The sequence below is a fragment of the Phoxinus phoxinus genome (assembly GCF_949152265.1).
Source record: "Phoxinus phoxinus genome assembly, chromosome: 17".
NCBI lineage: Eukaryota > Metazoa > Chordata > Actinopteri > Cypriniformes > Leuciscidae > Phoxinus > Phoxinus phoxinus.
Window position 1 is genome coordinate 15,242,400 of NC_136892.1, and position 121,896 is coordinate 15,364,295.

The window sequence follows — 121,896 nt, forward strand, 5'->3', positions numbered from 1 at the left end:
AAGCAGTCAGGAGAGTTAGTAGATTAACATGGAAGGATTTGAACTTGAAAAACGGAATGTACTGACGCCTCTCCGCAGTTAAAACAACATTCCTTCTTACGTTCATTCATGTTTATTTGATGCTATAAATAAGCTAGAAGGAAGAGATGATTGGTTCACGAGCAGCTTTAACTGATGCTCTACATCGATCTGTCATGACACATTAAAGAGCCACAAAACAGTATTTATTGTTTAAATTTCTTAACAAAAATGACCAAACTTGAAAGGTGAGACTTTGTTTAATATGTTTAATATCAAAAGTAACCGAAAAGTAACCTGTTGTCAGTGTCCTCTCTGCTCCGTGATGTATTTTTCACTGCGTGAGAACATGGTGTGGCGCGAGAGCTGCGTAGCTTGTCGGACATAACGACAGTAACTAAGGGGGGCGGGTTTTTGCGAACGGTCAATTGATTTCTGATAAATATCTCAGCAGAATGAAGTGCATTTAAGTCTTTTTGAATAATATGCACTTAATATGTTTTCATTTATTCTAGATTAAAATAAAATAATTAAAGCTGATGATTCTGTTACACCAAAACAAGTTGTATAAACTCATTGAAATAGAGGAAAATGAACAGAGAGACCACTAATCACTCAAATGGTGATTCGAAACATAAGTTTTACAGTAAAACATAATCAAACCACCACCACCAAACGTGACATTGCAAGTTCTTTCTGTTTCATATTTTTTTAATGATTAAATGATTACAATTCTTGTAGATTTAGCTGTATGTTTGTATACTGTGGTGTTTAAATTTGTTGGCACATTTTACCCACACAGCAGGGTTTTTTTAGTTTTTTTTTTAGGGTTTTTGTTAAATGACTCACTGAAGAGCAAATTTGTACAGTCCTCTAAGTAAATATACTGACACAAGTTCTCTTACAGTCTTTCATTGATGTTCTCTATTTCTCACTGTGCCGTGTAAAAATTAGAAGTAATGAGTAATGCTAAAATGTTATATTTAATGTAGCACAATTGTTTAATATTTAATTGCAGCATAATCATTTTTAATCAGCTTTAAATTGCACTATTTTTGGTCACTATTTAAATGAACAGTATGTGTGTGTAACATGGACTTTTGCATACCAAGAAATATTCAATGAACTGGGTGATTCTCGAAATAGAAGTGCAAACGCAGAAAAGTTCTGTTATTTAGAATTCCCTCTGTTTGCACAGCGGTTTGTGACCCTCGCTTCAAAGCGAGCGTTTGTTTTCGGAGCGGTGAGGGTCTAGAAAAGAAACATCATGAGCTATGCAACAGGTTTTTTGATCTGGTCCAGAAAGATAGAAAAAACCCTGTCAGGGCAGAAGCAAAAGAAAGGTCACATATTGCAGTAATTAGTTTTGGCCAAGAATAATAATTCCTGGATCAGCAAATCTAAATGAGTGGCAGGTATAGCCTTGAAAGAGGGATTTTTTGCTTTCCCATCCCTCCCTCTTCTTGAGCAGGGTCTGGGTGGGGTGTGAAGTGCTTACATGTGAAAGATGTGTGACTCTGATCTATTTAATCTGTTTTGAGGAAGAGATTTAATTCTTTTTGGAATGATCAGAGGGATCCATACACTGTTAAAATGTCAACTTTAATTTTGTCTGACAATCTATTTTTGAATCGTTTAATCTAACAATAACATTAAAAATGAACTTTTATCATTCGATGTGTCATCTGTTATATGTGGATGTTTTTTGCCTGTTGCTACATTTGTGGATTTATTAAAGTGGATTTATTCCTGAACTCTTCCTTGTCGTGCGCTTCCTGTTAGCAGCCCCCCCATGACAATACCAATATGGTGGACGATATATATATCATGCATCCCTATTTAAAATATTAAACCGAAATAACTTGCAATGTCACGTTTGGTGGTGGTTCTACTAACAGCTCCATGTTGTGTTTTAATTATATTTTACTGTAAAAGTTATGTTTCAAGTCACCATTTGAGTGATTAGTGGTCTCTGTGAAGTTTCCTCTATTTCAATGAGTTCATACAACTTGTTTTGGTGCAAGCTTTTCAGTTTGCTCAACAAACTGATACACAAACTAATACCCTATTCGGACGGGACTAGTTTTCTAAGCAATGCTTGAGTTACAGTTCTTCTTATCACCCGACATTTGTGATTTTATTTACCGATTCGGACGGCATTAACATCAGTGTTTTTTAGAGAGGTGGGAGTGTGTGTGTTTTCTAGACGTGGTCATATGCTGTGTTTGCTTGCATTACATATTGAATTACTTATTGATATAACTTTAATTTATTATTAATTCCCTATTCAAATAAATGTATAGATGTGGCTGTTCATAATAAACCCACATAAGTGAGCAGATATAGACAAATATCTTACCAGACACTGATATTGAGCAGTCTTTGCAGTTTCCACAATTTGGCTCTATATTAATTAGTTTTATATTGTATTTGCATTAATTTTATTTAGGGCTTGTGAAAGTTTTATTGTATGTCACTATTATGAAATGTTAATGCAAAATGCAAGCTTATTGAATTTGTGTAATGTGTATATTCTGTTCTGTTCTGTTATGTTATGTTTTTGTTTTTTCGTTTTTACTCTGTTCCTGTTTCCCTGAGTTCCTAGTTTCCCTGGCTGTTAAAATAGTTATATATATCACTTCGGCTACTTGGTTGACACAACTTCTTTTGTTTTACGCACTTGAGAACCGACTGGCTCGCTCATACAATTCCTTTTGATGGTTAAAATAGTTTCCACACACACCTGTTCTGTTTCTCTTCGATTACGTTCACTATATTTAAGCCCTGAGTGACCTTAGTTCTGTGTCCGGTATTGTCAATGTTTTACTTGGTTATGTTATTCAGTCTTACTAGTTATCTCCAACTTATTTCCTTTTTGATATATCATTAAAAACTCTTTTGTTTGTCTCCTTCGTCGTGCGTATCGTTATAGCCACCGTGACAATTTGGATCCACAAGTTAAAACATTATTATTTTTGAGTTCAGAGAACTTATTATATTATGTTTAACTTTAATTGTAAAGTTGATACAACAGTTTTTCCATAAGTTGAGTATACTCAAGCAGTAAAAGTCCAGTAGTATTAAGATCTCTTCTTTTTCTCCCTTCTTCTTTCCTAAATTATCTGCCTTATATATATATATATATATTTAGAGACTTGAAAGATAGAGAGGTACACATGCACAGTACAACCTCACACCAACATATCCTCACATAATCACATCTAAAACCAAACTTTCTTGTTCGATTGTTTTGATGGTCTGTTTCAGACTTGTTTTGTATGCTGTCTTTTTTATATCTTGTCTTAAGTCAAGTCAAGTCATCTTCATTTATATAGCGCTTTTAACAATGTAGATTGTTTCAAAGCTGCTTTACAGAGATAAACTTATAATTTAAGGTAACAGATTGTTTTGGCTTTATAGCGGTTCTTGAATAATGTTATTTTCCAGCTAAAGTTCGTTTTGATTCATTCACTTCCGTCGAAAGGATAATTTGTTATTAAATTAGGGGCCGCTAAGACGACACCGTTTTCTCTAAACAGACTTTAAACGCGAACCTGTGAGAAACGCTGATGGCGCTCACGTGCGCATCAAGGATTAATTCTATAGTTATGTGCGTTTGAATATATGTGCGCATGTTTGTAATTCTCTACAAACCAAGCCTAAACAAACTACTTGTCCTGCCTATAAATTTGATACAGAATATTATTTTATTTTATCACTACGGGGTAGATACGCGAATTTTCCACAATGCTTTATCTGTAGAATGATAAAGGGATCCTCCATAGGGAGAGACTAGTTGGCACTTCAGCACTTCGTTGTCATCGGGTCCAGGCGAAGGTCCTTCGTCAGATCTGGATACGGCCTGGATCCGGCAGGCTGCGGGAAAACCTCTGTATAAACAAAGACACTAAAATTAGCGTAGATGCCATTCTTTTTATGATGTAACGAGTACATCAGGATTTAAGGGAATAGTTCCCAGTTCTGGCTGACCTAATCTATGCAGCCTAACATTGAGTTATAGAAGTCTATAATGCATTATGTGAATGCTGTGAGTGTGTCTGCTTCCCGGACAATGGTAGGAAGACTATTCCAAAGTTTTGGTGCTAAATAGGAAAAGGATCTACCGCCAGCAGTCGACTTTGATATTCTAGGTATTATTAACTGGCCGGAATTTTGCGATCGCAATAGACGTGAAGGACTATAATGCGTTAAGAGCTCACTCAAGTACTGCGGAGCTAAACCATTTAGCGCTTTGTAAGTAATCAGCAATATTTTAAAATTGATACGATGTTTAATAGGCAGCCAATGCAGTGTTGACTGAACGGGGCTAATATGGTCATACTTCCTGGTTCTGGTAAGAACTCGAGCTGCTGCGTTTTGAACTAGATGTAGTTTGTTTATTAAGCGTGCAGGGCAGCCACCCAGTAGAGCATTACAATAATCTAGCCTTGAGGTCACGAACGCATGAACTAATTGTTCCGCATTTGTCAATGAGAGCATATGGTGTAATTTAGATATATTTTTAAGATGGAAAAATGCGGTTTTACAGATACTAGACACATGACTTTCAAATGAAAGATTGTTATCAAAGAGCACACCCAGGTTCCTACTATGGTCTTACTATGTCCTGTCCTAGAAGCTAATATAACAATCCATTCTGTTTAAGTGTTTCTACTATATTGTCCAGTAATGTGAGCAGAGCTGCCCAGTTCTTTATTCTCAAAGTGCAATCTAATAAAATCTGTGTCTTATGATTACATCGTAGAGTGAGTCTTGTGTATGTCACAGTTTTACTAAAATAGCTTCAGGTGGTTTTGATCGAACCGGATCTGCCAGAATTCAACTGACAAGACAAGACAGTGCAATGAGGAAATGTATCGTGAGGATAGAATCTAAAGTTGACTGCCAACAAGCAGTGCATCATTTTTTACTCACTTTGAACATAAAAAGTATTGAAATTAACAGACACGCAGTCACTTTAAAATGAGAAAAAGCTAATTTTAGAAAAATAGAATAAATGACTGGCAATTAAAACTGGTGGGAGTTCACTTTTATAGTGTTTAAACCAGTCAGAAAATCTTAGATGTGAATTTATTTTTTAAATAAATATTATGTTAATTACATTTATTTTTAAATAATTATTAAATATTTTTTATTAACAAAAAAAAATGTTTTTCCCCCCTGGGCTCTTTGAGACCCTAAACATAAGTAATGGTTATTTTTTGGACTTGTTATTGAATGCTATTTATGATGAGTTCCCATAGGATTGTAAAAACTATGTTTTCATAGTTTGAGTTTCTTAAGAGAACCCCAAAGAGAACACAAGTACTAAATCACCAGTAAATGTTAATCAGAATTTTAAAACCAGCATCTCACTGTACATTTCAGGTCTGGGAATTCAGGTTTCCTTCTTAAAATTAATAGTGAGACATGTCCACACCTAAAGACAACCATTATAAATGATGTAGTAGCATTGTTGAAGTACATTTTTTTTTATTCCAGGACATTCTAAATGTGTTGTTTCTCTTTAGGGGGTTTCTTGTTTCCTGTGTTTGTCAGGCCATTCATAACACTGCAGCTATTGTTCACCATACACAGATTTGGAAGAGCAGTACCATAAGAAATCAATTCAGGTCATACCCCTTTTCTTTGCTTGTTTATTGCATTAAACCTTCAGGATATCATGTTTAGCATTTTGGCAAGGTTTCTTCAACAAACAGCCAAAGAAATCCGATGTCCAACAGCTGAGACCTCCTGATGGATTCAGGTCAAATGGACTGAATGAAATGGCCAGGAACTCCTAGTAACATGCTTAGAAAATAAATGCAAAGAAAAGTTTTTTATAAACAATTGCGCGTGTATTCAGGCCATCCGATGTACAGTATGTGCAATGGGGTCCAAAGGTCTAAGCCTGCTAGTGATTGTCATCTTCTGCAAACATGTTTCTGGTCACTGATGATCCTGTCCTTCTCCTGAATCTCTGTGCAGGTATGGAGCACCTGGTGAAGGAGCTGAGCTTGCTTCTCAAGCTGCTGGAGAACGAGAGCGTGAGTTCAGCCACCGCAGAGAAGATGAGCGTGGTCAGGAACTTGGTCAAACAGCTGCAGCCATCTGGTGAGACTGCAGCAAATACATAACAGCTGAGCTGAACCTATTGGCCACGACCCTGCTGAAGGGATTCACATATTAATAATTATTATAGCAATGTAAAGAAATTTCAGGCCGCAAAGTTACTCTGAAGAAAAGGACAATTTAATAAAATAGTTATCCTAAAAAATTATAGGAATAAAGTGTATAATGTGATTGATTTTTTATGTTAAGTTTTATGTAAAAATGTATGTATAAAGTGTAAATCACACTTGTAAAGTTGCAAAATTATTTATTCATTTATAGTGAATGGATCTGACTTCATATACATGAACACGTCTCTCTATGGAAATGGTACCAGCTTTGTTGAATCATTGTTTGAAGAATTTGGTGAGTTCATGATTTTTTTCCCAGTTTTTAATTATGAGTTTTGCAAACCTAAAACATTGTAATATATAAATACTTGTAGTAGGTGCTGCAAAAAATTGCATTTTCCTAGCGTTTTTTATAAATTGCTTCTGTTCTGTTTTGATGTTTGTTCTCAGATTGTGATCTGCAAGATCTCAGGGACTCGCCTGAAGAGATGAAAGATGTGGAGCAGGAGGAGGCGTCCAAACACTTGCCCACAAAATCGGTACCTGAATATGTAACAAATGCAAAAACATACACTACCGTTAAAATGAAATACTTCTATTCGACAAGGGACTTTCTGTCCGTCAAACTCTTGTCACTTGACAGTTTCCACAAAAGTATTAAGCTGCACAACAGTTTTCAACATTGGTAATAATAAGAAATGTTTCTTAAGCAGCAAATCAGTGATTTCTTAAGGTGATACTTGATCATGTGATACTGACGACCGGAGTAATGATGCTGTAAATTCAGCTTTACCATTACAGGAATATTACTGTTTTTGCTGTATTTCATTCTAATAAATGAAGCCTTTCAAAAACATTAATAATCATTCCGACCATGAACAGTAGCGTATTCCTTCTCTTAAAGCAGATAAAATTATTTAAAAAATAAATATAAAAATAAGTTCGCTTTTCACAATCAGTAAATGCGAGAATCATTAAAATAAAATTGTATTATTATTTTTTTTACAAAAAACATAAGTATTTCTGTTACGTAATGCTGGTTAGTAACACAACGACGGAGAATTTAATATAGTCTGACACTCAGGAGAATACAGGAACAGGAATAATAAACACTAACATGCAGCGTTAACAATGTAATTGTTATCGTGAGTAATCAACATGAAGCAGAACAGGTGCAGGAACTAATTAATAACCAAGGAAACTAACTAGGGAACGCAGGACACAGGCAAAACCGGGAACATAGCACTGACTGAAAATGAAGCTAAACATAACCCTTTAATTTAAGCATGCACAATTGAATTGAATAATTATTGGTTTTGTTTTGTCAGAGTCCCACAGACACACCTCCTCCCCTTCCTACCACACCTCCTCCTGATGATTACTATGAAGAAGCCGTCCCGCTCGGACCGGGCACAGCGCCCCAGTATATATCTACGCGCAGTAAGTGCGAACACATTCAAGCCTAAGACGGCACAATAACAGCCAGTTCTGAAACCTAACACAGTATACTTATTCACCAGACAACTCCAGCCCTCCAAATTCAATAGAGGATGCTTATTATGAAGACGCTGACAACAATTACCCGACAACTCGTCTGAACGGGGCCAGCAAAAACTCCTGTAAGGAACCTGTGCTGGTTTTCATGTTTGTGCATATCAAAATGTTCTGTATTTGTGTGGAGTTTCAATAGGTGTTAATGTCAACAGACAATGATTCAGATGCACTCAGCAGTTCTTATGAGTCCTACGATGAAGAGGATGAGGAAGCTAAAAGCAGAGAAAGGACGCACCCGTGGCCCTCAGAGGAGAGTCCACTGGGCCAAATGAAAGACTGCCGCAAATGCGCCTTCCTGCTGCGCAAGAAACGCTTCGGTCAGTGGGCTAAGCAGCTGACGATCATCCGAGAGAACAGACTTCAGGTGAATCACACATCGGAAACATCTGGTCGATAGAAATGTATTTTTAAGTTGCCGAGCTCTAAACTTGCCATTTTTTTTCTCCGCAGTGCTTCAAGAATCCGAAAGATCGCTCTCCACACATTGATCTGCCCCTGAATCTCTGCAATGTCATCTATGTGCCTAAAGATGGACGCCGCAAGAAGGACGAGCTTCGTTTCTCCATGCCGGGAGGAGAGGCTCTAGTGCTGGCTGTGCAGAGCAAAGAACAGGCAGAGAGCTGGCTCAAGGTGCTTCACCGCGAAATATAACACTTTATAATGGCTATTTACAAATTATATAAATGAATGCATTGTCTTAGAATATTGATTTGATTTGAAATTATTATTATTATTAATTATGTGAGAGAAAGTCATGAAACATGCACAGATAAAGTAGGAAATCATGATTTCTAGGCATGAGAAGTTATTGAAATTAATGATATCATGGAAACGCCATGGAAATGTTACGTTTTTTAACAGTTATTTTAGTATTATTTGCATTCTTTATAGTATTTATTAATAGTTCTAATGTATTTTTTTATATATTCAGTTTTCATTTTTATTTTATTTTAAGTTTTAATCATTTTGTTATGAGCTTTTGACATGTTTATTAGTTGTTGTTTTTTTTAGCTTTAATTTATTTTTATTTCATTTTTAATACTTCAGCTTCAGCTTATTTTATTTCAGTATTAGGCTGCAACATTTCTCATTTTCATTAAAGTTTTTCATCTAATATTTAGATTTTATTTTATTTCGGCTTTATTTCAATTTATGAAAATAATTTTTAGTCGTTTTAGATGTCATTTTTGTTAATAGGTACTGATGCTCTGCTCTAAAATACTTCTTTGGCTACAAATTAGTCTTTGAAAGTGTAATATATATGAAATTATTTAAAAAAATTAAGAAGAAATGCCATGAAATTTCATGAAAAAAGTCATGGAAATTCATTAGTCAAAAGGTATGGGAACTCTGGAAGTCATTTTCCTCTGACCAAAGCTTTGACCAAATAATAATCAATGATAAATCACACAAAAACAGGTAATTGTATAGCATTCATCGCTTCAATACTCTGACTTGCTGTTTTCTATTGTTTTCCTTCAGTGTCAGAAACAAGCTCCCACAGTTTTCAGACTGTGATCATAGATCATATTAAAAGGTGTCATGAATTGAGAAATCAAACTTTCCTTGAACTTTTGACATGTAAGAGAAAGAGGTCATTGTTCTATAAAAACATCCTGTAAGTTTCAGCTACGGAAAAAAAACAAGCTACGGAAACGACTCGTTTCGGATTTTGTCACATTATGATGTAAAAGTGGGACGAAAGACCGCCTCTGCAGAATCAAATCAAAGCTTACTTCTTCATCACTGCGGGTTTGGCCCCGCCCACTGGTGCATTACATGATACTGGATCACTGGACTAAAAATAGCATTACATTCCAAAGGATCCTAATGCTAGGAAAAGTGGTTATTTTTTTTGGAAAAATCAATTATGTGAATGTCTGAGTTGAACCTCTTTTGTTTGTTCGGGACATTTCACTGTGGATTCTTTGGTAAATCAGTCGCATTTCTGTGCTGGCTTTGCAAAAAAAAAGGGGTAGAAAATTATTATTTCTAATTTATGACCATTTTTTATGTCAAAACCATACTAACATTATAAATGGACCTCAGGAAACGTTATAAAATTTAAAAAAAAATGCAGTTCTTGACCTCTTTAAATAACCTGGTTCGATCAAATATGACTCTCCTCTTTTAAAACTCTGTAGGTCATTCAGGAAGTGAGTAACCTGGCAAACAACATTAATGGAAAAGAGATCTCGTCTTCTCCGATGATACTGCGAAAACTAGAGCTGGATAAAGTGAGTCTGTACGGATTACTAGCATCCAGTAGCCTCTAAACACCTAAGCTATAATGATTACAATGTTGAAATGAACACAACCAGTGTGCTGGTCCCTATAATCATTCCGTCTGTTTCCTGGTTCCTACAGATGATGTCACCAGATAAACATACTTCTGATTCCGACAGCGCAGCCAATGGCGACGTTACCCGCGAGATCTGTGAGAACGGTATGGACATAAACGATGAGCTTCTTTGAGTTTGCATACTGAATGCTTTTGGGGTCAGGGTCGGTTTTCCAGGTGCAGCACGTTTCCTCTTGTTAGTTTTGTGATGTCACTCTGAAACAATGGCATTAGGAACTCAGGAAGGATGTAGCCACTCTCTGCAGTACTTCCTGTGTCTTTGATGTGTCCTGAAGTTTGTCCCTTTCAGTATGTCACATCCTTTGTGTGATTTTTTTTTTGGGGGGGGGTTATATTGGCATATACATTATTGACTCTGCGTCTGTAGCTGTTCTGATTCTGAATTCACTGTAACCATTGGGGCTTACTGCTTTATTTATCGAAATTGGCCTATATTGAAAACAATGCTTACTCATTTCCTTTATTTTTATCTGCCAAAAATTAAAAAAATTATTGATATCATCCATAGTTTTTTAAATCATCTCATTATAAAACTAAAGGTGCACAGATGTTAACACACACCCATAGTTTTGTTATGTTCAATTCTTTTAGCGTTAGAGATGATGGATCCTGATTTAAAGCATGCATAAAAACACTTGAAAACTCAATGTTGCAAGCAACAGCCATACACTTAAATACTGTTTTTTTTTGGTAAAAAAAAACATAGGAATTTTCATAAGTAGAATCCAAACATGTGTTTCGTGTCTTGTCCTTGCACTATATGCATCCTCTTATGATGCTTCCTGTGCTTTTTCCTGTAGGAAAGGGCAAGAAAGGGACATTCTCTGAGCTGACTGGATCTATGAGTCGAGCTGCTGGCAGGAAGATCAACCGCATCATCAGTTTCTCCAAGATAAAGAAGCCGCCTCTGCCGGGCGAAACCAACACGCTTTCCCACCTGGATGACAATCCCCGTTGTGGTGAGGAGACATACATCCCTTTGCGATTAGCTGTTGCTCTTTTTCATCTGTTGAGGCTTTCCTGCAAGTCCCTGATGGATTTGTCTCTTCCTAGGTTACTTGAATGTCCTGGTGAATCAGTGTTGGAAGGAGCGCTGGTGTTGTGTGAGGAATGGGACTCTATATTTCCATAAGGACAGAGGGGATATTCACACCCATGTTAGCTCTTTAGCCCTCCATGGTGTAGACGTCTTCCCCGGGCTTGGGCCCAAACATCCTTTTGCCTTCCGTATCATGCGAGCGAGCACAGAAGTGGCCGCCCTGGAGGTAATAAAATGGATCTCTGTTGAATTTGAAGGTCTTTTATTTAAAAAAATATGGGTAATTGTGTAATGTAATGAACCTCAGGCGAGCTGTTCTGTGGAGATGGGCCGCTGGCTGGGGGTTTTGTTGGCTGAGGCAGGCAGTGTCACCACCCCTGAGGCACTGCATTATGACTATGTGGATGTGGACACCATCAGCAGCATCCAGAACGCAGCACGACACTCTTTTCTGTGAGGAGAATTGAGTATATTTAGCCTGTTTGTTGGGATGTTATAGTCAGAAATTCACTATATAGTAGACTTTATTGTATTTGTATGCTAATTCTATTAAATTTGCATGCCTTAGGTGGGCGACCTCTTCCAGCAGCACATCCACAGACCCACGGACTTACGACGAAGTTCCCTATGAAAGCGTGTTGGTAAGGTGTTAAGATTAAACCTTTTTTTTATTTTGTGTTGTTTGGTTAAGAGCCTCTCAGCAACAACTATTCCATTTTAAAATAAATGTGGTTCTTTTGAGTTTTCTCATCATCAAAGAATGAATGGAAATGTTTACAAGAACATATTAAGCAGTTTTCAACATTGATAATAAGAAGAAATGTTTCTTGAGCAGTAAATCAGCATATACGTAAGAATATTTCTGAAGGATCATGTGACACTGAAGTCTGGAGTAATGATGCTGAAAATTCAGCTTTGAACACAGGAATAAATTACATTTTAAATAGAAAACAATTATTAGGGTAATAATAATAAAGCACCGAAGGTGCGGAGGTGCCTATTGAAATCATTGGCGTTCTAATTATTTTTCTTTGTTCTTCTTCCGCTCTGGCAGCCCATAGAATCGCTTGCGGGAAAGTTATGAAATTTGACACACAGATCGAGGATAGTCTGAACTGTCACCATAGCACCACCTACTTCTAGCGCCACCTACTGGCCCAGATATACGCTTAGAACTTCTAAACGGTTTGTCCAAAAATCATAAAAGTGGTCTCGTTAGATTCATGATTCATGTTAGATTCATGTTTTATGAACGCATGAAGATATCGTTACGAAACTTGGTATGGGTCATCAGTACGATGCCCTGAATGAGCCTAAGAAGTTTCTAGCCAGTTTCTAGTGGTAAAATTAATTCAATAATTAAGTAATACAAGGATTTGAAAATTAACTCTGGGTGTGGTTTTCACATGAGTCATCTTCTTATTTTCCTGAATCCTTGCCGAATCAAACGATACCAAACATGCTAGGTTTCGCCTCACGTTGTGTAGCGTTGTGATTTAGTGCTTATTGGCAAAAAATATTTGCTGATATCTTTGAAACCGTTAGACCAATCGAGACGAAACCACCGTAGGAAGTTTGGAAACATAGGTCGTCAGCTGCTTGTAAATGCTCATATGACAAAATATTAATAGTAAGTGGTAAGAAAATGCGAACAAAGTCAGATGTGGGTATTTTTTTATGTGTTTATACATGTCTATAACTCCCAAAAGAAATGAGATAGTTTCACCTAATTTGACACACACATGTATGGGCTCACTCTGAGGACACATAAAAAATTGTGGGATTGTACCTCTTGTTGGCGCTATAATAGAACAAAACATGAAATTGCAATTGACTTCAATACAGTATTATGATATAAAATGCAATACTTTATGAACGCATTAGTGTACCGTTACGAAACTCGGTATGAGTCATTGGCACCATGCCTCAAAAAGTTTTGGGGTATCGCCACCTTTTGGTAAAAAAGTTATAACAAAATTTTAAAAAAAGGCTAATAACTTTTGAATAAATTTGCCTATTGTAATGACACTTGACTTAATAGGTTCCTTGGGTTATGCCAAGAACATAGATACCAATTTTGCCATAGTCAGCCAAACTTCCTGTCCGCCATCTTTATTTTCTTTTAAAACCTACTTTTTCGTAGTAGTTTCGTACTTCTCCTAGACCGTTTGTCCGATTTTCACCAAAATCAAATCGCATCATCTAAAGTTATGGATTTCGTGTCTATAGATGAAAACGTTTTTGTATACCGCAGCAGCAAAGTTGAGGCATGATGCCAAAATGACTATTCAGGCAACTCTGACTATCTCTGCAATGCCGTGACATATTGACACCAAACTTTGTATGTCATTGTCACCTCACTCTGACCACATCACATACATTTTGTAATTGTGCCACCTATTGGTCGAAAGTGATAATCCATTAAATCATATATTAAGTTACTGTTATTCAGCTATTCTGATTATCCCAGCCATGTTAGCATGTCTTATCGTCTTCTTGCGCATTTGGCCCCGATAATTGCTGCTTGCAGCTATATTTTTAAATTGTAATAATATTTCACAATATCCACAGTTTTTAATCAAATAAATGTAGCCTTGGTGAGAAAAGACTTCATTCACAAACATGTGTTAATGATCAAAGAGAATAACTCATAGTATTTGCTGTGTGGGAGGTTATATATGACTATTGAAAAGCATGTTTCGGCCCATATGGGTGTTGTTTCTGCAGTTCAGCTAGAATAACCACAGTTCTCTCAGAGTTTTAGTTAATTTTTATGGACTAAGCAGCAACAACCACTTCTTTCTTTGTTGGGTGGTAATGTTGTGCAACTGTCTTTGTTATGTCTAGTCAGCTACAAATCTTCTGTCATTGTAAGCATGTTCCTTTATAAAAAGGAACTTCTTTAGGAAATCCTTAAATAAGCACATTGTGTAATGCCTAAATAAATACTATCATACTGGAAGCCAAGAAGTTTGATTGTTTAAATAAAGGTACTTAAAGGTTGTTTTCGCACAAACTGTAATTATTATCCCCTCTTTTCCAAAAGCAGGTCGACGAGAATCAGTCTAAACTGAAGCGTTATTCCTCTATGTCCAGTGTGGATACATCCACGGGTGACACACAGATCACAGTGAAGCGACACGGTTCCTGTAAGTTTCTTTTCATTGGAAATACACTTCTTTGGTTGACCTTTGAGTATCATCTATACAAACGCAATCATTGCCTCATTTTACTGATTAAATTCTCTTGAATTGCCATTTATGACCAATTCGGTCTTGTTTTTGTGTTGTAGCTGTGAATCACTACGGTAAATATGGAAAGACGAGGGCGGAAGAAGATGCACGACAGTATCTCAATGAGAAAGAGCAGCTAGAGAAAGAAAAAGAAGAAATCAGGAAGAGCCTGCTGACACTGCGCTCAGAAAAGAGGGTGGTGAAGGAAGGGCTGAAAAACACAACAGGTGACCGACTCGAGGAATGAAAGAGAATTGACTTGTCCGAGTGTTAATGCATAACATGTAGGGGTTTGTAACCATTTTTACAGTATTTGGCGCCACCTGTTGACAATATCTTCAAGTTACATGAGCTGTTCATTTAATGTGCCCTTATTATGCTATTTTAAATACTCTTATTTTTGTTTTGGAGGTCTCCTACAAGTTTACATGCATCCAAGATCAAAAAGCACTTGAATTTTCTCACAGTATACATTGCAGCATTACCTTTTTTCTCAGTGTCTGAAACAGTTCGATAAAGGATTCAGTCTCTCTAAACCCCACCTTTCTGAGAGCTACTCTGCTCTGATTGGTCAGATGGCCCAGTCTGTTGTGATTGGTCTACCGCTTACAGCACTGCTGCATTCGAAATCGCATACTTCCCTATTATATAGTAGGAGAAAAACAGTATTTGACAAAAATAAGTATTTCCGAATTCACAGTACTCATAAAAGAGTAGGCAAAAAGTGGATGACCTACTTCTTCCGGCGAATTTATGAAGTTTGCATATGACTGACACTTAACTATCTCATGAGGCCACAGGAGAGGATTTGTGAATGGTAATGAAGCGACGCAGCTGACGCTGGTTGGTCACATGATAATGACAACATGGCGAATGTAGGACTGTATGTCCAGATTACAGTCTACTACACACATTCATACTATAGAGAACTTACTTTTTAGCGGTTGCAAAGTAATTACTTATTCAAAATAAGTGAAAAAAATGTAGTGTATGCAACACTGCTTTGAACTCCCATATTTAATAAAAAGGCAATGTTTCGACCCTGCTGGGTCTTCTTCAGGCAAATGGTGGACACATTTGATGAAGGGATATATATAGGCCTAACAATCAACTGACCCACTCTGTGATTTCAATTACTTTGATTAGGTCTAAAAAAGCTCAATAGCCTCACACATTGCTCAATTGACCCTTCGCAGGGAGCTTGATTGACAGGTGATCTGACCAATCATACTTCGCCATCCGCCATTTTGTCCGACAAAGCAGTCAGGAGAGTTAGTAGATTAACATGGGAGGATTTGAACTTGAAAAACGGAGTGTACTGACGCCTTTCCGCGGTTAAAACAACATTCCTTCTTACGTTCATTCATGTTTATTTGATGCTATAATTTATAGCTATAGCCTATAAATGAACTAGAAGGAAGAGATGATCGGTTCACGAGCAGCTTTAACTGATGCTCTACAGCGATCTGTCACGACACATTAAAGAGCCACAAAACGGTATTTATTGTTTAAATTTCTTTTAAGAAATGACCAAATTTGAAAGGTGAGACTTTGTTTAATATCAAAAGTAACCGAAAAGTAACCTGGTCTGTCCTGTCTGTCAGCGTATTGTCAGTGTCCTCTCTGCTCCGCAATGTATTTTTCACTGCGTGAGTACATGGTGTGTGTGAGAGCGGCATAGCTTGTCGGATATAGCGACAGTATCTAAGGGGGCGGGTCTTTGCGAACGGTCAATTAAGAGAACACTTACATACACATTTACAAACTTATATCTTAAAAGGGGGCTTTTTGAATTTCAATATCCCAAAAGAGAACATAACATTGCTATCCACAGAAAAAAAAGAAAAGTAAAAAGAACACCTTTTTTTTCACTTTAGTAGTTCCATTTGTCCTGCACCTGCCAGAAGGTGGGAAGTGCACACAATTACTTAAACATTTCAGATGCAGCCCATGTGTCAGAAACAAAACGCACATTACCACATCTGAATTTCAGCTCTGGAGGCTTCCTCTGTGCTTGTATATACAGTGATACGAGCAGTAACGATGGTGTAGGTTTTATCGTATCAATTCGAGCCCTAGTCCTTACCCTTTGGAAGTGCATGCAAAGGAAGTGCATTTCGGCCACATGAACCAGACTCTTTTAGGCCTCATCTAACTACAGTGTTTGAGAGCGGGTCAAAGCAGACATTCGCGGAAGCCAGTGAAGTCCATCGGCTGGCAATACACAAATTTGTTACAGACCTAAGTAGGTTTGTGCGGAAAGTAAGGCTGGAATTACTGACGACTCGTTTCAGGCAGTTCAGAATCAGTTCTTTTGGGAGACAAATAACTCTATTTGTCGTACACTTTTTTTTCTTTGAAACTTTGCAGACCTTTTACATTTACAAACAGCTATATACTGTTACACACGACATGGAGGGTAATATCCGAAAAGCATAATAGGGGCACTTTAATGTAATATGTTTTGCTCATATGCAACAGATAAACAGCAGAAAGCCATGGAGCAGCATCTGGCCCAGCTGGAGGAAAGCTGCCGTCAGAAGGAAGCTGAGCGAGTGGACCTGGAATTGCGACTCACGGAGGTGAAAGAGAAACTGAAGAAGTCTCTGACCGGAGGAATTCTGGGGGCACCCGTGGAAAGCAAACCCACCATTAAAGTACCTGCATTCTTGACTCTAAATATGCTTTTCCCCTCAAAGTAACCTGAATTTACAATGAAATTCATTTTGTATCTTAATACCTGTAGGTTCCAGTTAAACATAAACATAAAAAGGAACATATTTACAGTGATGCCACTGTGCCGGTCAACTGTGCTTCTGAAATGAAGAAACGTCCCCCGTCCATCTATGCGTCCAACAAAGGAAATGTCATGCAGAAAGCCAAGGTATATGATTGAACCAATCTCTAACAGTATATCGATTAAATTAAGCATTCAAAACTGATGCTTGAGATGGTTAAAAGTGTAAATAATAATATGTTTAATTCTGTTCTTCTAAATTTTATTTTATATTTAGGAATGGGAGTCAAAGAAAGGGATGTAATTATAGCGCTGTCATCAAGAGAGGATCTGTGGCTTTATGGTTCCAATGTGTTAAGTGAAAGGAAAGATTTCATCTATGATCATCCTGGCTGTCCACTACACTACACTGATGCACAGGACAGTTGACCATATATTTGATGAAAGTCTGTATGTGTGAATGTTATGTGAATGTAAAAATGAATGTTAAATAAAAAATTGCATGAAGATGACAATGATAAGGGAATGTGAAGGAAACAAAGTGTTTTATAAACATATATTTGTTTAATATAAAAGTTAAAATAGGCGTCTGAATTCTGTGAAATTGTTTCATTTCACTTCTTACTGTATAATGCCACAGGATACTGATGTGGTCTTCCTGCTGATTTCTTTGTGCAGTCCTGGGATACAGTGTTAATATCTCCCTCTTTTATATGTTATGTGAACTGAGTTCAAAGGATTTCCCCTTTTTTTAATACTAGGGCACTTAATTTACCAGATTTATTTATTTCTACTTTGTACATAAATAATCATTGTTTTTTTTCCCCTCTGCAATATCTTGGTTACTGTAATAAATGTGTTTTCAGAAATGGCTTTGTTGGAGTTCTGTTTATAGAAGCAAATGTCTTTTTTAAATTGAATTGTGGATTACACTGAAATAACATCTAAAACAGGCTTTGCTTCTGAAATGGAGAAAAAGGCGTTTGGGTTACCAGCATTAATTCATCAATAATTTATCAATCAGATCCAGGGTTGTCAACTGGGGGTCTATGGATTGCGTTTTCCTTAAAAATACATTCTACATCCATTTATCAATGTGGTTAATGTGGAGTGTTAATATAATTAATGCAATTAATAATTAGTTTTATCATAAAATTGACCATTTTATATTAGGGCACAGGTTTTAAATTGCCACGGACCCCCAAATGTGATCATCCTGGTGTGGCATTTTTACACGTTTTCTTTTTAAACTTTTCTTCGGACCCCCTAGCACTCACTTGCGCCCCCTGAGGGTCCCTGGACCCCAATTTGTCTCTGAGTTGGCTGTGAGTCTGGGTGGGTGGTCCTTGCCTGGGGCCTGGGGCACAAAGGAATTACAACCCCTGATCGTGTTGTATAACGGATTCAATCAGTAAAATACAGTTCTGAAGAAAAACAACAACACTTGTCTGATTTAATGGATTTACAATAGAAGATACATTACCGTAGACGTAGGCTTTCACTTTTTTGCAGCACCAGTAGAGAGAGATTCAGAGTTGGTTTAGTGAATCGACTCGCTGATTCTGAACAGTGACTCGTCGAGCAGGTCACGCGCGCACGTCCCGACCACCCACATACGCTACTGAGGAAATGGCCGTGCGCTTTCTGACCGCAACGAGAAGATATCCTATCGATTTGTGCAGGTTGACACCAACTGCGGTCACCAGGTAAACATAATATATAGAGTAATATTTAGATAAATGTGCGAGAAAAATAGGGGTTTGCTCATATTAGCGTCAATTTAACCGTTTAAAGTGTTGTGGGGAAGCGTCACTGCTAGCAACTGGCTAACGAGTGTGAGTTAACGGTTTAGCGAGACGCAAACAGGAATGTAACCGATAAATATAACGTTACAACCCAGACGAGTTAAAATTTGTTCAGAAACGAAGAACACGTCATCCATTTCTAGTTATGTAAGTTAGTTTACATTTTGTTTTCAAGTTGTTTAGCATTACGTTAGCAGGAATACCCCATCAATCACATCTGGCACCTTTAATCTCACATATATTTGTCCTAACGGGAAATGAAATGTAACAATACTTTTACAATCTGTATTGCATTAGTGTCAAAATTAGTAAGTTAGACTCTTAATGGGTTTTTAATATTTCAAGGTTTGTTGGTGTTTTCATGTAACTAACGTTAAGTGTGTAACTTAAGTTAACGTTAGTCATCAGTCATACGGCTCGTTTACTATAACGTTACATGTTGAACGGAATGAACGTGTAATAATAATATCCGAACTCGTAACGATGATTGCTTTTTATTGCATTCCGTTTGATTCTTTGTTCGCGGCACATGCCGACATAACGTTAACCCTGTTTTGTCTCAAGAAACTTCAGCCACATCTGATCTTTTGTATCAAATTGAACCCACATTAAAAATATTTTATTTGTTAAATTATGCTTTCTATGTATTAATATTTATTAACACTGTTTTCTGTCAAATAAAATATTAGATCACTTAAAATAAACATTTGAATTAAAGGGATAGTTCACTTTGAAATTAAATTTTGATATGTTTTAGCTTACCTGAAGTGCATCCAAGATGTAGGTGTCTTTGTCTCCACAGTAGTTTCAATTTTGATATTTTTAGGTCAAACCGTTGTTGTCTGTCAGTCATATAATGGAGGTCTATGGGTACAGACTCCAAGAGCATGCACAGAGACGTCCAAATTAAACAATCCCCCATCGTTAGTGCACATTGATGGCCTAAGACACGAAACGAGCGGTTTGTGTGAGAAAACGAACAGTATTTATATAGTTTTAATCTATTTCAAGCAACCACGTCCCTGTGATCTGTTTACTTAGTCTGCGCAAGCGCCGTAGGGCGCCGGAATGCTCCGGAAGTGCTCTCTCGCGCATGTACGTCACTCATTGTGTACACAGAGATTTCTGCAGTATTACCTTTCACTGAGAACATCTAAAGTTATTTAGACGGAAAAGAAATCGCAATGGAAGACGATTTTGAGACATCAACAGACAACATTGAATTTTTTTCACAACCGTATTTCATACTTGCCAACCTTGAGACCTTGATGCCCATGTTTTATAAAAAGGTTGACAAGACTAACGTTAAATAAAAACATAGAAATTATGTAAGATAACGTTAATTTAGTTGTAGATTATATTCTCATATCCATTTTTTTTTTGAATAATCTGTTTTACTGCTTTGCACGATTCTTTTGTAGTGTGGTTTTGGTGTAGCCTACTAAAGTGTACTAAAATAAACATTCACGAGTGTACCTGACTTCTTCTCACCGCTGATTCCTGATGGTTTAGAGGACAATTACACCGAGTCGCACCCTGTCTTTTCAAAGAATAGTACACCGGCGAGCGCGAAGTATAAATGCCTCGTGGGGAGGCGCGCGCGCAGTCAGCAGAGGCGCGCGCAGCGGAGGCTCGCAAACCCATAGACGGCTCTGACAGCGCATAGACTGCTTCTTTTTCCGTTCTGATTGCCGCGCTTGACTTCTAGGTGTGTAACCTTTATTATTGTTCGGTCTGAAACGGCGCCCAGTGACGGATGGTGTAGCAATATTGTTGTCCAGGTGGAAATCGGGAGAAATTCGGGAGAAAGGTCGGTCCGGGAGATTTTCGGGAGGGGCTTTGAAATTCGGGAGTCATGTATGCCGTATTTATTTGAACCAGAATATACAGATCAAGAACTAAGAGCACTTCCGGAGCATTCCGGCGCCCTACGGCGCTTGCGCAGACTAAGTAAACAGATCACTAGGACGTGGTTGCTTGAAATAGATTAAAACTATATAAATACTGTTCGTTTTCTCACACAAACCGCTCGTTTCGTGTCTTAGGCCATCAATGTGCACTAACGATGGGGAATTGTTTAATTTGGACGTCTCTGTGCATGCTCTTGGAGTCTGTACCCATAGACCTCCATTATATGACTGACAGACAACAACGGTTTGACCTAAAAATGTCAAAATTGAAACTCCTGTGGAGACAAAGACACCGACATCTTGGATGCACTTCAGGTAAGCTAAAACATATCAAAATTTAATTTCAAAGTGAACTATCCCTTTAAACGATTGATACAATTGACCATAGAAAGAAACAGTTTTTATATATATATATATATATATATATATATATATATATATATATATATAGGGGTTGGTATTAGTACAACATGGCCACTTTTGAACTAAGACGTGGGAATTGATTGGTTATTAAATAATATCATGTGGCTATGAATGAAGACTTGGGAGTAAATGCATAATTCGTGGCTACAGTTAAGTTACCTATTCTTCTACCCCGCGGTCTTGTGTGGAGCTCTGTTATTCTGTTACATTATTGTGTACACCATCAGCAATAATTTTAATTTACAAATAAATCTCCATTGTGACATGTTTTTACATCCATCACAACAAATCCATTCCTCTCCACTTATGACAAACTATTTATTGTGCCATTACTGGTGCTGTGTGTAGTGTTTTAGGAAAAACAATTATCCAAGTGGCCTTTTACCCCGAGGGGCATTTATCTCTCTATTGTATCCTACCTTAGAGAACACTGTGTTTAGGGTTAAAGCTTTTGACAATGTAACACATTTTGGGGTCAAATAAAAAAGGAATTTGTTGTTTCGTGTCATTTTTGTTTGCCAATCAGATCTCTATGCAGAAGAAGAAACAAAGAAACGTGTTACATAAGCATTGCAGTATTGTGTTCAGCATAATGCCGAATACCATAGTCCTTTACCTGTGGTGTAAAATAGGCATTTTGATTGATTTACAGGTTTTATAAGCAGGTTTCATTTTGATGCCGTGATAATGCTTAGCAATTTTCTTTCCTCCAGGTCCGTGGTAGGCCTCTTCAGCACTGCGGCAGAACAGCGCAGTGGTGACGACTGCCATGGTGACGATGGAGATGACGACCACAGGCACTCTGTGACACATGTCAGGACGTTGGAGATGAGAGCTAGAAAACTGGAAGAGCAGGTCCATGACCTCACGGTAAATTCACATTGTTGTTTTTTTATTCAGTCAAGTACTGTTTGTATAGGGATAAATGTCAGCTGTTGTATTGACTAGGTTGGTCAAGATACACACCAGTAAAAAAAAAACAAGTCTTAGGCACATTTATAAAAGCTACTTAAATGTCTTAAATAAACTAAGGCCTAATCCTGGCTTAATCTAAACCCTGTCTGTGAAACCAGGCATATAAACTTTTGGGCATTTCAGTCTGGTTTTAGTCAATGAATGGTTCAATTGATAATCACGATTATTTTGCTCAACTATAATCCCTGAGATTGTTGTCATTTTTTTTTTTTCATTTCATCAGAATTATTTTATTCACCTATAAGACAATATTATGTCTACTCGTGGTTTATTTTACCTTTAGTTTCCTGATTTATTACAGAATTTTTTATCATATAAATTCACTCATACTCTACTTGATGAAAACTGGTAAAACAATAAACGTCTCAAAAATGAAAGCCATAAAATTTGTAATAATTTTTCCAAATTACATTTAATATTTTTCTGTTAAAACAACTGCACTTCGTATTGTCACACAGAGGTTGCATAAGTTTATTTATTTAGCAACCACAATCGCAAATATAGTCTAGAGATCCATGTTTGGATTTATTACAGATTATCTTAGAAGTTTGATCGCAGTAAACAGTGTAAGCTCCTCGTGACATAACACAGGCCGACTGAATGACACTTTCATTTAAGCAGAATATCTCAAATGAAGATCACTAAACTCCAGCTTAAATGTTTGTCCGTTTTTTTTTATATCATTGCCTTTTCTTTTGAAGTGTAGAGAGCGCGTGCACATGGTTGCCAGATTGCAACGATTAAGTAAAACACCGGACAGAAAATGTATCCTTTTAACAGAACATCTTTGATTGGGGGATTTAAACTCGACATCTGGAAACTGCAAAAATGAAAGCTTGTAGAGGCTTTAACTACATTTTAGTCTCGTCTTTTTTTTGTCAGCGGTATTGCATGTTGATATAGTCACAGTTATCGTTTAATGACGTTGGTGTTGTCCCGTCTTAGTTGTGGAAAAAAAGTTTGTTGACAAACATTTTTCGTCCGATTTTTTAAAAACAAAATTAACACTAATTGCTATAAATATCTGCATTATTTTAGCCATCAGGTTTAATCAATGGTGTATCTGCAGTTTAGTTGTTTTTCCATTTTTGCTTTTGGTAATTGTTAATCAAACTCTTTGTACTTTTCAAAGGAGAGATACAAACGAGCCATTGCTGACTCGGACAATGTTAGAAGAAGAACACAGAAATTTGTTGAGGACGCCAAACAATTTGGTAACCTACTTTAATTTAGCTACACATATTGCTTATGGGTGTTGCCATTGCTTTGTTGCATTAAACGTTACGCTCCTCTTGCAGGGATTCAGAGTTTCTGCCGTGACATTGTGGAGGTTGCAGACCTGATAGAGAAGAGCGCAGAAGTTGAGGAGAGAGATGGAGTGCAGCAGCTGACACAATACCTGGCACACATACAAGGACGGCTGCAGGACGTCTTCACCAAACATGGACTGGAGAAGATGAGCCCTGTGGGAGCCACCTATGACCCTTATCAGCATGAAATAGTCTGTCATACTCCAGCAGAGGGAGTGGAGCCCGGCTCCATAGCTGTGGTCAAGCAAGATGGTTACATGCTACATGGACGTACCATTCGCCATGCCCATGTGGGTATTGCTGTGAAGACACAGGAGCAGTGACAGGCCCTTGGTTCAGTCCTCTCTTGCTTTATTTTCTTACACTCTTTGTATGTTCTTACATCTCTAGACTACACATTTGATTTACTCTTTGAAGTAATGGTTATTTATATATATTTGTAAAGGTTTTTCTAACTTGTAACTCTACACGGATAAATTAGGCCGTGTTATTTGTGTTTTAGTTTTGTTTGTTTTATTTTGAACCAAGATTTACAGAATGTCCAATGCCCATTTAATGTCTGGAAAGATTCATTATTGTTTTGTGTGTGTTAAAGACAGTATAATAAGAATCATGGTGTTAAATTGACTCGGAAAAATGCACTTTACACCCTTGTCATAGTGGTTTCTGTAAGTGATTAATAGTCTCTGAGCTTGAGGGGAAAAGCAGTTATGACTTTTATTAGAAAGTTAATAACACTTTATAAGGTTCTATATGCTTAACAGTAGTTAATGACGTAGGCATCATGAATTAACAATGAACAGTCATGTTTACAGCATTTATTGATCTTGTTTAATGTTCATTTATATAGTTAAAATATATAGTTCATTCTACTTCATATCAGTTCATAATGCATCATTTTAATATTGACTTAATATTGATCAATGCAGTAAAAGTGTTGGTAAGTTCAGGTTAACATATAGAACATTATTGTAATCTTCCCAGAAAGTTATTGGCTGTTGAATGTGCCAAGTATGTGCTATAAGCCATCATTACACAAAAATAAATGCTAGAAGGTTTCTCTTTTGGAGAGGAGAAATGCACATGGGATATATGTGTCCAAAGTGGAATTGAACAATGTTGTTTGGGAGATAACGTCAACAAAAATATTTATATTTATTTATTTTCTTTGTAAAATTTTGCCCTGCTTGTTTACTACTTTTGGTAACTGAGAAGAAAAACTCTAAGCTATTTACATTTTCGTTTAAAATAAGGTTTTTACAGATGTATTCTTTGTAAATGTTGAACACGATTAGTTTTGAGTGTATGTGTGCGAGGCAGAGGTCTTCTTGACTGAATAAAATCTCATCTTTTGTTCATTCTGTGCACTAGGTGTCAGTGTTTCCAAACAACTCACAGTTTGCCGCCGAAAGACTAGTGTGGTGTGGTGAAAAACACCGGAAATACGTTCAGAGTCACTGCACGTGTGTTCTGTCCTGCTACACAAAATTTATCTCTTAGTAATAACTTTCCCATATTTCGAAAAATGACAAAAGTAAAGAAGGAGAAAACCGGCGAGGAGGAGACCGGGGGAACAGAAAAATCATACCAAGAATTAATAGCTAATATAAACCCCATCGCAAACCCGCTTGCATCGCGTAAACTAAGCAAAAAGCTCTACAAATGCGTCAAGAAAGGTAACGTTACAATTTTGTTCTTGTTTTCCCACACGATAATCGTTAACTATGATTCCTTTAAATCTGAATAAAAGTATACTAAACGTGTCTGTTTATAGTTTCATTGTTTAAGAGACTGGCACGTGGTTCCAGTCAGTTATTCATTTTAAATGTTATATTCATTGTTTTTCACAGCTGCTAAAGTCAAACAGATTCGACGAGGAGTGAAAGAGGTACAGAAGTTTATCAACAAAGGGGAGACTGGGTAAGATGCGGTTAATTTTCCTCATGTTTTAGTGTAATGGTCACTTGTTGAGCAGTCCACATGTTTATTTTAACACAATTTTCTGTCATCTTTTAGTATTGTGATATTTGCTGGAGACACTCTTCCCATCGAGGTGTATTGCCACTTACCAATCATGTGTGAAGACCGAAACATGGCTTATGCTTATGTTCCATCCAAAGTTGTAAGTTCAGGAGTGTATATAATAAGTTTGCCTCTCCAAATCAAATGTAATGTACAGAGTTGCAATACTCATGTGTTTGTATCCCTCTTTCTGCAGGATTTGGGCTCGTCAGCTGGATCCAAACGGCCCACCTGTGTTATCATGGTCAAACCGCATGATGAATATAAAGAAGCCTATGATGAGTGTCTGGAGGAAGTCGCATCTCTGCCTAAACCAATCTGAGGACATATATATTCAATCATTCTATTAAAAATTAAAATTAAAAACAATTTGGGATGACTGTGGGTGATATTGCATGGTGTCAGTGTTCACCGGTGCATCTGAAACCCAGTTCTGGATAGTTTTCTTCTATGTGGACTTCTTCATTTGTGGAAAGGAGCAAAAATGTATAATACAGTTGATACAATGTTGTTTAAAGGAAGCTTCCATTCATGTCATCAGACAGTGGATGGAGCTTGATTCAGCCTGTTGTTTTACTCATTTTACTGTTGATCTTTGTAATTCATTCTGTATTGATTTAGATTTTTTTTTTTTTTTTTTTTCATTACTGTTCGATTGATTTGATTTTGGGGCAGTGGACCTCAGAACTCCAAGAGATGTTGAAATAAACTTTTTTTTTTGGTATCTTTTTTTCTCATCTGTTTCTTTGGATAAGTACTAATTTAACATTTATACTTTTGCATTGTAACTACATGGTGGTGTTTAATTTTAAAATACAATGCTGCTTACCCAGGTGAAAAAGACATACTATTAAATTTATTAAAAATGTACTTGAGTATATTTTTAGTACAATACTAATATACTTTAATGCATTTTTAATACATTTAACAGTACGTCTTTCATAAATATGAAATCATAAAATGCCATACATATTCATTATGTTTGAATACATCTGATTTATCCGTCTTATGTTCTTCCAACCTATACACGCATTCACTTAAATGATCATAAACTTGTTTGCTCCACCAATGTTGATATCACAACGAAACATTAAGTATAATTTTTTTAATCCAAATTTGCATATCTTTAAATACAGAAAGTCTGATATGTAATAGCAGTGCCTTTTCCCAAACAGTAGATAACATGGTGCTGATGCATATTTCATATATCATTCTGTATAATATTAGCAAAAAGGTATATGTTACAAAACATACACTTGAGTACAGAATGACACAGATTTGAAGGAAGAGAAATATTTAGTAAGACTGAAACAAATCATGCTACACTTGATGCGTTATTCTTAAGATTAATATTCTCTCACATTCTCAAAAGTTAATTTTATTTATTTATTTTGGACAATATTGTATTATGCATATTATGTCTACTCTGTTTTGTAGAGGCATTGTTTTCCCCTTAAAAAGTAGAATCAACTCCCCAACAAGTACATAAAGTATGTTTAATGGACAGACAGTTTGAGAAACCAATGTACTGTATAAAGAAGTCGTCCGTAACATAGAACCTGATTTCACCAAGTACAACATGTTCCTGGATTAGCATCTTTGCTGATCCTGTATTGTTCCAGCCAGGATCAACAAAGGTGTTGATCCAGGAACATGTTGTAGCCTACATGATGAAATCAGGTTCTGTGTTTCGGACGAATTCTTTCCAATCAACTAATCAGATTTGAGGAACAAGTTTGCAGTTTACAAACAGGGTTTAAGTGATTCTACATCAGTGTTATTCACAATTTCCCACTGATTTTTGGAATAATTTATGGGTAGGGTTAGGTTTAGGGCAGGGGTAGGGAACGTCGGTCCTGGAGAGCCATAGACCTGCAGAGTTTAGTTCCAACCCTAATCAAACACACCTGAACCAGCTAATCAATGTCTTTAGGATCATTAAGGCTACAATCAGGTGAGTTTTTTATCAGGGTTGGAGCTAAACTCTGCAGGGCTATGGCTCTCCAGGACCGACGTTCCCTACCCCTGGTTTAGGGATATGGTTAGGGTTACATTTTCGGTCAGGAATGTTGTTACAGGATCAACAAAATACGTTGACCCAGTCCCAGGAACGCTAGCTAAATCAGCACGTGCCGTACGCAACAGTGGTTCTGGCAACAGCCATGTGCATGTCCACATGGTGGCAGTATTGGCCTTCCAGAAACTCCTTCCGTTCCGTTAGAGAGGTTATGCCAACATGCTTGTACACACTCACACTGCTCACTGAAGTTAATTGTACAGATATGCTGTATTTAGTATCAAAACTTGAAAAATGTCACTCATCGTTCTCATATACTTACTTACAGCTCATGTCTGAAACAGAATATGGCCATAAGTAGAGTAGGGCCTCTTTGTTTGGTGAGGCAACACAGTGTCTGTTAGGTGTTGAAACTGATAAACAGACTCCACTGTGGATATCTTTCATTTCACTAGGCCCAGATTCCTGGTGCTTGTTTAGTCTGTGTTGACATCTTAAATATTTAATACCGAAATGCTATTACTCCCATGGTGTTTGTTGTTTTTTTTTGGCACATTTTACTCCCAAATCATGTATATAAGCATAAGAGAGGGATTTCAGTCCATCCATTTGCCAAAACCAGAGAACAGGGCGGCTGACACTTAAGACTGCAGGCACAGAAAGGCAGCAAGCATGGAAGACATGGATAATACAATTTCTTTTGCTTCACATTTGATCATTGTATGGGATTACACAAGATTTTCTTGTCTCTTGAGGAACCAAGACCACAGTTGGTCCACCAGATCTAAAGAGGTAGCCTACTGGAAGAACAACAATGAAAAACAATACTGACATTTTTTCTGACACGGTCTATGAAAATGCAAAGGAATTCTGTTTGGATGTTTGGTGTTTTGATGCCTCATTGATGAGCTCATTATAATACATTTGTGAAACCGGACACAGGCATTGGCTAATGCAGTGGCTCCCAACCTGGACCTGAGGACCCCCCCAGCACTGCACAGTTAAGACAGAGATGGTCGTGGGAGGTATGAGGGTCTGTAGCTCTACCATCGGAAAAAGTGTAATGGCTAACTTGGATCACTTGTGCCTTCATAACCAATCACATTACAGCCTTAACGTCATTGAATTTTGTTCAGAGTTGCTCACTGTCGGCAAATTCCAAATGGCGTTTTTGTACCTTTGAAGGGCACTTCGAGAAGGGGACGCCATTTGTAGGGGTGTTCCAATTGTAGGGAATGTTTTTAGTCATGAAATTTTCATCATGCATTTCATATTAATTTTATAAAAGTTTAATTTAAGAAACGTGCTTAATGATTTATGTTTAATGCTTAACTTCAAACGTTGGGACCAGATTGGACACACACACACACACACACACACACACACACACACACACACACACACACACACACACACACACACACACACACACACACGAATGAGAAGTGGCGTAAACTAAATCCTCAACTAATCAATCCAAAACTAATGTTTAAGAGCAAACATGTTGAAGATTAGCCGATAGGCTGTCGATTCACTAAAGGATAAGCCGTTTTCCCACAAAAGCAGTTTATTCAGCGCAGTGAAGACTCTCCTCCGTTGACATCCATTAAAACAACTGCCTCTGGTCTCCTTCAGTGTGTACCACAGAATTAGCAGGTGTTATGCTTTGTTTTTGTTTTCTTTATTTGGCAACCTTTCAGACTTGCCTTCCAAGTGGCTGTGGTTAAGATGTCTCCCTAATCAAACACACCTGATTCAACTCATCAGATCGTTTGTAAAGACTCCCAAAACCTCATAGGGTTCAGATAATATCTAATCTCTCAGTCAGATTATCAAAAAAAGTACTTTCGGACCAGGGTTGGGAACCACTGGACTACTGCATTTTTGTTCTTAATGGATGAAAAGCTGGCGGGCACAGAAACTGCATTAATGCATAAGGAAAGATGTGACAAGGACATGCAAATGTCCTTTCTGTAAGCCACATTCCAGGCCACGTGTTCGTCTATTTACTCCCAACAGCGGGATGAGGTCTGACGTGAGTCACCTGTGTCCAGGGGCATGGTGACACAGCCAATGCCATGAGTTTACCAAACAAGTCTTAAAGTTCAGTCATGTTTTAGTGTACACACTTCAAAGTGTGGTCGATGTGTAATATGGGCGATGGAGGACAAACAAACTGAAGGAACAGAAAAAAACAAGTAATTCATTATTTTAGTCATAGATGTGATATTGTTTGCCTGAATTGTACCATCACTAGTTAGGTGTTCTTGCTAAGGTAAGCATCACTATTGCTGTTTGAACAAGCAAGTATTAAAATGTAGCGCAAAACTCAACTCACAATCTGCAAGTTGCCCAAAAATGAAAAATGTTGTCATTACTTATTCCCCTTAGGTTGTTCCAAACCTGTATGAGTTTCTTTCTTATGAAAAAACTTACAAAAGAAGATATTTTGAAGAATGTTGGTAACAAGTTGATGGACCCCATTGACTTCCATAGTATTTTTTTCCTACTATGGAAGTCAATAGGGTCCATCAACTGTCTTGTTACCAACATTCTTCAAAATGTCTTCTTTTGTGTTCAGCATAAGAAAGAAACTCATACAGGTTTGGAATTACTTGAGGGTGCGTAAGTAATGACAAATTTTTCTTTTTGGGGGAACTATCCCTTAAAACCATGTAGCAACCTAGCCTGGGTTTCCCCAGACTGCCTTTGCGCAGCGCGATTTTATTCTCGCTGAAAGGCAGTCTGGAAACCATGGACCTGATTTTCGCCTCGTTTAGGGAACCAATCACAGAACGGGGAGGGAGCAGCAAGATGATGACGACATCTTTGCGACACAACTAAGCAGTTTGTTTATATCTATGGAGTCAACATGGCAGCAGACGCGAAGCTACCTTTTGATGCAGCCTTAGATATTGTTCTAAGTAGTTTAGATCACAATTTTATTTAGAAAAAAGAGCAGCGTTTGGCGTTAAACCATTTCTTTACATACGTCATCTGGTATAATGGAAACGATTGGCTATGAGCTACGTACAGGCGCATTTGATAGACATTCTTAGCACCCAATAAACGGCGCCGCGCATTCGTAAACCACGCCTCAAATACGAGAAAATGCACATGTGGTTCCCAGACCCAAGTCTCAACGAGAATTAGGTCTGGCGTTAGCCAGGATAGTAGCAACCTTTGTTTTGTGTTAATTCAGCAAAATCATCTGCTGAAGTCTATTGCATACACTGTAAAAAATATTTTCATTATTTGTAATCACAACTTTTTATCTTTTGTCAAATCAACTTAGATAATTAATATAGTTCAGAAAACATAATATTTTGAGTTTCTATTGATTAAACTAATCTCCTTCATTGCATTAACTCAATTGTTTAATTTCAATTGACTCAAATTTTTAAGGCAACCAGGTAACTTGCTTTTTTAGGTTAAACCAACAATAATTTTTTACAGTGTAGATATTCGTACATGCATCTAACTGTGACAGTCAACTTGCTCTCGAATGTTCACGGACCGGGTTTGACCCTTCCAATATGGCGGATGGCTTGCGTATAGCGTACCCATAGAAACAGCTGCTATGATGTATATATATATATATGTTAGCAACTACCCACAACACGCATTGTACAATTTGCGTTTTGGTTACTTTGACACTTGCCTCAATGTCAAGCTATAAAAAAGGCACTTTCATTGTGAGACAGCAATAAATGGAGGATGGAGAAAACCAGTCTACAGTTGGGTTTCTTCCACACACTTGTCTATCATTTCGCGTTTGCCTTTATCTCTCACCCATATCTTCACACTTTTTCTTTTTTTTCCACTAACCATTGCTCTGTTGACATGTTTAACGTACCAAGTTGGCTGTTTGAGGTGGATATGCAGGAGGATGCAGGTTCTGGCTCATCTACTTTTCTCAGTATCTTAGCCGAAATGTCTTTTCCAGGGCTTGGCACTGTCCTTGCATGTTTAGGGTATCAACAATGCACCTGCCGCCTGCCGTCCCCTCTGGAACAGCAGCACGCGCCACCTTGACACCCCCTCACCTCCCACCCATTGACCCTGCTTTACCCTGCCAGCTATACCGGTTCATGTCTTATATCATTCCTATAAATCAACACGTCGGACTCACTGCTGTCTGTACAACTGTAGCATTACTGGAACTCTAGTTCTGCGCATGTTCTTGTGTGGCCCATCATCTCCTTCCACTCTCTCTGAAGAATGGGACAGTTTCTATTCCAGACAGGTGCTGCTGGCGATAAAGCAGGTGTAGCAGGAGATTTACTGATTTCACCGTATTCTGTTGAGCAATAATTCTGAGCCTGGGGCATGAGGCAGGTAAATCCTCCGAAACGCCTGCACCCGCTGACTCTTTCCAAGAGTAATACTTATGTCAGCACCTCAGAAAGGAGGAGAACCTTCATAAATTTGGCTGCCTCGCCTATCCCATGACATTGAGAAAGCAATTGCCAGTTCCAGTTGTTTAATAGGCCTATTCAGTTTCCAAATTAAAATATATGTAGGCCCACACTACTATTCAATTATGTTGGGGTTGCTAAGGCTTTTTTTATGTTATTGAAATAAGTCTCTAATACTCACCAAGGCTGCATGTATGCGTTCAAAGATATATATACAATACCGGTAATATATTCAAAAATGTTATTTATTCCTGTGTTGGCAAAGCTGACTTTTCATCAGGAATAATCCAGAAATTATTCTAATATACTGATTTGGTGCTCAAGAAACATTTCTTATTATTATCAAAGTTAAAATAAAGTTGAAAAACAATATTTTTTTAGAAATCATGTCTCTACTGTCACATTTGATCAATTTCATGCATCCTTGCTGAATAAATGTATTAATTTCTTTGAAAAAAAAAGATCTTATTGACCCCAAACTTTTAAATGGTATACACATTTTAATATATAGGCCTATTATATTATATTATATTATATTATATTATATTATATTATATTATATTATATTATATTATATTATATTATATTATATTATATTATATTATATTATATTATATTATATTGTTCCAAAATAAATTATATTTATAATAAATATATATAATAAAAATATAGTAATATAAAATATAAATATTGTTTTATAATATAACTTATAATATATGTGAATAATTATTTATATATTAAATATATATTAAAAAAATCATCATTTGTGTTTAGGTTCTGATTTACATATATATATATTGTTGCCCAAATCCCTTATGACCCAAGTTTTTAACTTGAAGGTCCCTGAGATTTAATGTTTACTTTTTAAGAAATATGAGAAATATGAGAAACCAGATTTTAACACTAAGACAATATTCTTTTTTTAATACAGGTGAAATTTGAAAAAATAGAATATCGTGCAAAAGTTAATTTATTTCAGTAATTCAACTTAAAAGGTGAAACTAATATATTATATAGACTCATTACATGCAAAGTGAGATATTTCAAGATATTTAGAATTAGAATTTCAAGATATTTATCATTTTGATGATTATGGCTTACAGCTATGAAAACCTTTTCACAATATTCTAATTTTGAATTTGGGGTTTTCATAAACTGTAAGCCATAATCATCAAAATTATAACAAATAAAGGCTTGTAATATCTCACTTTTCATGTATTGTGTATAATTTATACACAATATTCAAATTGTTCGAGTTTCACCTGTATATATATATATTTTTTTTTAAGAATACATTTCTTAGTGTTGTTTCTCATATTTCTCATATTTGTTAAAAAGTAAACATTAAATATCAGGGACTCTTCAAGTTAAAAACTTGGGTCATAAGGGATTTGTGCAACAACACAAAAAGAGTCTAAGACAGTGTTTGAGTAGAAAACTATTAAAGGGTTGTCTGTCAGGCTTAATTGTTCACTGTAAAGGCCAAAATATTTACACGAAAAGAGAAGAGAGATGATCATATAGTAGAAAGATCACATGGCTTTGAATCATAATGCTTGAGTGGTTCGAAGCGTATCGTTCAGAGCTGGCTTTTATCACAGAGATGGCACGTCAGGGTTAAGATCACGAACTCTTTAAGATCGTCATTAAAAACCAGCAGCTTGACCTCTATTTGCATAACAGTGAAATTTTTGTTTGTGTTCCAAAGCCTTTGTTTGTGTGAGTGTGTGTGTGTGTGTGTGTGTGTGTGTGTGTGTGTGTGTGTGTGTGTGCGTGTATCAGGTTATTGGGGTGTCAGTGTGACAGCCTTGGGGCGACCGGAGGCCTGTGGGGACACGTTCTCCACCTCTGACAGCTTTGGAGTTCATAAACTCCTGTCAACCCTGTCATCCAATTCACACTTGAGTGCACCATGCACTCCCATCTGGAGATCAGCGCTGAAATCTAACGGGTCTAACAAGAGAAAGCCACCAGTGATAAATGAGAAACCGCTATAGTGACAAGCATCTGTCTGACTGATAAAGCATCCATTAGAAGCTCACTACACGATACTGAATGTTCCAAGAGCAATTGAAAACAATTCAAAATCATTCTATTTCAACACCCATATCTGTTCGCTTGTCATTCTTAAGTCTTTAGGGGGGGAAAAAACGTTCAAGCCTCCCCTCTCATAAACGACTGGGCTTTTATGGAAATACTTCATGCAAAACACAGCTCCTCTCTATGAAATATATAACATGCGTTTCAAAGCCATAGAGATTTTACGGTTTTGGATGTTAGGCGAATGGCACACGGCCAGATGTGTGCCTGTGAACGACAGACGCGTAGACAAGGTGAGGGTCTGATTCATCTGTAGCCACAGGCTTTAACAGAAGACCCCCGTCCTCCATTATTTACACCCCTTAACAGTGTTAATGCACGTCTGGGATCCAGTTTAGCCGTAACTCCAAGTTCTGACGATCGTTCTTGTATACTTTATGACTTGATGAAATGAAAATATGGAAATGAGTAGCTGCACAAAGACCAACGTTCGCCTGTCCACCTGCACAGACTTGTAAAGATCCCGGTAAGGGATCGTTTGGACTAGTATTTGGAAAACTAAGAGTCTCGTTTATGTTTCTCCGGCCTTCCCCACCCAATATTCCAGTGTCATATTTCTTAGACAGTTAGGAGATCTGAATTGTAATCCTTATGGAGATGATAAGAAACATAATTCTTCTTTCATGCTTGATTTTTGCGATTACGGTGCACTGGGGGGTGAACATTTATTGATATTATACCGAGACAGATCTGTTGACACAAATGTAAACCTAATCCTCTGGCCAGACGACGACACGCCAGGACTCATGAAGACTGTCGCCTGAAAGCGTCTGAAGGTGTGAGAGTTTGTGTGTTTTTTTACCCGGTCTCTCTCAGGCGTCCTGAGGGAAACCCGTGGGACTGGTGCTGTCTATAGGGGTAGAGAGCTGGGTTATAGGGGTCCGACAAGCAATCAACGAAAATGAGGCATGCTGGGGCAGGACATGCTCCACACTCAGAGCTTTCTTCATATCTAATGTTATCTAGGACTGATGTTCAATTCAGCGCCTTACACAATCGTCTGCTTGGAGAGTAAGCGCTTTTTATAGTTTCGCTTGCACATTTCCTTCCTCGAAGGAACCACAGCTTTAGAAAGACAGCTTTCATTTTATGTCAACGATGGCTTGTTCCTTATTTTATAAACTTCTATAATGCTAAATGTTTTTTTTTTTTTTACAATCAGCAAATAGTGTAAACATGTAGAAATTCTATATAAGATGTAGGCTACTGCTTGGGTTTTACTTTTTTTGTTTTATTTTTGTGTCGTAGCATTGGTATTTTATGAGCTTTTGCTATAGAATATGATTGTTATAGGCCTATTTTTAAAGATTTTTTTATGAATGTTTATGGGGTCAGATGAAAATCAGTGTAACATGATAAATATGATAATGATTGTCTTTAAAAAAAAATTAAACAATTATAATAATAATAATAAATCAATAAATCAATAATAATTTAATAAATGTTAACCACATAGAATTTGTTTTGTTATATATCTGCTCTGAAAATAAATAAAGTTTTTCTGACAAAAAATAAAGTTCTTCTGATAAAAATCTGATAAAGTTCCCTTGGCCTTTGGAATTAAAATAGCCGCACATCATCACACACCCTTCACCACACCTAGAGATTGGCATGGGGTACTTTCCATAAGATCATCTCTCAATGCAAATCAAACCTAACTGAAATAAAACCATGCCAATCTCTAGGTATGGTGAAGGGTAATGTGGGGCTATTTTAATAAGGCCAAGGGAACTTTATCAGGATGCATGTATCCTGGATCCCTCAAACAACTGGCCTTTAAAAAAAAAAATCTGCCTGCCTCTATATGGGAGTTTAACATAGGGGTGTCCTGACTTATGCACCCTGTATTTTATGGAAGAACATTTATTTATTTACGATATAATTCATTCACAAAAAATCGGTGTCCCTAAAGGTTGGAGTTCTCCTCATTTTTTTAATTAAGGCATTAAGATCAATTTCCAAAAGATTATTTTTTATTCCTCGTTTTAGACAATTTTAGCATGTGTTCACTCATTCTAGGCACTGTTTATATATATTTGTTGTGATTACGACAACATGCGGAAATTCTTTTCAAGAATGATGACTTCATTTCATAATGCTGTACTTGTGAAAAAATGCTATATATAACTAAAATGAGAAATTTTTTTTATATAAATGTTTATACATTTATATATTTTTTTTTCTCATTTTAGTTAATTATTGAGTTGATTATTTATTTATTTATTCATTTATTTTTGTATTGTGCTCATTTTTACTGACAAAATAATATTTTAGTACAAATGCCATGAGCATTCTTGCTTTTAAAATATTGAATTTACATTCAATAATTGATTGTATTTTTCTTTGGCAGGGGTTCAGTAAAGCTCATCATTCTCCATTCCTGATTTCATTCTAGCACCAATTTTCCCTTCATATTTGCATGCAAATTGCCACTGTAATTATTGTAAAAGAGAATCTGGACAAGCCATGTCAGACAAAGATTATATCTGTGAGAACTTCTGTTCTTTATGCTAAATGAAGCACACACACGCACACGCACACGCACGCACGCACGCACACACACACACAGAGAAAACTTTCTGCATTTTTAAATTGTTCGGTTACACTTTATTTTGGTGTCCCTGTTACAGTGTAATTATACAAGTACTGAGTAATATTAATTAACTATCATGTACTTATATAGCGTTAGCGTATAGATTAGGGTTTGGTTTAGGGTTGGATGTAATTATGCCTAATTTATAGTTATTACTATAGTACATTTATGTGTAAAAAGGACACATTAAAATAAAGTGTTATCCATTTAGAAAAAACAAAACATAATTTAGTATGATTTACAAGCTGTTTTCCTATGGGGACCAAAAAAATGTCCCCACAAGGTAAAGAAATAGTGGTATTACTATCTTTGTTGGGTCCTCACAACGTAGGGTGTACCAGGTACACACACACACACACACACACCGCGCGCACACACTTGTCCTTAGGCAACGCATGCATTGGATTGCTATGACACGTGAAAACCGCCATGGTGAAAGTAACAGTTCTGCACAGACATGAGCTGTAACTGAATCTTGAAGTGTGCTCATCAATAAACGTGACATTTACCAAGAATTACTGCAGGTTTCTGCTATTTTGCTCAGAATAAGGAACGACAAGCTGCCTGGTGGATGTGGCAGAAACCATCTCAGATAATGAATGAGCAATAGAAACCAGTTAAGCTCCCTGAATAGTTCAACCCCACACATTCAATCACAAACACTCGAAACACATGACTTAGACTCAATGATGCCAAGAATCTAAATCCGAATTATTTATTGTTCTTACGTTTAATTATTAATTCTAATTATTTTATTTAATAATATTTTTAAGAATTATTATTTATTTGCTTCATGTAGCATTGTTTTTTTTTTACCACGTATTTAAATGCAAATGTAAAATTAATATGCACATTACTGTAATGTGTAGTGTTATTTCAATTGAATTAAAATGTTGACTGAATAAACACTTCAACCCCCTATGCTTCTATGATTTTGAATTTCTAAATAAAGGCCTAAACAATTGAATTCCACGTCTATAATCACAACCTAATTGGTTTAAAAATGAATATCTATTTTACGGTGCATATTTGCATAATTTATTTTGATAACAATTTTTTTTTTAAATGACATTTTATGGCAACATATGTTTTTACATTGCTTTAACTCATCAAAATAAGTTAAGCAATTTTCCACTTTTTTTCCACTTTTTAAAAAAAAAAGTCAGTTTAATGTAATTTAAGTTGAAATGACTCAAACATCCAAGTTGATTGTACTTAAAAATTGAAGGCAGCAACTTTTTTTATTTTTGCTTTTTTGCAGTGTTCTAGTTTTCCAGATTTATGCCATCCAGTATATACAACTCTTGTTGCTTGAATATTTCCTTCATTCGCTCTTCCAGCTGCAGAACGTGTCTTCCACTGACCATGAACATCTCCTCAGGAACATCTGCTCGGATGGATGCAACAGGTTTTCTCCACACACCTGCACTTGATGGGGCCGTAGGGCGTTTTTAATCAAGTTGTCTCAATCTATCTCCCCATCGGGCCTTGTGTTTACAAGCAACACTGGCCCATTGATGTGGCATGTGTCAGTAAACAGTAGGCACACTTACAGCGTCGTTGGGCAAGAGACAGCTCTTTGGATCTCAATAGAGTAGACAGCATTAAAGCTATTGTGTGTGTGAATGGAGATGAAGGAACGTGTGTATGAAGGCAGGGCGAGGCTTCTAGGGTCTGCAGATGTGTGTGTGTGTGTGTGTGTGTGAGTGGCACATGCCAGGTTTATCAGCGGATCTGTGATGTTCTGGTGATCACGAGGTCTCTGTTGTCATGCACAGACGCCAAGACTGAGATCTTAACGTTACTTTAAGTGGATTTAAATGAGCACAATTTCACTAACAGAGAGATATTTCAAGTTAACTGCAGTCAATAGCATGAAATCTGACTAATTCCATGAAATATGTCAGAATACTAAAAAATACTAAAAATAGAAAGTATTTAAGAAATGGCGACAGTAAGTAAACCCCCCATATCCCTCAGCAAATGCAGTGTTGCTTCTGATTAAGCATGCATCAGTGAGATTTGTATTGGTTAATTGATTTATAAAACAGTATTTTTACAGTATCACACACATTAAGCCACAGGCAATCTGATAGATCAGAAGACAGCAGCTGAGGCACCTGGCTAAACACATGGCATACTTTCTGTGTTGATAGATTCAATCGATTAGATCAAAGCGACACATCTAAATGTAGAGTCAATTGGTTGTAGGGAGACAGTGAATCTTGTGTTTTGACAATAAACACCAGAGGAATCGAGGGCTGAGGGAGGGACTCTGGATGTTGCAGGCAGAAATTATTGGCATTATCTGTATATCAGTGAGTCCTACTGTCATGCGCTGCCGCGGGCCATAAATCCTGGCCATTTACTCCGGTAAAACAGGGTCTTCACTCAAGTTGTCATCATTAGATTATTGTTTAATACAATGGGATAGGCCTATATACTTCAAATGTAATATACATCCTGTGTTACAGACATTTGTTTAGCTGTAATCACAAGAATGCTTCACAATGTTTTTTTTTTTACATTGAATCAAAATTTGATTATAAAATGTAATGAAAAATTACTGTTTTTTTATTTTATTTTAGTACAAGTTAATAAAAGCCATATATATATAATTATGAAATTACATTAAACTGACAAAAGAAATTAGTTGAATCTGTATAACTCGCTTAATTTGAGTAACTTCGATGAGTCAAAGCAATGTAAAAACATATGTTGTCATAGCTTATTGATCATATATATATATATGTATATTAGCTCAATAAACAGCACTTATGGCCAGATATTATATTCATAACCGATATGTCATAATGTTGTGACCACAAATAGCTAGGCCTATATATATAGGCTATAACACTAAAATATGTTTTTCTAAAAGAAGTTGTTTCAACCCATGTTTGGGTCAAATATGGACAACCCCAATAAACTGTTGGTTTATTTAAAAAAAAAATTTTTTTTTTAAAAACCCAATTGTTGTGTTTCTCCATATTTGACCCAAACATGGGTTGAAACAACCCATCAATTTTGAAGGAAGCAAGAATATCTGAGCCTTTTTGTAGAAATAATTGGGCATTTTTATCTTCATATGTAGCCTATAAGTTTTTATTTGTGTATTTATTTAATATTATACAGATAGTACAATGCTTCTATTTGGCATTTTGAATGTGTTTTTCATTCAATTGTATTATCAGCATGAGTCAAGGGTAATAGGAAAACTAGAAATGTATATTAACATGAATTTTAGAATGTGTTGCAAATGAAGCAAGAACCTTTCGGTACAAACCTCTCTTTTCACATGCAACAAGTTATAGTGACCCAGCGCAGTCTCCACTGTACATTCTTCAAACGTACTGTAGTCAGAGACTTTTAACCCCGCTTTATTGTGAAGGGGGAGGTCAGAAGAGCTAACAGGTTTGGGGAACTGAAAGGTGAATCCCTGCTGAAACCAGCAATGAACAGCTGACTCATTCTCTCTAATCTAAAGGAATGATCTTCCTATTTTACACCAGTATTTTATTTTCCACCTTACCTACAAATTCCTCAACCGAATGAGCCAGTGGAAACAGAGCAAATGTCAGTTTGGTATGAGGGAGCGGGGATGAAAGACGATTCCCATGGCAGTCATTATCAGGTAACCTCAGTATTTCTGCTTATTTGACTTCTTTTATGACTACTGAGGTCAGAACACTTATGTAAACTAACTGCTCCAAACTACTTCAAATTCAAATTTGCTTTCTTTTATCTGCACTCCCAAGTCTTGACACGCAGTAAAGAAGAACCACCAAGCAGCGTGTCACATACTCTATGATCTGTATTCTGCTTTTTAGTGAACGCCAGTCTAGATTCACTCCCTGAGGGAATAAACGAGTTGGGTGTATTGCAAGATATAATGTACAATATCCTATATGTCACAACACATCCTTATCAGTCCCATTCCAATATAGGGCCATTCATGATGAAGTCATGCTAACCTATTGGCAGTATTTAGCTAAATAAACAGCACTTGGCATAGTGTTGTTATCACAAAAATCTCCTTTTCTTAAAACACTGTAACGGAAGTGAATCTGTAAACGTTAAGGTACTCGCTGTTTCAATAGACCTACAGCTATGACATAATCAAAATGCATGATAATGTGATTTAAGTCTGGAGAAAACATTTCTTAACCTTTGTTAACTTCGTCGCAATGACAACATAATGCAAAATCCTAAACAACTGCAGTACAACTGATGACTTGTACAGTTTTACAGCGCAAATTCACAAGTTTTAACAGAAAAAAAAGTACAAATTATAAACTTCATATTTCTGCTTTTGAATCATCCCAAAAGGAGTCCCATTTACTTCCATTGTAAGTGCCTCAACGTAACCATAGTGGAAATAAATGTTTATGTTAATCCACATTATACCACAAATGCTGTTGATCGAGCTTAACTTATTGGAATATTATTCTGTTATGTTCTTTTCGGATATTACCAGATATGTTTGTAAATAAATTAATTCTCTAGAATTTTCGGCGGATTCTAACGAAGATCTTAGTCTTGTGAGGATTATTGTCTTTCATCCGAGTAGCTGTTTGCAACCAAAGATTTTGAGACCCTGAGGAACAAGTTTTGTTTCATATATCTTTTTTTGTTGTCCCTCTGGCTGTCAAACCAGTCTTTTCCTCTCGATTAGGGTTTGTTGTTTAACGGTTCCTTTTAGCAGCATTCCCCTCTCACCTTTCTTTTACTTTGGGTCAGTGGCTGTAATGACAGACTTTTTGACAATCACATGTTGGTCTCTATAGGCTTGAAGTGTTTGGGCCTTTACACACATTAGCCATTTGTATTTATTGTCCCTTTCGCAGTCTTTTCTCTTGCTTGACCTCTTTGTGGATCAGATTGAAGTCAGCCAAAAGCGCTGATAATTACGACTTCTTCTCTTGTTTAAGGCGTGTTGTTTAACGGTTCTTTCGGGATCTCCCTCCCCACGTCTCCTTTATGTGGGATGGATCACTAACTTTATTGGCAGATAGCACGTAGATCTAACTTTAACTGAGCCTCATCACATCTTGATAAGCACTGAATGATGAATCTGACTGAAATACGGGTGAAAGTTTTGTGATGCATTGCATCTCTTCCATTGTATAACTTTCCCCCCCTTTCACTTCATGGTTTTAATTTGGCTTTTAAGTTGTTTTAAATGAGCTTTAAAAAAGTCTTGTTTACTGCTTCAATCTTTAATTTATAGTGGAAAATGTTCAGTTCAGTGTTCAGTTTTATTAAGTACCCAGCACTTAAAAGGACAGTTCACTTTAAAAAAGAAAAAGAAAAAAAAAGACCTGTCATTATTTACTTATCATTATGTTATATAAGCCTTTGTTCTGTGAATAAAATAAGATATTTTTAAGAACATTTAATCTGTTTTGTCCATATAATGAAAGTCAATGGGTTCCAAAACAATCCCCCCCCCCCCCACAAAGATTTTTCAAAATATCTTCTTTTGTGTTCAGCAGATGAGAAAGTCTAGATTTGAAAAGACATGAGTGTGAGTAAATGATGACAGGTTTTTAATGTTGTTTTAGTATTATTTATTAATATTTAATATTTTCAGGTTTCATTTAATTTATTTAGTCATTTTTATTCGTTTTTTGAATACTTGTATTTATTTTTATTCAATCTGTGGTTTTAGTTTAAGTAACACTGTAAAAAAAAATCTATGATCAATAAGTTATGACAACAAATGTTTTTTACATTTCTTCAACTCATCAAAATAAGTTAAGCAATTTTCAACTTTAAAAAAGAAGTTATACAAGATTCAACTAATTTTTTTAAGTCAGTTTGATGTAACATCCAAGTTGATTGTACTTATTTTTATTTATTTATTTTTTTACAGGGTTTAGTAGCCTACTTCAACTTACACATTTAATTTTACTTAGTTGCCAAGGCAAGATGTCTATTTTTCTTAAGTTTAAGATTTTAAAGTTATATTTTATTCAGCCTTATTTCAATGAACAGAAACCATTTGTAATAGTTTTAGTTAACAATAACAGCACTGTTATAACAGTTATAAATATGATGGCAATAAAAATGGTATAGCAATTGTGAATATGCATGTTTATTTAGGCAAAAACAGTATATATTACAACCACAAAATATATAAAGCAAACAATACAAATACAAGATATTGAACAATGGACAAATTCATATTTATGCCAAAAGTCAGTGCATTTATGCATGTTCCAGCCTTCAATTTTACAGAATTGAAATCTGTTGCAAAACAAAAACCACAACACAAAAAACGGGACTGGGAGCAGTAGCCCGGGGCGATTACTGTTGTGTTTCAGCTGCAACATGATTTAGATGATGTCAGCATGAGAGTCTGAGAAGAGCGTGTGAGAGCGTTCACACAATGTCTGATAGAGGGAATCTCCTTCGCGTCCACTCGGACCTGCTGAATCAGGCTCTGCGGTGGGAACTTGGCTCACGATGCGGGCCGACCGCTCCTTCAAGTGCCTGTGGCCACAGTTCATACATGATGGTGCCATGACCCGAGCTACACCTCTGTTCCCTCCCGTGGATACAGCAAGTCAGAGGAGCCCAGCACGGGATAGAGCTGGCTAGAGTACTGGTTGAGCAAAGTGTCATTATAGCTGTCTGTGAATGGAGCAGGCGAAGTGGAAATGTTGGATACGACAGGGGGAGGAATGTGGGTTTCCCATTGCGGCACGGTTGCGCTCGGTGAGTACGAGCCATACACCCCATTAGGAGAAGGTTTTTGGCTCAAAGGCAAAGCCAGAGGAGATGGAAGAGGAGCCTCTCTTGAGCCTGAAGCCACATCACCCATTTGACTTAGGAAGCCTTTGAGACATGGTGTCAGATCTGCGGAGACTGGAGAGTTTCCTCTCTCGGAGGTGTCGCTGGGCTCTTTAGGACTTGATAGAGCAGAGTCCGATCCAGAATAGCCTTTACCCTCCTCTTCGGCCAAGTCGGACTTTCTCTTCCTTTTGCGACGGAAGTTGCCATTATCGAACATCTTCTCACAGTTTGGGTCAAGGGTCCAATAGTTGCCTTTACCTGTTCAACAGAAGTAACTTTGTGTTATTTTGGCAGATGAAAAATGAACTAAAACGGAACTAAAACCCAAACAGTAGAACACAAGACAAATTCTAAACACAAGAAGTAGTTTGAGCATGTTCTAACCTGGATCGGTGTCATCTCTGGGCACTTTCATGAAGCAGTCGTTGAGCGAGAGATTATGCCGGATTGAGTTCTGCCAGCTGGCTTTGCTCTTGTTGTAGAAGGGGAAGTTGTCAGCCACATACTGGTAGATCTGGCTAAGAGTGAGACGTTGGCTTTGGGCTCCGTGTATTGCCATCGCAATGAGTGCTGAATAAGAGTATGGAGGCCTCACGAGTTTCATCAGATCTTCTTGGGATGGCAGGGAGAACCAGCTAATGGTGCCGTCCGAGCCTCCGATTCCACCCGCAGACATGTACGACTTCGGCATCCCGTAGTGCTGAGGCCCTCCGCTGAGACAGGGAGCCGGATTGAGCCCAGGTCCGTTGAACCACAGGTAAGGGTTGGAGGTCTGCCCGGCGTATTCTCCGAAATCGTAAGCGGACGGCAGGGTTTGCTGTGGACTAGGCACAGGCTGAGTGCTGTAGAAGTTGTCACCGTACAGGCTGAACTCTTGGGACTCCTGCCCCATGCTGTGGAACTGGGGTGAAAGGGCTTGTGGAACAAATGACGTCATGCTTTCCTCCCTTTTCTCTTCTGTTTGTTCTGTCGTTCTGGGAGAAAATAGCATGTACTGTTCTGCTGCCTCTGTCTAACACAGGTGGATTGGTCAGGTGCATCACAACCTGACACCTGTCTCACCTGAACTATTTATACAGGTTTTGTAACACCCTCCCTGCTCTGATTGGCTGTCACGGTCACAGCTCAGCCCTCTTTTGTTTTTGTTTTTTGGAGGGGGGAGGGGGGCACATCTGGGGTTGGATGTGTGTGTGTGTGTGTGTGTGTGTGTGTGGGGGGGGGGGGGTAGATATATCAGTGAAATATCTTAAGTTTCATGAGTGACTCAGATTCCTGAATTAAAATGACCTTGCATAATTCCTTACCTTTGTATCCTTATGCACAACACAAAACCTTTCGTATGTCACATACATGTTGAATTCAAATAAATTGGAACAGTTCTGGATCAGTTCAAATTTGCAGTATTCAACTAATCATATTTAACACTATAAGTAGATTATTGTGTTTTAATCTGAGCTATTAAAGTGAAATAAGGGGAAATAAATTGATTGATAGATAGATAGATAGATAGGCTACATAAATAAAATAATAAATAAATAAATAGCTAATTAAATAAATAAACAAATCTTGTCCAATGTGCTGACAAATTGATCTAACTAATTTTAAGTTGATACCAATGTGGTTTCTGTGGCATTATAAACATTGTTTTAAAGACACCATCATTCCGTAGGCTTGGTTAATTTGTTTACATTTTTAGATCACTTAAGCTGTTGGGGGGTTAAAGGTATCAACTATTTCATCTTTACCACCGCCTTTTCACTTGAGATAATGCGAATTCAATTTGTGAGCCATTTGGGTCTCAAAAGTAATTTACATTCTTAAACAGAGAGCACGCGCACCAGCACCACCCATTCCTGCACGCGCAATGCGACTCCACTGTGTCGGCGTAGCCTGATCGCGCGCTATTTATTGAAAGTCGGTTTATTTTACCATTTAATCCGTTGTTCCAGCTGTAGTGGCCAGATGATTAAAACCTGTGGTTGAAGTTACATCAAAACCGCAATGAGTGAGTAGGCCTACCTTTTACCTTTAATGTGCACTCATTTAACGTTATTCGGGGAATTTTCGCGGGCGATATCAGTCATCGGCAGTTTCTCACGAGGACGAAAAAGTTCCCCACACAGATTCCACTAGTTTTCAAGTTGGTCCCGTGAATTCCCCGAGCTACTGGAACTCGAACAACAAAAAGCTTGGTTTGAAAGTGACTTCTGTTTCTAGTGGTGCCTCATACAACGCTATGAAAATGGACCTAAATTGTGCTAATGTGACCGCACCTCATACTTCCATCTTTAAATGTTTATATTCAACCTGGCTGACGAAAGCGTGAACCGATCAGTCTAAAATATTTACCATTATATTCAATTGCAATAAGTGTAGCTTATTTAGACTCTTAATGCACATTATTTTTTTGGGAAAAGGGAGATTGGCAAAGATTGATATTTGTTTATTTTATATAGGCTATTTGTTAATTAGGCCTAGGCTACACATAATTACACAATGGCATTCAGTGGGATCAGATAGTTGGGTTACACTTTATTTTAAGGTGTCATTGTTACAATGTAATTATACATTTTTAAGTAGGCTACTTAGTAAATTATTACTTATTAATGAACAATTTAGGCTAAATTACTATAGGGTTAGGGTATAGGATATTTGGTTGTGGTGGGTTAGTTGCATGTAATTATGCATAATTTACTGTTATGGTAAGTACATGTAGCATATTAAGGACACTGTAAAATAAAGTGTTAAGGGGGGGGGGGGGGGGGGGCAAGCCTTCTTTAGGGGGTCAGACTGTACTGACTGTACCGACTAGTCGATTATCTATGTAATACAAGCACTCATAAAAACCAACACAATTTCACCAGTCTTCCTCAAACAGCATTGTTATTAGCCTGTTGCTTTGACGTTTCATGCCAAAGTCATTGTAACCGAATCCCCTTATGTTCACCGATGTGTTGTCAACTCGGAGACAGTTTGATAGACGTGAGATAATTTAGGGGAAACTGTGCCCTGCGTTTCACCTTTATGAAGTGAGTCTTCAAATTATTAATGGCAGGTGAACAGAATGATTTCAGAGAAATAAGCGACAAACACAAATCCTCTTTGACAGTGCGAATCAGTTCCTCACACATGTAGAATTGTAATCTTTATTGTCTTGTCAATATACATTTCATACTTCATGATCATACGAATTTAACAACAAATAAACAGGAACTCGTGGAAAATTTCAAATAAAAAGTGACAAGACTGATTTGTTTGAGAAATAACAATAACAGTCAAAATAGTGATAAAATAGGCTACTCTTTTTGTTTATATGAACATATATCCAGTATATGCAATGTGCAGCTATGCATTTAAAAACTTTACAATGTTTTACAGACCACCAGAGACATTTTTACACACACCGGAGAGATTTTGAATTGTGTTGATTTGAAGTAAAGTTGAAAAACAACAACAACCAAAGCATGAAATGAAAAAGCAAAAGTAGTTACTGTACATTACTGTAAAGTCATGCAACCTACTATGTTTAATGTCCAGCTGGAAAAATCAGAGCACACTGGTTCTGTTGGCTTGATACTCGGTTCTTAGCATCAATAAGAAGGAGTGGTGTGTGTTTGTGCTGGTTGATAATGCCGCCAACCCGCTCAAAAGTCTGCTAAAGACAATTAACAGTGTTACAAGCTTTGGTCATTGAGCATGTTTCTATAATTACAGACATAAAAACAACAACAGTTTGAATACCTCTGAGGACTTCATCCCAGTGCCTAGCATGAATCCATTTTGGGATCTGCGGATCTGAATGTTGTAAACTTTTTCCTGGTACAGGACCACAAGTGTGTAAGGCTGGTCAGAGGATCGATTTGAGCTGTCTCGCACAAGGAACGTCCCATCCTTACAGGGGACACATTTCAACAAATTAACTTTGTAAACGTGAAAATTATAATTTTTTTCCCCAATTCCAATGAGAAAGAACTCAAAGCCTCACCCTGTTAACTTTTCTCAGATAGCTCTCTGCCTGACCGCGGGTGATCTGACCCACATACCAAGCTGGATCCATGTCCTATACATGGAGAAATAATGAGATATTTGGGCTGACAAAGACTAATGAGAAATGTTTGTCTGTTTTCTCTGAATTTATGAGACAATTATGATTTATTAAAACCAAACATTTCACAAAATACCTAATAGTAACATGAGTCAAATGTAGCATAGTGGCTAGTAGCATAGTAACAGTGGCTACACTGTAAGAAAAAAGACACTGGAACCTTGGAGAAGTAAAAATACACTATACACTGAAAAAAAGTTTTTTTTGAAGTAGTAAATAAAGATTACTATGGCAGCCTATGTTTTACAAGAAAATAGGCCAAATTTTTTCTGTCTGTCCACTTAAATGTCATGTTTTATTCAGTGTGTTACTTGCCTTTGTCATTATTTGTGTATTCAGTGGGGTCACAATTTAGGTAAATTTGCTAGCAATTTCTTGAACGAGTGAAAATCGTTTCAAAGTAATCCTACATCACTTTTTTCCCCCAGTGTACTAGAAAGTAGATTCCAGTTATTCCAGTAGCACCTCAAAGGAAATACAAGGGCGCCATCTGCTGGTCGGTCTGTAGTGGTGTGATTGTTTGTCAGCTCAGCAGCAGTCAGCACAACAGTGCAGGGCTACCATCACTCCGTTGCTGCGGGTCGTTTTCGAGGTCGAGATTTTTTACCAGAGGACCCTAGATTGGGCTAGTTTTGATTAGCAATCCGCTATTTAAATCTGACGTCACGTGTCACCGTTTCCGGGTTCAAGCTTTCTATTAGATAGGCTACCAACAACAGACGGTGCTAATACACACTCACGGTGTCACAGCGCCATGAGCTCGGAGACTTTTATACACTGTAACGTTTTAAAAGCTTAGCTTAAACGTGTGATATGAATAAACAGTGCTCATAAATGGCTGTTGAGAAAGTACTCTCATGGCAAATTCCAATCGGAAGTGTGCATCTCTATGTCCTACTCACTCTGAAGGGCATGACCATAAATGATTAAATTACTTCCTTGAAGTGACCATTGCATGTTACCTTCGCTAACAGACTTGTGGAAGGGCCCTTCGTGAAGGGATTCAGTTGTTCACTTTAGATTGGAACGCTCCTAAAAAGGGCGTCCCCTTCCCGGAGTGCCCTTCAAAGGTGGAAAAACGCTGTTTGGAATTCGCCCACAATTGAAACGCATGGAGGCTTGGCAAACCAAGCGGATTGAACGGGTTTTTGTTGTGCAGACCTGGCAACCCTTGTCAGTAGCTCAAGCACTTTAAGTAGCCTACTGTACCTGCATGTCTGTTTGTGGTGGTGGTGGTGCTCTTCCACTTTTCCAGTGATCGTTCATTGCTTTATTCAACAAAATAAAAGGTGTATCTAGTTATTTTCATTGAATATATAGTAAGATAAATCAAACTAGTGCAATCCGTGCTTACCCTCCTGCAGTTTTGCTGGTAGTGATCGACTGGGGGTAACACTGTGTGAAATGTGACAGATGAATTGTCAGATATAGTGGAGTGTCTGCACCTTTAACTCATATTTTTGAATTTCAGTATTCATTTGGCAGCATATTCTTGAGTAGAATCAAGTCTGACCACCCACAGACGGTGTTCTCATTTGAATACACACGTGTCAGTTTGAAAAGGCTGTCCGTGGGTTCCTGGCGGTCTTGGCGAGGGGTTCCTGGCGTGCAGTGGAAATGTGTTGGAGCTGTGCCTGGCAGCTGTAAAATCACAGAGTATTCAAACATTCACACGTTTGTGTGCTTTCTTACTAATTCTGTCATCAAAATATGCACATGCACAAAATAAGAAAATGACTTACTGTCATCGTGAAACTGTTGAAGAGAAAACCCCCCAGTAAAATTAAGTGAGTGAATTGCTATATTATGTGAATTGCACAAACATTTAGTACTATGTGTGTGTGTGCTTTATGTGTACCTCGTTTCTGTGGTCAAGATGCCTGTTGGAAAAAGAAATACAGGTTACATTGGCAGCTCTGTGAATAGAATGGTGCCGTGTGTTACATTCTTGAATCGGACCTGTTTTGAGTGTAGCCTGGTGTTACAGAGGAGGCACTTCTGCGCACCCCTGATGGAGGAAGTAAGGGTTTGGGAATTCTCATCGGGTCTCCTGGCAACTCCACTGGAGGGAGTCTGAGAGGGGCAGCAGTAATGCTGTAGGATAAAAAGCATGACATCCTGAAAACCGGATGACAAACCTATCATACTTCAAACAGAGATTTAGTAATTGACCGCTACTATAGATGTGATTTCACCAAGTGGAACATGTTCCTGGATCGACATCTTTGTTGATCCTGGAAAAACATTCCAATCAACCAAGGAGATTTGAGGGCCAGGTTGACAGTTTATGTCAAGTTTAGGGTTACAACAAAGGTTAGGTGCTTGTTTTGGACAGGAATGTTGTTCCAGGATCATCAAAATATGTCTTACTTGGCAAAATCACGGTGACCTATAAATAGCATATTTTATGTGCACAGAATAATTGCAGTCATTCAGTAATTTCATTGTGATCATGCTATAGGCTAAAGTAAACAAACCAATAAGAGATCTTAATGGTTAATTATGACTAAATATTGTCATATTATTAATCAAAAATTCAATTAAATAAAATCATACCCTCTTGGCGGTTGGACAGCCTGCTGAAAAAAAAATGATAAGAGAGATATTAAAATATGAATTATAAAGGTTTTGCGTCAAAATGGAACTTTAAAATGTCAAGACTATTTTAGGGAAAAAAAAGGTAATTTATATTTCAAGCATATAGGCCTAAGTAGAATAATAATAATAACGAGTGACATTATTTATTATGTTGTAATAATAATTATAATTATACATTTAACAATTTATATATTGTAGCCTGTATATTATATTGTATATTGTACAGGTGAAACTCGAAAAAATTTGAATATCGTGCAAAAGTTCATTTATTTCAGTAATTCAACTTAAAAGAAACTAATATATTATATAGACTCATTACATGCAAAGTGAGATATTTCAAGCCTTTATTTGTTATCATCTTGATGATTATGGCTTACAGCTTATGAAAACCTTTTCACAATGTTCTAATTTTGAATTTGCGGTTTTCATATCAAATTATAACAAATAAAGGCTTGAAATATCTCACTTTGCACGTAATGAGTCTATATAATATATTTAAGTTGAATTACTGAAATAAATGAAGTTTTGCACGATATTCTAATTTTCATGTATATATATATTGATTAAAATACCTAATAATATGTTATTAGTGATTGGTAAATGCAAAAGTGGTAAATTAAAGCAAATGTTGGCAGCTTCTATGTGGAGGTAGGACAAATCATACTTACTCTGTCCAATGAGCTAGTGCCCCTTCCACCTGTGAGGACACAATACAGTCAAACACTTCCCTTTAGCCTTTAGGTAATCTGAATTGCATTATTACTGAATTATTATCTGCTAAAAAAGGGTTAAGAAATAAAAGTGCGAGTGGCAGTGACCTGCTACAGGAGGAGGCTGGCTTCTGTCCAGAGTTCCTGGCTTTTTGCTGCGGTCTACAGCAGGCGCTACAAGAGCACGGGACGGGGGGGAAAGGTGGATCAGTTCAACAGCATCCCACCCATATTATCTGTCACTGAGAACAAACATACTCTCTTACCTGGGGGTCTTTTTAGGGGCCGCTCTTCTCTCAGATGATGTCCAACCTAATATCGAATAAAGATTTTATTGTTTAGACTCAAACAGGGAAAATGATAGTCGAAGAGGGACATATGTTTGGAAATGTGAAGGACTCACACTTGGCCGCTCCGCGTGAGGGAGAGAGGGTCCGGGGCCCGGGCGCTCCGGAGGCATGGGCGGATGGATTCTGCTCACTCCACGCGTGCGGTTATTATCTGATAAATCAAGGAATCCCATCATGACTTTTCCAAAGGACTGAGACAGCAATAGGAGGGAAAAGTGTCCACTTTTGCGTACCAATATAATCGCTGTTTTCCATGGGTTTAGCGGGACAGATCTGGGCCGCGTCTTCTTTTGGCTCAGATGGAGGAGGCTCATAGCCATTATCACTGTCTGAGCCGTCCTCTGGGGACTCATAGTCTCCACCGCTAGCATCACCTTCTGAACGAATCTCCTCGTTAGGATCCTCGTAGTCGTCTTCACTGTCCTTCATGAGGAAAGAACACATGCCCGTCAGATGTGATGCTGATCACTTCAAAACGGTTCGAGACACACATGAGAGACTTACAAACTCTTCAGGGTCCCATGCTTGTTCCTCATATTGGTCAACTGAAAATAGTAAGAGCACGTTACTTCTAAACATCTTTAAAAGCAAACTTGCAGCATTGAATATATTCTACTTTGTATCATACCTGGTGGTTGTGGGAAGCTGGGAACTGGTTGTGACGGCCTATTTACAAAACAATAAGGATAGTTAGTCGCGTACTGACAGTAGATGCACTATATGGTAGTTATATGATCAATTCATTACATTGATTTATTCACCCTCATGTGGTTAATGTCTCATAAAAAATGTCTCAGTTTTTTTTTTTTTTGGTCCATATAATGAAAGTCAATGGGGTGTATTGTTCCAATGTAAGGGCAAAAAAAAGAGTTTCTTAAATAACATTCTTCAAACCATTCTTCTTTTATGTTCCGCAGGAGAAAGAAAGTTATACGGGTTTGAAACCGGGCAAGTAAATCATGAGGTTAATACTTTTATTCAGTAAGGATGCATTAAATTGATCTAAACAATAAATACATTTATAATGTTGCAAAATAAAACAACAACAATGCTGTTCTTTTTAACTTTCTATTCATAAAAGAAACCTGAAAAAAAAAAAAACATGTAGCAGGGTATTCACAAAACTATTAAGCAGCACAACTGGTTTCAATCTTGATAATAATAAGAAATGTTTCTTGAGCAGCAAATCAGAGTGATTTCTGAAGGATCATGTGACACTGAAGACTGGAGTAATGACGCTGAAAATTCAGCTTTGCCATCATAACATAAATTACGTTTTAGAATACATTAAAGTAGAATAAACAGTTATTCTGAATTGTAATAATACTTCACAACATTACTGTTTTCACTGTGTTTTTGATCACATAATTGCATGAGAGACTTTTTTCAAAAACATTAAAAATATTACCGACCCCAAACTTTGAACGGTACTGTATATTATATCTCAGATACAACACAAGATTTGTACTGGCCTTATTGCTGGAATCGGTGGAAAGAATCTCTTCTTCTCTTTGTTGATTTCCTGACAAATCTTGGAGATAAGCCTAAAAATATTAGGAAACACCAGTTTCAAATCCTCAAAGCGTAACTAACACTGCGGGCATGTTATTGATTAGTAGGCGTTTTAGGAGACAGAAAAGCATGTAATTATTTCTTTATGAACTGACTTGAGGGTTCAGCTACAGCAGGATGTGGTAACAAAGACATCATTTCTGTCGTCTTTTCTGTGCACCTGACACTGCTCAATAAACTAACAACAATCAAATTACCATTAAGTCACTGAGGCATATCTAATGCCAAATTTGCTTTTGGGGAAAAGTCAATTATTTGCTTATATAAGTGTTATTGGTGTGGGGGTTTCAACCATTTCGCACCAAACGTGCTCTACATAAGAGTTTCTGCATGAACGCGATGGTTCCTGCCACATCTGCTTCTCTGGTTTATCTTTCCTGTGCAGTATTTCCTTTTTAATGTCACTATGTCACCGATGGCGTTCTTGCACGTTTCTACCTGTTTGTACACTGTTACTATACATGATGTGCTAGTTGATTTAAAAAAAATAAAAAAAAAATAAAAAGCATGTCTTTGAATACTGTGGCTATGATAAATTATTCTACACTTTATGCCATATAAATGCGAAAGTTGTCTAAAGTATTAGCGATTTACCCAGAATAAGAAGAAAGAATGTCAAATACACAAAATAAGCAGGAAAACAAATGCAGTCAGTACTTACGGTGCATGAAGCTTAGGGAACTTTTGAAGGTCATTTTCAGTCATACTCTAAATTAAAAATACAGCTTGGTGTTAAATTAATTTATCAAACTGTGAGTGTGCGTGCGTGTGTGTGTGTGTGTATGTATATACAAAAGAAAAAAGAAAAGAACAAATGTGATAAATCGTGAAAATATATTTTTTACACACACACACACACACACACACACACACACACACACACACACACACACACACACACACACACACACACACACACACACACACACACACACACACACACACACACACACACACACACACACACACACACACTTGATTTCACATCATTTCTTCTTTGGTCAAATCAATTTAGATCATTGGTTCAGATAACACAATGTGTTGAGTTTCTGTTGATCAAACCAATCTCCTTCATTGTATTAACTCAAATTTCATTTTGAATTTCAATGAACTCAAAATTTTAAGACGAACAGGTTACTTTAAGTTAAATCAACAATCATTTTTATAGTGTATATACAGTGTGTGTGTGTGTGTGTACTGTAACATTTATAACACCTTCATTTATAACGTATTTCTTTTGTTATTTAATTCTGACTGATTCTATTTAGTTCTAACATTTCTCGGTAGTTTTATATTCTAATAAAAGAACTTACGGAATTGTTGGATCAAGGGAAACAATGATGCTACATTGAGTCAGACCACACACATCTGTTTTGTGGGTAATTTTGGTCTTTGTTCCACAAATAATATAACTATTTATAAAATGTAAAATTAAATTAAAACTGAATTTTACAGATGAAAATTAAATAAAAAAATCACACTGCATAGGACCAATACTAAATTATGATGACTCACAAAATCAAGACATGTAGGCTGGTAATGGTACCAAAAATGGTAATTTCTGCTTTCTAAATGCAACATTTGGACTGTGACCCAGCAAAACCGGTGGACCAAATTATAAATGGTATTCTACTTACCAGAAACCTTTGCCCACTGATGTTATATCGTATTATGACCTTATCACATCCAGTTAGATTCCGCTGAAGATAATGAAAAATAAATTATGTCAGCTGAATATGGGTCGCACACATACACATATCTCCTATATAAACAACATATTGTAATATTAAATATAATTTAACATAAAATATTGGTCTATCAAAGTACATTCAATGCTATTTTTAGGTTCATTGGTGCTGTAACAAATATCTCCAATTTAATCCGTTTTTTAAATTGGTATTAAATTCATAAGTATGTGTGCTGAAGGTCTATAAAATAAACATTTTAATAAGAATTACAACAGTTTTTTTTTTCATGTGTTGTGACATTGAAAGATGAAAAGAGAAAGCAACTTACTTTCTTCAGAAAGTCTGCTAACCGTTGTGAATCCCAGCTCAGAACCTCCGATTTGGATGGAATACCATCGAAACTCATTGTTCCAAATGTACTACACTTGCTTATGAATATCAAATCCCTGATATCTTCAAGCATTGAAAAAATGTTGCCACTCTCACGGTGGGTTCACACTGTGTCTAACGCTATGTCCACCCCGAACACAAGGAGACTGGTGTCAAATCAAGAAAAATAAATCAAAAGAGAAAAGACACCAAAATATACAGTGACTGATTCAACCCGTTTTAAATGTAGACGTGGAAGAATTACTCAAAATTCTACCAACATTTTCATAAATGTTAAAAAAAAACAACACCCCGGATTCGCCTGAGCACTGAAAAGAAAGAATGACATCCACTTCCCCATAGACTTCCTGTTAGTGATTGTTGTGACAAATAGGGGAAGTACGGCCCCTTAAAACACAAGATATTTCTTGATATATTATAATTCATCCTCGCCCCCTCAGAATGATGTAGCCTAGAACATTTGGACATTATGTACACTAACATTTCATTTTCTAAAACTGGCCAGTTCCGCGTAATTTGATTCTGAATTTTGATAAGTTACTTAAACTCTTAAGTCATTTATCAAAATTCAGAATCAAATTACGTGGAACTGGCCAGTTTAAGAAAAGTCATTTATTGGGGATTACACACTCACAATTAACCTTTGCCAATCACACTTCTAATCTAAGTAACACAAGCAAAAATCATTGTATGAGCAGCACCCTTGCTATCACACTGTAAAAACGGTTGCTGCCTTAAATTTAAGTACAATTAACTTGGATGTTTAAGTCATTTCAACTTAAATCACATTAAACTGACTTAAAAATGAGTTGAATCTTGTAGAACTTATAAAACAAAGTTGAAGATTGCTGAACTTATTTTGATGAGTTAAAGCAATGTAAAAACATATGTTGTCATAACTTTTTTTTTTACAGTGCATGGCTGCTAACTTTGCAAGCAGAAATGATAACACACTTGGACAGCTCTACATAGAAAATAATTATATGCTGTAATAAACACCATGATTTTATTATAGTCATATAGTCACATCTTTTGGTTCAGAGCTTCATTCGCCATTAATGATTCCCAGCTAAATATTTAGATTCTTATTTAAATGCAGATTTAAAATCCATATATAGATTTAGCATTTTGATTGATAATACCAGCCATTTATATCATTTTAATTTAACCATAAACATATATATATATATATATATATATATATATATATATATATATATATACAGTGCTATGCATATATATATATATATATATATATATATATATATATATATATATATATATATATATATATATATATATACAGTGCTATGCATAAGTTTAGACACCCATGCTAAAGTTGCCTAAAAAGAGGAATAAAAAATCATCTTTTGGAAATTTATCTTAATGCCTTAATTTAAAAAATGAGGAAAAATCCAACCTTTAAGGACACCAATTTTCTTTGTGAATGAATAATGTATCGTTAAAAAATAAATGTTCTTCCTTAAAATACAGGGTGCATAAGTTTGGACACCACTATGTTAAATTCCCATAGAGGCAGGCAGATTTTTATTTTTAAAGGCCAGTTACTTCATGGATCCAGGATACTCTGCATCCTGATAAAGTTCCCTTGGCCTTTGGGATTAAAATAGCCCCACATCATCACACACCCTTCACCATACCTGGACATTGGCATGGTTTTATTTCAGTTAGCCTAACAGCTGGTTTGATTTGCATTGAAAGATGATCTTATGGAAAGTACTCCATGTCAATCTCCAGGTATGGTGAAGGGTGTGTGATGATGTGGGGCTATTTTAATCCCAAAGGCCAAGGGAACTTTATCAGGATGCAGAGTATCCTGGATCCATGAAGTAACTGGCCTTTAAAAATAAAAATCTGCCTGCCTCTATGGGAATTTAACATAGTGGTGTCCAAACTTATGCACCCTGTATTTTAAGGAAGAACATTTATTTTTTAACGATACATTATTCATTCACAAAGAAAATTGGTGTCCTTAAAGGTTGGAGTTCTCCTCATTTTTTAAATTAAGGCATTAAGTTCAATTTCCAAAAGATGATTTTTTATTCCTCTTTTTAGGCAACTTTAGCATGGGTGTCTAAACTTATGCATAGCACTGTATATGTGTGTGTGTGTGTGTGTGTGTGTGTGTGTGTGTGTGTGTGTGTGTGACCCTGGTCCACAAAACCAGTCACATGGGTTTTTTTATTTTTTTATTGAGATTTATACATTATCTGAAAGCTGAATAAATAAGCTTTCCATTGATGTATGGTTTGTTAGATATAGGGCCCGAGATACAACTACTTGAAAATCTGCAATCTGAGGGTGCAAAAATATCGAAACATTGAGAGAATCGCATTTAAAATCGTCCATTTATGCTCGCGATTGTGCTGCATTCACTCACAAAACTAAATGTTTTATATATTTACAGTGATACATTTTTCTAAATATCTTCATGGAAAATTATCTTTACTTAATATCCTAATCATTTTTAGCATAAAAGAAAAATCGTTAATTTTGTCCCATACTATATATATATATATATATATATATACACACACACACACAACTATTGACAATTGCACTGTTTATAACGTAAACATAACAATAAAGTAAACCCGGTTAAACTGTGCAATTTTTGCGTATGCTTCATTTCAAAACATGCACCCAAATTGTTTTGTGGGAAATTACGAAATACCTCATTTGCAAAAAGAAAGCGTTTTGTGTGAATGATTGAGTTGTCTGTGACCTGCAACATGAGAGTCTGGTTCAGTCCCTGAACTGCATTTAACACCCACAGCTGGAAACTATGAGTTGCAAGCATTCAGTTGCTCCTGTTCTTGGGTCTATAGGTGTTAGTTCATGGAAATTTCTCTTCCACCACTGAATATTCACTTTGATGAAGATGCGTATTTGATTCACAAACCTGTAAACGGATGTTTTGTTTAGATATAGTTATATTACATTTATTTGATGTCATGCAATACCCCTGCTTCATCACACAGTTATTTCCATTTCCTGGCTGCTTACGCAGAAGAAGGTGGCAAAGTGGGTGTATTAAAATATGTTTGGAGGCAAAGTCAGTGAGTGGTCTTGATTCAAGGTAATGTCATTCTGTTGTTTATACATCAATAATGTTAAAAGGAGCTCCCACGCTGAACTCCGTAGTAACGACCTGAATTTATTTGAGTGGAAACTATCGTTCGCAATGGCTCTTTAGAAACTCTTTCCTTCAGCCATTATTGCTGATTTTATATATTATTATTTGAGTGTCTTATGACTGACGCTATAGATCGTTTTTTTAACTCAGTCTATGGTCTCATGTTTGTCTTTGAGATCACAAACCTGTCACTGGTGCTAAGTTTTTCCTCATTTTTGATGAAACTTGACATGCTATATTTCCTCTTTAACTGTGCACAATGGAAATGTGACATTTCTAGGCAAATGAAGGCCTGAACCCTCTGGCTACGCGTCACCATGTGTCTCTGGTCGAAGAACACAGAACTGTTCGTGAACTGTGTGAACAGCTGAGATGCTTCCCTTTATCAATCAACATTATAGTCTTTGTTAGAATATTTATCTTGTGAATTGGCATTTTTAATTGACAAGATCTATTAATTTCATAATTTAGAAAGTCAGATGCTGACTTTTGATTTAACCTATTTTATTGATTATTTTGCTAAGTGTTTTTTTGCATTTAGTAAATTCATGAGATCCAATAGCACCATCAGGTGGTGATCTACTATATAAATCAATGAAACTTTTCCTTCACTTTAGTTTTTGGTAATTAGTCCCCAGAATAATAATAATAATTTGTTTAATTGTCAATTAGAGGATTTACAGTTCCTCTTGAATATATTTAATGTATGAATGTATTTACTTGAATGCACTGTGTTTGCTTACATAAGGTAAATTCATATTCTACAACTGATATCATAAACTAATGGTTCTGTAACTAAGCTAGTCTTTTCCTATTTTCTTTAAGGCAGATTTACAAATATCACTGTAAAAAAAGTTGCTGACTTAAATTAAGTACAAAATACTTGGATGTTCCAGTCATTTCAACTTAAATTTCATTAAAATTACTTAAAGCTAGGGTAGGTAATCCTGTTCAGAATTTTTTTTTTTTATACTGGGTGAAATGGTCCTTCCATTCTGATAGTAGTCAATACATTATGTGTTCAGAAAAAGGAATGAAACAAATCTGACCGCTGTAGCAGCTGTAGGACAGTAAAAACTCTGACCAATCACTGTCATTCGGTGCGAATGTAAAGAACCAATCAGATGCCTTCGTGTCTCGTGTCCGAGCACCACTGCGTGCACAGCAGTGATGCGCGGGTCAATGTATAAACAACCCGCACCCGACCGACGTTTTCAACTAACCCGCCCGCAACTCGGACCGCAAAAAAAAGAAAGAAAATATTGTACCCGACCCACGTTTTTTAAAGTAGCTATAGTAAATGCTCATCGCGTCATGGGCCATAGACGGAGGAACTAGGGGTGCGCATTTTTCAGAATGCTGTATGATATAGCCTAGTGTTTTGTAATAAAGGCTTGATTTATTCATTTATTTTGTTTCATTTTCTTAACAATTAAGATGCTGCATGTGTTTATCCAGTTTATCCAGTCGAAGTGTGCGTCTCTCCCTGGACTTTCCCAACAAAAGTCCCGCCCCCTCTCAAAAAAATCCCAATGCTAACAGTAGCTTCTCTGTCGGTGTAAGCCAGTTGCGTTACAGGTCGTAGGTACATGCAGCTGACTCCAAATGTGGATGCGCGTTCATGTTTGTGGGGGGGGGGGCGTAGCTTTGGACGGAGCACTGACAGGAGGGGGCGGAGCTTAGAAGAGGTGCCACTTTCAAATCTGGCTAGCTCTCCAACATTACCGACCCTAGCTTTAAAATGAGTTTAATATTGTATAACTTATTAAAAAAGGTCAAAAATAACTTATTGATAATTTTTTACAGTGCGTGTAGAAACTAGGGATACACCAATATGAACATTTTGGCCGATACCGATAATTCTTTATATTTGATTCCAATCATATTTCAAGTGATTCAAAACCATAATGGTTAACAATGCACATCTGAAATGTCTCAGTTGAAGGAAATACATTATTTATCGGCTTTAAAATATTGGGCAAAATCTTTTTATTGGGCCGATAACGATAACATTTAAAACAAACATATATCGGCCGATGCCGATATGATGGCCGATATATCGTGCATCCCTAGTGTGTTTGTGTGCGTGTATGTATATACCGGTATATATACACACACACATTGAAGAATGGAAGCATCAAGTCTTGTGTTCAAAAAAAATGGTAATGATTTAATTTGAACTTTTTCTGTTTCACTGTGCAGAGGGGGGGTAAAAGGGTTACTTGAGACAAAACTCATAAAAACATATATGCATAATGCAGCCCTATTTACACAATGACCTTATAACAAAAACTTAATTATAACAAGAAGTTTAATTTAGAATGACGGAGTTAGCTGATGTTCTATGATCAAGGGCCAAAAACAGGTTAACCTACTAAAGGTTTTTACCACATGTTGAATCAGGAGTATTTCACAGATTGTGCGATAAAAAAAGCTGTCTGGTCCTGTGAAGGAATAATGAAGTTCTTGAAAATGTTCATACAGTTCAGGGAAACCCATTCAGAGAAGGCCTTGGTGAAAAATTTAAATGAGTGATCAGTGGCCTTTTTTCGAGGATCCAAAACCTGAGAATCCCATCACAGCAGCCATTTCATCGTCATCTTCAAAGTTGAGGTCTTCTTCTGCCTTTCTTTTCTTTTCCTTTTGCTTCTCTTTTCTGTATGCTTTTGCTTTCTCCTCCTTAACAACAGAATAAAAAATAAAAAAAACAACACGTCAACACATTATAAATAGAGTACTAATATAGACCTTATGCGCCAGAGAAACATGGGCGCGGCCATCTTTAGAATATTGTCTTTGAACTTCTCTTTTGCGGTCGCTCTGTGTATTTCAATGGGATCGCTGTCCAGGAGTAACTAGCTTTTAAAGTGGATTTACTTAATGTAAAGTTGACGAAAGTTATCATGAGGATTGCAATGTTTGAAGCAGATGTCTTAACAAATGTCAGTAGACCGGGAAGATTTTAAAACGAGCCGTTCATTCATAAATACGCAAGATCGTTGTGAAAAAACAGACCAGCAATAGTGTAGATACAAGCAAGTGTAGTATTTTACAGATAAAATAAAACATTTTATAGGGCCCTAAACGCGTAATCTGTTAAATTGAATAGGTTTCATGATTTCAATTAATTAGACATACTTTGATTACAAAAATTTTATTTAAACATTAAAATCTGTCAAAAAATAATATATATATATACACACACAGGTGAAATTTGAAAAATTAAAATATCGTGCAAAAGTGCATTTATTATATGCAAAGTGAGATATTTCAAGCCTTTATTTGTTATAATTTTGATGATTATGGCTTACAGCTTATGAAAACCCCAAATTTTAAATTAGAATATTGTGAAAAGGTTTTCAAAACTGTAAGCCATATTCATCAAAATTATAACAAATAAAGGCTTGAAATATCTCACTTTGCATGTAATGAGTCTAAACTAATATATTAGTTTCACCTTTTAAGTTGAATTACTGAAATAATGAACTTTTGCACGATATTCAAATTTTTCGAGTTTCACCTGTATATTTTTTGATGTTGCCATTTTATGATCTTGAGTTAAAGGATTAGTTCACCTCTAAATGAAAATTTCCTGATAATTTACCCACCCCAATGCCATCCAAGATGTTCGTGTCTTTCTTTCTTCAGTGGAAAATAAATAATTTTTTTGAGAAAAACATTATAGGATTCAGTCCAAATCAATGCAGTTTCAAAGGGCTTTGAAGAGCTTCAAAGGTCTCTGCACGATCCCAACTGAGGAATAGGGTCTTATCTAGTGAGTGAAGCGATCTGTCATTTTCTAAAAAAACATTAATATACTTTTTAACCACAATTGTTCATCTTGTGCTGGTCTGCGACGCATCAGGCATTACGTAATCACGTTGGAAAGGTCACGAGTCACTTGACCTTTCACAAAGCTCATCTGTCTAAGTTATTTGTCTGTGTAATCCGGTTCAAAAAGATAGGGAAGGGCGAAAAATTCATCTAATTTTCATATAAAATTTATCTAAATTTATCCTCCAACTTCAAAATCATCCGACATCTTTGTTTTAATTTTTTATTATTATTACTTATTTCTTTTTCATGACGTAATATGTAGAGCATCTCGGAGAAGGTACAAGACGGGCATTTGTGGTTAAAAAGTATATATATAAATATATATATACTTCTAGAAAATGGCCGATCATTTCGCTAGATAAGACCCTATTCCTCAGCTGGGATCGTGCAGAGCCCTTTGAAACTGCATTGTTTTGGACTTCAACATGTTGGTTGCGATTGAAGTCCATTGTGTGGAGAAAAATCCTGAAATGTTTTCCTCAAAAAACTTAATTTCTTTTCCACTGTAGAAAGAAAGACATGAACATCTTGACATTTTCATTTTGAGGTGACCTAATCCTTTAAGATGCACTAGTTTTCAAGACCTGTCAGTAAATGTGTAAATGAACCTCGGTTTCAACACTGACCTCCTCTCGTAACTCCTTCATTCGTTCCTCAAAATCATACTCCTTCTGCTTTTCCTCCATTTTTTTCTTGTTCACTTCAAAGCGTTTTTTAACTTGGTCCAATGAAGAGCGCTCTACGCGCATGGACATCCCCAAGTTTCTCTGATCTATAAATGGGCATAAATGTACTGAATAAGAAAATGCTACTGGCCAAGTGTGCTTACAAAGACTTAGACTTTTCTACAGAATTACAAGAGTAGCATGTACAGAATAATACAAATAATGTATGTAATACAAAGATACAGTATGTACAGATAGTATACATATTCATTTAAATATTGTACAGGTACAAATGTATTAAATAGGAATTTACATATTGCGTTCAGTGAAGATGTTGTAAAAAGAAAAACAAGAAAAGAACAAAGACCTCAATACTTACGTTTTTTACCATTAATATGATCTAAGAAGTTTATGGAATCTTTTACTACACAATCACAGACATTGCAGTAGTACCTGAGAGAGAGAGAAAAAGACACATTGACACAAATATTATTAATTGACACAAAGATACAACAGAGTGCAACAGAAAGGTTCCAGAAGCAAAAACTCCATTCATTTTCTCCATAGGGAAATAGATTTTTAATGAGAACTCATAAACCTCTAAAGACAGCCCTACTGTGAGCTATGAGGTTGTTAATCGATAGTATTTGCTTCTGTTGAAGTTGTCAGCCCCCATTATTTCAACTTAGTTTTAAAATAATTGCGTTTAATAGCGGAATTCTTGGTGAAAAACTACATTACCCATAATGCTGTACAGAAAATTTCACCAATCAGTCAAAACAAGCCAAAAGATCTTTTTAGCCCCACCTACTCCCATGAAGCGCCGCTAATTACGTCGGTCTCCCGACACTCTCAAAATACTTAAATATTTCACTATATATATGCATATTTTGCAATAATCTTAAATATATTGTTAATACATATATTCAACATTTTCAAATGCGTCATTTTATATTTCTCCATCATGCAGTGTGCAGTGCTTCATGGGATTGTAGTTCTTTCCCTCACTAAAGCCATCAAGTACACAGACTTGTACCAGTGTATTTTTATCTGTTTTTTAAATCCTTTTTGCTTCAAATGAAAGTTTGTAATGTTATGATTCACCTTGTAGCTGGTTGGCTTGGTTCATGGCTTATAACTCTTCAACAAACACTTTTTTGAAATACCAATGGAAGAAATTAATGGAAAAAATACTTCCTGAACCAGCACTGCTGAAAAAGTGGACTGGCACTAATGCACTATTACAGTAACAGAAATAGCACAATGAGCTGAAATACAGGAAGCCAATTAAAAAAAACACTTTCAACATTTAAAAAATGTTTCGATACAGCACTATAGATGCACCAATGTATCGGCCATTAATCGGTTATCGGCCAATTAAAGCTATTATTTTCACTAAAAACAACCGATGGTCAGGGCCGATTATATTCTGTCAATCAAAAGGGTGCGAAAAAACATGTCAGACTGCAACTCATGCTATGTGTGAAGAAAATCTTTCGTGCTGATTTTAGGGCAAGTTAATGCACCAACGCTTTAACAGTTAAAACAGCGACGTTAATGCAGGCTTTATTTGACCCTATGAATCACCCATAGTTTAAGCCAGGTTTGCCAGATTTTCCCCCCTACATCAAACATTATTTGTAGCACCTCCCATCCAATAATCGCAAAGATCTTTGTGCTCGGTTACTTCTGATAAGAAACAAAGTCTCAGATTTCAAATTCCGTACATTTTATCACGAAATGTAAGTTTTGACGCTCTTAAATGTGACGTGACAAATCAAGCAGCAGCGCGAGTCTTTTCTTCCACTTTAATACAGATTATATCTAGAAAAACATGCATGAATATCAGAAGGCATGTTGAAAGATACAGTACAACTTACCCAAATCTGTATCATGACTCAATTAATCACTCAATCTGCGTTTCAACCACAGAAAGAAGCCAATAAACAGCTTGTGAACAAAATCACTTAATGTTGCATTTACCTCAGGACGGTTATACAATGTTCACAGTTTGTTCGTTAGCTATAAAAACACTAGAGAAGAGCTTATTTACTATTAATTATATATGCATGTTTGAATAAATTTGCCATGAAGAAGTGTTTATAAAAACTACCTTATTTGTAACCGAGTAGTGTACAAAATCTTTTTTTGCTTTTATTTGAGTGTAAATATTTTATCTGGAAATGAATAGCAGTTGAATATAATAGCTCTGTTGTTAATTTTAACCTCTAATATTATATTGTACTAAATGAGAGGGTTCCCTCCTTAGTTTTCAGCATTATTTGGGAGAGAATTCGGTATCGGCATCAGCCGATATCATTCAGAATAATCGTCTGTCGGTACGGGCGGAGAACTTTAGTATCGGTGCATCTCTGAGCACTAGCTATGTTTCCATCAACCGCCCTCAAAAAAGCGAAACATTCCATCGCATAAAAAGCTGCACTGAAACACCAAGATGTGCATACATTTGAAAAATGTGCATAAAATAAAACTTGTGCACTCAATTGTGATGGACATTTATGGTAAACTCCGACGGAAACACATTTACCAAATAAATCCCTTGATGTGCAACAAAGAATTCACGTGACTGCCTCAACAGAGGATGTGATTGGATAACTGGACTAAAAATCGGAACAATTTCATTGCAGTGTCTCAAATGTTGGTTGATCACACCAGGCCTCCGAATGCAAGACCAAATGACAGCGTCATCTGCGCAGGTAATTTATGCCATACAAAAAAAGTGCCACATTGGCTTCGCTGACTGCAGCAACTTCTATTCTTTTTAACTACATATTTGAATACCGATTTGCTACAAAGTGACGATTTCATCGTTTACAAAACATGGAATCGAAACTGCTTTATGCGCAAATGTTTTAGGCAATATTCCTATTTTGTGCACAAGTTAAATTCACAACATTGGATGAAAACATAGCCAGTGAACACTCTTTCATGAACTCATATTGACGTCGTCATACTACAGTCAATTGTACAGCAGATACACACCCTCCCATCTCAGCCTGTGGTGTGGTCTTAGTGATGACGATAGTCTTCCCCAGTTTTGACTCCAGATCCACTTTATAATCTCTGTGGCGGAGAAGCTCCCGTTTGACGGGGGGCACAGGCTTGCCTGGAGAATGAAAAAAAAAAAAATGTATGACATAGGAAATACTGCCATAAACTATTTAATTGGATTAAATATTTAGGTTAAATCATAAAGTGAATATTTCAGTGTCTGGGTTTATTTGACCATGTACTTGACACTCTTAAAAAAAGAAAGAAACACACACACACTTGATGTAGGGGGAATTCAGGGTTTATTGGGACACTTTTGGCCATTGACATGACTTGGAAAAAGTGTCCCAATTAACCTTTATAAATTTACTGAATAAATATTTAAAGGTTACAACGTTGTATTTGCTTACCATCTTTTTTCTCTCTCTCTTCCGTGATTCGTCTCTGGGCCAGCTGTTCATATTCATCTTTGTCCCATTTGCGTCGAAAATCATTCTTAGACTACAAAAACAAGCAGAAGGTATTATAAACAAGTTAAATAAGTGAATCACGTCAGCTGTATTCATTCAACTGCATAGAACAGCCTGTGAACATGATCGAATATTAATAAATAAATTAAACCATACGACCATATTGATAGTTTAACAAGACTGTCGGCCAATAATACTAGAGATGTTAGATTCCAAAGCGTCTCATAATTAAAATACATCTCTGTTTTCGCTATTGTATTATAAGACCAAACAAAACCATTTGGTGTGACGGATATGTTAGTTTCGATCGACCAACTACTACGATATAAAACGTTCTACACTTGTAAAGATATGAATTTAGGAACTGAATTCGCGCATAAATTATGTCAATATAATGCGGATAGATTGCAATTATAAGCGGATAGATTGCAATTATAAACAAAGAAAGAAATCAAAACAAGTGTTAGCAAATTTCTTACCCCACTGCCAGACGCCATTTTGCTTTCGTGATGTCGTAAAGAGTGCGTGGCTGTCGTAAACTAGTGCTGTTGCTCACATAGGTTGCTCATCTATTTCAAAAGTGATCAAACTGCTGTCACTGACACAGACCCTGATTTTTTACATTTACAATACAATAGTCGTTGGCTAAACACGTTTTATGTTTTGTTACGTTTAAAGTGTTTTCACGAATTGTTTTGTGTTTCATAGTTGTTTTACTGTTTACATTTAGCTGAAAAGCCTAAAATAGACTGGTTCCATTCTGACACAACTTATTCATGCCGCAACAAAAAGTGTAGAAGTTAAATTAACTGAATCTTTTCTTCTTCTTTTTTTGCAGAAAGCTGAACATTGTCAATAGCTTGTTGTTGTTGTTACCAAGACTTTAAGGTAATACTATGACAACTTGATTGTTCTCCGTGGGAACGACCAAACGGTGTAGGCTACACTAGGCATTTTCATAATAAAAGCGCAATTATTTCCTTACGTTATTACATTATTTTATCATGAATAATTTAGTGTGATTGTTTTTTTAATGATTACTGGCCTTACCTGTCTCATTTGTGCAGCCCCGCCCCCGATACACCTGTCGCTGATAAAAAGCTTTGTCAAACGCAACGTGCTGTGTGGCTGTAGCCAAAATCATGACAACACGCATAGAAAGCCTTCTTCAAAGCCCCTTTGAGTCGCGGTTGTATGTTATCAAAATCCTGCTCGTTAATTTTTAAATAATGTTGTGTTACTGTAGCGTGTAGGGACGCTGTGTCTTTTGTTTTGTATTTTAGATGCCTGCCCCTTCACTTGTGGCCAACAGACGTTGCCCAAGACTTCAAGACTAAAACACACTCTCTTCCATGTAGCCCAGAACCTTGGCTTCTACCAGGCTGCAGTTCAGTATATGATAGTCTTGTCAGGTAAATATCTCTGTAGATTGAGGAATGACATGTTTTTGCTACAAATTGCAAACTTGATAATGCTGTCTTGTGAACTGGATTCCCCCCTCCCAGCTGCTCTAAAACCCCTCAGTCAGCTTCACATAATGGAGAAAAGACTCCTGGTGTTCAGAAGCCTCGCAGGTCTGTTATTAAGTTGTTTTTGGTTGTGCAGAGGATGTTTTAGGGTTGAAGTGTTGTCTTAACTTCTAAATGTCTCGTACAACCATTTTAAAGCGTGCCATTTCTTCCCTATTCAGGTCCTCCATCCTTGAGCGGTGCATCCTGAAGATGTCTACAGCTAGTGTTGCTGTTGGAACCGAAGACATAGATGGGATCAAGAGGTCTGGGAAATGTCTCTTGGTGTATAAGTAAATAATAAAAGTATCTATTGATTTGGCCTTGTTCCAGTCGATTAAATGACTAAAAATAATTTTCATAGGTCACCATCAGGTCGCCCCCACAATGCTGACCCGTCACATTTTGAGACGAATGAGGCAGTTTTAAAGCGCAGACAAAAACAGATTCAGTATGGAAAGAATACCTGTGGCTACCAGAACTATGAGCAGCAGGTTCCAAAGTAAGAATTGGTTAAAGTTATTAAGTTGCAAACAACTGTTCCCTTCCATTTGTCTTGTTGGATGTTCTCCTGTTTGTAGGGAAAGTGTAACTAAGCTTTCTGGGTGTTCTATCTCTCCACTGTCCAGGCGTCTGCGTATCCTTGGGATCCACCCTTCCACTCCAAACAAATACCGCAAATATAGTCGCAGATCTTGGGATATGCAAGTCCGGCTCTGGCGGCGAGCGCTTCATACGTGGGACCCACCATCTGCCTCCCAGAAAAACATGGAAGGACAAGACCCTGTTGATCAATTGTAAGGCTTTAAAGACTTTTTATTTTTCTATCAGATTCTATTAATTAGCATGTTTTAACTCCTTAGGCAGAGCTTGCTTGAGAAGATGAATACAGAGCTGTGTGAAACCAGCGAAAAGGAGAGCACACAGTGGGAAATGGCAACAGACTCTATGATTTCCCAACCTTCTGACTTCTCAACCGATGATCCTTGGCTGCCTTCTAATGCTTCTCAGGTCAGACCTAAATATTAAATGGCTGTATTTGAAGTGAAATACAATACTCTATCCAGAGTCAGTCTAATTTCTTGTAAAGTACAGATGGTTTCAGTGCTAATTGGGATTCTTCTGTCCAGATTGGAGTCCCATGCCACCAGAACCAAACCTCTCAGCTTGGATTGGGCTATACCTTTAGTAGTCACCTAACAGCACAGGAAAACGTCCTAGGATGGTTGCGATTTCTCCTTGAGACTGACCACAACCGAAACCAGGCGCCTTTGTTGCATGAAGATTCTTTCTGGAGATATACGTAGTGTCTCCTCAACTGATGTAAATGGTCTGCACAGATCAGGTGCAAAGCTTGTTCTACCAGCAGTGTTAGATGTTAGAAGAATTACACGTTTGGATCACCGTCTCCTAGTTCAGAATGTTGTGCACTATGTATTTTGCAATCAAGACATCCTCTGCAGATGAATGTTTAAATGTTGAACACTTCCCATGTCACTCTGTTCCTCACTTTCTTATTTATTTTATCGTGTCCTTCAAAAGCACAGGTTCTATTTATTTTGTTCTTGACACTACATTTCCCTCCTGTTTGTCACGTCACTGTTTTTCTAAAAACAGGAAGTTTAGGAGTTTTATTTCTTATTTTTGTGTGGACCTCTATGAATGGAAAGCTAAACTAATAAAGATGTGGACTGGCTATAGCTGACTCTCCATGTTACTAACTTTGTGCTATCTATTGGTGTATCGACAGCTGTTTATCGGCAGCAAACCTTTTCACTAAGTTCATCATTGTTGATCCTGGAACATTCCAGATTTGATGGACAAGTTTACAGTTTGTCAAATACAGACCATTTTAATGTGTTCTGCACAATGTTCTCATTGTTTTAAAGTTGAATTACCCTCTTGGAATAGTAGTTATGCTTTATCCATTTACACCACAAATGTACCCTTAATGCTGTATTATGCATGCCAGGCTGGTAGTTAGCAATGTCAATTTGTAAAGAAACACTACGCAGCTATAGACTGTCACTGTTCACAAATTCAAAGTTTACAAGTTTACACGGACAATAACAGTATCGTTTTCAAAAACTTGCTTTGAAACTCGTTTTCAAAAGTTTGCTTGCTTTTTCTTCCCAAGCCCCCAAAACGCTGTCGTCATGTTAATTTAATAGCTAAAACGCACAAGTTTTACGTTTTTAGTTGAAAATCGTCGTGTAAACGGCCCCTTAAGGGATGATGCATAAAAACAAAAATGAAATAGTAATTTACCCTCATGCTGTTCCAAACCTTTATGAGTTTCTTCTGTTGAACACAAGATAGTTTGAAGAATGTTGGTAACCAGACAGTTGACGGCAGCCATTGACTTGCATTTTTTTTTCTCTCTCTATGGAAGTCCGTGAGATCCATCAACTGTCTGGTTACCAATATTCTTAAAAATATCTTATTGTGTGTTCCAACAGAAAAACTTGTACAGGTTTGGAGCAACTTGAGGGTGAGTAGGTTCACATCAGGTTTTAATCTCACCTGTTAAAGTATCCTCACTCAAATAATTGTACCTTTTTATTAGGCTCAATTACATGAGCAATGCAAGTTTATTGATTGGGTATGTTAGTACAAAGTTCTTAGAATGTGGAGAAATGTTTGTCAAACATTCAGGCGACTAGCTTTATTGTTTGCCATTTTATCTTGTGAATAATCTGATTTCATTTAGAGGTTTTTTTTTAGGCTATTGCATATATCCTTCCAGAAAATAAGCACTAAATTAGATGAGGAATTACTAAAAAAAATAATGAAAATCCCTTTATAGAGTTCACTACAATTCCCATGATTCTGAGTGTTGTATTATTCTCAGGATCGGTTCAGTCCAAGAGAGTCACTGTAGGCTACTGTATTGTCTGACACTTCACAGCTTTATATTGATAACATTTGCTCCCTTTTATAGTTCTCATGCAGCTCATTGCAGGCGTTTGTCTGAAAACAGCTCTGATAAACCCGAGACCGTATATGCCCTGAATGTTATTTACAAATTCCTCCATAGAAGGGACGCACTTATTTTTCCCTAGTGGGCGACATTGAGAAGACAGTCTGTATCGACCAAGCGTGCAATTGCAGACCTATCCACAATTTTACACGATCCTTTAAATCATCTCTATCGGTCTTCGCTTATGACCCAGCACATGTTATTTTAACGATATGTTTTTGTTGAACCGAGCAGTCGACAGTTGTATACAGATATATTTCCAGGCCAAAGCGAGGACGGTTTGTATTAGACAGCAAGCCGACCTGCTTTAGCTTCTTGTACCGAATCGGCTGAATCTCTCGTTTGCGAGCAACATACAAGGCCTGGGGTTTTATCGACCACTCTCGGTTGACTCAAGGTAAGCCATTATCGTCGAAAATCATCAGTGCATCCTCGTTTAAATGTTGCATTCTTCATATAAATATGTAGTTTTGCTGCAGTCGGGCTCATTGTGCATGGCTTAACAGCTAGAAATTGGCTCGTGGGGCAGAATTGCATTTCATAAACGCGTGTAAACAAATCTACAGCACATGGCAGGGATGCAGTAATTCGCTATTGCAGATTTGCGAACAGAACTGACCCTATGAAACGGGAAGACATTCTATAGCTTTATTTCTGTAATAGGCCTGTTTACAGCTCCGCGTTAGCTAACGTTACTATAGCCCGGGTCGCCTGTTCCTAAATGGTTTGACATGCAGCCTGTTATTTTTAATCATCATGCAATGAATGGCGTTTTATAAAATGTAAAATATAGAATTAGAGTTTTAGGGTTTCATGTCTTATACGCTCACATAAGCTGCAAAATCAAGCAAGTAATGTTACAACCGGTTCACGCGATATGAAACCGCTTTCTGCTTCCTAATGTCGACCGATGCATATTTATAGTCTCAATTCATTCGCTTGCCTTCGGCGCGCAAAAATCAATATACTCTTAATGTGTATACATGCTCAGAATGGCTAAACTTGGCTAATGCCCCGTGCAAACCTCACGCTCGCGCTTCAGTAATGTAACCCAGTGGCCTAGCCCGACCTTCAGCGCGATTTTATTCTGTTTTGTTAATGGCGATGCGATCGTGAAATATGTGTGTATATATATATATATATATATGTATACACACAGGCACACACATATCTTTTATTTCTTTAGATGATTTGAATCGTAGACGAAGGATATGTTGTGCTACATGTCACGCTTAATGTGCTTATAATGGAGATGACAGGCAGGCTCCCCCTCCCCCTCCATCATCAGCCGCGACCGCTCAGCGCGTTACCAAGGCAACGGCGGAACCGAACCCGAATATTCTCGTGACCGCCATGAAACGTCATTACTAGCGACGTTTCTACACTTAAATCATCATCTGTGAATTATTATTTTCCTACCTCGCTACGTTATCTAAATCGGGGGTTATTGTTTTCTATGCATGGACCCTATACGATCATCCTTGTGGGAGGAACCCCCCATCCTAAATATTATTATTTTTTATACTGTGAAAATTAATACTTTGTCTAATATGTCTATATGTGTAAAATAATATTTGTAAAAATATTTACATTTTATTATGTTGTTTTTCTACTCATTATAGTACTGTAAGAGTTTAATATTTATTTATTTATTTATTCATTTTAATTAATTAATTAAAATCTTCCCTAACCTTTGTAATTATTGTAAAGCTACCGTGGGTGTTGGAAAGGCGCCATTAATAATAATTTATATTTATGTAACAAAAAATTGCACTGTTTTTGTTTACACTGGCCCCCTAGCACTCCCTTCTTGAGGGACCCCAGACCCCAGTTTAAAAATGATCGGGTTACCGTAATCGGGTTGGGTATTGACAAATACTGACAAGCTTGTGATTCGATTCCAATTCGAATTGATATTGATTAATTTGGATTCAGTACATGGCACATTTTTTCAATGAAAAAACTCAACTAATGCTGTAGTAAACTATACAGGGATTCAGTTGGTAGGGACTACATTCATATTGAACGTTAATATTAACTGATTTGTATATAAACACTTAAATTACACACAACAATTCATTTTTTGAAATATAAACATTTACATGGTGTCTGTCATAACAACTTGACAAATTTTATTCAAACATACAATAAATACTAAAGAAGGGGAACAAAAATTATAATGAATATGTAATATGGTGCATATATGTAGCTAAATGCTCCCTTCAAGTTTTTTTTATTTTTTACCTGACTAACGAGTTTATGGTCATAGAATGGCTTTTCTGAGGTAAATATAACATCATGTGATATATTGTTACAATTTTATTGACGTCTTCAGACGGTTGAAGTACTGATTGAGCGATTACACGAGACATGATAAGGATTTCGGTAAGTTGTACTGTACCTTTTAACATGTCTTCTGATGTTCAGTCGCGTTTATTGTGTGCTGTAACTAGTAGTAGAGCAGAAGAGATGATAATGCCGCTTCGCTTGATCTGAGGTGGCAGCAGCGATCTGTCAGTGCACATTAAAGAGCGCCAAAACGGTATCTATTTTCTACATTTCGTAATAAAATGGAGAGTATTCTAAACCTGACACTTTGTTTTATATCAAAAGTAACAAAGCTTATTGCGAGTTACTGGATGGGATGTGCTCTACAATGTTCTTTTCATTCATCAACTGAAAACAGCAAGATCGAAAAAAATCGAGAGAATCGATTAAAATCAAGTTTTTACCCAGCCATGCTTATTAATAACAAGCACTAGACTAGTATCTATACATCAGTCATGTCGTACGAAGTGTTTTTAGTGCTTGGTGTGCCAGTGAGCACAGACAGGGAAGGATGTGTTGGTCGGAGTTCCCACAGTGGCATCAGGCCAGCGGAGCAGCCGGTTCCTTGACTGTGCAGCTTTCCCAGACACCTGTCACCAAGCAGCCGCCATTCATGTGTGCTGTAATGGGAGACCACTAGCAGACTGGGCCGTTGCCTGCAGGGTTACAGTCCTTAGCGGAGCTTGGAAAGCGAGAACTTCAATCACTTTTGTCTTATTAAAATATAATCTGACAATACATCAAAAGAGAAAAGTTTAGCACAATAATATCCAAATATTGATACAAATTTGTTCATATTCTGTTCATGTTAGTGTCTCAAATACATTAGCATGGCTGCCATTAATAATATAATAATTGCCCTATAAAGCCAGAATTTTCGTTTATAGGAAACTGAAGAGAAAAACATTTTTTTTGTGTCATTTCTTTTGCGAGCATGTTTCATATTTTCCAGTGTTGTTTTGTTGGTACTTTAAATACATGCAAGTCAGTCACCTGAAATTACTGGTTTGTTTCAGTGTAAAAGTGTGATGTCAGCAATTTAGTATTAAGGACTTAGTAATCAAAGGGAATTTTATATGTGCGCTGTAGGCAATGCATAGTTAATGAAGACGGCTCATACCTGCTTTATAAAGAGGATTGTTTGTACTATGAAAGTAATGGAGGTAAAATGATTTCCCCCCCCCCATTTTATACCGGACTCATGGTGTGTTTAATGATTTTTTTTAGAAAGGTGCTGTTTGATTCTTCCATTTAGCGTCTTGTTTAAATACAGCCATTTAAAAATAAAAAATAAGCCAGGGAAAGACTCGGAAATAAAAAAATAAATTGAGCAATAATTTTTTTTTCTGTGCATACTTTTGCAAAGTTTTGTTACACCGGAAGGGCTCTTATCAAGGATTTATACTCTTCCTTGTTTTACATGTGAGCCAAGAATGGGACAAGAAATTGAAAAGCATTTTCATTCAGAGTAGATCAGGAATACTTTGTAGTTTTGCTAATTGTAATATTCTTTACACTTTCAGCAGCTAAGTAACTCAAGAGACTGGCAGACCCTGCTATTCTGGAACATTTACCATCAACTTTTGTTTTTCATGTTCCACCATTTTGTTATGTCCTTAGGGCTGAGATGGTGGCAGTTTTTTACCACCATGGTGTTAATGGACCAACTACTGGCGGTATATAATTTTGACCTAACTTGAATACATTTTTAATCTATAAAACATAATAATAAATGAGGCTTAAACAAAAGTAAAAAAAAAAGCGTTTATTTTAGCGACTTCTGTCAGTGAAACAACATGCATGAATTAAATATCAGTAAATAATGGTAACCTAAATAACATAAGAATGTTAAATATTACATGAAAAAATAAATGTCTCGTCCTATATGCTGCTCTGTGCTTTGAGAGGGATGTGGGACACGAGCAGGACAGAGACCATTGCAGGGTCCGAAATTGCATACTGTCTGAGTAGGTACTATATTTCCTAAATTTTATTTAAACTTACTTTGTGACAATGAAATTCGGACTTACTACATCCGCCATGTTGTTACTGTCACATGACCTACCAGCTGTGGCGTTGCTTTACTCCCATTTATAAATCCCCTCCCGTGGCGTCATGGGACAGTAAAGTGTCCATCGTAAGCACATCTCAGCATCTCACCGGAAGTAGTAGTTGGTAATCTGGGGACTTTTCGTCTACTGTTTATCGAATGCTTCTGTTGGTGTACGGTTTTTCGCATATTATATAGTAGGAAAGTATGCGATTTCGGACGCAGTGTATCTCTTATCTAATATCTTGATGTACAACCAACAACCAAATGTGTAATACCAAATGTGTCATAATCATCATCATAATTCTTTTTTTTACTTCTGTGCTCCAGGTGAGGACGTCATCATGGTTCCTGAGTGAGACCGAGCAAGCAGCGTGTCCTGGATGTTTGGTGGACAGTGCTTCAGTTTTATTTAGTGTACATCAGCCTCTTTCCCCACCTTTCCTTCCTTCTCCAATTTGCCATGCCATGGTTTCGTTAAATGTTAATCAACAACGTTGTCCCAGCATCAGCAACGACCACTGGACAGCAAACTGGTAAAACTTGTGTTTTAGATCTCAGCACAGTATGATGTAATTCACTTTACCATTTAAGATGCAATTGATCTTTTCTTTTTCTTCTTTCAGTCTCTACTTCACCGTCAGAGCCCCGAAACCAGCCGGCCCACAGATGGATTGATGCCTGGTATGTAACTTATCTGACCTCTCTTGAGTATCTGGAGCATTTATCTATCCCTTTAAATAGCTCCTTAATTTGAAGTGCAGTTTCTTGGTTATTCTGAATTCCAAGTAAACGTAACAAACGTAACCCCCCATTTATTTTATTTAAAAACACTTTATTTTATTCTTTATTAAAAAAAAAAAGAATTCCCTGAAAGTTTGAGTTTGAATAGTTTGCAAGAGAACACTTATTGGCCCTGTTTACACCTGGCATCAAGATGTGTTTTGTTAGATCGGATCACAAGTAGACGAGGGAGACACCGTTTACACCTGGTGTTTTAATCCGTCTCTTTTGTCCTCTTACAACCACTTCTGTCCTGATTTCTTCGAGGGGAGTGTCTAAAAATTATGGATTTTTTTGAGTGACAAAATAAGCTTGCACAATTTACATATGAACGCGCCTAGAGACAACGGAAAAACATACAGAGAGCAGTAACTTTCGTTTTTGTTCTGTGATAGCCGCAAAACCACGCCGAACACGGTGAGTGAGTGTTAGAAATCAGGAATTGTGAGAGAACATTGTGCTTGGTACGTTTTTCTTCAGCCGACAAATTAAAAACCCTGTCTGGCTAGTGCGCTTCCCAGAATGTTTACGCATTAGGTAAGTTGGTGGAGTAGTAGTAGGTGGAGTAGTAGGCTCCTTTGTGGCTGTTCGAACGTGAGTGACCACATGAGCTTTTACACTACGAAAGCAATCCGGTCAGATGTGTTTTCGTCTACCTCAGAAGTGGTTGAAAGTGGACAAGCTCAAAACGTTTTAGACCCCATTTACACCTGTATTTAGTGTCGTCCACTTGACGAAAATCACACGGGGGTATTATTGATGTATTTTATTTTGTAGAATATATGTGTCTTGAGCTTATCTTAACTACAGACCTTATTTCAGACATTCAAAAAACCAATTCACTTCAGGACGATGGAACCAGAAGTGCTAAAATGCTAACTCGTTTCTGGGTTTTGGGCCTACAAAAATATGTCATCCCTGCAGCACCCAATAAAGACTTTGTCATAGCACCAATATGTAATGTCTTCCAAATGTCACATGCTCCCCACAATTGATGCTGAGCAGCACAGAAGGGTATTAACTCGTACAACTCTGTCCGACCTCTTTCAGAGAGCAGTTACTGGCAGCTCTGCCCTCCTTCGAAGGCCAGCCTGCAGGGGGTGCTCAGCTCCAGCTTCCCCCCCGGCCCCGTGCCCCTGGGTCCTCCAGAAAGCCACCTGCCGGAGGGGGATGCCCTGAACCGTCCGCTCGCCCCTAGCACCTCTGTGACGGACCTGTCTTTTCCCGGGCCTCCCCCTCCCCCCCCGCCACCCCCCAAACGCCACTGTCGTTCGCTGTCTGTACCAGAGGACCTTTCACGCTGCCGGTACACCTGGCGGCCGAGCGCCTCCAAGGTCTGGACACCAGTGAACCGCCGATGCCACAGTGGAGGGGGCGCGGGGGGGCCGTGTCCACTGCGTGCCCCCAGCTCCTCGCTAAACTCCTCGCTGCATTCTTCTTCCAGCCCCACCTTTTTCAGTCTGGCCCTCTCCCCAGATTCCCCACTGCCGTGGACTTTCCCCTGGGACCCGAGTGACGTTGCCGGAGGCGGCGCCTGCTGCTGCTTCTTCCCCTCGCCATCCTCATGCTCCTCCTCTCCCTCGCCGCTCCACCCGCCGCCTCCGCCACAGAGGCGCTTTTCCCTCTCTCCCGTCCTCATCCGAGAAGCTGCCGCCCAGTTCCTGCCGCCACCTCCGGTGCCCCCGCAAATCACGTCTCACCCTCCGGCGGTGCCGGCCTCGCCCTCGTCCGCCTGCAGCACTCCGTCTTCGGTGCGCCGTGCTCTTCCTCCTCAACTTCCACGGTGCCATTCTCAGCCCTGCGACCTTCTCCTGCTCAAACCTGGCCTAAAGCGCCGGAGGGACCCGGACAGACCATGCGCACGGCCTGTGCTAGACTTCGCCAAAATGACTCAGGTATGCGTTTGCTATTCCTTACAGTTACTACAGCTACTGTTACTAAAAATATCGTCTTTTTTTTTGACATGAACATGAACTAACAATGAGCAATACATTTGTTACAGTATTTATTAATCTTTGTTAATGTTAGTTTATAAAGATACAGCTGTTCATGTTAGTTCACAGTGCATTAATAATGTTAACAAATACAACCTTTGATTTTAATAATGTATTAGTAAAGGTTGAAATTAATATTAACTTAGATGAATTTATGCTGTAGAAGTAATGTTCGTTCTTAGATTGTTAGCTAAGGTAGTTAACTAATGTTAACTAATGAACCTTATTGTAAAGTGTTACCCAAATGTCTAACTTCAACTGACAAATTGTTTTGTTTAAAAAAGTGTATAACCCTTGTCAGCTTGACTTATGAATATTAATTAGGTGCTGTAACATATGCCTAGTAATCCTTATAAAAAAATGTGTGCTAGCTATAGTAGCTTATAGGGATACTTCACAGATTAGCATTAAGCTTTGTATCAGTAGAAAACCTGTAGTATTTTCGAATTACCATGCTTCCCTGCCTCATGTCCCCCTGAGACGAGAGATTTATGTATTTTTTGTCTAGAAAAAATCTTCCTATGACGCAAAAATCTTCATTTTGCGTCATCTGAGTATTTCCTGGCCAGAGGCTAAAAACTACAGCCAGTAGTAGGAGCTGTTCCGCATGTTTTCAACCCGACCATAGTGGGTGGGATCTCACTCACAGAATGTACAAACAGTGTCAGCCATCTTTTTTTTAAAAAGCTAAGCTTACAGGCTCTTGCTCTGTGGAGAAGTTGAGTAGTAGGGGTGACCATACGTCCTCTTTTTCCCGGACATGTCCGACCGGGATTGCCCGGGCTCTTCCTCCCGACCACCAAGCAGGTCTTGCTCCTCCGCTGCTCCGGCCGCCTCCCGCTCCCCCACCATCCGCGCATCGGACCCGCACACCAGACCAGACCTCGAGATCGCCCAAAATGTCCGGGACTCGGCTCCTGTTTTCCACAGTCGCCATTCACTACGCCTACATTATTACATTATTTGACACTGACACGTACGTGCCAGCTTTGCAGGTCATGCATTCTGCTTCACAATGCTAAAACGCACATCAACCGATCACTTGTTTAGCATTCATGTAAACACTACATTCAGATTCACCAATCGGAATAAATTCAGTCATAATAATAAATTGAAACAAAAGGTGTGCAGGTAAACATAATGAATGGCGACCACAGAAACCAAAAGCCGAATCCCGTACATCCTGAAATACGGCGAGCGAATCCGACGCTCGTGGCCACCCGCACGAGCCGCAACACAACGAGGAACAGCCGCGGATGATGCAGGAACCAGAGGCGGCCGTAGCAGCCGCTGCAGCAGAGAAGCGAGACCTGCCCGGCGGTCAGGAGGAAAAGCCCGGGCGGTCTAACTCGTCGACACGGAGATACACAATAAAACGGCGTCTTTGCAGTTTCGAGTCAACTAGTAACCTATTTGTATAAATTCTTCTGTAACCGGTAGGCGTGGCCTCACAGGGCAGCGAAGCAAGTGCATTCTGGGAGTTGTTGTCTTTCATCCACATGAGCCAAAAATAAATGTTCTGGCTTTTCTCAGTCTAGAAGGCACCAACTTATAAATTGGCACCCAATTTAAATACACATTCATCTTTCCAGCGGTGAAGTATCCCTTTAAAACGAATGTAATGAGTTAATTCAGTTCACAGTAGAAACGACACGTGGCATCTGTGCATGGCACCTAAAACTCTTAAAATATATGATTGTGTCCCAAAAAAGTTGCGGGGGCAATCTTAGAAATTACACCCATGTTTTTTCGTCACTCAACTAAACCACTGTCCCTTCATTTTCAGACTCGAAGCACAGACCCTCTTAGTTATATGGAACGTGGCAGATTGGCCTGTGGAGGCGATGTCTGTATGGGCCTTGAGCCTTTTTTTGGAGACTTCAGAGGCTCATGTTCACCAGCTGAAGGCCTGGGTAGGACAAGTATCGGGCCGCTAAGTGAAAGTGACGAGGAGGAGGAGAGAGAGGAGGAGGACCCTGAAGAGCGCGACGGAGGACAAACTAGCGTGTTTGAAAGGGATTGTACTGAACTAGATATCACCCTCATTGAGGAGAACTGAAAGTTATCTGGGGAAGATCTCCTTCCTCCCCCCACCCCCCTCACCTCCACCGCCAGCATTCAGCTCTGCACCACCTGCTACCTTACACTGGCAGGCCTCTCAGGAACCCTGCTGCCCTCGCACGAGGCGCACAGGCGTAGACGCCCATTAATGAAGACATGCCGACTACTATCATATGCAGGCAGTCACAGACGCTGACCCATCAACATTGTACATTCCAGAATGAGTTGCTGAGACAGTCTGAAGGATGCAAATATTTCAAAAAGGTTTTATGTGTATCGGACGTCCTCTTAGAATTCATCTTCAAACTGACAGAACGGAACCGGAGGCGAACAGCTTCCCGCTTCTTCTTTTTTTTTTTGTCTTTCCTCTCGACTTGTTTTGATAGTAAGAATAGACTTTCTTGGATGACGGTTATAAATATCAGTGTTTTGTTCGGTTGAAATATAAAAGGGCAGTATGACATAGCAGTATTTACTCTGCAGACCTTTATACTTCCTGACGAAGGTCCATCTAATTCAACATAAGCCTTAAGATGCCTGTTTTTTTTCTTCCTCTTAATCAAAAGATTCCTCAAGGAAATTAATTGTGTACTGTAGCTGTTGTTCTGTTTTTTTTTCTTCGTTTTTTTTCTGCAGACTTTTTTTTTTTTTATCTGTACAATGCATTCCTCTAAAACTGAAATGTGTATACATTTATTAATGCACTGTATTTGGGACATTTAGAAAGAAACAATGAAAGCAACCACTGTATTCTGAAGGCACATTGTTATACTGTATTGTACAGCGAGTATTTGTTCAAATAAGTTGTGTAAAGATGGTAGCTTGAAGGTTGGAGACAGGCTATTTCTGTCATTTAGAGATTTTTTTTATTGTATGTGTGATCAATTCAGACTCGGTTTATGTAAAAATAAAGTTTATTTGAAATTATGGCGAGTTGACATACTAACCCAAATGAGTTTCCCTCATAATTAATGAATGGCCATATTACATACATGCAACTGAGTTAAAATAATACTTTTTGCAATCTCCTGGATGTTATAAAATGGAATATACATTGCCTTTTAATGATACATTTCCCACTGAGGCACGTTGTATGGCATGCAAGTTGAAACACTTTTCATGTAGTGGATGGTTTGTATAGTCTTTAACTGGAACTCAGTTATTCTTAGTTTCCCATCACATATTTTTCAATTTAATTCACATTTATTTGTATAGCACTTTTTACAATACACATCGTTTCAAAGCAGCTTTACAGAAAATGCTTTTTTATACGGTACAGTTAAGAGTAATATGTTATCAGAGGTGACTGGTAATGTCCATATGGCAGAACTGTACAGTTCTGAGATAATACAGGATCATGCGGTTAGCTAAATTTGTGTTTTCAGTTAAGCAGAAACAATGAGCATGTTAAAACATTGACTACATTTTGTGATCATATTGATTACAACATGAAAAATTTGCCAGTTTTGTATGTTGATTTTGTTGTAGCTTCTTACAAAGATATCGGCCACTATAAGGTAACCCAGTTTAATTTTTCAAAATCCTGTTTTTACACAAATTGTGCCATTTGACTGCTATCACATGCTGATACTTTGATGAGCTTTAAATAGTAAAAGGAGGTCTACAATACATATAACAGGTGAAGCTCGAAAAATGTGAATATCGTGCAAAAGTTAATTTATTTTAGTAATTCAACTTAAAATGTGAAACTAATATATTATATAGACTCATTACATGCAAAGTGAGATATTTCAAGCCTTTATTTGTTATAATTTTAATGATTATGGCTAACAGCTTATGAAAACTCCAAATTCAAAATTAGAATATGGTGAATAGGTTTTCATAATCTGTTTTCATATTAGTTTCACCTTTTAAGTTGAATTACTGAAATAAATGAACTTTTCCATGATATTCAAATTTTTCGAGTTTCACCTGTAAATCTTTATAAATCTTTTAGATGTTACTTGGTGAAACTGGTCAAATTAAATAATGAATCTGTAGGCTTGAACTGATGTTTTCAATGTTTTCCCGATAAAATAACACATTATGTGTTTATTTTCACAAACATTGTTAAAAGTTGCACACAGGTGTAATCTATTCATGGAGCAATCGCACCAGTGACAGGAAACACTGGGGCTGTGAAAGGATCTTCTGATGCAGTAAAGTCAAAAACGTCTTGAACCTTGCAACATTAGACACCAGCTCTGGCTGGAAATCTTTGGCAGCCGTGGCATGAATCTGCACCAGAGGAGCCTTTGTGGCGAACATGACGGGCATCATGTCAGGAACCGCTGGGAAGCCGTTTACCTGGGGCTGCTATGACACAGAGCTGTGGAACCGTAGCGGGTTCTAGGGTTGCAGACGCAGGGCAACTCTGAAAAGGTACACAAGTAACCTCTTTGTTGCCTGTGACTCTGACCTCTGTGACTTCAAAAGGATCTGGAGCAGCAGTGCCAGGAACCTTTATGGTGGCCTTGATTTCTGGAGCGGACCTGACAAGATCTTTGGGACACAGTTGCCCGTGGAAGGAACCTTTGGAGCAACAGTGTGAGGGACTTTTTGAGGCCAGTGAAGCTGTGAAAAGGGTGTCCTGGGACTTTCAAGTCAGGATTCTCTGCGGGTTCCTCAGCAGGTTCTAGAGCAGCAGTGACAGGAACCTTATAGACGACCTCCACTGGCATTTCTGGAGTGGCCGTGACAGGATTTCTGGGCCCAAAGCAGCTGAGAAAGTGAGCTCTGTGGCCATGACTGAAACCTCTGATGCAGCCGTGACACGGATCTATAGCAGGAACCTGTGGTGTGGCAGTGCGAGGAACTTGACAGGTAGTTCTGGAAAGCTGTGTGTGACTGTGGTGCAGTACTTAACAAACTTAACTAATCAAGGCAAGTAGTTCCACAAGATGCTAAAACTACCGCCTCAAGCCAAGGCGCCAGACGCAACCGAGGCCAGCCAGCCTCGCAAGACGCTAAGGCTGGCAAGTTGGAGGGGCCAACCATGTCAGCCCGCCGGACGCAAGGCTGACCCTTTTCATAACCTACAAGGGGAACTGAAACATAATTAGAAATTTTACAAGTTAGACAAACATATTTCATAAGGCATACAAATACAACTTGACATCTGTGCAGTGTAAAAGGATATGACGTTGCAGCAGGTAGGAAGCTGATGTTTATATTCAGATAATCAAACCCAACCAAAAAAAAAGCCAAAACAACTAAAAGAAGAAAATGTCAATGTCTTCAAAATCATTTATCTTCTCTTAGACTCAGTACCTTGAACCAGTCCTGGAATAGCATCTCCTCCAGAAGAAGCCCCTGCTCTGGCTTGCTCTTCAGGCAACCCCGAATAAAACAGCAGCATTCTGTGCAGAAATATCGAGAGTTGTCTGATTATTTCCTTCAACTTTACACTTGTTGTATAAGCTGTAAAAATGGGGAGATTCCTGCATTATCCATAAGAAAAAAAATTATAAAGCCACTGTTATCTCTGTTTAACTTGTTTAAGAGTTCCATTATCCTTCTTTGTTGTAATGAAATTCTCACCATCTGAGAAGCCTGGCTGGAACCAGAATTCAGCATCCCTCAAATTTATATCACTGCTGTCTGTGAAACGGCTGGTGATCATAGCAAACACAGCAGCACCCACAGTGACCACAATGTTACATGCTTCCCATGGTACTACTCACCGTTCTCGAAGTAGCCTACTCTGGAGGGCAGTACCTTGCTGTTCCTGGAGGAAAGAGTTTGTCAAAGTTTGCTTTTCCACTGCATGTTTTCTCACTTTACTCTGACTGAAATGGCATTTCATTTTAGTCAACAAAAATAATACTATGCTGAGAATGTTGTTAGTGCATTGTTAATATCTCTATATGTCCCGTGACCGTCTGATTATGACATGGTGTAACTGGCCATTTGAGTTTAAGTTCCTAACTAATGTTTGAAAGATAATACATACCAGAGTAGGTTTTGTAGGACGAGCTTTACAGGAGGTCCCCACAGCCGAAAACGATCAATTTGACCTCTGGGGTCTCTGTGTTGACCAGGAGGTTTGGCATCTTGATGTCCCGGTGGAAGACCCCAACAGTAGACGGCAGCAACGTCAATCACCTGCCACATGAAATGACGCGCTAACTCCTCACTGAAGAGGCCGCCGTGATGCTCCAGAAAACTGTGCATGTCCATGCAGGGCATGAGGTGCTCTGAGACCATGATGTATTGGTCGAGATGGTCCTGCCAGTCCAGCAGCTCCGTGATGTGGCGACAGCTGGGGTCTTGATTGACACGTACATCTGCAAGATGTCTGTTAAAGATCACTTCATCTGGAAAGCATCTGCTGTTTACTAACATCTGATAGACGTCTTTAAGATGTCAGTTTTACATACATTCTAAATCATAAACATCTTAAAGACATTTTCTAAATGTCTATTTGACATCTGACAGGAAACGTCCTATACACGTATTGCAGATGAGCAAAAACTTAGATTTAAAAAAAAAAAATAGATCTTCCGGATGTAAACCTGCAAATCAAATAGACGTCTCCGTGATGTACGTGTGATATCAGGGAAGGGTAATTTATGTTTAGCCTTTTGGTTGACCATGTTATCAAACAGCGAATAATGTTTTGCCAATGTTACACAAACCATGTTCCCGTTCACCATCTCAGAGTCAGGCTGCCTTCTAAAAATCATCAGAAACGCTTTGAACAACTCAGAACGTCAGTGAAGAAAGTTCATCATACACCCATATATTGATAAATCTACCCAATTTTTTTCATATCAACAGAAAAATATACTGGGATAACCTGGCTTTCTCTCGAGACTCCCCTGCTAGTTCTCGGTTAATGATATGCTAAAGCCCACCCGTATGTTGACGTGATTGGTTACAAGGTTGTTAATTTGTGACCTCAGAATCAAACCGCGCTTTTGAGACTCTTTGGTTCTACGCAGTTTTAAAGAGAAAATACTCAGCAATGGTGTTGACTTATGCATTTGCACTTGGTTTGCCTCTCATCAACGTTCTATTTCTTCTAAGATGTTTTAAGCGCTCTGAACAGGAGATTCAGATTCTCACGAAGTAGCCTATATAATGATGCAATTGATACGTGTGTTTGTAAGATATTTAGGTATTAAGATCGCATTAAACATGCATAATGATACATAACACATACAGTAGTGGCCTACATAGGAAAATGTATAGGGTCATTAAAAACAAATATCCCCATCCGAACATCACTTTTAAAATGTTATATTTTTTCATATATATATATTTTAGCTTTTTTATTTATTAATCTTTGTGTGATTCAAAATGTATTATATTGTATAAATAAATATTTTATTATTGTTTTTGTTATCTTTAGGCCTAATGTTATTATTACACTTTACATATTTTATTTTAAACATTCTCATAGAGCACTTCGCTTTTAATATAAAAATGTTTTTTTTGTAGCAAGAAAGTATAAAGACAGATGTTTCATTTGTGCAGAGTAGCATATTTCGCCATCACGTTTTAATCTGATGTAAATTGATGCACTACAACTGTAGACACCTCAATAGGACACAATGTGTGATCTTGCCTTTACAAATTCACTAGTTGGTTAAAAGTAAGTGCAAGAATGAATGGCTCAGCTAGTTTCTGGGAAAACTGAGAATGTGTTTGCAGATAATGCAATGACATACATTTTAAGTGTGTCTGCTGTCCTAATACTTTTTGAGTCCACCATATGAGATATGACACACGTAAAGCACAAAGTTTACCTGAATGTATTACAGAATGTATTTACCCAACAGCTAGGCCTATTACAAAAATATAATGATAACCAGTTTGGGATTATGGTTATGTTTTATGTTTTAGTGTTTGAAACCAAAACATGAAACCACACTACTATTTACTTGAAGTGGTCGGTGCGTGGGTTCTCTCAGCCACACGAGGGCGCAAGACATCACGTTCATCATTCCCCCACCAGCCTGTTTCAGAAATGATGCCAGTTACTGATTCCAAATTACATGACACGTTTTGTTTTTGTTAGTAGGCTAACGTAATCCATAACATTACACATTTAAGGTAATATAATTGGACTACTTTTTGATTACTTTTGACCTAACTTGTTTATCGCATTGATTTGAAAAGGATAATTTTGTATTAAATCATATATATTTTTTAATAAATTAAAATAACTAATTTTAAACTAAAAACAATACAAAAATAAAACACTTGTTAAAAAAAACTGTTAAAAAATGTGTTTACCTGAATTTACTTAATTTTATTATTATTATTATTGACAATTTTATCATTGACCTAACTTATTAACTAAAAGTCTCAGGGGTACTTGAGGTACATATAGGCTATTAGGTCAAAGAGTTTCAGCTGGGATTCCATGCAAAATGTTTTATTGAGATCTAGGTTTTTTAAAATGTTAATTCTTAATTCATAATATAAATAATATGTAAGGATTATTCAATTCAATTTGTTGGAATTTTACTAGTAACTGAAATGCGTAAATCTTGAAAAAATGCTTACTTTTTGATTGTATAAAAAGTGACTAACGGAAATTGAAGAAGGTCTGCCATCATGTGGTGGAAAATGCTCTTACACTGCAGATCACGACTTCATCCTGTGGCACAGAGGTTAAAAGAGCAGTTTACTTGAATACAATTAACCTTTGTACTGTTGAAAATGCTTTAGGCTACCAAATTTAGTGTTCCCGTTCAAAAACGACCGGCCTTTTAAATTGCTTGTAAATCTCTCTGCTATGTTATCACCAAATATTGGATTAAATATTTGTTAACTTTTAATTAGCACAGGTTTTGTATTTATTTTTATTTTTGACTGATCGTAGGCCTCATTGGTCTGAGCTTGTGCATCCAATATGTGGCAATAACATAGCATATGGAGAGATTTATAAGCAATTTTTTTCACCACAAATGTAAAAAGGTCAAATCCTCCAACACCCAAACCCCCACCCTCCCCAAAAAGAGATTAAAATCTAAATTTTTGGAGAGATAGTTGTTAAACCCTGCAATCAAAGTCAGCATGTTTAAGTCTAACGCGACAACAACCAACAAACAAATGAATCAGTAGTAAAAATTCCAGATTTTTTTTTTTTAATGAAATGTTATATGTAAAGGAAAGACAAAATGTGTAGACATATATTTTCTTTTTACAATTTTACATGAGTTTTCATACTCAAAGGAATACTCCACAGGAAAATGAATTTGTCATTATCTTCTTACAAAATACACATTTTTAAAATGACATCACCAGTTCCACACATTTTTGAGTGAGCAATCCCTTTCTTAAATCAAAAACTGAACAATATTAAAGACTTGCAGGATGTGTGAATGTCTGTGTATGAGTAACGGCGAGAATCAGATGGTTTTTGTTTCCTATTCCAGGGTGTAGATGTTCTCCTCCACTGGTCTTCTCGTGCGTATTTCATAAATAATGTGTCGGGGCTCCTTTGAGAAACTGAGGTTCAAAACACAGCAATCATTGTTAGAACACTGCATCTCAAAGAGCATTATTATAGTATTCTCGAACTGAATCACATACTTACCACCCACTGTTAAATGCCTTCCCGTAAAGGCCACCTAAATCAGAATATACATATTTCCTTTCAGCTCAGAATGTACATTACAACTTAACTTATTTATTATAGAAATGTCATTAAACAAATATCCAGTAGACAGCCATACGTACGTTTGAAGGTCAAAAAGGCCAGTGCGCCCAAGAGGAGCAGTAGCAAACTGAGAGACAGAGACAGCACCGGGATGTTGATCTGTAGTGTGATCCGAGAGATCGGCTCTTCCATCTTTAAATCACAAATTCACAAGGGTTTCATCATTTTAAGGTTACAATTCAGCTAAAAAACTCAGTCTCAGTTCCTCAAACACGTTTTAAATGTTATACTTCCACCCTATTCTTTATATCTATTTGCATTTTTATAAAATGAATTTTTGGTCACAAATAAGATTTTTTTGGCCACACTTTAGTTTAGGGTACAACTATTAACTTTTACATCAACAAACTCCTAATTACTGCTTATTAAAAGTTGGTTGTTTATTCTACTGTGAGTTTTCCATTGTGGATTTATTAATGAAAGGCTCTTTTGTTTTCCTCTTCTTTGTTGTGCGCATCATTATAGCCACACCATTACAGAATACCAGACCCTGAGTATTCGTGGACGTACCAGCTGTCCTGCTGCTCTGCCTGGAGCAAGAGCAGAAATCCAACACCCGAGGATTCCTACAACTGGCATGCTACACACATTTTCTGGACTGCTCCCTTTACCAAATACCATACCAAAGCACGCCTGCCTGATGTCGGCCCTCGGAGTAACTTGTGGAGTGGGTGCTGAATAACAGATCGGTGTTCACTGCAGACAGGGAGTCCAAGCCTGTCGTGATGCTGAGCAAACTGAGCAGGACTGAGCAAACCATTGCCCCGGAGCATTTGAGAGAGTCTGACCCCCGGAGAGTCTGACCTCTGCATTATTACTTGAGGATTTGGGAGAGGATATTTCTCTGTCTCTTGTTCCCACTGGTTCTGTCCAGAACAAAGTCTTCTACCCAGCCTCCCGCTCCCGTCTCCTCTTCCCAAATCAGCCAGTCCATCAGCTCCACCTCTGCTTGTTCCCTTCAGCCCCGTGACGACTCCTCTAACGGCACTCTTTTGTGTGGATCTGCCTTGGGTCTTCAGGTCTCCAGCTCCGCCCAGCCAAGAGTATCCCCTGGCTCCACCTCCAGCCACTGATCCCGTTACTCCACCTTGGTCCGTCGACCCTTTTGGCTCCACCTTGGCTCCCTCGGCTCCACGAGAGACCATTGTCCTTACGGCTCCACCGGGCTCCCTCGTCCCTCTGGCTCCACCTTGGTCAGATGTTGCTCTGCCTGCCTGCCTGTCGTCCGCTGCGCTCCGTCTCTCCACCCCTTTGACTCCGACTTCCCTGAGGCTCCATCTTATTCCTCAGTTCCACCGGCTCCGCTTCAGTCCTCTGGCTCCACCTCGAGCGCCCGTCGCTGAGGCTCTGCCTCGGTCTCCAGAGCCATCGATGTCGCGTGGGCTCATCGGCTCTTCAGCTCCACCTGGGTCTTCACATTCATCAGCCTCATCTCCATCAATCATCCCTCTGGTGTTGTCAGCCACCATGGCTACTCCGCTGTGGGCTATTGACCTGGCTGTGTTCTGGGTCACTGCATGGCTACTCTTGATCCTGGCTCCTCCCACTGTCATCGCCATCCTGGTTTCACCCACCACCACCTCCTCTTGTTTCCTGCCCTTCACCAGCCCCTCGTCCACCTCCAAGGCCCCCACCCTTCTTCCTCCTTTGGACTGTTGTCAGCACGAGGATGCGCTTTTCCGGTGCGGGGCGCACTGTCACAGTTTCTGTTTAGTATCTGTGTTCCCGTTTTCCTTAGTTCCCTAGTTAGTCAATGTTGTTAATTAGTTCATCACAGCTGTTTCGGTTCTTCCTCATTGCTCCTCATTACTTTAAGCCCTGAGATTTTCTTTGTTCCCTGTCTGGTATTGACAATGTAGTTAATGTGATTGGGTTTATTCTCCTGCGATTCTCCTGAGTTTTACATTGTCAATTCATTAATTAAAGGCTATTTTGTCTTCAGCTCCTTCATTGTGAGCATCATTATAGCCACCACTGTTACAATACATATATTAACTGTCAATTTTGATCGATTTAATGCATTATTTCTGAATAAAAGTATTAATTTCTTTAAAAAAATCTGTCTCCAAACCTTTTGTGTATATATAGATTAGTAGATAATTGTGTATAAAGGGAGTGCCATAAAAACATGTTCAGATTTTTTCATATTCATGTTTCATATACTGTGTTTGAGCACCAGTAACTCACCATTGCCCCAGAATGCACATGAGTGACATTCTGCCAGGAAATGTCAGAGAATGATGAATCTGCTCCTCTGGACTGATCTGACAGTGATGACACTATGAAATTCAGAGTGAAACACAGGAAATTGCTTTTGCTGCTAATGCCAGTTGACTCGTGAGACACATTATCTCTAACCGCAAGGGTCTGTGACATTTGAGTTGCTGCACTATGTGGTCTCTGTTATGGTAAGGTTGTGCACGAGTAGAAATAATAACTGAAATGTAATCGGTGATTCATCATAACTGTGGTTTGTCTAAGGAAAAACTTGCACGACACTTACTGTGCAAATCAAGTATAAAAGAATTAGTCAGTTGGCAGAAATGATTTTTTAAGGCAAGTCACAGGCAATACCATTGTTTTTTTTCTTTTCCTATCTATATTCTGAAGGTTTGTTTGTACAGAGGGGTTTGTTCATCATGATTTCTATAACAATTGATTCTTAAAAATATGGTGATATTTTTGTTCTGGCTGTTGACGGTATTTTCTGATTTGTGATCAAAAGAGATATCCAAAATCACCTCTGTCAAAACCTTTATTATGCCAACAAATTTTGAACCTGGCTTCATCTAATGTTCATATTTCTGTTCTGGAGATTTATGCAAACTAGTGCATATTTAAATACATAATGCCTCATTTGCATATTTACACATCAAATTTCACATACTTTTAATATACATTTGTTAAAATAACTACCCAGTTCATCTGTAGTGTCTTGCCTTAAAAATGCCCCTCACCTGTCTGTGTGTCCTGTTGTTCTGTAGTCATCGGGGTCGTGGTTGTTGGAGGCACAGTCGTTGGGGCTTCAGAAATGAACATACATGACGATTTATTCAAATATGAAGCTCTCCAAATGTTGTCCAAATTTAAAGCAGCTGTATGACTTGCCTTTCATGACCGTCAATGTGTAGGACACCTTCTTATCATTGAAATATCCTTCTATGTCCACTCTACAGCAGTATGGGCCACTGTCCGCCTTCTGTATTCTTTGGATCCCGAGGTCCATTTGTCCCGACAGAACGTCTCCAATGAGCCGGTACCTGTCGGAGACTTTGGAGATGACGCCGTACTCATCTGTTTGGACGATGATGTCATTGCACCAGAACGTTCCACAATCCCGTCCCCAGCAGACGTGGCTGAGGCCGTGGTGCTTCACTGAGTAATGACATGGCAAAATCACCGTGCTGCCCTCCGTCACGTGAAACGCCAAAACGGAGCACCTGTCAACTGCACGGTACAAAAATAAGCAACATTTTAAAGGTTCCTTTAGATATGAATGTTGTATTAGTGCAGTGGATCTCAACCTCTTTGACTTCAAGGCATGGTCCACAACAAACTCACAATTTCTACCCAATAATATATTTAGAGTTTGGCAAAAGTAGAAGAAACATGTACATCCATTATAAAAATAACCAAATATTAAGAAATTTCTTGATTTTTTGTTGTTTTAGGGGTTGTTTTGTCATATTCTAAATGAAGTTCCAAACGTAGGTTCGCGAGGAACCTAATCATTCAATCCTGTCAATCATCATTCTGAGCATATTTAAGCAGCAGTCATTGGGCCATCCCAGTGACAATTCTTACAGCATCCCTCCACCTCCCCTTCTCCCCCTCTATTTCTCTCATTGTCCCTCTATAGTACCGTCATAAGGGGGTTGAGCTCGAGCCGATCCTCGGGTTCGAGCCTCCATTGAGGACAACAAGTCAAGTTCATTTACCATTAACTATTAAGACTGGATGGGCAGGCAGGCTTGTGAAATTATTTGAAGTCATCTTGAGGCCCCATTGGAAGCTTGCATTGAGCCCCGGGCCTCTGGTTGAGAACCACTGTATTAGTGTATATAATGAAATATTTTTTAAAAATGTACAAAAAAACAAAACAAACTATGAAAGTTCCTTTAGATTGGAATGTTGATACACGGTTTTATATATTGAATTAGTTTAAAAAAAGTATTTTTAAGAGTATTTTTGTCTTGTTTTCCAGTAAAGTTATCTTAACATCCTTAAAACAAGCTAAATGTTTCTATCTAAATAACACCTCATTAGCATTTTTTTGTTTGTTTTAAGCATAAACTAAAAATAAACGTATAATTTTTATTACAAAAAAATAGACTTTTAGATCTACATGTACTATCTATATATCTATCTATCTATCTATCTATCTATCTATCTATCTATCTATCTATCTATCTATCTATCTATCTATCTTCAGTTGTTTTAGATCACTTCTCTTATACGTTAAATCTCTCACAACACATTATCATGCCTTACATGATTTTATAATTTTATAGTTTCTTGCCTGAAATGGTGAGGAGGAGGATCCAGCGGAGGACTGATAACCGGGGAGGAGCAGCCATTCCAGTGTGATGTTTAGGCAACACTGCCTTGTGCTGGGCGGCACCAGGAATATGCAGAGGAGGACATGTGAAAGAGTGACTGTGTTCCCCAGCTCTGCGCCTGTGACATCTCCAAGAAGGACAGGGCCACTGACCCATCTGCAGTCCTCATCTGGAGGTGGAGTCGTGCAGCAAAGAATAGGGCCATTGTGTGATGGAGTTTTATCTGGATATCTAATGTGCTTGTAAACAGGCTCCATGAATGAGTCGGTGGGCCTGCACACGCCATGTCCATGGTGGCACGTGTGTTTGCTATTGTTGGTAAACAAAGTGACACAAAGTGTTCATGCAGTCACAGCTGGCGGATTAAGTTAACTAGCGAATTCTTCATCAGACTCTAGGAATTGGCTGAATTATTGAACAAACATGGGCAGTATGAGTGAGAATATTCAGCTGGAACAGATAAAAGATTGTTCGGGTATAGAATAGTAGGCTAGGCTACTTAAATTGTCAAATATAATGATTTTGTGATGTTCCAACTGGATAGCTCATTATTCATTAGGCTATGAAAACAATGTCCTTACAGAAGGCTTACATTGATTCAAAAAGCATTCAATTGTTTCTCAAATGAGTTACAATTTCTCTAATGAAACAAATTAATATACAATTTTAGTCATACCAAGGCTGCATCCGAAATCACATACGGCGAAAAACTGTATGTGAGGTGACAAAAGAAGTTTGTCCAAATTCACAGTAACGTTAGGCTACTCATAAAAGAGAAATTCTGAAGTGCATTTGATGGACACTTTAGGCTACTATCCCATGAGGCCACAGGAGAGGATTTGTGAATGGCCACGTGATAATGACAACATGGCGAATATAGTAAATCCAATCGAGATTACATTCATAAACTAACGTTACACACATTCATATTAGGATCGATTAGGATATATAACTTACTTTTTTTAGCAGTCGTGAAGTAGTGTGCAGGTCCAAGGATAAAAAAGACGAGACTAATATTTTTTTTAAACAAAACCTTTGTTTAAGTTGAATAAAAAGAGGAGACACAATATTACAGACTGGTTTAACAAACATCTATGAGCTTTTATTTTGCGGTTTGTCAGATGTAAAATTTTAAATCCCCCAATCGAGCTTTTCTCTTTAAAGGATACATTTTCTGTCCGTCGTTTTACCCTGCGTCATATGGCACTCTCGTGAACTCCATAGACAGTCAGAACCACACGGAGGAAAATAACTAGTTAAATAAAGTTATTTTTTTATTTCTTTTTTTTTTTTTGCGCACAAAAAGTATTATCGACGCTTAATAATATTCTAACTGACACCCCAGCGTGAGCTTTTCAAGGCGACCGTTATTTAGAACCTGTCACTTTATCGTTTCCATGGTGACGCGTCATTGCTTGTCACGTGACACAGCGCTGAATGAATGATGATCTGCTTTTATGTCATTTTTCCTTTTTTATTCAAAATATTCACACATTTATTAGCTAGCATGAAACACTGATATTCCGATTGTCACATATGTGCATGTGGATGTGTTTTGTTGTATAAATACCTTTATAACGATTGCGTTAGTTGAGTTGAGCCATTTTAGTTTGTCACAGTTCAGATAATCGGATCTGTTGAATTTACGACACGTCAATTCCTCCACTTCTCACGAAATACATGAAAGTAAGTGGCTGGTGAACTGGGAGAAGAATAGGGTAACATGTAAAGCTACTTACACAATGTGTATCTGATATCAATAAAACGTGTCGTCTTTTATAATATAAAAGATTATTATTGGCGGTCATCAGTGTGTATTTTGTACAATGAACATGAATTCATTGTTTTTTAGTATTTATGTGATTTGTAAATGTCTGAAACCGAAAATAAACATTATATTGTTGAATATGACAAGCACTGAGCGCGTCCGTCTCTGGCTCAGCGCCAGCCATCGAGCCAAAGCACGTTTGAATTTAGCAGTTGATCACGTGATGCACTGATCGCTCTGATCCCTCTATCACACTGTAGAGTGTAGACGGTGGGCCGAACGCTGCTATCTGCTTTAGTTTTTTTAAACGATAGATCCTCGAGGATAGAGTAGCTGCTTTTTTTCACATAAACAAAAAAAAAAAAAATATGAACACGTATCCGTTTGTTGGCAGTGTCGAGTCGATCATATTTTTTTGAAAACTAAAAAAAATAAAATTTACGTTTAATAAACGGATTAGGCAAACGCGAGGGAGTACTATACATCTAACCAATCAAAAAATTCTATTATTTTATTCTACTGGTGTGATCGTACGCTAGGGACCTGTCAAGACTGATCACACCGGTGTGATCGTACGTGCGAAAGGGTTTAAAGGTTAAGCGGAGCCACTGTAGGCTAGTCACTTGGACTATATTTTAACGATGCAGAATGAAATTACATATGCAGGAGTGAGGGTGACGTGACAAACAACATGAGGGTGAGTAATACTGACAGAATTTCCATTTTTGGGTGAACTAACCCTTTAAGGCATTGTTGTAGGGGTTTCTTTTCAAGATGTTTGTGATGCGTTAGTAGCTGGTCCTCTCCGCGCACCTTCATTGGGTTCAATAGCTTGGAGATTGAATTTACCCCAGGCTCTCAAGGGCTACTCTCCCATAATAAAGTCATTCTGACGCAGCATCTCGTTCTCTTCTCAGGGAACCAGGGTTATTTTCGTAACCGAGATGGTATTTTTATTATAATAAAAAATAATACAAAAATAAGAAAGCACATAGTCTGCTTATTCCAAAATTAGTTTACAACTATATATCTTCCTCGTCACAGTAATAACTAAAAAAAAATGCAGCATTTGTTAATCAGAGGAGTGAGTTTGTTTTTAGTTGTTATGGAAGGAAGTTTCCTTGGTGTGGCCTATGAGTGTTATACGAGGTGTGAACTAGTTTGGAGGTGTAATATGAATTACAGATAACAGAACATCTTTATGACCTTCTTTACAATAGTTCTATTGAATTAGGTTTTATGATCTTTCTGAACCCATTGGCACTTCTAGAGCCTTGAATTGGCATAAGTGTGTGTAGTCTGGTGATATGAAGGATATGAGAAAAGTACAGCATCAAAATACATTTGTGGTACAGTGGTAAATTAATAATCATTTCAAATTTGTTATCAGATTAGTTTTAATAATGATATATAGTGTTAGCCTCTAGAAGTCAGAGAAAGGATAGTCCAGAGAAATGATTCCTCTGATCAGCAATAGCTGTCACATTATTACAAACAATACAAGAGAAAACAGACTCCACACTGATCAACTTAAACGTTAATAGTACATGTGAATTTGCTGAGATATTAATGCCACTGTTCATATTCATTTTCAGTCTGTATTTGATAGATGTTTTCCGTTGCCATCTCTCTGTTGTACAGGCCCACACTGCTGCCAGTGTTACTGTAGATGACCGAGTTATCAGAGTTTCTGAGGGAGAGAAAAATGATAAGTAATCTTGCTTAATGACTAGCGATGCCCATGATATGATCAGGCCTCAATACAAAACATAAAATGTGACCTGATGGAGGGTGTTCTTTCTTTGATGCTGACTGTGGTATGTGTTGCATCCTTCATATCATTTATTTTTATTTATTTATAATATGCACAATAGTATTGCCTAAATAATTAAAAGATAGACTACAATACAAAAGTCTGGGGTTAGTAACATGTTTTTAAAAGAAGTTAAATCACCATGTTAACCAAAGCTTAATTTAATTTATCAAAAACAGTAATATTATTACAAATTAAAATGTTTTTATGTTTGAATATATTTTAAAATGCAATTTATTCATCTGATGCAAAGCTGAATTTTCAGCATCATTACAGTCTTCAGTGTCACATGATCCTTCAGAAATCATTCTAATGATGATTTGGGTCTCAAGAAACGTTTCTTATTACCGGTTTTCAATTATCAACAGTTGTGCTGCTTAATATTTTTGTGGAAGCCATGATACTTCCCCCAGGTTTCTCTTATGAATAAGTTTAAAAGAACAGCATTTATTCAATAAAATTGTTTATTCAATAAAACATAATATGAAATGTTTCTGTAAATGTAAACATGTCTACTGCCATTTTAATGGGTCCTTCCTTGCTGAATAAAAGTATAGGCCTATAAAAAAATCTTACTGTCCCCAAACTTGCGAACACTATTATGTAAAGTGAGTGGTTTTGTTTTAAATAGGAACATTTGCATAATGCAAACTGTACATTACTATTTCAGTCTATTGTTTTAAACATTGTTTTTAATCAATCTAATTTTGGAATTAATGTTTTTAATCATTCTAAACTCAGCATAAATAGCACTTGAAGGATTGACTTACATGTCTAACGCGGCTCTTGTTTTCTTCTTTTGCTTCCCTGAAAATAGAAAACGACAATTTAATTTTTTAAACAAACGCAACGAGTTTTGCAGTTCAATTTTAAAGTGTGAAGTGTCAGTTTGGACTCACATAACAGAATGCCAGCAATGACTATCAAAGCCAACAGTAACAGGAGAACAGGCACAACAACTGCAGATGCATTTACCTTTAAGAACAAATCAGTACCAGGATATCAAGTTGTTTCAAACCGTAAAACATGTAAGGCTTCCTTGTTATGGCGAAATACTCACACTCTCTTTGTGTTCCACAGAGGATGAATTAGGATACTTCACTGAGGTTTCTGCTTCATAATGAAAAACACAATCAGCATATTTGCAAACAGTAACACATACAATATGTTGCGATACAAAAGAATTCAAAAGACCACAGATCATCGGCTGTGTGTGTTATACCGTATGTTGTGCTGGATTTCCACAGTCCAGTAGTGCTGCTCTCGGGAGCATTTGAAGAACTGACGAATGAAGAAGTCTCCTGTGTTTTATTCGCTAAAAAAAAGGATAATGTCACATAATGTTTCTACACTAACAATTTAAATGTCTTTAAATAAAGCAGAGATCTTTAATGACCAAAGTGACAAAATCTCACCACTTGGACATTATTAGCATTGATAAATTATAGATAATGAAACGTTTTTTTTATTGTAAATGAACATTTAGCTTCAGTCATTATAGATTCACTGCCAGGGTTAAAATCATAATACCTCCTGATGTTTCAGTGGTCTGTGATTCAGGGGTTATAAGCCCAGAACTAGTGGTTACCAAAGGCTCTTGTGTGGTTGGACCAGGTGCTTTGAAACAGGATGTAGAATTTTCCTTTTTTTAATGTTCAAACTCTCACATGAGCACGAGCTATTAGAAAATTGTTTAAAGTACTGACTTTACACAGAACTGATGTCATCTGTGATGACTGAATGATGGGAAATAGTCAAACTTGTCACCATCACCAAAAATACTTCGCCTACTTTAGACTTGATTATCAGTGATTTAGTTTTGTCTGGTATGTTTTTATGATTCAGCCATCACAGATTCACAAAGACAGTATAAATTCATAGATATTCACAGAAACACACACAAGTACCCTCTGTCATGACAGTGGTGAATATATATATATATATATTTTTTTTTTAAATCTGCACTACCATTCAAAAGTTTGGAGTGTGTAAGATTTTCTAAGAAGTCTCTTATGCTCAACGAGACATTTATCAGATTCATACAGTAAAAACAGTAATATTGTGAAATATTATTACAATTTAAAATGAATGCTTTTATTTAAATACAATTTTTTGTTTAATATATTTAAAATGAAATTTATTCTTGCAAAGCTGGATTGTCTTTACCCTAGTGTTGTTCAGTGTAAAAAAGTTGCTTCCTTAATGTTTTAAAATACAATCACCTTGGACGTTTAAGTCATTTCAACTTAAATGACATTAAACTGACTTAAAAAAGTGAGTTGAATCTTGTAACTTATAAAAAAAGTTTTTTATTTTATAAGTTACAAAAGTCAAATTGCTTAACTTTGAGTTAAAGCAATGTAAAAACATATGTTGTCATAACTTATTGATCATATATTTTTACAGTTTGAACCTTCAGAAATAATTTGCAGCTAACACATTTTTTGACAGCATTTCTTTGAAATATTTTTGTAACAATTAAATGTCTTTACTATCACAAAAAGTATTTTACTTTTTTAGTTTTATTCCTTTATTTTTTTTAAATCTTACTGACCCCAAACCAAAAACCATACAAACATAGTGAGTATAAGTGCATTACGGTGCTTACCGTCATCAACAATCAAATGAACGTAATACATCTTGTCATTAAACCATCCAGGAACATGTATGCGGCATCCATATTTGCCAGAGTCTTCTTTTTTAATGTGAAGGATTGTCAGAGACACGTCTCCATGCGATATTTCTCCCTCCAGATTGTATCTGGTAGAAGCTCTCCTCACCACTTTATCCCCATCGCTTCCAATAATTTCATTGCCACAACCCATTGTGGGAATGTCTCCTCTTATCCAGCATATGTCACATTTTCCATGGTATTTGCTGTCATATTTGCATGGCAAAGTGACACGCTCACCTTCGAAATTCTGTACGATGACGTCGCATTTACAAACTGATAGAGAGAGACAGTGACTATTTAAATAACCTTGAATTTGAAGTTGAATTATCATAAAATGATTCCAAATTGTTGTTGATCACATAAAATTATCACATAATTATCACAAAAAATAATCTTAAGGGTTTCTGCAAAATTAAATACTACATAAAACATATTTTTAAATATCAAATTAAAAATGTATTAAGATATATGTATATATTGCATTTTACTCTTTGCCACAAATTACTGATTGTAAGCACATCTCAATATAAATGTGAAACTCACTCGTCAGATAACAAATAATCCAGGACGTAAAGAACCAGCTGTGAAGATCAGTCATGATGGGAAGGTTTCACTCTCCCTGAAAGCAATGCTCCAGACTACCTCATCTCTCTTCTTACATTGTTTCCCTTTACACGGAAGTCAACATGCACATGACACCTTCTCAGCTTTTCATAAATGTGCAAGCAGACTTCTTTTTAAAGTTTCACTTCCATATGTGGCCTACTACCATGTGGTCAACTTCAAATAGGCTAACCAAAAGAGAGATTGTTAGAACTGAGAATCTACATGTGCAGCAAAAACACACGCTTTTACAAATAAATCACATGTGAGTTTGTATTTTTTTTTATTAATTTGTTTGTACATCATTGGAACTTTTAGGTTGATATGTTTTTACGCGGCTGCGTTGAACACTAGAGGCCGCTACTGTGCCATGATGTTGTGTGATAAAAATCAGACCCCGTTTCCAAACAAATGCTCAAAACTTTAAGCCCACGTGGAGTTTGGACAAAGAAACATTCAGTAATTGATTTCTGAGAAGGAGATGCATGACATATGATTAGAGTTATATTTTGTAAGCTTTTTACAAAAAGACTTGGCAAATGAAGACACAGGCTACAAACATATTACAATGAAAAAGTAAAACGACAACATAATGTAAATAAGTTATCTCAGATTTAGATTAATAATCAATCAATTATTTTATAATAGGCTATACATATTAGCCACTGAGAACAAACCCCCCAAAAAGGCAAAAAAAAAAAAAAAAAAAGTCCACCTCACTATACATGTGGTCTACGCTACACTACAGTGACCTCGAATCTGACTTATACCATATCCGTGTGTGGTTGTTGATGGGCTTGGGAGATTTTTAACTTCCCCTGCTACTGGTGCGTTCTCTGGAGCGCCGCAGTCCTGAGGGCAGAGCGTTCAAATGTGTTAATGCACAGTAAGCAAAACTGGCCATGAGTCACCTCTTTCACTTCCACTCAGCAATAGAGACACATTCTGAGAGCCAAATGTAACGCTCTGCAGCACGAGAAGTCACAGAAGTTTCCACACAGCCATATGGAACGAGCAAGCGTTTCTTGCTTCTTGTTCATGCATTAAATAAAATGTTCAGAATACACTTTTCAGAGTAGGCTATTACCACTTTATTTGCAAAAAATTAATTTCCAATGTGAGTTCACGCTGCTCCCATGTCAACACAACACGCATGCGTCACGGTGCTCTCAACACGTGTTGGAGAGTAATATTTCGTAAATTAAGTGGTAAATTGTTTATTTTTTGCACAAACAAAGCACTCGCTCTGATTGGTCAGATGGCCCAGTCTGCTGTGATTGGTCAGACACCAAACGCTTATTTTCATATCCGTCTCTTCGTAAAATTGAGGTTAAACCACTGGAGTCACATGCATTAGCCTACTTTAAAAATGTCTTTACTGAGGCTTAAAACTAGTTGCGTAGGCTGTCAATGGAGGGACAGAAATCTCTCCGATTTCATCATAAATATCTTAATTTGTTTTCTGAAGATTAACGAAAGTCTTACAGGTTTGGGACGACATTATAGGGTGGGTAATTAATGACAGAATTTTTTTTTTTTTTTGGGTGAACTATCCCTTTAACAAAATATATCGCAAGAAAATTAATGAATTATTTAAATTTGTACAATACTGTTGCTAGGATTTGCTGTAGGCTACTGCCTCTAATTTAAGTTTATGTGGAATTAAAAGATAATGTATTACAGTAGTGTTTTAATTACATTGCGAATCACCACTGAGACCCAACAAAAACCTTAATAAAAAGTAAGGCCTGGTTTCACACACAGGGCTTACATTAAGCCAGGATTAGGCCTTAGTTCAATTAGGACATTTAATTTGCTTTTATTAACATGCTTTAGAGATGTTTTTTTCTACTTTACTGGTGTGCATCTTGAGACAAAACAATGGATATATTTTAATATATGTTAGTTTAAGTTCCTTTCAGTTAAAACAGCTCAAACATGCATTGTTTGTGAAACCGGGGGTTAATGTTTTATGACACATTATAATAAGAATTCCAAGCTAAAATATGTCACATTGGAAAACAAACTTCATTTTCTTAATGCAAAATATATATTTTTTAGAATGAAATGTGATTCACCCATTTATGCTACAAGTGTTTAATATTTCTCCAGATCTACCATTAGATGAATTACTTGCTAATACTTACTGAACAGAATTGCGATGATTAAACCCGGGATGAAGACGATGGCTCCCACTCTTACAGTATTTATGACAAATGCTTCCATTGCTTCCTAAAATGACACACCAAGTATGTAATGAGTGAAACACCTTAATCATGTCCAAAACAAATAAAATCAAGATGCATAGGCCTATACATTACTAACAACACATTGAAGCCAAAATATAGACTGACAGCAAAAGCAGAACAGCCAATATTTCTGTCTTTGTAAACAGATTGCAATACCTCAGTTTGGACCACTGCGACGGGTTCATCTATGTAGATGCCAGTAATATCTGAAATAAATAAATATGTTTACATATACTCTTGACAGATATTGGCTCATATTTCTGAATCACTTTCAATGTTGATTAAGCGTGGTCATGATTATATTCATACCTGCAGTTATCTTTTCTGATGTGGTATAAAGCTCAGTAATGAGTGTGGTTGGGTCTGATGTATAGTATACTGTGTGTGAAACAAAAATGGTTAGTCAGTTTTATTTTATCTCTATTATGGCAATTCCTATCATATACAGTACATTATGATTAATAATACGATAAATCAATGTATTGGCTAATAAATTATTGATTCATCATTGAATGAAAAAGGGGAAAAAATACAGTAAAAACAGTTGGAGTTAAAACCATTTTACATGGTCTTTTTTTTTTGATGAATAGTGTTCAAAAGAACAGCATTTAGAATATAGAAATATTTAGTAATATGTCGTTACTGTCACTTTTGATCAATTTAATGCATGCTTGCTGCATAATATTATGAAGTTCTTTGTCAGGTTGTCAGGCAACCTGTCTATGTTTACCATGTCCTTGGATGTACGACCTCTGACATCAGCAACAAAAGAAGCAGTTCTACAATTTGCATGTTTAAACAGCTAGTTGCATTACCACAGTTTTACCCTGCTCAGAACAGAGCTGTGACACACTTATTACGGAAAGCTTTCATACCTTGCTTTTCCTGCTTTGCCGGTGTAGCGACCAGTTGTGTTTCTGAGATGACTCTCTTTGGATCCAGTCCTTTTATGGAAGAACAGAAATACTATACATCATCATGTCCGAGCATAACAACATTGATACAAAACGATTAAATTGAGTGGTTACTCACCATTGCTGATAAACAGGTAAACATCGTGACTGATGTCATTGAAAGGTCCAGGGATCTCGATACGGCACACGTACAACCCAGCATCCCTATTTTGAGCAACCCTTATGGTAAGTGAAACATCTCCTCGGTCGAGTCCACTGATCAAACTGAATCTATGCGACTCTCTGTAGTTCACTTGCAAGCCGTCGGTGGAGATCACAGTGTTCTCACAGTGGAACCATGACTGATGTCGTCCCCAACAAACGTTCAATAGGCCATTGGCGTTAATGTCGTATTTACATGGAAGAGTAACTGTATCCCCAACCTGTCCAAACACCAGTTTTGATGATTCGCTGCAGGCTACAACACAAAAACAGAGAGAAGTATCAATACTTGTTAGTTGCATCATATATAAGGTAACAAATTATTAGATTCCTCATGCATTTCACACATTTTTCCCCCTTATAAAAGCATAACTTTCACTATGGGCAACATATCAAACTAATCAAATAAACTTGAAGTGAATCAACTATGTAAAAAGAAAAGGTGTAAAAAAAGAAGAACAAGATAGGCTACACAATAGTAGAACATTATGCAATATTTTACACAAATCACAAAAAAAATTTTTCTTGTTTTTGCATGTCGAATATCTGAAATTCTTATAAACAAGAAACATTTAAAGAACCTTGTAAATTGTGTATGACCCGTTTTATTTTAAATTAAGTTCTTTTTTTTGTATCTTAGACATTTCCTCTTCTTCTTTTAAGCATACACTTTATTAAATGTTGCTAGAGGTATGCTTAAAATAAGAAACACAATTGTAAAAGAGAGGTAAAACAAGACAAAAAGATACTGATACTATTTTTGCACTGCACAGGAATGAAATATACACAGTATTGCACATTATAGCACTACTGATAGAAGTATAACTTTTACTTACTTGCTACATGTATACTTGTTGAGATAAATAGAAAAACAATCATTTTCTTTGCTGTGGTACACTCAGTAAGTCACTAATACATGTGTGAATGGCTCATATACTAAAAATACAACTTCTCTTTTCCATGACGGCTGCTCGCCAATGGGAATAACTTCAACGTGCTATTGGTTCCAAACCCAGACAGAAAATTTGTATCCTTGTCGTAATTTTATGTGATTTATTTTAATATATATTGTTCAAAAGTTTGTGGTCATGCAAGTATGATTTTTTTTCAGAGAAATTAATTATTTTGTTCAGCAAGGAAGCAAGAATTAAATCAGTAAAGGCATGTTACAAAAGATTTCAAATAAATCATTGATCAAATAAGAGACTACAAACTTTTAAGAGAGAGATACCGGGAAATAATAATACGGTAATATTTAATGATAAAACATGTAATTTAAGTATTATTTAAAACCTAGTTGGGAACATGAGTTACAGGTATTGATTTATTAATGATTAATAAAAGATGATTTAAAGATCAACGGTTAGCTGTCGATGCTTGTACTGCATGTGTAATCTTTATATTTCAGTTTTCAAGAAAGCAGCATTATTCTGTGAAAAAAAAAAATCCCCCAATTTTCCCTTGCGGCTCAATAAAGTAGGCCTATGTCTAATTTAACAAGATTAAAAAGAAATGCCACACATGTCTACAAAATCCTCTCAACTTCCTTTTAAGTGGGATTTTTTATTTATTTTTATTTTTACAGTTCCTGACGGGGCATTTCAAGTCTAGACAGTCATATTTCCTTGAGATTGGAGGCTCAGTTTGAGGAAAGGTGACGTAACGGTTTGGTAACGCTAACCTCATTGCAAGTTGCATTCAAACATGTTTCCATCTTTCAGTGTCAGAGTGGCACAACCAGACACAGACCCCAAACTTCCATAAGCAACAATTCTGTCACAAATATACTGCAAAACAGCATGTGCAGGCATCTGCCAGACATAAGACAGAAGTAGCAAACTGCATCAATCTTGTTTACTGTTTCACTTCCGTTCTCACACAAATTACGTAATTACATCACTTCAAAATAGTCACAATATAATTCACGATGCCTGGCAAATGTTCTCATTTACGATGTTCATCTTTTCAAGTACCCTCTTCATAATAAGTCAAATGCAGTGAACTGAAAAAGAAAGCCATGGCATCAGTCATATAGCCTACATGGCTGCAAATAGGTGTTTACAGAGACTTGATGTTCAAGTTTAAGGTATTTTTAACATGTTGCAAACGTCCCTGATTGTGTTGCAACAGTCCCCTGGGTTGGGGTCAGTTGCAACATCTGGCCTCTTCCATTCAAATAAATACTGTGAACGACATGTCATATGTACTCATCTTTAAATTGTATGGGTAATTAGCAGACAGATGCAAGTTTAATATTTGGTTGGTCTAGTCCAAATAGTCTGAGTAACTGAGAGAAATGCGAAAAGTGTTGCAACCGTCCCCAGTCTCCCCTATTTAATGTACGATGTGGAGGCAAAGAACCGCCCGACGCGAAGCATAGCCGTGGATTATCCCGATTATACCATGGTTATTTGCCAATATTGACAACTTAAAGTTGTTATTGATATTTGTTAAAGAGAGAGAGAGAGAGATTCATATCTGCTTCTGTTCAGTGTCTCTGTCTCTATTAACAACGAAGCTGTGAATTTATTTGGCTACTTTAAAATAGCGATGCAACCCCCTCGTTGCTGGGAAATAAGATGTAGAGATTCAGTAGCGAAGCTATTTTATTAAAGGGGTCCTTTTTTGCCCTTTTTGGGGTGTATCAAAAATCACATTATTTTTCACATATTTTACAGCACTTCTCTCCCCAATCTGGCTCGAACACACCGATTTCGATGAAGCCCCTCCTGTCGAAAAGACTAAATGTGCTGTGATTGGTTAGCTGCAGTGTGTTGTGATTTGCAGCTCTTGGGGTGTGTTAGGGAAATGTCACGCTTCTTCACAACTGCAAGCTCTACTCAAATGTAAATATTTAACGATGGCGTCAATTTCAAACCATTTCGAGCCCGATTCAGACCCTGACAATGTTAACGAAAAAGAGGATCGTCCAGAACAGATTTCATGCAAGCTTTGTGCTTTGCAAGCCTAGATTTCACAGGACATTTCAGAGTATTTTTTTTGTCATTTCTTATACATTATAGATACGATGTTATCCATCATTTAATCGCAATAATTGTGGGAAAAATAAGGTAATAACAACAGAAATCGATCACAAAACCATGGTTAACTTTCCCAAGGAGCGGTGAACAGTCTTACAAAAGCAAGAGTTTACAAAAGCTACAGAAAACAAGCTGTTCTCCAAAAATGCACACAGATAAACGTTTGGATTTCATGTGACAACATTGTCTCCTCTAATGCAGCTCAACCAGGGAGCTTTCTATACTAGGAACTATACTCTAATTTCTGCGTAATAATCAAGAACTGTGCTGCCGTACCATGGGTGCAGCAGGCGCAATGATATTACGCAGCGCCAGAAAATAGTCCCCAGGAAACTTCCAACGTGACCGGCACTAAGTTTGTAATATCATTGCGCCTGCTGGTACGGCAGCACAGTTCCTTGATTATTACGCAGGAATGAGAGTATAGTTCCTAGTCATATTGGCCTAGAAAATCACAACTTTTCATTTTCCGTCGGTCTTAGTACACGATTCAACTACAGAAGAGTCAAGTTTTAAATAGGAAAAATATCGAAACTTATTGGTAATGTTTTTGAGAGAGATGCTAACGGCCTAATCAGATTCAATGATCTATGCTAAAAGTGCTACCGCCAGACCCGGAGATCGGCTGAATGGATTCGAAAACGGTAAAACTCCACTGTTTAACTCTAGGGGAGTTGGAAAATGAGCCTATTTCCAAAAAAAGTGGAGTGTTCCTTTAATCCTCTTTTGTTCTATTGAAGTATGAGTCTGGATCTCAGTTACTTACGTCATGATGTCCTAACCCCCATTTCTTCTTGGACTTCCTGGGTTCACACTGACAACTAATTTCTTGGCTTTAGGAACATTCATTCTTTTTTTTGCCCTGGTTTATTGCATGGTTATTGGAATTTTAAAGATGTTCATGCTCTCTGACAGAAAAAAAACCCAATCCTCTCCAACTCAGCAAATCAAATCAAATATTTAAAAGAAGTCAAATACTAAAACACTAGTTCTGAACAGAGCTTATTCACAAAATCGAATTATTTGCTGTCCTGCCCAGTTGGCAGTCTTGTTCTGTTGGTTGTCTCATGCTCTTTCAGGGCATTACTGTAATGGTGCTGCTTACTCTTTTTATTTTACTTGGGAGACAATTCCTCTAAATAATACTGCCAGCTTGGCCATTCGCCTGGCTGGAGGTCAAAACAATCTAAAAATCCTACATGATATGAAATCAAAAAGGCACTTAAGCAGTTGTTTAAGTGTGATGGCTGGAAGGGTAAACACATGGTGGTCCACGGGGGCATTCATTATTATCATTTTTCATGGAACTGGTAATTATTTTGTGTAACCCCCAGTCATTTAAGAGCTCTCTTTTCACTTTCTGTAATTGCCAGTAGATCTGGAGAGTGCTCCACAAAACCATGAGGTGACTATTTATATTTTGTAATCATTAATCATATTGTAAGGTAATATAACAGGGTGAACCGATCATAATCAGTGCGACTGTACTCAGTGGGAGAGCGTTATTTCAGTGGCATGTAGTTTGAACCCTGTAGTGCCAAGAAAAGTTGAACACAAAGACTCGCCGGGCAGCGTGTCGTAATTGTTTAATGTAATAACAGATGCAAGTAAACAGGTTTATTTCTAATCTTGTAGACATTGAATGCTTCATGCACCTTCTGCTTTCCTTTGAGGAAACAACCTAGTCAATATGCCTTAAATGCAGGCGCACTCTGGCGTGTGATTCAATTTCAATCAGCTCTTATCTGAGGTGACTGCAGGTTGACCACCATCCAGAATGACACGAACCTGCTGGGTAATTGCACTTTTCCAGAGGAACGTTCCGAAGACAGGACAGGAGGTTTATTTGAGGCTGTAAACGCAGGTAAATGCAATATAAAAGCTTACTTGGGTCATGCGCTGGTACATTGGTTGGACAAGGCTGCAGGCTCTTTTTTTCTTTCATGTAACATAAGCAGATGCATGGGCTCATTATATGAATGTTCTCTTACGAGAGGTTCTCTCGTACTGCGTACTGAAAGTACGCACCGGGTAAAGTCTCTTTGCTCGAGATATTGAAGCCAAAATTTATCCTTAAATTTCCATATCTTGTAAACGCAGTGCAGCAGCAGTCAGACCTAGAGCGGGCAATCTAGCGCGCTCATTGGCTGCTCCGCGGCAACTGCTGCAGCCTACCACTGAGCCCCTGGCGTGACGTCACGCCCAATGAGGACGCTTCGCGCCCTCACGCGGCCAAGCCCGCCAAAATGGGAGTGGCTTAGCGTATATAAGGGGCAGTTCAGGCTGCTAACACTCGATTTTAATCTCTTCAGCGACGCTCTACGCTACGCTGACCTCCGAGAGAAGCCGCCGCCGTCGAATCCAGCGACCAGCCAGCTTAGGACAGCGCCTGAGGAAGCCGGCCGTCTTCGCCACCTTCAGCCGTCCGTGCCAGCTACGCTATCCGGCGTCATATCCTTTTTATGTCTATGATATAATGTATTTTCCTCTCCGTGCGTTCGCCGCTGCAACGCACGTGTCTAAAAGAGCACGAGGTGTTTGTTTCAAAATGCCTCGTTTTTCCCGCTCAGCGACGGAGACCGCCATCTTCTGCGCTCTCCGCCTGAGACAGGACCACGCAGCCCTCGCTCTGTCTTCGAGAGGCTGCGTTCACTGCGAGGAACTGCCAATGTCGACCCTGCGGGCTCGACTTGCCGCGTTCGACGCTGAAGATGTCACTCCGGCTGTCTTCGGCGGGCCGCGCAACAGAAGTGCCGCCCCCAGAGACCCCCCCCCCCCCCCCCCCCCCGACACGCAGCTGCCGGCCTCGGCCCTCACTGCTGTCGCCTCAAGGGATGAGGTGGACGGAGAACCATCGATGATGGCTGCTTTTGGGATACAAATTCCCCCAGTGAAGAAGCGGTCGCAGCGCACTTCTGCCCGCCATCCGCAAGATGGCGCTCAAGGTCTGCCCTCCCGCTAAGGCCTGCAACGGACCTTCTTCGCAGCGACGACAGATCGCGCTCTGACAGCCGCCACAAGCCGCCTCCCCCCCGGGGACCCCGGCCCAAGATCGCGTTGAAACCTGAGCCGCGAAGTCCTCCTAGCAGCCGCACGGAGGAGAAGATGCGCGAGTCCCGCCGCGGCCGGACCGCCATCAAACCTAACGTTACCCGCTCTGCCAGTCCCCTTAGCTAAGGCTACTGCAGTAGTGTATACCGCAGCCAACGAGCCAGTTGCTTAACCCGCTCGCCTGCACACAGACGCCGTTTCCACGGCGACCCAGATAAATCTCATAAAGAGTGTAATGTCTGTTTTTCCGGCTCACGCCGACGGTGTTTTCAAGTGTAGAAGATGTGCCCACGCCACTGTGTTCACCCTACACATAAGCACGATCCCCCCCGGTGTCCCTCACTGTCACAGAGCCCACTCACATAAGCGGGCACGCGCCGCTCGAGTGTTAGACGTAGGATATGTGCCCACGTTACAGTGCCCACACCTACTCACTGCCCGCTCTGTTACACAGTTATTCCAGGGGACGAAAGCTTTAACAGTCGTGTTGTGAACGTAAGCCCTGTGACCGTTCACGAGCACTCACACTCACTGATAATGCTGCAGCCCGGCGCCGCTCACGCGCCCCGCCGTTCTCGCCACAGAATGATTCCGTACAAAGCGATCGAATCATTGGGTGTGTAATGCAGCCGGCCGCCCTATACAGACATCGAGAGCGCGCGCGCCTCGCTGATACCTCCGCTACAGTTTCTCGACCCCACGCAGTGCGGCGATCGGAACGCGGAGACCTTTGTTTACCGGCCGTGTTGTGAACGTAAGCCCTGTGACTGCTTACGAGCACTCACACTTACTGATACACACTGTAAGCTAACGCCGCTCACGCGCTTTGCTGTTCGCGCCACAAAATGTTCTCCGTCCAAAGCGGCCGAGTCATTGAATGTGAAACAGCCGGCCGCCCTATACAGACATCGAGAGCGCGCGCGCCTCGCTGATACCTCCGCTACAGTTTCTCGACCCCCGCGCAGTGCGGCGATCGGAATGCGGATACCATTGTATAACCGGCTGTGTTGTCAGCGTAAGCCATGTGAGCGCTCACGAGCACTCACACTTACTGATAAACACTGTAACCCCGGCGCCGCTCACGCGCCCCGCTGTTCTCGCCACATAATGTTCTCCGTCCAAAGCGATCGAGTCATTAGGTGTAATGCAGCCGGCTGCCGCTGTCAGCGAGCCACCTTATTCAGACATCGAGAGCGCGCGCGCGCGCCTCGCTGATACCTCCGCTACAGTCTCTCGACCCCGCGCAGTGCGGCGATCGGAACGCGGATACCATTGTATAACCGGCTGTGTTGTGAATGTGAGCCCTGTGAGCGCTCACGCTTACTAACAAACACTGTACCCCCAACACCGCTCACGCGCACCGCTGTTCGCGCCACAAATTGTTCTCCGTCCCTAGCGACCGAGCTACTGAATGTGAAACAGCAGGATGCTGCCGTCAGCGAGCAGCATTACTCAGCCAACGAGGGCGCGCGCGCCGCGCTGATACCTCCGTTTCAGTTTCTTGAGCCCGCGCAGTGCGGCGCTCAGAACACGGAGACCATTCTGCCCCTAGCTATGCGTGCGAAAGCATGGGAAGCGATCCCGGGCGTGTCAGAATGGGTGCTGAATGTTGTAAGACAGGGCTATACACTGCAGTTCGCTCGCCGTCCCCCGCGCTTCCGAGCCCGTACAGTGACGAGCGTGAACCCAGAAGTAGCACACCTACTTCGCGCAGAAATAGCAAAACTGTTATGCAAGGGGGCGATAGAGCCAGTACGTCCTTCTATGAGCGAGTCAGGCTTTTACAGCCGTTATTTTCTCGTGCCCAAGAAGGACGGAGCGCTCAGACCTATATTAGATCTGAGACATTTGAACAAAGCTCTTATGAAAAGACCGTTCAAAATGATCACGACCAGACAAATCCTCGCGCAAATTCGCCCGAGGGACTGGTTCATTTCTCTCGATCTGAAAGACGCGTACTTTCAGATTCAGATCATACCCCGTCACAGGCCATTCTTGAGATTCGCCTTCGACGGTCAGGTATATCAGTACACCGTCCTGCCGTTCGGCCTGTCTTTAGCACCCCGTACATTTACGAAGTGCATGGACGCGGCGCTCGCTCCCCTGAGGCGTCAGGGGATGCGAATATTGAACTATCTGGACGATTGGCTGATTTTAGCACAATCAGAGGCGGAACTTGTGTCTCACAGAGCTGTGCTACTCAGTCATCTGGAAAACCTGGGTCTCACGGTCAATTGGACCAAGAGCTCACTGCTGCCCCGTCAGTCAGCTTCCTTTCTGGGAATACAGCTCGACTCAGTGGCAATGACGGCTCGCTTGTCAACACAGCGCGCGCGCCGTGTTCAGCGTTTGGCCGCATCTTTCCAGAAAGACAAAGTGTTTCCCCTGAAAACGTTTCAGAGATTGCTGGGCTTTATGGCCTCAGCCGCAGCAGTGCTCCGGCTAGGTCTATTGCGTATGCGCCCCCTGCAACGATGGCTCAACGCTCGTGTACACCACCGAGCGTGGGCTTCCGGCGGTTACCGAATCAGAGTGACTCAGAGCTGTGTTTCAGCTCTGCAGCCCTGGCTTGTGACCGACTGGTATCAGCGGGGAGTTATGATGGGAACTGTCTCGTACCGAAAAGTTATCTCGACGGACGCTTCCAACCTCGGTTGGGGCGGGATATTCGAGGGCAGACCGGTCTTTGGCCTATGGTCAGACACGGAGAAGCTCCTCCATATAAACTGTCTGGAGATGATAGCGGTCGAGTACACTGTGAAACACTTCCTCCCTTTTCTGCGGGGCCACCACGTACTGGTTCGAACGGACAACATGTCTGTGGTATCGTACGTGAACCACCAGGGCGGTGTCAGATCCAGGGCACTCTGCGATCTGGCGAACGCCTCCTCGTCTGGGCTCAGCACCACGTGCGCTCGCTCAGAGCCACGCATGTGCCAGGACGCCTGAACGACGGACCGGACAGACTGTCCAGGAACAACGTTCCCCTCGGGGAATGGTCCCTGCACCCTCAGTCAGTCCAGTTATTGTGGCACCGCTTCGGCAAGGCGGAAGTCGACCTATTCGCGTCGACAGACAACGCCCATTGCCTAAGGTTCTTTTCAAAGAACGAGGACGCTCTGGCCCAGACATGGCCCAGATGCCCGTTATACGCGTTCCCTCCGGTCTCATTGTTACCACAAGTAATCAAGAGAATCAGGGAAATGCGTCACTCGGTGCTCCTCATAGCCCCCCGATGGGAGAACCAGACATGGTTCTCGGAGTTGGTGCGGCTGTCAGACTCAGCCCCATGGCCGATCCCGGTGAGGAAAGACCTCCTTTCCCAAGCCGGCGGATCGATTTGGCATCCTCATCCAGAGCTATGGTCTCTGCATGCATGGATAATCAATGGGTACCCGTTGTTTTGCCAGAAGGGGTCGTGAACACGATCACGCAATCTAGAGCCCCCTCTACCAGGCGGCTTTATGCGTCTAAATGGTCGGTGTTTACTAAATGGTGCACGGACAAGGGCTTACAGCCTCAAACGTGCGGAGTCTCGTGGGTGCTTTGCTTCCTTCAAGAGATGTTGGAAAGGGGCAGGTCCCCCTCCACGCTCAAAGTATATGTCGCGGCCATCGCAGCGTTCGCCGAGTCGACGCTCGGCCAGGCGATAGGAAGGAATGAGCTCATCATCCGCTTCCTTAGAGGAGCCAGGAGGATGAATCCCCCACGGCCCCCCTCGGTTCCTTTCTGGGATCTTTCCCTGGTCCTAGAGGCCCTGAAAGCACATCCCTTCGAACCGCTTCACTCTGTGGATTTGAAGTACCTCGCGCTCAAAACCGTGTTTCTGATCGCTCTTGCATCAGTTAAACGTGTGGGTGACTTGCACGCGCTCTCTGTGAGTGCTACGTGCCTCGAGTTTGGACCTAATGGGCCCTATTTTGACGATCTGAAACGCAAGTGTCAAAGTGCAAAGCGCAAGTAACTTTGTGGGCGGATCCCGGCGCTGTTGCTATTTTCCCAGCGCGATAAACGACTCTTGCGACCGACGCAAATCTAAAAGGGGTTGGTCTGAAGTAGCTTCATTATTCAAAGGTGTGGTCAGCGCACGCCAGGAGCAGTTCACAGCCGAGGAAACCGACGTTCTCGTCAGGGCTGTAAAAAACAGAGAAGTGACATTGGGGATGATGGGAGAAACCTACCCAAATTAGCTTCGGTTAAACAGGCGTATAGTAAATGTGTAGCCTAATCTAGATTTTTTTTTTTTTTTTTTTTTTTATCTAGATATATCTTTTTCACATCTTCACGGACACAACAATGATTTCCCTCGTGTTTTAATATTTTTTCTTGTAATAATGTATGATTTGCAAAAATGAAAACTGCTGCATCTGTTTATATTAGAGAATCAAAGTGGATGCGCGTTAACATTATTGCCAAGCACGCGCCCTTAAAATACCATATCACTAACGCGCAACGCGCCACTGTCTTTAGACTGTTTTTTTCCTGGTCTGTGGCGCAATTGCTTTCTAAAACTGGAAAATAGCACCATGGAAGTTTTGCGCCGGAACACACCTCCTCTTTGCGCTGAACCGCCCCCGCGAGCGCAAGTTCATTTCCTAATTTACCGACGTGCGTCTGTGGAGGGAAAAGTCCGCTGTGCGCGGGTGCAAAATAGGAATGATACATGCGTCGGTGTACAAAGTCAATTGCGCTGGGTGCAAGATAGGGCCCAAAGACTCTAAAGTCATCCTTAAACCGAGACATGGTTATGTCCCCAAAGCGATCGGTACCCCGTTCAGAGCACAGATCATTTCGCTCTCAGCTTTGCCGGCATCAGACAACGAGGTCGATACGAACCTCCTTTGTCCTGTCAGAGCACTGAGAATTTACGTCACGCGCTCCGCCGCCTTCAGGCGCTCGGAGCAGCTTTTTGTTTCGTTCGGTGGGCGCACCAAAGGTCTCGCCGCCTCGAAACACAGCCTATCCAGATGGATAGTGGACGCTATTGCTGCGGCTTACGCGTCAAAAGACCTGCAATGCCCCTTGGGCGTTAGGGCTCATTCCACCAGAGGCATGGCCTCGTCGTGGGCTTGGTCCAGCGGGATTTCTATTCATGACATTTGTACGGCGGCAGGCTGGGCCTCCCCGTCTACATTTGTTAGGTTCTACAACCTAGAAGTCCCCGCCTTGCAGGCTAGACTCCTTTCAGTCTGAAAAAAAAAAAAAAAAAAAAGTCCTAGCGACTCACTTGTGAACTGCGCTACAAGGGTAGATGTGTTCAAATATAAGACCGGCAGTGCCGCTCTGTATGTATATCCCCTCATATAGTGCTTATGTACAGGTGCGAGCCCACTCTGTTGGCCACCTAATTTCACTTATCCATGTCCCCCGGGGCGTTCCCCCCTGGGATTCATATAGTGACTGCTTAAGCGCACACGGCGTTTACAAGGGGTTCCCGGTGCGTACTTTCAGTACGCAGTACGAGAGAACCTCTCGTAAGAGAACGTACTCGGTTACTTACGTAACCTCGGTTCTCTCTAGAAGAGGGAACGAGTACTGCGTTCCCTGCCGTGTCGCGCTTCGAGCTCATTTCGCTTCAGCGATCAAAATCGAGTGTTAGCAGCCTGAACTGCCCCTTATATACGCTAAGCCACTCCCATTTTGGCGGGCTTGGCCGCGTGAGGGCGCGAAGCGTCCTCATTGGGCGTGACGTCACGCCAGGGGCTCAGTGGTAGGCTGCAGCAGTTGCCGCGGAGCAGCCAATGAGCGCGCTAGATTGCCCGCTCTAGGTCTGACTGCTGCTGCACTGCGTTTACAAGATATGGAAATTTAAGGATAAATTTTGGCTTCAATATCTCGAGCAAAGAGACTTTACCCGGTGCGTACTTTCAGTACGCAGTACTCGTTCCCTCTTCTAGAGAGAACCGAGGTTACGTAAGTAACCGAGTACGTTTTACATATATATATATATATATATATATATATCTTTATGATTTAACCAGCACTAGTCAATAAGCAGGCTACGATCAGAGCCGTTAAGAGCACGATTATGCATAAAGCTAAGCAGACGTCACATGGGAATGTGTGTTAACATTTCAAACATGCTAGTTTAGTTTACATGATTTAAACTGCAGCGGCAGCAGTGAACAGACAGTGCCTATTTGCTTTTGACGCGCTGTGACGCGCTTCTTGCCGGTGTAGAGACTGTTCATGATGCTCGGGATCTCTGATTATCATAATTCCCTGAGTGTATCCTGATGGAAATATAAAGAGGCCTTAAACTCCAACAATCTTTTGAAAACAGAGTGTTTTTGCCACACACACAGTTCAGCGCTACTACTGCGCTCCAGTGCTCCTTTCATTGATGCAAGAATCAGTCAGTTCCCACTTCCCGCCCCGAGCGTAAAGCCTAACGTGATTGGTTGAAGCGATAACGTGCTACGATTGGCCAGCTCGATGTGGCCGTTATCTGATTGGCTTGAGTAGGCGGTGGGTGGAGTCCACCTATTTGTGGATTTCTCTGCACGTCTGCGCTAGAAGTGTTTCAAAATCCACAAATGCGTGAGGGGATTCACAAATGCACAGGAACCGATTCACAAATGTGTGCAGCGATTTACAAATGCACAGGAACCGATTCACAAATGTGTGCAGCGATTTACAAATGCACAGGAACCGATTCACAAATAAATGCCAGGCAGAGTTGTGTTTGAAAATAAGAAAACATTTGTAAATGTTTTATTTATTTGCAAATCTCATTTTATTTATTTGTGAATTTTATAATTGTTTGTGAAACTCTTTACATTTATTTGTGGATCTTAATCTATTCATTTGTGCATTCGATACATTTTTGTGAATCTCTTTACATTTATTTGTGAATATTAATCTATTTATTTGGAATATTGCAACAATAATAACCCCATACAAAAGTTACCGTAATTTACTTGAGTAATTCAACTTAAAAGGTGAAACTAATATATTATATAGACTCATTATATTCAAAGTGAGATATTTCAAGCCTTTATTTGTAATAATTTTGATGATTATGGCTTACAGCTATGAAAACCTTTTCACAATATTCTAATTTTGAATTTGGGGTTTTCATAAGCTGTAAGCCATAATCATCAAAATTATTACAAATAAAGGCTTGAAATATCTCACTTTGCATGTAATGAGTCTGTATAATATATTAGTTTCACCTTTTAAGTTGAATTACTGAAATAAATTAACTTTCGCACCATATTAAAAATTTTCGAGTTTCACCTGCATTTTTTTTTTATTACAGAAATCAAATATGCATCAAGCTTGAATTTAAGAGTTAATCCTCTTATTTTTAACACAGGAGCAGGTGCAGCCATCTGTAACTTGAATGTGTCGAGGCTTCCGGTCTCATCCACTTTATTTTAGCTGTACAAACAGTCCGTTATGCTGCTTGATATTGCCATCTGTTATTTGTTATTATATTATTTTAATTGATAATCGTAATCATAAACACACTGGTTTTTAGCGCAAATAATTTGACCATTTACTGCATTTTTTTGGGGTTTGTTTGTTATTTACCTGGCTAAAGAAACAGTTCACATAAAATATCTTACTTCCCCTTTGCAAGAAAAGGTGGATGATGTGACTCCATAAATTCATAAACACAATTTTTCTGAAAACAATGACATAAAACATTACTGACTGGTTTGTAGTGTTCAGCAGCACATGATGCTTTTAAGACTTTTACAGGTCATCATTATTATCAAACATGGCAGACAAGGTTGATACAAATTTGCAGAGCTCTTCATACTTTCACTTTGTCCACCGGATTGTAAATCTGGGGGAGTTTAGTTCAAAGATTACAGTGTTCTGCCCTGTCAGCATCTTGTGAGAATGTCAGCCGTGGACGTCCATATTTTACGGCACAGATTGGTGCTTGATATTAAATGAAACTCTGCCACATTTTCTTTAATGGATATATTTAACACAGACATTACCATCGGGAGCAGTTTGCATTTCTCATTTAACAGGCCTTTTTCTGATTCTCTGTATGCTCAATGTGAGTAATTATTTTGGTTGAAACAAACCTGTTGTTGTACAATCGTGTCTTACGCGCTTCACCAAACAGAATCCTAAATGAAACATTGAACTCAATTTAACAGGCTGTTCTTGTCCTTAATCTTGAACATTGTCTATTCCTAAATGCTGCCATGCTCCTGAATTAATTATGCTGTTCCTGGGAATTAGCTCTCACTGTGTTTTGCCAGAGGAGCAGCACCATGCAGCGCAGAGGTAGTTTATCCATTGATTTGTATCAAAAAGACCCGTTAGAAACACATTTAAGGGCAAAAATACATCTGACACAGCAAGGCATTTTGAACTCTCCACCATCAGTCTCACTTCCTACTTGCACAACTTTGTGTATAGCCTACTCTTTTATTTTAGACTTCTACAAATTTTTACCTTTTGTGACTTGAGCATGTTATCATGTTATTTTCTTATCATCGTAGTTAAAGTTTTGTGCCACTGAACCAAATGCATATGTGACATAACGTATAACATGTGCTTCTGATCCGCCTGGGATTTTGATCCTATTTTGCCTTCCTATACACTATTCCATTATAGGGTTAGTTGCATTTTAGTATTAACATTTAAATTTAATTAATATTAATATTATTGTATTATGATTGAACAGTATCCGCCTTAAGAACCACTGGCCTGGCGGTAAAGGTCTAGTCTTTTGTTGCTTTTAGTGCATGGATGGTTTAACTGAATTGGGGTGGTAGTAAATACAAAACCGATTTTTACGCTGAAATACCTTTGTTATGGTTAAATCCATTATACAATAAGGAGTTAAACGTCGGCTTTTAAATCGATGGTATTCATGAGGCTGAATTTTTTGCTGCCATTTCGTTTTGCATTCTGGATCCTAGAATTAGGCGTTTGAAAGTGTGACTAGCATTCACATAAAAAGAAGCCAATTGTCACTTCCTGCACGTTTCGTAATGTCTCTATGGACAACCGGCTGCGGCTGAACTTGGACACATGGACAACCTGGACCAGGCTGATAACAGGCTCACAGCTGCGACGGAAAACCTGCTTTGACAGTTATTGTGAGATTATGAATCTAGCCATAAATCTGTTTTCTTGTTGGATGGGTTGGAAAAAGAAACATTCTGTTGTCGATTTGCACAAAGCCATTGAGAGATCATAACAACATCAGAAGAGCCTCACAAAATCAGTGGGCTATCGGAAATGACTTAAGACACTCTTTATTTTGATCCGAGATGATGATCTGTGTTTAATCTAAGCCAGAGACCTTAAAAGGAGAACATAGGAGAACTCGAGATGGATTAGCAGCGCTGAGGACACTTCTAATAGCTTCATTGACCTCGTACAGTCGGAGTGCCCAGGGCTCCTTTATCAGCCCAGCGTGACTGCATGGAGAGCGGAGAGAGGTTCTGTCTGCAGGCCCTTGCTGGAGATATGAGCATGTGCCAAAGACTTGTCCCCACACGCAGAGGAAACAGATTACTGAGGCACAAACACAGAAACCCTTAAGAGCTGGGTGTTGGGAAGGGAACAGGATGCAGTAGAAAGAGGAAAGACATTAGATGGAGAGTGTGACACTGCAGGTGTTTTGTCTGTGCATGTCTCTCAGGGTGGGCCGTACAGTTGGCACTAACAAAAAGATCGGGGGGAAAAATCTAAATGTACCACAGTAATACCCAAGATTTTTTTTTTTAACTTAGTACCATTGTGATACCATGTTTTTTAGGGCATATGTTGCAAATACTGCTATTTGAAGATCTTAAAAAGTACACAATAAAAAAGGATTTATGTTGGCATATGGTTACATGAAGATCCTTTAACATCCATGGAACTTCTTCATCGCACAAAAGGTTGTTTAGAAAAAAAGTTATTTGGTCTATTAAAATGTTATTTACGCTAATAAAAAAGGGTTATTTTAAGAACTGTTCAATGAAACGTTTTGGAACCAAAAATGGTAATTTTATTGCTTCACTGCAAAAAAATAAAATAAAAAAAAATACACTTTTTGGAACACTTTAAAAGTTGACTTAACTTAAAAAAGTGAGAAAACCCATTGCCTTAATATTATTAAGTTATTGAAAAAAAAATTGAGTTACGTGAACTTGACAAGGAAGTTTATTTACTTAATTTCAAGGCAAAGGGTTTCCTCACTTTTTTAAGTTAAGTCAACTGATCACTTTTTACAGTGAGCCTTTTTTATGAGTGTATAATGATTACACTGTAAAAAAAATGTTGGTTTAACTTAAAAAAACAAGTTACCTTGTTGCCTTAAAATTTTGAGTTTGTTGTAATTAAAAATTTGAGTTAATACAATGAAGAAGAATTGTTTAATAAACATAAACTCCAAATAGTATGTTATCTTCACACATTAGTTATCGAAGTTGATTTGATGAAAGACAAGTTGTGATAACAAATCATGAAAATTTGTTTTTTTACAGTGTAGATTATAACTTAAATGGTTGCAGACGTGACAAAAAAATTGTAACAAGAACTTAAAATCGTACAATACATCCAAATGCAGGAATACATCCAAATGCAGTTTCATTAGATTTAATCTTGTAACTCAGTTCAGAGTCAAATTCATTAAGTAAGTGAATTGTTCAGAGCGTTTACTGTGTTCACGTTTTTGAGTCGTTCTTTGGTCTGATTCAAAATGATCCATGAACCATTACTATAATGAATAGGCATACTTTAGGTTTGTGATATATTAACATGAATATGCTCTGACTGGCACAGCAATGTAATTAGAGATACATATTAAAATGCTTAAAAAAGCATTCATTTCACAAAAAATCCATATTACTGGTCTTTTTTTTTTTTGCGGAAAAGGTGCTAAAAGGTCACCAAATGTGTAATTGTGAGTGGATTAATTGTAAGGGAAACTCTTTGTTTGGAAGTAAAACTAGACATTTATATGGCACAAATAGCCTACATGAACGTTATGACCAAATGATTTCAACAGTTTTGTTCAAAACCTCCTGTATGGTGGAAATCAATAACCGGTCATTCCAGTGATGTCATCGAGCGGTGTTATTACAGAGTGGGCTCCATCCTCAGACCCAGGGATAATTTATAGTACGTATTTCATGGCTCATAGTGATTTGTTGATGATTGCGGAGTTGTTTTTTTACAGTCTTTGTATGCTCAACAAGACTCTGCCAGACTCGCAAAAAGTCGTTCATCATGAGTCAGTGGTTAGAGGTCTCCATCGGAGCGGAACACGTGACTCATTTCATCACACGAGCGGAGATGACATTCCATCTCCGCTCGCACAGATTTATCTCCCTAGGGGTGTGTGTGTGTGTGTGTGTGTGTGTGTGTGTGTGTGTGTGTGTGTGTGTGTGTGTGTGTGATCCTGTAGGAGATGAACCCGAATCAGTGGAATACGTGAATTATCTAAATTAATGTAGTACGCTATTAGGCTATATAAAATATTAGTATAATATTAAGCTTATTTATTTTTGTAATACACATTCCTGGCCTTAGCTATAGTGAATGATTCATCTGTGCCAAGTTTTTCCTCAGTCCATGAAATTAATTTATCAAGAAGTCCTTATTAATTTTCGCCACGTACAATTCACCTGTGTTCGGTCTCCTTCATTTGCAAGCTAATATTTTAAATCTTAAACCCAGATTGGAAATGGCCTTCACCTTAAACAGTTCCTTTCAAGAAATTACTCGGCACTTTTTTTTTCTTTTTCTTTTTTTATTGCTAAGTATCATTTTGAAATGTATTACTCTTTTCACTATATTTTGAATTTTAAGGCATATTGCTACCTAAAAAATTGCTTATTTTTTGAAGACCCCTTATATATTGTCTCTCAACATTGTGAGCATTGTAAGGAACTAATTCACATGCAGTATAATATAAATTCAAAACATAAAATAATACACAATGAGACAGATCTCATTTCTGCATGAACAGGTCATCATATAGCCTATATAGATAACATCATAAATTCATAGCAATTGAGGAAAAACTCAAGAGTTACCGCCGTCATTTCAAACTGTTTGCTTGATGAAACTGAAGAGGGACCAGCTGGCAACAGAGAAATGTTTTAAGGTGTCATATTGTGAGAAATCAAATTTTCCTTTTCAACTCGGATTGTTTTACGAATCTATTACAAATGTGATACAGGCTGTATTCAAAGTATGAGGCAGTTAAAAACTATATTGGACATGACAGCAACCCTGTGTTGTGTGTCTTAGCTGTTACTCATTTCACATGTAAAGAGCTCGTTCCTTAAAAGGGCACAGCAGCAAAAAAGAAAAGAAAAAAACATATTTAACCCTTAAAAGCATATCCGCATATCCTGAGCCACTTGAAATAGCTTAGTGATTTTCTGCAGAGCAACCCTAGTGAAAAATTAGTTTTTCCAATTAAGCAGACTTTCAGTTGACCAATTTAGTAGCCTATAGCAAAAGTACAATTGCAGGCTATTTATAAGTGCATAAATATGTAAATGTATTGTAGTAAACCCAAATAAATGTATTTCAAATACATTTTAGTATATTTATTTTTCAGGGAAGTACTGAATGCAAATATCACTGTCACTTGATGGTGTGTCTGATGAAGAAGCTGTCAGCAATCAAAGCATTGATTTTGAAGTTGTTGAATATATGATCGTTTTGAGAATATGTTTGAGATCGAGAATATGAGCCAGATGCTGAATGTGAAATAAGCTCTGACGGGGACAGTGATGATGGTATAAAACATCTGCTCAAACTGAACCCTTCCAAGCTCCAAAGGGTGACAAAATATGCTTTATTTTATTCTTCTGTAATTGCTACTCTACTATCAGGAGAATTGTATATCATCGCAACAGGTAGAAAGCCATCCATGTTAGATATAAATCCGGTAGTAAGCGCATCATAACAAAAGGAGTCTTCAATAATCCCACAAGGAACAATGTAGGAGACTCACAGGGAAGACGCTCAGGAAATAACCACACAAACTAAAACAATACCAGACAATAAAACAAAGAAAACAGAGGCATTAACAAAGGGAGATTAATCAACTGAACAGAAACAGTTGTGTAGGACTAATTAACTACCAAGGAGACTGTCACGAACTGCTCCGAGACATGAAGGTTGAGGATCCAAATGCAGTTTTATTGCGAAAACCAGGAGAATGCTTGGAATTGCAGTGTAAACAAGACTTTCCAGGGAATGCATGAGTGTACATGTTTAAATAGGCTGAGATTGACAAGTTATTTGTCCATTACACCACCCTCACCACATATTTTCCATTTATTTTTACTCAGATCAATTTATCACAGTGGGTTTTAATGACTTGGCATTAAACTTCCTCTGTTCTTTCCATTTCAACCCCCTCCTCGCTGCTTTTCACGCCTAAACAAACTTACTTACTATATTCATAAACTTGTAGATCTTGCTGTTTTCAAGCTATTTTAGCCAGCAAAATAATTAGGTTTACTCTATTTGATAATTGGATTGGAATCATGAAATAAATTAATTAATAAAATGAAAATTTCCACACTTCTGTTGATTATGTAAAATTCTGTTGATGTGTGAACGCTGACAGAAAGGTAGTGAGCCAGCAGGCAAACCCAGAACAACATGGGGG

At 38.3% G+C, this 121,896-nt stretch overlaps 12 protein-coding genes across 20 annotated transcripts in view; 5 read left to right on the forward strand and 7 right to left on the reverse strand.

The window, feature by feature from the left end:
• The window catches only part of afap1l1b (actin filament associated protein 1-like 1b), a 28,386-nt gene extending 10,388 nt beyond the window's left edge, over positions 1-17,998 (forward strand). Inside the window, exons 2-19 of one of the 2 annotated variants that reach the window (XM_079587232.1) lie at positions 6,007-6,132; positions 6,412-6,495; positions 6,651-6,739; positions 7,529-7,640; positions 7,721-7,819; positions 7,907-8,118; positions 8,205-8,384; positions 9,899-9,991; positions 10,122-10,200; positions 10,917-11,075; positions 11,170-11,381; positions 11,463-11,608; positions 11,724-11,796; positions 14,202-14,304; positions 14,448-14,615; positions 16,870-17,045; positions 17,135-17,272; positions 17,403-17,998. In XM_079587232.1, the coding sequence (XP_079443358.1) occupies positions 6,007-6,132; positions 6,412-6,495; positions 6,651-6,739; positions 7,529-7,640; positions 7,721-7,819; positions 7,907-8,118; positions 8,205-8,384; positions 9,899-9,991; positions 10,122-10,200; positions 10,917-11,075; positions 11,170-11,381; positions 11,463-11,608; positions 11,724-11,796; positions 14,202-14,304; positions 14,448-14,615; positions 16,870-17,045; positions 17,135-17,272; positions 17,403-17,429 (2,276 nt within the window). In that variant the 3' untranslated portion in view covers positions 17,430-17,998. The remainder of the gene's footprint in view (positions 1-6,006; positions 6,133-6,411; positions 6,496-6,650; positions 6,740-7,528; positions 7,641-7,720; positions 7,820-7,906; positions 8,119-8,204; positions 8,385-9,898; positions 9,992-10,121; positions 10,201-10,916; positions 11,076-11,169; positions 11,382-11,462; positions 11,609-11,723; positions 11,797-14,201; positions 14,305-14,447; positions 14,616-16,869; positions 17,046-17,134; positions 17,273-17,402) is intronic. The other variant, XM_079587233.1, reaches the window with a different exon arrangement.
• A 635-nt stretch (positions 17,999-18,633) lies between these two features.
• On the forward strand, positions 18,634-24,906 carry grpel2 (GrpE-like 2, mitochondrial). The gene is made up of 4 exons (XM_079587234.1): positions 18,634-18,831; positions 21,977-22,133; positions 23,371-23,452; positions 23,537-24,906. Exons 1-4 carry the CDS (start codon positions 18,755-18,757, stop codon positions 23,869-23,871), a joined length of 651 nt encoding a protein of 216 aa, XP_079443360.1. The 5' UTR covers positions 18,634-18,754; the 3' UTR covers positions 23,872-24,906.
• Positions 24,832-26,665, forward strand: nhp2 (NHP2 ribonucleoprotein homolog (yeast)). Its single transcript, XM_079587235.1, has 4 exons — positions 24,832-25,224; positions 25,399-25,468; positions 25,565-25,670; positions 25,767-26,665. The coding sequence occupies exons 1-4, from the start codon at positions 25,074-25,076 to the stop codon at positions 25,890-25,892; spliced, it is 453 nt and encodes a 150-aa protein (XP_079443361.1). The 5' UTR covers positions 24,832-25,073; the 3' UTR covers positions 25,893-26,665.
• A 15,904-nt stretch (positions 26,666-42,569) lies between these two features.
• On the reverse strand, positions 42,570-44,556 carry foxi3a (forkhead box I3a). Its single transcript, XM_079586765.1, has 2 exons — positions 43,881-44,556; positions 42,570-43,754 (listed from the first exon to the last, which is right to left on the reverse strand). The coding sequence occupies exons 1-2, from the start codon at positions 44,485-44,487 to the stop codon at positions 43,234-43,236; spliced, it is 1,128 nt and encodes a 375-aa protein (XP_079442891.1). The 5' UTR covers positions 44,488-44,556; the 3' UTR covers positions 42,570-43,233.
• Positions 44,557-45,070: 514 nt separating this feature from the next.
• Positions 45,071-69,891, forward strand: slbp2 (stem-loop binding protein 2). Of its 3 annotated transcripts, none has more exons than XM_079587039.1 (10): positions 66,551-66,610; positions 66,889-66,986; positions 67,118-67,242; positions 67,334-67,462; positions 67,556-67,624; positions 67,741-67,824; positions 67,923-68,060; positions 68,188-68,355; positions 68,422-68,569; positions 68,689-69,891. In XM_079587039.1, exons 3-10 carry the CDS (start codon positions 67,193-67,195, stop codon positions 68,863-68,865), a joined length of 963 nt encoding a protein of 320 aa, XP_079443165.1. In that variant the 5' UTR covers positions 66,551-66,610; positions 66,889-66,986; positions 67,118-67,192; the 3' UTR covers positions 68,866-69,891. The 3 variants fall into 3 exon arrangements, with proteins under 3 accessions (XP_079443163.1, XP_079443165.1, XP_079443164.1); XM_079587038.1 differs by having other exon boundaries at positions 66,889-66,938; XM_079587037.1 differs by lacking the exon at positions 66,551-66,610 and adding an exon at positions 45,071-45,501 and having other exon boundaries at positions 66,889-67,242.
• On the reverse strand, positions 46,629-55,273 carry lcp2a (lymphocyte cytosolic protein 2a). Of its 2 annotated transcripts, none has more exons than XM_079586616.1 (21): positions 54,848-55,273; positions 54,469-54,531; positions 53,493-53,539; positions 52,732-52,803; positions 51,888-51,925; positions 51,764-51,804; positions 51,493-51,682; positions 51,313-51,410; positions 51,176-51,221; positions 51,018-51,083; positions 50,868-50,896; positions 50,158-50,180; positions 49,561-49,695; positions 49,460-49,481; positions 49,344-49,356; positions 49,149-49,242; positions 48,956-48,996; positions 48,811-48,869; positions 47,482-47,556; positions 47,238-47,387; positions 46,629-47,148 (listed from the first exon to the last, which is right to left on the reverse strand). In XM_079586616.1, the coding sequence occupies exons 1-21, from the start codon at positions 54,980-54,982 to the stop codon at positions 47,023-47,025; spliced, it is 1,563 nt and encodes a 520-aa protein (XP_079442742.1). In that variant the 5' UTR covers positions 54,983-55,273; the 3' UTR covers positions 46,629-47,022. The 2 variants fall into 2 exon arrangements, with proteins under 2 accessions (XP_079442742.1, XP_079442741.1); XM_079586615.1 differs by having other exon boundaries at positions 46,629-47,151.
• zmat2 (zinc finger, matrin-type 2) lies at positions 59,860-67,056 on the reverse strand. The gene is made up of 7 exons (XM_079587040.1): positions 66,861-67,056; positions 66,530-66,619; positions 65,991-66,081; positions 65,572-65,695; positions 62,948-63,021; positions 62,530-62,675; positions 59,860-60,745 (listed from the first exon to the last, which is right to left on the reverse strand). Exons 2-7 carry the CDS (start codon positions 66,545-66,547, stop codon positions 60,602-60,604), a joined length of 597 nt encoding a protein of 198 aa, XP_079443166.1. The 5' UTR covers positions 66,548-66,619; positions 66,861-67,056; the 3' UTR covers positions 59,860-60,601.
• A 498-nt stretch (positions 69,892-70,389) lies between the features above and the next one.
• fam53c (family with sequence similarity 53 member C) lies at positions 70,390-80,999 on the forward strand. The gene is made up of 5 exons (XM_079584947.1): positions 70,390-70,935; positions 75,247-75,452; positions 75,543-75,600; positions 76,750-77,594; positions 79,480-80,999. The coding sequence occupies exons 3-5, from the start codon at positions 75,594-75,596 to the stop codon at positions 79,750-79,752; spliced, it is 1,125 nt and encodes a 374-aa protein (XP_079441073.1). The 5' UTR covers positions 70,390-70,935; positions 75,247-75,452; positions 75,543-75,593; the 3' UTR covers positions 79,753-80,999.
• A 1,119-nt stretch (positions 81,000-82,118) lies between these two features.
• LOC306984931 (serine/threonine-protein kinase pim-2-like) lies at positions 82,119-84,104 on the reverse strand. The gene is made up of 4 exons (XM_079586747.1): positions 83,707-84,104; positions 83,438-83,481; positions 83,025-83,113; positions 82,119-82,801 (listed from the first exon to the last, which is right to left on the reverse strand). Exons 1-4 carry the CDS (start codon positions 84,096-84,098, stop codon positions 82,790-82,792), a joined length of 537 nt encoding a protein of 178 aa, XP_079442873.1. The 5' UTR covers positions 84,099-84,104; the 3' UTR covers positions 82,119-82,789.
• A 2,737-nt stretch (positions 84,105-86,841) lies between these two features.
• On the reverse strand, positions 86,842-93,200 carry timd4 (T cell immunoglobulin and mucin domain containing 4). Of its 2 annotated transcripts, XM_079586907.1 has the most exons (8): positions 93,155-93,200; positions 91,946-92,294; positions 90,535-90,873; positions 90,384-90,449; positions 89,614-89,705; positions 87,447-87,558; positions 87,304-87,337; positions 86,842-87,215 (listed from the first exon to the last, which is right to left on the reverse strand). In XM_079586907.1, the coding sequence occupies exons 2-8, from the start codon at positions 92,139-92,141 to the stop codon at positions 87,134-87,136; spliced, it is 921 nt and encodes a 306-aa protein (XP_079443033.1). In that variant the 5' UTR covers positions 92,142-92,294; positions 93,155-93,200; the 3' UTR covers positions 86,842-87,133. The 2 variants fall into 2 exon arrangements, with proteins under 2 accessions (XP_079443033.1, XP_079443034.1); XM_079586908.1 differs by lacking the exons at positions 89,614-89,705; positions 90,384-90,449; positions 90,535-90,873; positions 91,946-92,294; positions 93,155-93,200 and adding an exon at positions 88,050-89,593.
• A 1,456-nt stretch (positions 93,201-94,656) lies between these two features.
• Positions 94,657-98,940, reverse strand: havcr1 (hepatitis A virus cellular receptor 1). Of its 4 annotated transcripts, none has more exons than XM_079585288.1 (8): positions 98,784-98,940; positions 98,175-98,513; positions 97,097-97,183; positions 96,789-96,881; positions 96,627-96,676; positions 96,466-96,541; positions 96,337-96,373; positions 94,657-95,443 (listed from the first exon to the last, which is right to left on the reverse strand). In XM_079585288.1, exons 1-8 carry the CDS (start codon positions 98,836-98,838, stop codon positions 95,320-95,322), a joined length of 861 nt encoding a protein of 286 aa, XP_079441414.1. In that variant the 5' UTR covers positions 98,839-98,940; the 3' UTR covers positions 94,657-95,319. The 4 variants fall into 4 exon arrangements, with proteins under 4 accessions (XP_079441414.1, XP_079441413.1, XP_079441416.1 ...); XM_079585287.1 differs by having other exon boundaries at positions 96,627-96,679; XM_079585290.1 differs by lacking the exon at positions 97,097-97,183.
• Positions 98,941-99,103: 163 nt separating this feature from the next.
• havcr2 (hepatitis A virus cellular receptor 2) lies at positions 99,104-103,174 on the reverse strand. Its single transcript, XM_079585291.1, has 7 exons — positions 103,044-103,174; positions 102,125-102,463; positions 101,968-102,036; positions 101,402-101,470; positions 101,249-101,298; positions 100,991-101,075; positions 99,104-99,695 (listed from the first exon to the last, which is right to left on the reverse strand). The coding sequence occupies exons 1-7, from the start codon at positions 103,084-103,086 to the stop codon at positions 99,652-99,654; spliced, it is 699 nt and encodes a 232-aa protein (XP_079441417.1). The 5' UTR covers positions 103,087-103,174; the 3' UTR covers positions 99,104-99,651.
• Positions 103,175-121,896: the final 18,722 nt, after the last annotated feature.

Coding starts and splice junctions, on each gene's coding strand:
- grpel2 (XM_079587234.1), top strand. CDS start 18,755: ATGGCCGTGCGCTTTCTGACCGCAACGAGAAGATATCCTATCGATTTG. Junction 18,832..21,976: donor ACACCAACTGCGGTCACCAG/GTAAACATAATA, acceptor TCTTTCCTCCAG/GTCCGTGGTAGGCCTCTTCA. Junction 23,453..23,536: donor TGAGGACGCCAAACAATTTG/GTAACCTACTTT, acceptor CTCCTCTTGCAG/GGATTCAGAGTTTCTGCCGT.
- nhp2 (XM_079587235.1), top strand. CDS start 25,074: ATGACAAAAGTAAAGAAGGAGAAAACCGGCGAGGAGGAGACCGGGGGA. Junction 25,225..25,398: donor CTACAAATGCGTCAAGAAAG/GTAACGTTACAA, acceptor TGTTTTTCACAG/CTGCTAAAGTCAAACAGATT. Junction 25,671..25,766: donor CTTATGTTCCATCCAAAGTT/GTAAGTTCAGGA, acceptor CTCTTTCTGCAG/GATTTGGGCTCGTCAGCTGG.
- foxi3a (XM_079586765.1), bottom strand. CDS start 44,487: ATGCTATTTTCTCCCAGAACGACAGAACAAACAGAAGAGAAAAGGGAG. Junction 43,755..43,880: donor CAGAGATGACACCGATCCAG/GTTAGAACATGC, acceptor TCTGTTGAACAG/GTAAAGGCAACTATTGGACC.
- lcp2a (XM_079586615.1), bottom strand. CDS start 54,982: ATGCTTGAAGATATCAGGGATTTGATATTCATAAGCAAGTGTAGTACA. Junction 53,540..54,468: donor TCAGTGGGCAAAGGTTTCTG/GTAAGTAGAATA, acceptor TTTTTAATTTAG/AGTATGACTGAAAATGACCT. Junction 49,482..49,560: donor CCAGGCTACACTCAAAACAG/GTCCGATTCAAG, acceptor TTTTTCCAACAG/GCATCTTGACCACAGAAACG.
- zmat2 (XM_079587040.1), bottom strand. Junction 63,022..65,571: donor CCACAGGCTGAGATGGGAGG/GTGTGTATCTGC, acceptor TCTCTCTCTCAG/GTACTACTGCAATGTCTGTG. Junction 60,746..62,529: donor TGAAGGAGTTACGAGAGGAG/GTCAGTGTTGAA, acceptor TCTGTTGTTAAG/GAGGAGAAAGCAAAAGCATA.
- slbp2 (XM_079587037.1), top strand. CDS start 67,193: ATGACAACACGCATAGAAAGCCTTCTTCAAAGCCCCTTTGAGTCGCGG. Junction 67,625..67,740: donor GGTGTTCAGAAGCCTCGCAG/GTCTGTTATTAA, acceptor TTCCCTATTCAG/GTCCTCCATCCTTGAGCGGT. Junction 68,061..68,187: donor TATGAGCAGCAGGTTCCAAA/GTAAGAATTGGT, acceptor TCCACTGTCCAG/GCGTCTGCGTATCCTTGGGA.
- fam53c (XM_079584947.1), top strand. Junction 77,595..79,479: donor ACTTCGCCAAAATGACTCAG/GTATGCGTTTGC, acceptor CTTCATTTTCAG/ACTCGAAGCACAGACCCTCT.
- LOC306984931 (XM_079586747.1), bottom strand. CDS start 84,098: ATGTTAGTAAACAGCAGATGCTTTCCAGATGAAGTGATCTTTAACAGA. Junction 83,482..83,706: donor GTCCTACAAAACCTACTCTG/GTATGTATTATC, acceptor TCTTTCCTCCAG/GAACAGCAAGGTACTGCCCT. Junction 83,114..83,437: donor AGTAGGCTACTTCGAGAACG/GTGAGTAGTACC, acceptor ATTTCTGCACAG/AATGCTGCTGTTTTATTCGG.
- timd4 (XM_079586907.1), bottom strand. CDS start 92,141: ATGGGTCAGTGGCCCTGTCCTTCTTGGAGATGTCACAGGCGCAGAGCT. Junction 90,874..91,945: donor CCTCCTCCTCACCATTTCAG/GCAAGAAACTAT, acceptor TGTACCGTGCAG/TTGACAGGTGCTCCGTTTTG. Junction 90,450..90,534: donor CACATTGACGGTCATGAAAG/GCAAGTCATACA, acceptor TCATTTCTGAAG/CCCCAACGACTGTGCCTCCA.
- havcr1 (XM_079585287.1), bottom strand. CDS start 98,838: ATGACTGATCTTCACAGCTGGTTCTTTACGTCCTGGATTATTTGTTAT. Junction 98,514..98,783: donor GATTATTTGTTATCTGACGA/GTGAGTTTCACA, acceptor TCTCTCTATCAG/TTTGTAAATGCGACGTCATC. Junction 97,184..98,174: donor TCATTTGATTGTTGATGACG/GTAAGCACCGTA, acceptor CCTGTTTCAAAG/CACCTGGTCCAACCACACAA.
- havcr2 (XM_079585291.1), bottom strand. CDS start 103,086: ATGATTGTTTTTCTATTTATCTCAACAAGTATACATGTAGCAA. Junction 102,037..102,124: donor TTACCTGTTTATCAGCAATG/GTGAGTAACCAC, acceptor CTTCCATAAAAG/GACTGGATCCAAAGAGAGTC. Junction 99,696..100,990: donor AATCATCGCAATTCTGTTCA/GTAAGTATTAGC, acceptor CTCTGCCCTCAG/GACTGCGGCGCTCCAGAGAA.